Here is a 143,154-nt window from a genome sequence, read left to right as displayed (position 1 = left end):
AATCTCTAGGCCTCAATTCTCTACTTTCAAGATGAGGGAGTCTTTTAGGTCCCATGCAACTCTCCAGTTAATAAAAAGCATAGACAATTAACCTTTTGGCATCTTTACCACAAAGTTTTTAAAAGTCAGTGCCTCTTCCTCCTTTTCTTCATTTGAGGAAGAGCCCCTAAAATAAAAAAGAAAAACCTTGAGCGACACCCCTCCACTGCCCTGGCTTTGATACAAACAGGCAATACAAGCAAAGAAAGTTTTTTTTTTTTTTAACCACATTTTAATGCTTCAGAAGAGCTCCTGCCCTTTGTTATAAACAAGGCACCTTTCTGATTTGTTCAGCCTCACCAACTTAAGCCTGACAATATGTAAACAGATCAAAGGCTCTTGCAATTACGTGGGTTTCCATTTTGGTTGTTAAGAAAACTTGAATAAAAAGATAAAACATTTTAGTCAAAGACCTCCACCACCACCTTTGAGCTTCTTTAAGTAGCCTGTTTGTCTATCAGTTATAAAGTCTGAAGTTCTCCAACAGTTTCATTGCTTTAAAAGTTTGAGCAGAACATTCAGAGGCCCTGGAAGGGGGGGGTGGGTAGACAATGAATGGGCTGCTTTGCCAACAGAGGTGCCTCAGAAAAGGTAAGAAAAAGAGATGAAAGCAAAATACCTTCTATGTTACAACTTCTTAGCCTTCTGCATGGCAGAGATACAAGATTACTACAAGGAGCAAGTTCTGTGACCCCAAAGAGGCCAACAGAACCAAGTTTACTTTGCCTACCATTTCGCTCTTCCTTCCATGTGTCGCCAGGGTACTACTCCCATTCTTGAAATGTAGTCTGTCTGTACAAGGAATTGAGCTTAGCGGTTCTGCTGCATCTGTCAAGACCAGAACTAATCCAGGGCCCAAAGGACATATAAAACATCGAATCTTTTGGGGACCACATACCTTGCTTACCCAGCCAATTCTATCACACTAGAATGAATAATCCACTTGGACTCTGCCATAAAACACAGTCATGTTTTACCTAGCCAGTGCATAAGATAGCAACATGAAAGCACCAACTAGCACTGAGGATAGACTGCCAGGTTCACTTTATACTGCCCAGGAGTTGGCAAGCAGAGCTGAGGTTCACTGCTCCCATCAACAGCAAGTTTACAAATACAGCTAGTTCCAAGGAACTGAGTTGGGTTGGATATTGATTGATATATCCATGGAAGGTCTTATATCAGGTCCCCCAATTCACAAAGCAGTCAGTACAAGACAATTATAATTAATCCAGCACCATACAGAACAGTAACAGGCCCAATAATTGATTGATATTCCTGCTTCTAATCTGATTGTCTACCAAATCACCTCTCCAAACTCACTATAATATATATCAGAGAGATCAAATACAACTGGCACAATCACAATACAAAACCAACCGGGTTTGGGGTGATTATGGAGGCAGTGGTTTTATATAAAGCTCTTGATAAAATCCTAATTTTAAATTTATTTTTCCTGTTTATGAGTAGGAATTACACTGTACCTGGGCAAATGGCTTATAAGATTTCACAAATTCTGCAAGAAAATATATATTTTGAAATGTCACGCTCTGTTAACACTCTTGTGAAAACACTTCTAGCTGACAGTACCATAAATCTTTAAGCCATAGGAAGCTGCCAAAATATAGGAAAAAAGGGTAATTAACTTGCTTCTTTCTTCAGATTAACAGTGCTGTTTTGCACTCTCACTTTTCAGTAGCCTTGAACGGTGGGTTTGCTCACTAGTAAGGTTTCCCTGTAGGGTGTGTTTTTTATTTCTTTGGCATGCAAGGTTGGAATGGCAGTTCCGTCTACATACATTTAACCATCTTCAACATACATATGATGAAAAACACCTCCATGTATTAGGGTTCAGGCTAAAGTTGAGAACCAGAAATCTACAAAAACTCAATTCATGTTTTTTAAATACTTTATATGGTAAAAATACAGCAAAAATAGTTTTTGTTCAAAGATGAAAATATATACTGCTATGGTCATGGTTCTAAGGATGATCTCTGGCTCCTCAGCAGTGCACTGTTGACTTCAACCACGGCTTCTCCAACTTCAGTCATTTATCAAAGCTAAAATCATACTGTGGAAAGAAGAAATGAATGTTACTAATGTTTCCTTGGCAATGTTTCTTCAGAGTATGGTCTATCCAAACTTGTATCCCTAAGGTTCACCAAGGAATACTCATTTGCACAGAAGGCAATTTTTATACCTAAAAAGAAAAAAGTATCTATATTAGGCCCTCTCAATGTCCAATTTTTCCACAAAAAAAAAAAAAAAAAAAGTAACTAGGAGTGAAAGTGAAGGAGAATAACCTAAATCTGATGCTGGACTATAGTTTAAAAATAAGCTATGTCCAGGAAAAAGAAAACCTTTAACTCTCCTGCCAGATCTTAGCACATGCTATTGCTATGCTTAAATTTCCTTCTCCTCATCCAACCTCCATCAACCACCAAGTTCCTACTGGGCTTCAGATTGGGCTCTAGGGTGCCTCCTTTGGAAAGCAAGCCTCTCAGCTCAGGACAGTCGCACAGACTCCTTCCGCAGTTCTGTCATCTTCCTGCATGCTTTGGTTTATATGCTGGTTCCTACCACTGGACTGTGAGCTCCCGTAAGACCAGAGCAGAAACCAGGCATCACTGCTTCCAAGTTCTAGTGTAACACTCTTACAAACCAATGACCAGCTCCACGCTTTTATTGTAAGGAATCTGTGCTGTTCCTCTGTATCACTTCAAGTGTCTTAAATGATATCAGACACATAACAGTCACCCAATAAATACACTATGAAAAACTGCCACAATTACAAAGCTATCTTTTTACATACTGGGATCAGCCTTACTCTGATGAGATCAAATGACTAAAATACAGAGAAATACCATTATATTACTAATGGTATAAAAAATTGTCCAAATTTAAAGATACTATGTTTGTGCATAGCACAGATTAATGGTAGTACCTAATATTTTTAAAATATTTTTGAGGGTTTACATAGACCTAAGTTCTGTACAAGTATTGTCTTAGTCTATATTACAATTGAATAAGGGAAGCACTATTAATATCTCATTTTCAAATTGAAGCATAGAAAGATGAAGAAACTTGTCCCAGGTCATACAGTAAGTGGTAGAACCCAGATTCTACCTAACTAAAACAAACAAACAAACAAACAAGAAACTAAGGCAGATTCCACCATTCTCTAATGAAGATGAGTGTTTTGTATTTTTCAAAACTTTGATTCAATGTCTGCTATGTGCAAGGTACCATGCAGGGTGTTGCAAATGATAGATACAAAGAAAAGCAACATAAAATCCCTGCAATCAAAAGTTAATGATTTGGTAGACAAACCCCTTTTAAACAACAACAACCAAAAGCCAAGAGGAATGTGTCACAAGAACCTCTTCTGAGACTACTCTTTCATCTTGATCCCTTAAACTATGAGTGACATCAAGGGGTACTGTAAAAACAATGTAGTTAAAAATGACAAACTGAGCCGGCACCGCGGCTCAATAGGCTAATCCTCCGCCTAGTGGCGCCATCACACCGGGTTCTAGTCCCGGTCGGGGCGCCGGATTCTGTCCCAGTTGCCCCTCTTCCAGGCCAGCTCTCTGCTGTGGCCAGGGAGTGCAGTGGAGGATGGCCCAAGTGCTTGGGCCCTGCACCCCATGGGAGACCAGGATAAGTATCTGGCTCCTGCCATTGGATCAGCGCGGTATGCTGGCCGCAGTGCTCTGGCCACAGCGGCCATTGGAGGGTGAACCAACGGCAAAGGAAGACCTTTCTCTCTGTCTCTCTCTCTCTGTCACTATCTACTCTGCCTGTCAAAAATAAAAAAAATAATAATAATAAAACAAATGACAAACCGAGAATGGGAAAGGAAGAAAGAGGTAAAGAAAAGATGTAGCCAGTGACGAATGCAGCCGCCCAGGCATACCAGCTTCATAGGTGGCCTATCTTTTATCTAGTTGTAAAGAACCATACTTTGGGGGCTGGTGCTGTGGCACAGCAGGTTAAAGCCCAGGACTACAGCGCCAGCATCCCATATGGACACCAGTTTGAGTCCCGACTGCTCCACTTCCCATCCAGCCCTCTGCTATGGCCTGGGAAAGAAGTAGAAGATGGCCCAAGTGCTTGGGTCCCTACACCCATGTGGGAGACCCTGAAGCTCCTGGCTTCAGATTGGTACAGCTCCAGCCATTGTAGCTATTTGCGGAATGAACTAGCAGATGGAAGACTTCTCTCTGTGTAAACTCTTTCAAATAAATAAATCTTTAAAAAAAAAAAAAAACAAAAACATACTTTGGAGCCGGTGTTGTGGCACAGCGGGTGAAGTCACTGCCTGTGACACTGTGCACATTCCCTGCTAATGTGCCTGGGAAAGCAGCAGAAGATGGCCCAAGTATTTGGGCCCCTGCACCTGTGTGTGGGAGACCTAGAAGCTCTCATTTGGGGAGTGGAGCAAACCAGCGGATGGAAGAGCTCTCTCTCTATAATTTTGTTTTTCTTTCTTTTTTTTTTTTTTTTTGGCAGGCAGAGTGGACAGTGAGAGAGAGAGACAGAGAGAAAGGTCTTCCTTTACTGTTGGTTCACCCTCCAATGGCCGCTGCGGCTGGCGCACCGCGCTGATCCGAAACCAGGAGCCAGGTGCTTCTCCTGGTCTCCCATGGGGTGCAGGGCCCAAGCACTTGGGCCATCCTCCACTGCACTCCCTGGCCACAGCAGAGAGCTGGCCTGGAAGAGGAACAACCGGGACAGAATCCAGCGCCCTGACCAGGACTAGAACCCGGTGTGCCGGCGCCGCTAGGCAGAGGATTAGCCTGTTGAGCCACGGTGCTGGCCTGTAATTGTGCTTTTCAAATAAATTAATCTAAAAAGAAAAAAAAAAAAAAAAAGAACCATACTTTAAACTTGCCTCCAAAGCACGTCCTCATTCCTCCAGTCCATGTTCCTATTGCTTTAAATTCAACAACTGAGAGCTCAGAAACTAATGCATTTTTAAATCCTAAGACTACAGGTCTACTAAGTAAAATACTACTCCTCAATTCTACATTTATTCCCCAAAATGTAGGCTGTCTATTCTAGTTCACTCTCCAACAGCACAAAATCTGTAGGGGTGGGGAGGATGAAGAAATGATAACCTTAGCTAAGCCAATTCCAGCTTACTTTTTATTTCTTCAGAAATAGATAAATATAAGGGCACTTATATGATGGTAAAGATAACTTCAGATAATATGACTTTAAAAAGCAATAAAAATAGATACATCATTGTTTTAATATTAAATTTCTGTTCTTTTTTTTTTTTTTTTTTTTTTTTTTTGACAGGCAGAGTGGACAGTGAGAGAGAGAGACCAAGAGAAAGGTCTTCCTTTGCCATTGGTTCACCCTCCAATGGCCGTCACGGCTGGCGCACTGCGGCCAGCGCACCATGCTGATCTGAAGGCAGGAGCCAGGTGCTTCTCCTGGTTTCCCATTGGGTGCAGGGCCCAAGGACTTGGGCCATCCTCCACTGCACTCCGGGCCACAGCAGAGAGCTGGCATGGAAGGGGGGCAACTGGGACAGAATCCGGCGCCCTGACCGGGACTAGAACCTGGTGTGCCGGCGCCGCGAGGCAGAGGATTAGCCTGTTGAGCCATGGCACCAGCCAAATTTCTGTTCTTTTTAATTCTACCTTGGGGCCAGCGCAATGGCTCAATAGGCTAATCCTTCGCCTGTGGCACCGGCACACAGGGTTCTAGTCACAGTCGGGGCACCGGATTCTGTCCCGGTTGCCCCTCTTCCAGGCCAGCCCTCTGCTGTGACTTGGGAGTGCAGTAGGGGATGGCCCAAGTCCTTGGGCCCTGCACCCACAAGGGAGACCAGGAGAGGCACTAGGCTCCTGGCTTCAGATCAGCGCGGTGCGCCAGCCACAGTGCGCCGGCCACAGCGGCCACTGGGGAGTGAACCAACGGTAAAGGAAGACCTTTCTCTCTCTCTCTCTCTCTCTCCACTCTGCCTGTCAAAAAGAAAAAAAATAAGTACTTTGGGGCCGGCGCTATGGCACAGCAGATTAAAGCCATGGCCTGAAGGGCAGGCATCCCATATGGGCACCAGTTTGAGTCCCAACTGCTCCACTTCCCATCCAGCCTTCTGCTATGGCCTAGGAAAGCAGTAGAAGGTGGCCCAAATCCTTGAGCCCCTGCACTGGCATGGGAGACCCAGAAGAAGCTCCTGGCTCCTGGCTCCTGGCTCCTGGATTTGGATCGGCGCAGCTCCGGCTGTTGCGGCCAATTGGGGAGTGAAGCATCGGATGGAAGACCTCTCTCTCTGCCTCTCCTCTCTCTGTGTAACTCTGACTTTCAAATAAACAAATATATCTTTAACAAAAAAAAAAAAAAAAACTTTGATATAAAAGTTAAGCTTGATTTTTAGCCTCTTAATCAAATCAGACACACATGATTTTTTTTTTTCTCTTTTTTGCTCTATTCTATGGGTCTAGAATGGACAAAGGAAAAGGCAGCATTCTAACTCTTAAGTTTAAAACAGTACTGCAGAAAGCAGTGGCTGACAGTCATTGATCCTTACTTGCAAGAGTTGTAACTGGAAGACTGATGCAAGTTAACAAGAACAGACTAATTAGCATGCCAGAGAAAATTAGCATCACAACTAAATTTCTTACTTCCAGGAAAGATCAGCCCAATTTGGATGTAAGTTACTGAGGGCTGCAACCTGTGGTATGACCTCCCAGGGACCCAGGAGTGGCATGCTCCCCAGGGGTACTAATAATAATGAGGGGGAAGGGCAGCGCTGTGGCTCAGCAGGTTAACACCCTGGCCTGAAGCAGCAGCATACTATATGGGCGCTGGTTGGAGACCCAGCTGCTCCTTTTCCAATCCAGCTCTCTGCTATGGCCTGGGATACCAGTAGAAGATGGCTCAGGTGCTTGGGGCCCTGCACCTTCGTGAGAGACCTGGAAGAAGCTCCTGGCTCCCGGCTTCAGATCGGCACAGCTCTGGCTATTGGGGCAATTAGAGAGTGAACCATTGGATGGAAGACCTCTCTCTCTGTGTAACTCTGACTTTCAAGTAAATAAATAAATCTTTAAAAAAATAATAATAATGCTTATTACAGGCAGTGAAACTTCACAGCTGGAAAATAAGGCAATTAAAAAAACAGCACAGATAATTTTAAGCATGCTGATAGACTTAATAACTAAGGAATAACTAAGTAAACAGAGTAACTACTATAGATTAGAAGGAATTCTGACTCATTAGCATATATGAAAACCTCTACCCAGCCACAAAAAATTCACACAATTGGGGTCAGCATTGTGGCACAATAGGTTAAGCCACCGTCTGTCTGCAACACTGTCACCCCATAATGGTACCAATTCAAGTTCCAGCTGCTCTACTTCTGGGAAAGCATCAGAAGATGACCCACATCCTTGGGCCCCTGCCACCCACTTGGGAGACCTGGATGGAGTTCCAGGCTCCTGGCTTTGGCCAGGCCCAGCCCTAGTCATTGCTACCATTTGGGAAGTGAACCAGTGGATGGAAAATCAATCTCTCTCTCTCTCTCTCTCTCCCTGTTTAGCCCTCTCTCTCTGTAACTCTGCCTTTCAAATAAATGAATCTTTTTTTTTTAAAAGATTTATTCATTTACTTGATAGGCAGAGTTACAAAGAGAGAGAGAGAGGCAGAGAGAGGTCTTCCATCTGCTGGCTCATTCCCCAGATGGCAGCAATGGCCAGAACTGTGCTGATCTGAAGCCAGGAGCTTCTTCTGGGTCTCCCACATGGGTGCAGGGGCCCAAGCACTTGGGCCATCTTCTACTGCTTTCCCAAGCCATAACAGAGATCAATCACAAGTGGAGCAGCCAGGTCTCGAACTGGTGCACATATGGGATGCTGTCACTGCAGGTAGCAGCTTTACCTGCTATGCCATGGTGCTGGCTCCCAATGAATAAATCTTTAAAAAGAGAAAAAAATTCACACAAATCCCAAAAGTCCTAAAATGTCAATGCAAAATCTCCCAAAGCACAGTAATTTCTCACTCATCAATGGTAGACATGTTATCTATAAAAATGCCAGAACTTTAAAATGCCAGAACTCGTCTATTTTCATTCTTTCTACCCTCTCAAATTAAAAAAAAAAAAAAAAAAAACACTACACTCACCTATAAAGATACATAAAAAAACACAGCAAGTGGAAACCAAGCTTGATCATAGCTTCTTTCATGTGTGACTTCAGTTGCCCTCGATTGTGTATTTCTGTTGGATCAAACACTCCCATGTTACCACTTGGCACCATAATGAAACTGAGGAATTAAAGGACACACACATTAGAAGGAAAACAAAATGATTGGCAGAAATATTCAAAAATAAGTAACCAATAATAATCAACCTCTGAATCAATCACAGCTGTCTTAAATTCAGACCAAATATGGACAGAATAATATAATGATGTCATTAACTATCAGTTTCATTATCTAGGGGCGGCATTATGGCATAAAGGCTGAAGCTGGCATCCCATGTAGATGTGAGTTTGAGTCCCAGTTGGTCCACTTCAGATCCAGCTCCCTGCTAATGCACCTGGGAGAACAGCAGAAGATGGCCCACATCTTTGGGCCCCTGACATCTACATGGGAGACACAGATGAAGCTCCTAGCTCCTGGCTTCAGCGTGAACAGACCTGGCTGTTGCAGCTATTTGTGGGGGAAGCCAGAGGATAGAAAATCTCTCTCTCTCCCTGTGTAAGTCTTTCAAAAAAAAGAAATCTTCGAAAAAAAATTTTAAGTGCCCTAACCAAAACAATACAAAAAAAAAAAAACTCACCGATATATATTCCAAGTGGCAACAGGTAGGTTGAGAAGGAAGATGAACCAGTGCAATGAAATAAGCATTAATACAGCAACAATAGTATGGCCAATCAATTCTGGAATTACCCACTACAAGGGAAGGGAAGAACATAGTATTACTTTCACTGCTATGTCCTCCCAGGCTAAATGTGTTATTTTAAGCTACATCAATGAATGTACAGAGAACTTACAAGCTACTGTTTCAAGATTATTTTTAGACTCATATGTCCCAGATTTGCATACTGCTGTCACTGCTTACCCCATGAAATAAATCGAGGCATAGCTTAAAAATGAAGTACTTAAATTTCAATTACATTTGATCATTAGTAAAGGCTTGGATTCATTCCCTGTGCAGGTTTGAATGAGTACAAGGGAAAAAATACAGAATCGTTTAATTTCTATTCCAATAGCTATACTAAATATATATTTTAATATCTATGCTAAAGCCTCTTTCTCTAAACTGGGATGACATGTTGCCTTTCAAGTCAAAATATCAATCTTTTATTTCCAGTCTCCAGAATCCTGAAGAAATCATATCAGATTCAGTGGGGAAAAAATTATAAAGTTGGAGCCAGTGTTATGGCACAGCAGGTTAAGTCATGTCTTGTAACACCAGCATCCCAGGATCATAGTGCCAGTTTGATTTCTGGCTGCTCTGCTTCTGATCCAGCTGTGTGCTAATATGCCTGGGAAAGCAGCAGAAAATGGGCCAGGTACTTGGGCCCCTGCCACCAACATGGGAGTCCCAGATGAAGTTCCAGGCTCCTGGCGTTGGCCTGCCCGAGCTCCAGTCGTTGCAGCCATTTGGGGAGTGAACGAGTGGGTGTAAGTTCCCTCTCTCACACACTCTCTCTCTCTCTCTAATTCTGCCTTTCAAATAAACAAATATATATATAAAAAAAAAGTACTAGAGAGCTTTACAGATATATCTGACAAGACTCAGTAACAGGTAAATGAAAACTAAGAAAGAAAGAAAAAAGAAATGGTGGCAATTATTAACACAGGAAAAGACAAAGCTACCCAAAAAAAAAAAAAAAAAAAAAAATCACTGTCTACTGTGATGTACAGCAGTAAGTGGTACTTATATTACTATCACATAGATCATGATATAAACATTGAGTATCAATTTGGCCCCCCTCCCAAAAAAATAGAAAATGAGAGCACAGATGTTTAAGTAAGGGGCACATAACAACAAAATCTTTCTCTACCATACTGAAAAGTCAAGGGATGACATTTAAAGTTGACAAATCAAGAAATACCAGTGCACACACGTAAAGGTGAAATACAGATTTAGGTATCAGAAAATATTAGAAAAAAGTAAAGTGTTTAAATCAGTTGCCCTAGAAAGCAAGACATAATATGAAGACGTTAAGAAGGGACTGCTATTTTTCACTACAAGCTTTGCAGTCCTGTAAACTTTAGTTGTATACATTCATAATTTTCATAAAACTAAAAATTAACATTAGAGAGAAGGGAGGAATTGGGAAAGGTTGATTGATAGGTACTAGATTATAGCTAGACAGGATTAAGTAGTTCTTAGGTTCTATTGACAGTAGAGTGTAGATAGAGAACATTACTGTACTGTTTATTTCTCTCTAAAAAAAAACTAGAAAACAAGATTTTTAGATTTTTAACTGTAAAGAAACACTACATAACTGAAAGGATAAATATACTTACCAACTGGACATTATACAATGTTATCTACATGTCATGAAACATCACACAGTACTCCATAAGTATGTACAATTTTTACATTTTTAAATGAACATTATAAAAACTACATAAGAGGTGGGTGTTTAGCCTGCATGCACACCACATCGGAGTGTCTGAGTTCAGGTTCTGACTCTGCTCCCAATTCCAGCTTCCTGTTAATGCACACCCTGTGAAGTAGGTGATGGTTTAAGTACTTGGGTCCCTGCCACCAATGTGGAGAGAACTGCATTGAGTTCTAGACTCCCAGCTTTGGGTTGGGCCAGTCCCAGTCACTGCAGGAATTTGGGGAGCAAACTCAAACAAATATATTTTTTAAAAATATTTATTTAGTTAGTTTTTGAAAATCAAAGTTACAGAAAGAGAGGGATAGACAGAAATTTTCCATCTGCAGGTTCACTCCCCAAATGGCCACAATGGCCAGGGCTAGGCCAGGCAGAAGCTAGGAGCCAAGAGCTTCATCCAGGTCTCCCACGGGGGTGCAGGGGCTAACATACTTGGGCCATGTTGTACTGTTTTCCCAGGCGCATTGGCAGGGAGCTGAAACCAAAGTAGAGCAGCTGGGACTCAAATTATCGCTCTTATAAGATGCTGGCATTGCAGACAGCAGCTTAACCCACTGCACCACAATGCTGGCCCCAAACAGATTTTTTTAAGAAAATTATATAATCATTTTAATACAAAAAACTGCAAAATACTTATTCAAAAAATATATTACGGCCAGCACTATGGCACAGTAGGTTAAGCTGCCACTTGCAAGACCAACATCCCATATTAGAGCACCCACTGAGCACCAGCTACTCCATTTCCAATCCAGTTCCCTGGTATAATGTGGTAATATGACTGGGAAGGCAGAAGATGGTCTGGCTACTTGGGCCCCCGCATGGAAGACCAGGATGGAGTTCTAGGATCCTAACTTTGGCCTATCCCAGGCCCAGCCATTGTGGCCATCTGGGAAGCAAACCAATGGATGGAACATCTTCTTTGTCTCCCTCTCTGTCATTCTGCCTTTCAAATAAAATTTTCTTTAAAAAACATTTTAAAAAGCAACAGTAAACAAATAAACAAACTATTTAAGGGGCAGGTATTTAGCCCAGCAGTTAAGATGCTAGTTAAGGCAGCCATGTCCCACACTGGAGCGCCTGGGTGTGATCCAAGCTCCAGGCCTGACTCCAGGAGGCAGTGGTGACAGATTAAGAAACTGGGTTCTTTCCACTCACATGGAAGGCCTGTACTGAGTCCCTGCCTCGCAGCTTCAGCCCCAGCGCAACTTCGGCAGTTAGGAGATTTGGGAATAAACAAGCAGGTGGGACTGCTCTCTATTGGTATCTCTGTCTCTCCGCCTCTCAATAAATAAATAAATAAATAAATAAATGTACATATTTATATATTTATATATATATAAATCTTCTTAACTTTATAGAGTAATTTTTTTTAAATTTTATTGCTAAGTAAAATTTGTTTCTTTTTTTTTTTTTTAAAGACTGATTTTATCTATTTGAAAGACAGAGTTACAGAGAAAGAGTTCTTCCATCCACTGGTTCACTCCCCAAATGACCACAACAGCCAGAACTGAGCTGATCTGAAGCCAGGAGCCAGGAGCTTCTTTCTGGTCTCCCATGCAGGTGCAGGGGCCCAAGCACTTGAGCCATCTCCTACTGCTTTCCCAAGCCATAGCAGAGAGCTGGATCAGAAATGGAACAGCTGGTACTCGAACTGGCATCCATATGGGATGCTGGCACTGCAGGCTGGAGCTCTAACCTGCTGTGCCACAGTGCCAACCCCAGAGTAACTTTCATAGAAGAAAAAAAGTTAATCTTTTCTCCATATGCAGATTTTTATTTGCATAATGGAAAACCCACAAACAAAATATTAAGCAAGAAATAAAAAAGGAAATATAATCAGAGCCAACACTGTGGAGCAGCCAGTTAAGCCAATGTATGCAAAGCCAGTATCCCATATGAGCGCTGATTTGAGTCCCAGCTGTTCCACTTCTGAACCAGCTCACTGCCGATGTATCTAGGAAAGCAGCTGAAGATGGTCCATGGACCACATGGGAGACGCAGCCTGGCCCAGCCATTTGCATTTCACATAAATAAATTTAAAAAAAAAAATCTGTTATTCTCTTAAAAAGGAAGAAGAATATAGTTCACCAGAAAATTTAATTTTCCAGTTACACTCTTCCAAAGAAAGTTTAACTTTATTTTCCTTATAGACCACAGAAACACAAACCAAGCACATCTCTCAGTACTGTATTTTTATATAAACTTTCATCCAGAAAGCTTCACTGCTCATCTTATAAAATAATCAGGGCCAACTGGTTTTCCTGAATCTAGATAAGCTCTACAATTCAGAGTACACATGGCAGTATAAAACTCTGACTACACTAAAGGTAAAACAGCCTTAGAACAAATCAAGTAATTAAATCCATTTCTCAGCAAGCCACACAAGGAAGGTCTCATTTCACTCAAAGGACTGAACTTTAATACCATGAGTGGCAGGAGGGGATTTGGGCACAGAGGACAGAAACGATTAACCTCGTATTTAACTTCTACCTGGTCTGAGAAATCATGTTGTCGATTATAGACAAGGGGAAAGGAATATGCACAGTAAAGAAACCAAATGTTAAGTCAGATCTCTAGCATAATTTCATGATATAAATATTGCAAAACACAAAAGTTCTACCCAACATTCCAATGAGTAAGAGACAATATGCACTCTGAAGTCAAAATACATGTGGATTATCTATAATAATCTTTAACACACAAAATAAAGAACTGATTTCCATGCCAAAAAATGAGCAGAGATGTCTTACCTTGTTTAATTTCGAGCAACATGATCTAGCATTAATGTAATCACATTCTAAATCAGACAATGTAATTATCTGGTGATCAAGATAAGGAATTATTTCTTGTATAACAACTACATATTTAAGTTTCAGAAAGCAGTCTCAGTTGTAAAACAGACTTAAATTTGACTTTAAAAAACTCTGTTGGGGCCGGCCCTGTAGTGTAGCAGATAAAGCCGCCACCTGCAGTGCCGGCATCCCATAAGGGTACCAGTTCAAATCCCAGCTGCTCTGCTTACAATCCAGCTCTCTGCTATGGCCTGGGAAAGCAGTAGAAGACGGTCCAAGTCCTTGGGCCCCTACATCTGAGTGGGAGACCTGGAAGAATGGCCCAACTCCGGCCATTGCAGCCATCTGGGGAATGAACCAGCAGATGGAAGACCTCCTTCTCTCACTGCCTCTGCCTCTCTGTAACTCTGCCTTTCAAATAAACAAATATATCTTTAAAAAAACAAAAACAAAACTAGGCCGGCGCCACGGCTCAATAGGCTAATCCTCCGCCTGCGGCACCAGCACACCGGGTTCTAGGCCTGGTCGGGGCGCCGGATTCTGTCCCGGTTACTCCTCTTCCAGTCCAGCTCTCTGCTGTGACCCGGGAGTGCAGTGGAGGATGGCCCAAGTCCTTGGGCCCTGCACCAGCATGGGAGACCAGGAGGAAGCACCTGGCTCCTGGCTTCGGATCAGAGCAGTGCGCCGGCCACAGCGGCCATTAGGGGGTGAACCAACGGTAAAGGAAGACCTTTCTCTCTGTCTCTCTCTCACTGTCCACTCTGCCTGTCAAAAAACAAACAAACAAACAAACACCAGTTATCAGGGCCAGCATTGTGGCATAGCAGGTAAAGCCACTGCCTTTGACATTGGGATCCCACCAGGCACTCTTGAGTTCCAGCTCCTCCACTTCCAATGCAGCTCTCTGTTCAAGAGCTTTGGCTCTTGCACCTATGTGAAGACCCAGAAGAAGCTGCTGGCCCCTGGCTTCAGCCAAGCCCAGCCCAGCTCCAGACAATCTGGCCATCTGGGGAGTGAACCAGCAAATGGAAGACCTCTGTCTCTTCCTCTCTCTGCAACTCTGCCTTTCAAAACCTTTCTAAAACTACATTTCAAAAACTGAAAATTCGGTTATTTCTTTAAGGTTTACTCACCAGACAACACAATTTTCCCACTTATGTTCCTTTAACAAATTGTTTTCACAGAATAATCTTATGTTCAAATCTAATCTGACCCACACCAGAACATTTGGTGTGAGTTTCTGAAATACAGAACAATGGCTTTTGATAAAATGGAAAATAAGACCTATAAAAACATTTTAAGAGCTAAAACTAAATTCCCAGTAATAGAAAAATACTGCTTATTTATGATACATCCATAAAATATATTTGAGGGGACAGTGCTGTGGCGTAGCGGGTAAAGCTGCTGCCTGCAGTGCCGGCATCCCATATGGGTGCAGGTTCAAGCCCCGGCTGCTCCTCTTCGGATCCAGCTCTCTGCTATGGCCTAGGAAGGCAGCAAAAGATGGCCCAAATTCTTGGGCCCCTGAACCTGTGTGGAAGACCCGGTAGAAGCTCCTGGCTTCAGAAGGGCGCAGCTCCGGCCGTTGCGGCCAACTGGAAGATGAACCAGCAGATGGAAAACCTCTCTCTCTCTGCCTTTCTATATATATATATGTATATTTGAAGACTTAAGATGTTGATAATGAAAACAGGATACAAACTATAAATATGCCATGGCCACATATCGGCAGTGTGTGTCTTCAAAATTGGACTGCACATCATTATTTTTCCTTAATACTTCTCTATTTTCAAAAGTTCTACAATAAATACATACAGAATTATCACAAAGTTCATGGGAAATGAAAATTACTAGGCCAGCGCCATGGCTTAACAGGCTAATCCTCCGCCTTACGGCGCCGGCACACGGGGTTCTAGTCCCGGTTGGGGTGCCGGATTCTGTCCCGGTTGCCCCTCTTCCAGGCAAGCTCTCTGCTATGGCCCGGGAAGGCAGTGGAGGATAGCACAAGTCCTTGGGCCCTGCATCCGCATGGGAAACCAGGAGAAGCACCTGGCTCCTGGCTTCGGATCAGCACGAAGCGCTGGCCGCAGCGGCCATTGGAGGGTGAACCAACGGCAAAGGAAGACCTTTCTCTCTGTCTCTCTCTCACTATCTACTCTGCCTGTCACAAAAAAAAAAAAAGAAAAAAAAGAAAAAAAATTATTAAAAACTATGCATAGATTTAAAAAAATTTTGCAACAATATAAAATTATCTTTTATTTTCCATGAACTTCTCAAAGTGCCTCCTGTATATACTGGAATTAGGCAAAAAAATATGTTTTTAGTACAAAGTATAAACTTACAAAATTTGAAAGACAGATGGATATAAAAGCAAAAGCCTTTAACTGAATGTTGCAATGTTTGAGATTTATTTTTAAAATAACCCATACTGTCCTATTCCCAACAGTTACAGGAGAAATGAAAAAGAATGGCAAATGTTAAATATGGCTAAAAGTAAGGTATAGAAGCATGAGGTTTATTATACTACTCTCTCTATCTCTTGTTTATATTTGAAACTGTCCAGCCAGCGCTGCGGCTCACTAGGCTAATCCTCCACCTGAGGCACCAGCACACCAGGTTCTAGTCCCGGTCAGGGCACCGGATTCTGTCCTAGTTGCCCCTCTTCCAGTCCAGCTCTCTGCTGTGGCCCGGGAGTGCAGTGGAGGATAGCCCAAGTCCTTGGGCCCTGTACCTGCATGGGAGACCAGGAGAAGCACCTGGCTCCTGCCTTCGGATCAGCGCAGTGCGCCGGCCGCAGCGGCCATTGGAGGGTGAACCAACGGTAAAGGAAGACCTTTCTCTCTGTCTGTCTCTCTCTCTCTCACTGTCCACTCTGCCTGTCAAAAAAAAAAAAGAAAAAGAAAAAGAAATTGTCCAACAGGCAAGGATGTGGCATAGTGGTTAAGAGACTGCTTGGGGGACCCGGTGTTGTGGTACAAGGGGTTCAGTTGCCCCCTGCACTGCCAGCATCCCACACATGTCCTGGTTGCAGCTGTTTACAATCCAGTTCCCCACTAATTCATCTGGGAAAGCAGCAGAAGATGGCCCAAGTCCTTGGGCAGCTGCACCCATGTGGGAGACCTGAGTAAATCTTCTGCTTCTGGCTTAGGCCTGGCCCAGCCCTGGCCATTGTGGCCATCTGGCGAATAAACCAGCGGATGAAAGTTCTTTATGTCTTTCCCTCTCTCTCTCTGTAACTCTGCCTTTCAAAGAACTAAGATAAATCTTAAAAAAAAAAAAAAAAAGACTCAGGATTCATATGAGGGTGCTTTTTTGTTTTTTTGCTTGTGATTAGGTTTTTACCAATAATAAAGCATTCTTACATCAACCTCTGTACTCAGAGTAATTTACAGAGCTATGTTCATGTTTTCATGTATCAAGTCATTTTAAACGTGCCTCATTCTCAAAATATAAATCTTTCAGACAATCCAAGAAAGTATGTCCAATACTGGCCAAAGTGACTGGCTTTTTTGGTTCCCAGCTCCACTCCTGATTCCAGCTTCCAACTAATGCAAAAATTGCCAGGCAGTGGTTGGGTACCTGCCACTCACATAGGAAACTTCGATTACATTTCCAGCTCCTGGTTATTGCCAACATTTGAAGAATGAACTAGCAGATAGAGATCTTTGTTTAATACAATGAAAATAAATAAAATATTACTGTAAAAAAATTTTAAAGAAAATGTCTATTAAAATAAAAGTTCTCTTGGGGCCAGCGCTGTGGTGCAGCGGGTTAACACCCTGGCCTGAAGTGCCAGCATCCCATATGGTCACTGGTTCTAGTCCCAGCTGCTCCTCTTCTGATCCAGCTCTCTGCTATAGCCTGGGAAAGCAGTAGAAGATGGCCCAAGGCCTTGGGCCCCTGCATCTGACTGGGAGACCGGGAAGAAGCTCCTGGCTCCTGGCTTCGGATCGGCACAGCTCCAGCCGTTGCGGCCATCTGAGGCATGAACCAGTGAAGGGAAGACCTCTCTCCCTCTCTTCTCTCTGTGTAACTCTGACTTTCAAATAAATAAATAAAATCTTTAAAAAAAAAAAAAAAGTTCTCAACTATACACCAAACATTTCTATTTGAATGTTCCCTCATTACCTCAACACATTTAAGTCAGACTAATCACTTACTCTATAAATTGTTCCTCTTCCAATTTGTTTTTTTATTTATTTGAAAGACAGAGTTACAGAGAGAGGTAGAGACACAGTGAGGTATTCTAGCTGCTGGTTCACTCCCCAAATGGCCTCAATGGCTATAGCTGAGCCAATCAGAAGCCAGAAGCCAGGAGCTTCCTTAAGGTCTCCCACATGGGTGCAAGGGCTTAAGGACTTAGGCCATCCTCTGCTGCCCTCCCAGGTGCATTAGCAGGGAGCTGGATCGGAGGTAGAGCAGCCGGGACTAGAACCAAGGCCCATATGGGATGACAGCATCACAGGCCAGGGTTTTAACATGCTGTGCAACAGCACCAGCCCCAATCTGATTTATTTTTGACAATGACACAAGTATCATTTACCCTGGCTGAAAATATGGAAAGCTATCTCTGCCTTTCATTGCACACCTCATAATAAATCATTATCAGGCTCAAAAATCATTTCTTCCTAATACCACCCACATTATTGTCTCCTTTCACCTACCTACAATTTGCATCCCATAGTTCACATCCAGATTATCTAATGCATATCAGTTTATCTCCCAATCTTTCCTGCAGATTCATCTTTCAAGTAACCAGCATGGGGTTTTATTCTGTAATTTTTTTTAACTGACATATAAAATGTGTATGATTTATCATGTACAACATGTTTTGAAGAATATATATACTGTGGGATGAGAAAATCTAACTAATATTCAGTATTAAGTCACCATTATTTTTTTCCTTTTTTCTTAGTTACCATTTTTGTGGTGAAAACATTCTGTATAGTCTCAGTGTTTTCCAACAGTGCTCTATATGATTAACTGCACTCACTATGTTGTTGTACAATAGATCTTTTTTTTTTTTTTTTTTTTTTTTGACAGGCAGAGTGGACAGTGAGAGAGAGACAGAGAGAAAGGTCTTCCTTTGCCGTTGGTTCACCCTCCAATGGCCGCTGCGGCCGGTGCACCACGCTGATCCGAAGGCAGGAGCCAGGTGCTTATCCTGGTCTCCCATGGGGTGCAGGGCCCAAGCACTTGGGCCATCCTCCACTGCACTCCCTGGCCACAGCAGAGAGCTGGCCTGGAAGAGGGGCAACCGGGACAGGATCGGTGCCCCGACTGGGACTAAAACCCGGTGTGCCGGCACTGCAAGTTGGAGGATTAGCCTATTGAGCCGCAATGCCGGCCACAATAGATCTCTCAAACATTCCTCCCACCTAACTGAAATGTATCCTTTGACCAAAACCCCACCTCGTTTAAGTCAAAATTTTTCAATGGCTCCTTACTGCCTGCAGGACAAAAGTAAAAGCTCTCCTTCCTGAACACCCAAGTCCTCCCAAATCTGACCTAATTCTGCCTTTCCAACTTGACCTACTGCCACCAAAAATCAATCACAGGCTCCAGATGGCTTATTCCTTAACCATCACCCAGACATGCCATGAACATACCTGTCTCTGCATCTTTGTTCTCATCAGTGTCTGATTTTGGGTTTTTTGTTGTTCTTCTTCTTTTTTTTTTAAGATTTATTTATTTGATAGGCAGAGTTAGAGAGAAAGGAGACAGAGGGAGAGATCTTACAGTCGCTGATTCACTCCCCAAATAGCCATAATGACCAGGGTTTGTCCAAGCAGGAGCCAGAGCCTGAAGCTTCTTCTGGTCCTCCCATGTGGTGCACGTGCAGCTTCCCAGGGACCTACGCCGACTTCTGCTGCTTTCCCAGGCACATTAGCAGGGAGCTGGATCAGAAATGGAGCAGCCAGAATGTGAACTAGCACCCATATGCAATGCTGGTGCTGCAGGCCACAGTTTAATCTGCTTTAACACAGCGCCAGCCCCAGTGTCTGATTTTGAACATCCACCACTTTTCCTATTTGTTGGTTGTTTTTTTAAGAAAGGGAGAGAGAGGGAGAGACAAAAACAAGAGAGAGCTCCTATCCACAGGTTCATTCTCCAAAGGCTCACAACAAGTCAGGGCTAGGGCCAGACCAAAGCCAAGAGCTCAGAACTCTATTTGGGTATCCCACACAGGTGGCAGAAACTTAAGCACTTGGGCCATCACCTGCTGCCTCCTAGCATGCATTTTAACCTCTGTGCCAAAAGCCTATCCACTCTGGTAGGTTCTGTTCACTGTTCAAAATCCAGGAAAACTCCTATATCTTATATGAAATCCACGCTGACCATTTTCTGCTTACCATATATATAGTAAGACAATATGTTGACATTTTTCCTGAATGTACCTTTTTTTTTTTTTTTTTTTTTTTTTGACAGGCAGAGTGGACAGTGAGAGAGAGAGAGACAGAAAGAAAGGTCTTCCTTTGCCGTTGGTTCACCCTCCAATGGCCGTCGCGGCTGGCGCGCTGCAGCCGGCGCACCGCGCTGATCCAAAGCCAGGAGCCAGGTTCTTATCCTAGTCTCCCACGGGTTACAGGGCCCAAGTACTTGGGCCATCCTCCACTGTACTCCCTGGCCACAGCAGAGAGCTGGCCTGGAAGAGGAGCAACCGAAACAGAATCCTGCACCCCGACCGGGACTAGAACCCGGTGTGCCAGAGCCGCAAGGCGGAGGATTTGCCTATTGAGCCGTGGCGCTGGTCTCTGAATGTACCTTAAAGTCTATTAACATCAAACATTCCAACTAACATCTTTCTACATTTATAAACCGGCATCAGTCAAAGCTATTATAAATCATCAGGTATAGTTTCCAAACTGGAAAAAAAAATCCTATTTCATTTTTCTGAGTGTAAGCACCAGATCCTTCTATCATCAGGACATAGCTCATTAAAACCTAGGCATGTTAGCTGGCGCCGTGGCTTAACAGACTAATCCTCTGCCTTGCGGCACCGACACACCGGGTTCTATCCCGGTTGTCCCTCTTTCAGGCCAGCTCTCTGCTATGGCCCGGCAAGGCAGTGGAGGATGGCCCAAGTGCTTAGGCCCTGCACCTGCATGGGAGACCAGGAGAAGCACCTGGCTCCTGGCTTCGGATCAGCGCAGTGTGCCGGCCGCAGCGGCCATTGGAGGGTGAACCAACGGCAAAGGAAGAGCTTTCTCTCTCTCTCTCACTATCCACTCTGCCTGTCCAAAAAAAAAAAAAAAAAAAAACCTAGGCATGTGAAGCAGGCATTTAGCTTAGCGGTTACATCCCATACAGGACCTGATTCTAACTTCCTGTTACTATGCACCCTGGGAAGCAGTTCAAGTAGTCAGAGCCCTGCCACCCACATGGAGTCCTAGATTGTGTTCCTCGCTCTTGGCTTTGTCCCTTGCTGGCATTCAAGAAGCCATCAGCAGATAGGAACTCTGTCTCTCAGATTAAAAAAAAGCAAACAAGGCCGGCACCATGGCTCAACAGGCTAATCCTCTGCCTCAAGGCGCTGGCACACCGGGTTCTAGTCCCAGTCGGGGCACCAGATTCTATCCCGGTTGCTCCTCTTCCAGGCCAGCTCTCTGCTATGGCCCGGGAAGGCAGTGGAGGATGGCCCAAGTGCTTGGGCCCTGCACCCCATGGGAGACCAGGATAAGAACCTGGCTCCTGGCTTCGGATCAGCAAGATGTGCTGGCCGCAGCGGCCATTGGAGGGTGAACCAACGGCAAAGGAAGACCTTTCTCTCTGTCTCTCTCTCTCACTGTCCACTCTGCCTGTCAAAAAAAAAAAAAAAGCAAACAACAAAAACCTAGGCACATAATGCAGCTGGCCTTTCAGTCAACTCCCCAAAACTAATGAAATTCAGGGCTCTTTTCACTAGAAATGATCAAAAAAAAAAAAAATTGCTCTCACTTCGAGGAGGTTGGGGGAGGGAGCAGAGCAGCATTTACTGAACATCTGCTTTAGAGCAGGCACTGTGCTAGCAGTTTAACACATATTCTCATGGTATGTACCCAGGAAAAAAAAAACTTCCCTTTTAAATTTTTTTTAATTTATTTTATTTTATTTTTTTTTTTGACAGGCAGTAGAGTGGACAGTGAGAGAGAGAGACAGAGAGAAAAGTCTTCCTTTGCCATTGGTTCACCCTCTAATGGCCGCTGTGGCTGGTGCACTGTGGCCAGCGCACAGCACTGATCCGAAGGCAGGAGCCAGGTGCTTCTCCTGGTCTCCCATGGGGTGCAGGGCCCAAGCACTTGGGCCATCCTCCACTGCACTCCCGGGCCATAGCAGAGAGCTGGCCTGGAAGAGGGGCAACCGGACAGAATCCGGTGCCTGGACCAGGACTAGAACCTGGTGTGCCGGCGCAGCAAGGTGGAGGATTAGCCTATTGAGCCACGGCGCTGACCAAAAACTTCCCATTTTAAAGATGTAAAAAAAATGAGGTTTAGGGAGGTGAAGGAACAGGCACAGCAATAACTGGCTGGGCAGAGTCTGAATTCCAAATTTTGCAACTTTACACAATAGGTTCCCTGTCCATAATAAAGTATGAAGCCACATGAGAAACATACTACTTGACAGTCAGCACGCTCTGCCAAACAAAACATGCAACTGGAGCAGAAAGGGGTACAGGTCCTACCCATGCCCAAAAAGTCCTAAGAAAGCACACTGAGGGCCGGCATTGTGGCACAGAGGGTTAAGCCTCCACCTGCAACATGGCTGTCCCATATGAGCATCGAGTCCTGGCTGGCCCACTTCTGACCCAGCTCCTATGCCTGGAAAAGCAGCAGATAAGGGATGGCCTGTGCTTGGGCCCCTGCTACCACATGGCAGACCCAGATTAAGTTCCAGGCTTCTGGCTTCAGCCTAGCCCTGCCCTGGCTGTTGCCTCCACTTGGGGAGTGAACCAGCAGATGAAAGCGCTCTCACTTGAATGCTGGCTCTCTCCCTGTCACTCCCTCTCTATAACTCTGCCTTTGAAAATAAATAAATAAATCTTTCAAAAAGAAGAAACTATATTGAATGTTTTCACCACAAAGAAATGATGCTAGGCCGGCGCCGCGGCTCACTAGGCTAATCCTCTGCCTTGCGGCGCCGGCACACCAGGTTCTAGTCCAGGTTGGGGCACCGATCCTGTCCCGGTTGCCCCTCTTCCAGGCCAGCTCTCTGCTGTGGCCAGGGAGTGCAGTGGAGGATGGCCCAAGTGCTTGGGCCCTGCACCCCATGGGAGACCAGGAGAAGCACCTGGCTCCTGCCATCGGATCAGCCCGGTGCGCCAGCTGCAACGCGCCTACCACGGCGGCCATTGGTGGGTGAATCAACGGCAAAAGGAAGACCTTTCTCTCTGTCTCTCTCTCACTGTCCACTCTGCCTGTCAAAAAAATAAAAATTAAAAAAAAAAAAAAAAGAAATGATGCTTAAGGAGACAGAGAAGTTTATCCTGATTCAAGCATTATTACATAATATATATGGGTACTGAAACATCCCATACTGTACCCCATAAATGGGTACAACTTTCACCTCAATTTTAAAAAGGAAGGACATGTGGTTTCTGAGGAAGGAAAACAAAATGAGCTCCTCATACGTTTTTCCTACCGTATTTAACTACTTAAAGCTGGATTGTGCACAACATCGGCAACAACGCGCCAAGTCCCCAGCCATGTAGGGGTCTGGAAAAGGCAGTTACACTGTAACCTGAAGAGCTACACACAATGCAGAAGTTTTAACACGGACCGCACTGAAAAATGCGAAAGCTGAGAAACGAACAAGAACTATATCACGTGCAGTTACTCAATTTGCCAATCTGCAACCGCCAGGGGCAACCCAAGCATCACTTTGCGCAGAGTTTTTCCAATAACTCCTTACCCAACCATGAAGGAAGCCCTCCGCCTATTTTTGCCCTGAGTCACCTCCGGGGTGCAAACGGGCCCTCCCAGGACCGCGGCGCGCGAGAACAAAGGGGCAAGGCGGCGGGGTGAAGCCGGCGAGTGACTAGAGGCGGCACATCTCGGCTCGTCCCAGCGCGCGGCTGTCCCCCAGCGACTGCCCCGGGACCCCGGGCTTCCGACGAAGGGCGGCGCAGCGACCATTCTCTCCCGATGGTCACAAAGGCGGCCCGGGGACGGCCGTGGCTCAAGACAGGACTGGTTGGGGCGTCGTGGGGTCGAGCGGTGGGCGGGCTGGCCAGGCTGGGAGAAAGCCCGCTCGGACCCCCGGCGAGCGGTAGCTGGCAGCCAGCCAGGGCAGACGGCTGCCAGGGTCAGGGCCAGCTCATGTGGGGCAACCAGGGCGCTGGTCCCTGCCCCAGAGGCCCGCGCCGCCGCCCCAGCAAGGCCAGCGCCCAAGGAACCCGCAGCGGCCGCCGGCAGCCTCCCTCGCGCCCGCACAACTGCCCTATTCCCACTGGGCCCACAGCCCTGACTCTCGGGCGGCGACCCCTCCACGGCCTTCGCCCGCCTCAGGCAAGGATACGAAGTAGACTGAGAGGAAGATGAGCGCGCAGCAGTCGAGGAGCGAGAAGACGAAAACCACCGCCTCCATCCTCCTCTTTCTCCTCCTCCGCCGCCGCCACCGCCGCTCCTTCCGTCAAACCGGCTCCCGGGCCCGACCGCCTCCTGATAGGCCCTGGGCGCCGCTCGCTGGGCGAGTCGTGCCCGCCGCCCGGGCGCGGCACGCCGGGAGTTGTAGTCCACATTTTTAAAAACTGCAGGGCCGCGGGTCTGGTGCATGCTGGGAAATGAAGTTCAGCGAAACAACTACAGCTCCAAGAGGTGGACATGGACTCTTCCAGAAATACAAGCAACGCTTCTAACCCGCTGGGCACCCGGGATGTATTTGCCATACGTGAAATTTTCGTTAGTGTCTGCTCTCAACTTGGGAGAGGAAAGTGGTTTTCACCGCACAGCGCTGATCGGTAACGCCTGGGCTTGACAGTGGAGACCTGCCCTTCCCTGGCAGATCTCAACCTCCCAGGACCTTGCTTAGCCTCTGTTACAGCAACGTCTCTCTCCCTTCTAGATATTAAGATTTTTAAAAACTGAATACATCGTCTTATTTATCCATTCATTCATTTAACAAATATTTACTGTAAGACTCTACCATGTGCCAACAACTTCAGAAATATAGACTTGAACAAGGCAACAACATGCTGCTCTGGTAGGCAACTAAATAATCGAGGGAAAGGACTTCAAAAGGTGATAAGCTGTATGAGCTAATTACATCAAATTCATTCATTCATTCAATCAGTATCTTCTGGGCAGCTGGTGTATGTGAGGTACTATTGCAAATCCTGGAAATACAAAATGAACAAGAGGGAAAAGTCCCTACAAGCCTGTAGCTGGCATTAAAGTAGCAGATATACACAAAATAAATCCAAGGACCAGGATTATAGCACAGCCGGTTAAGCTGCTGCCATCTGCATCTCAAAGGACAGTAGGTTGGAGTCCTGAGCTGCTCCACTTCTAATCCAGCTCCCTGCTGATATGCCTAGAAAGGCAATGGAGGGTGGGCCCCTGCACCCACCTGGGAGACCCTGATGGAGTTCCTGGCTCCTGGCTTCTGGCTGTTGGAGTCCTGGTTGTTGAGGCCATTTGGGGAATAAAACAGTGAATGGAAGATATCTCTCTCTCTCTCTCTCTCTCTCTCTCTCTCTCTCTCTCTCTCTCTTTCTATCTCTAACTCTGCCTTTCAAGTAAATCTTTAAAAAAAAAAAAAAAGACCAGAGTGGCTAAAGTACAGTGAACAAAGGGTGAGTGAGTTTTGACAGGAAGTCAGAGGCAGGCAAGGGAGGTGACACAGCCTTGGAAATCCCTGGAAAAGAGCTTAACTTTTATTCCAATATGATGAAAAACCAGGAGAAGGTTTAAGCTAAAAATACCATGACTAGATTTACATTTTAAATACTGTTTTGAGACAGAGTTTGGCCTAACAGTTAAGATGCTGCTTTGAACACCCACATCCCTTCTCCCTGGGTTTGAGTCCCAGCAGTGCTCCCAATTCCAGCTTCCTCCTAATGTGCATCCTAGGAGGAATCAAATGATGACTCCTTGGGTCCCTGTCACTTATAGAAGAAAAGGGATTTTGAATTCTTGGCTCCTGGCTTTACTCTGGCTCAGCTGTTGCTGGCAAAGGGAGTGATCCAGAGATTTCACTCTCCCTCCCTCTCTGTCTGCCTCTCAAATAATTGTTTTAAAAGATAATAAGTAAATAAAGATATTCTGGTTGTTTGGTGCAATCAATATATGAAAGGGGGACAAGTTTTTTAGTAAGAAGGTAACTCAGGAGAGAGGAGGATGGACACAGAAATTCATATGATGGCAAAAACATCTGGATTTGCCTGACACAGCATAGTTTCATAGATTCACAAAGGGTTCATAGGTTAAAGCTGAAGGTACAATTAACACATGACTTATAAATCAGATTTTGCTACCCTCCCATCGTACTTTGTACATAGTTCTATCAGAATACTCATTACATTAACTGTCTTCCTTGCATGCTTAGCCAGTCATACCTCAGATTACAATAAAAGTAACCAACTGATTTGTTTTTGTATCCCGAGTACCTTTTATCATAAATAGCTGGTGCTAAGTAAATGGTTGCCAAATAAAGAACTCATACTGGTGCCAGTTCAAGTCCTAGCTGTTCCTCTTCCAATCCAGCTCTCTGCTATGGCCTGGGAAAGCAAAGTGCTTGGGCCCTGTACCCATGTGGGGGACCTGGAAGAAGCTCATGGCACCTGGCTTCAGATAGGCCTAGCTCCAGCAATTGTGGGCATTTGGGGAGTGAACCACCAGATGGAAGACCTTTCTCTTTGTCTCTCCCTCTCTCTGTCTGTAACTCTGCCTCTCAAATAAATAAATCATGGGGCTGACACTGTGGTGTAGCGGCTAAAGCCACCACCTGCAGTGCTAGCATCTGATATCAGTGCCAGTTTGCATCCCAGCTCCTCCACTTCCGGTCCAGATCTCTGCTGTGGCCTGGGAAACCAGTAGAAGGTGGTCCAAATCCTTGGGCCCCTGCACACATACGGAAGACCTGGAAGAAACTCCTGGCTCCTGGCTTCAGATAGACCCAGTTCTGGCCTTTGAGGCCATCTGGGGAGTGAACCAGCAAATAGAAGACCTTTATCCCTTGCTCTGCCTTTGCCTCTCTGTAACTCTGCCTTTCAAATAAATAATAAAACTTACACAAACACACACACACAAACTTCATCTTATATGCATTCATCCTGAAAAGGAACAGAAAACAAAAGCTATCTCATATTCTTTTTAGGCTATTTTATTCTGAGAAAGTTAAAAAGTCAATGCCATAATTGTTGGTAATTATTAATTATCATTTTTAGTTATCATAGCCTTTTCTCTTATTCTAACTGAAAAATCAAAACCCAGTTTCAATGTCAAAACAATGAGGAGGGGCTGGTGCTGTGGCATAGCGGGTAAAGCTGCTCTTTGCAGTGCCAGCATCCCATATGGGCGCTGGTTTGAGTCCCAGATACGCCACTTCCGATCCAGCTCTCTGGGAAAGCAGCAGAAGATAGCCCAAGTTCTTGGGCCCCTGCATCTACATAGGAGACCCGGAAGAAGTTCCTGGCTCCTGGCTTTGGATCAGCACAGCTGCAGCTGTTTGTGGCCAACTGGGGAGTAAACCAGTGGATGGAAGACCTCTCTTTTTCCCTGTCTCTCCTTTTCTCTCTGTGTAACTCTGACTTCCAAATAAATAAATAAATCTTAAAAAAAAAAAAAAAAATGAGGAATACCAAATTTGGGAGAAGGAAATGATAGGTATATAAAAAGGTGGTTATGGGCTGGCGCCGTGGCTCAACAGGCTAATCCTCCGCCTTGCGGCGCCGGCACACCGGGTTCTAGTCCCGGTCGGGGCACCAATCCTGTCCCGGTTGCCCCTCTTCCAGGCCAGCTCTCTGCTGTGGCCAGGGAGTGCAGTGGAGGATGGCCCAAGTGCTTGGGCCCTGCACCCCATGGGAGACCAGGAGAAGCACCTGGCTCCTGCCATCGGAACAGCGCGGTGCGCCGGCCGCAGCGCGCTACCGCGGCGGCCATTAGAGGGTGAACCAACGGCAAAAGGAAAACCTTTCTCTCTGTCTCTCTCTCTCTCTCACTGTCCACTCTGCCTGTCAAAAAAAAAAAAAAAAAAAAAAAAATTAAAAAAAAAAAAAGGTGGTTATGTGTGTATGTTACCATGTCTGAATATATTATGCAAAAAACAATTGAAACTCCATTTCTCCTATCACTCTCATAACACAGATCATTTCTGACACAAGCCCACACACCAGCCAACCTCAATTCTGCAGCAGATACCAGCTAGGTGTCCTACCTGGAGATAGTGTCTGATATCAGAGGTTAAGGGTTCAGTCCTCAGTCACAAACCCTGGTTTTTTTCACCTGTACTGCTTCTGCTGCTTTTTTTATGATTTATTTTATTTATTTGAAAGGCAGAGTTACAGAAAGAGAGATGGAGATTTTTCCCACTTGTTGGTTCACTCCACAAATGGCTGCAATGGCTGGAGCTGTGCCAATTGGAAGTCAGGAGCCAGAAGCTTCTTCTGGGTCTCCCATGTGGGTGCAGGGGCCAAAGCACTTGGGTCATCTTCTACTGCTTTCCCAGACCATAGCAGAGAGCTGGATCGGAAGAGGAGCAGCAGGGACTAGAACTGGTGGCCATACAGGATGCCAGCACCACAGGCAAAAGCTTAACCCCTACGCCACAGCACCAACAAGAGAAAAAATCTTCCATCCAGTAGTTCACTCCCCAGATGGCCACAATAGGCAGGGCTTAGCCTAGCAGAAGCCAGGAAAAAGGAGCTTCATCCAGGTCTCACATGTGGGTGACAGAGGCCTAAACACTTTGGCCTTCCTCTACTGCTTTTCCCAAGCCATTAGCAGAGAGCTGAACCAGAAGTGGAGCAGCCAGGGCTCTAAGGGGTATCCATGTGGGATGCTGGCATCAGAGGCGGAGGTTTTACCTGCTACACATGGGCCCCGTAATAATTTTTTGATGTCCAGCTCCAAGACAGAAAGGGTAAGATTAGAGTTTCCATGATATGCCTTAGGGAAAAGAAATTCTAATTACCATGGCTTGCCTCGGAGAGGGAGTTATGAGCCAGCAATTGGGAGAAAAAACAAAAACATTATATACAATAATACCACACCATGACTTTTGTTCTAAATTAGATGTCATATTTGGGGGTGGGGGTGGAGGCTGGTGATTGGTCCAGGTAAAGACACATGGGATGCCATATCCCATATTAGAGCACTGAGGCTCAAGTCCCAGTTCTACTTCTGATTCCAGCTTCCTTCCGTTGCATATGCTGGGAGGCAGCAGATGATGGCTCAGCTGGTTAGTTTCCTGCCACCATGTAGGAGTCTTGAACTAAGCTCTGGCTTTGATTTGGTCCAACTCTGGCTCTTGTCAGCATTCAGGCAGTAAGCTCATAGATGCAAGATTCTCTCTCTCTCTCTTTCTCTCTCTCTGTCTTTCTCTCTCTCTCTCTCTCTTTCTCTCTCTCTGCCTTGCTATGTTCCAAATAAATATTTTTAAAATCCTTTTGAAGTAATAAAATAAGGGACCTGTATCGTGGTACATCAGTTAAGCTGCCACTTGTAATGCTGGCATTCCATATCAGAGTGCTGGTTTGAGTCCTGGCTACTCCACTTCTGATCCAGCTTCCTGCTAATGAGCCTGGGAAAGCAGTGGAAGATGGCCCAAGCATCTGGGCCCCTACCACATATATGGGAGACTACGATGGAGTTCCTGGCTCCTGGTTTCAGCGTGGTCCAGCCCTTGCTGTTGCAGACATTTGGGGAGTAAATCAATGGATGAAGATTCTTTTTCGCTGTCCCCACTCCCCACCCCCTGTCTCTAATACTCTGCCTTTCAAATAAATAACATAAAGTCTTTTCTAGAAAGTCCAAAGTCTAGAATTATTCAGAGGCAGTTTCTATTAAATTTTCATCCTATATATAGGCCATCATCTCTAACTGCATGTCTCATACTCTGCACCCCATTTTAGAGTACCTGCTTTTGAGTTCTGGCTCTGCTCCTGATTCCAGCTCCTTGGTAATGTACAACCTTGGAGGCAGCAGGTGATGGCTCAAATACTTGGCTCCTTGCTGCATACATAGGAGATCTGGACTGAGTTCCTGGCTCTGGGCTTCAGCAAGCCTCAGCCCTGGCCCCGGTAAGCCATGGCGCCAGCCCAAATGCAGTATTAATACATGCTTTAACCTGCATAAACTTTGGCAACATTAAGGTAAGTAAAAGAAGCCATACACAAAAGTTCATATATTGGGTCAGTGTTGTGATATAGCAGGTTGAGCTGCTGTTCGTGATGCTGACATTGCACACTGGAGTGCCAGTTTGAGTCCTGGCTGCTCCACTTCCAATCCAGCCTTCTGCTAATATGCCTTGGAGCAGCAGATGGTGATTCAAGTTCTTGGGCCCCTGCCACCCATGTAGGACACCCAGATTTCCTGGGCTCCTACCTTCAGCCTGATGTAGCCCTCTTTGTTACATTCATCTGGGGAGTAAACCAGTGGACAGAAGATCTCCCTGTCTCTTTCTGTCTCTCAGAGGCTCTATCTTTCAGATAACTAAATCTTTCTTTTTAAATGTCACATATTTTATGATTCTATGAAATGTCCCTATTAGGAAAATCCATAGAGACAAAAAGTAGATTAATGGGCAGCTCTATGGCATAGCAGGTAAAGCTGCTGCCTACAGTGCAGGCATCCCATATGGACACCAGTTTGAGTCCCAGCTGCTCCACTTCTGATCCAGCTCTCTGCTATGGCCTGGGAAAGCAGTAGAAAATAGCCTAAGTCCTTGGGCCCCTCACCCGCATGGAAGACCTGGAAGATGCTCCTGGCTCCTGGCTCCTGGCTCTGGATTGGTACAACTCCGGCTGTTGCAGCCATTGCAGCCATTTGGGGAGTGAACCAGCAGATGAAAGACTTCTCTCTCTCTCTCTCTCTCTGCCTCTGGCTCTCTGTAACTCTGCCTTTCAAAGAAATAAATACATCTTTAAAAAAATAGATTAGTGGTTTTCAGAAAGAAGAATTAGAATGCTTAGTGGGTATGTGGTTTCTTTTTGTGCTAAAGAAAATATTCTGGAGGGGCCAGTACTGTGGTAGAGTGGGTAAAGATGTCCTATATCGGCACCAGTTCGAGTCCTAGCTGCTCCATTTCCGATCCAGCTCAATGCTAATATGCCTGGGAAAGTAGCAGAGGACAGTCCAAGTGCTTGGGCTCCTGCACCCACGTGGGAGACTAGAAAGAAGCTCCTGCCTCCTGGCTTCGGCCTGGCCCAGCTCCAGTCATTGGGGCCTTATGGGGAATGAACCAGTAGATGGAAGACCTTTCTCTCTCTGTCTCTATCTGCCTCTGTAGCTAAGTTCTACCTTTCAAATAAATAAATCTTTAAAAAAAAATAATGACAAATTTTGCTTAAAAATCAAATTATTAGGCTTTACCAAGTAAAACAAATCTGATTTTCTTAACCTTGAAACTCAGTCTCCAGCTCCCAGCAAACAAGCAGCTTACCTTTTGAATCTCAATAAAGAATTTCTGACACTCATACTCTCCTCTTTTCTCCATTCTCCTATTGTACATATGTGGCCACATAATTTATTTTTCAGATTGGAACATTATGGAGAGAGAGAGGTGGGAGGGTGAATGTACAAAGATCAATGGCCAGAGCATATCTAAGAACCGAGGCCTGATTCAGCTCTTAGCAACCAACCCAGAAGGCAAAGTACTATCTGCAAGCCAGACTCTAGGAAGTAAGACCACTATCACTATCAATCCAGGAAGCCAAGAAAGAATTCTGGTGACAATTGGCCCCAAATGGCCAGGACTCCAATAATAAAGAATAGCCTCTTTAACTCCTTTAAAGTTACCAACAAAGGGACCAAAGAGGAAGCCAAATCTGCATGCCTAAGCAAATACTTTGGACACGCTGCTTCTGCTTAACCTACCTATCCCTGGCCTTGCTAATGCTCTTTAATTGGAGAATACTTAAAGTTGTCCCCTTTGTCACTATAAAGCTTTCACACTTTTCTGCCTGCCTTTGGGTCTCTGCCAAAAGCCAAGTTGTCGTGGCTGACCCCCAGCCCTTATCAAGGTCTGAACAACTAGTTTTGCCTGTTCCCAGTTGGTCTTAATTTATCTCCCCAAAGAGGACACTAATAATAATCATCCCAAATAAACAGGCAAAAATCAGGACTGTCCGGAGCAAATCAAGACATGCATCACTTTTGTCAGAAAGCACAGTTAGGGGCTGGTGCTGTGGCGTAGCAGGTAAAGCTGTGGCCTGCAGTGCCAGCATCCCATATGGGTGCCGATTCAGGTCCTGGCTGCTCCATTTCCCATCGATCTTTCTTGTGGCCTGGGAAAATAGTGGAAGATGGCCTGAGTGCTTGGGCTCCTGCACCCACACGTGGGAGGCCGGGAGGAAGCCCCTGGCTCTTGGCTTCAGATGGGTCCAACTCCGGCCATTGTGGGCATTTGGGGAGAGGACCATCAGATGGAAGATCTCTCTATGTCTCTCCTTCTCTCTCTCTCTCTCTCTGTGACTCTGCCTTTCAAATAAATAAATCTTTAAGAAAGAACAAATGGTTATTCAAATTGCTTTCTGCTAGCAAGATACAAAATCTCTCTCTCTCTCTCTCTGTAACTCTGACTTTTGAAATAAATAAATAAATCCTAAAGAAACAAAACAATCAAACAAAATAACAACTAAGCATTGGTAAAGACAGCCTGTGGGAAGAGACTTTTTCCACTCTTTTTTTCTACTCTTCAAGGAACTCTGCCCCTTGTCTCATTCAGACAGGAACCTGACCTAACTGTTTCTTAGTCCATCTAACTCTTCACAGCAAAGCCCAATTACTTGAATCACACTGCTGCTTCCCAAAGTCTGCATTAGCAGGAAGCTGAAGTCAGGAGCTGAAGGTGGGAATTGAACCCAAGGACTCCAATGTGGCATGTCTTAACTTGCTAGGCCAAATGCCCACCTAGGAAATTGTTTTTTTAATGGCTATTGTTTAAGTTTTACAAGATGAAAAGAACTTCTGGAGATGTGCATTGGTGATAAATGTACACATTTTAATGTATTTAGTAACATGAAACCGTATACTTAAAAATGTTTTGGGGTGGTACTGTGGCCCAGCAGGTTAAGCTGCTCCTTGAGACATCCACACCCCATATCAGAGTGCTGGTTCCAGCTAGCTACTGCAGAAGCTAGCTGCTCTGTGCTTCTAATCCAGTTTCCTGCTAATGTGTCTGAAAGGCAACACATGATGGCTCAGGTGCTTAGGTCCTTGCCACCCATGTAGGAAACGAGGATGGAGTTCCAGGCTCCTGGCTTTGGCCTGGCCCAGCCTCAGCTGTTGGTAGGCAGTTGGGGAGTGAACCAGAGGATGGAAGATCTCTTTGTCCTTCCCTTACATTCTTTCAAATAAATAAATAAATCTCTCTCTCTTTTTTTTTTTTTTTTTTTTTTGACAGGCAGAGTGGACAGTGAGAGAGAGAGAGACAGAGAGAAAAATCTTCTTTTTGCTGTTGGTTCACCCTCCAATGGCCGCCGCGGCCTGTGCACCACGCCGATCCGAAGGCAGGAGCCAGGTGTTTATCCTGGTCTCCCATGGGGTGCAGGGCCCAAGCACTTGGGCCATCCTCCACTGCACTCCCTGGCCACAGCAGAGAGCTGGCCTGGAAGAGGGGCAACCAGGACAGAATCCGGCGCCCCAACCAGGGCTAGAACCCGGTGTGCCGGTGCCACAGGCGGAGAATTAACCTAGTGAGCCACGGCGCCGGCCATAAATAATCTTAAAAAAATTTTTTAATTGTGCATTTGACACAACAGTTAAGATGGGGCTCAGGTCACCCGTATTCCATTTCGGAGTGTCAGAGTTGGGGGCACTCTTATAAGCTGTACATAACATTGTCATAAGCCAAGACTGGTGTTGTGGAATGCTGCATCTCATATAGGTGCCAGTTCAAGTCTTGGTACTCTGCTTCTGATCCAGCTCCCTGCTAATGGCCTGATAAAGCAGTGGAAGATGGCCCAAGTACTTGGGCCCCTGCACCCACACGGGAGACCTGGAAGAAGCTCCTGGCTCCTGGTCTCTGGCTTCAGCCTGGTCCAGCCATGGTCGATGCAGTCATACGGAAAGTAAAACAGTGGGTAGAAGATCTCTCTGTCTCTTTCCCTCTCTGTAACTCTGCCTCTCATTTTTTTTTTTTTTTTTAAAGAGCAAACATCAAATTTAGTAAAAAGAAAATATCACCATAAGCCAATGTGGCATGAAATAATATTGAAAACAAAATTAAAACAAAAAAAAGTAAACAGAAACCCACATTTCCTTTTTTTTTTAGTAGTTGTAGCAGCAGTATTTAAAGATTTATTTGACACGCAGAGTTACAGAGAGAGAGGGAGAGACAGAGAGAGAGGTCTTCCATGCACTGGCTCACTGCCCGAATGGCCATATCTGGGTTGATCTGAAACCAGGAACCAGGAGCTTCCTCCAGGTCTCCCATGTGGGCGCAGCAGCCCAAACCCTTGGGCCATATTCCACTGTTTTCCCAGGCAATAGCAGAGAGCTGGATGGGAAGAACAGCCAGGACTCGAACCAGTGCCCATATGCGATGCCAGCACCACATACGGAGACTTAACCAACTATGCCACAGCACTAGCCAACGTTCCTTTTTTAAATGAATAATTATCCTTTTGTGTCTCTGTAACTGCATGATGAACTCCTCGTGGTAGATACATACATGTATCTAGGTCAAGGAGTCTTGCACTGGATGTGCTCAACAAACTACCTACAGACAGTAGCCTTACAGCAAATGAGGTGGGTTTTTTTTTTTTTAAAGATTTGTTTCATTTGAAAGGCAGAGTTGGGGGAGGGGAGAGAGATCTTCCACCCAATAGTTTATGTCCCAAATGGCCAAAAAGGCCAATGGCCCTTCGGGGTCTCCCACGTGGGTGCAGCAGCATCTTCCTCTGTTTTCCCAAGCACATTAGTAGGGTGCTGGTTGGGAAGTGGAGCAGCCAGGACTCGAACCAGCATCCATATGGGATGCCAGTACTACAGGTGGGGACTTGATCTGCTATGCCACAGCACCGGCCCTACAAATGAGTTTTTTTTTTTTTTTTAACTTTTATTTAATGAATATAAATTTCCAAAGTACAGCTTATGGATTACAATGGCTTCCCCCCCTCCCCATAACTTCCCTCCCAGCCGCAACCCTCCCCTTTCCTGCTCCCTCTCCCCTTCCATTCACATCAAGATTCATTTTCAATTCTCTTTATACAGTTTAGTATATATTAAGTAAAGATTTCAACAGTTTGCCCCCACATAGCAACACAAAGTGAGAAAATACTGTTGGAGTACTAGTTACAGCATTAAATAACAGTGTACAGCACATTAAAGACAGAGATCCTACATATTTTTAAAAAATTGTTTAATTTTCTATGCAATTTCCAATTTAACACCAGGTTTTTTTTTTTTTTTTTTTTTTTTTCCATTTTCAATTATCTTTATATACAGAAGATCGATTCCCTTGGCAACTCATGACTAGAGCCTAGGGAGATTACTGACGCCATAAACAAGAGTGTCAAATTGTTAAATCAACAACAGGAGTCACTGTGTACTTATGTCTCATGTGGGATCTGTCTTTAATGTGTTGTCCAATGTGAAGTGATGCTATAACTAGCACTGAAACAGTATTTTTACACTTTGTGTTTCTGTGTGGGTGCAAACTGATGAAATCTTTACTTAGTATATACTGAATCGAGTTTGTTTGTTTGTTTGTTTTTTAAAGATTTTATTCATTTATTTGAGAGGCAGAGTTACAGAGAGAGGTCTTCCACCCTCTGGTTCACTCCCCAAATGGCCACAGCTGGGCCGATCTATAGCCAGGAGCCAGGCAGGAGCTTCTGAGTCTCCCATGCGAGTGCAGGGCCCAAGGACTTGGGCCATCTTCTACTGCTTTCCCAGACCATAGCAGAGAGCTGGATCAGAGGAGGAGCAGCCGGGACTAGAACAGTGCCCATATGTGATGCTGGCGCCACAGGCTGAGGATTAACCTACAGCGTCACAGCACCGCCCCCACAAATGCGTGCTAAAAGTAAGGAGCGGCAAGTTAGACGGGTAAACCAGTCCTTTTTTTTTTCTTCTTACCCAGCCTCTTCTGCGGTCTCAGTAAAGGAGGTGGTTTGGAGGAAAAGCCAACCGTGAAGGTGGAGGAGTGTCTTTATCATTTAAATCATTCCTAGCGTCTGTCTTTAGTTCAGCTGATATTCTCTTCGCCGACCACCTTTGCATCCGAATAGGTTGGCGCGGCTGGAATGTGACAAAGCCGAGTGTACCTAAAGATACCGGCTAGAGGTTCAGCGTGTCCTCAGCCGCCGCCGTCCTGTGTCCGCCCAAGATGGGAACCAATAAAGTTGGGCTTGTTCAAAAGGGTCCTCGCCATCCAGGGGCTGTTGGACAAGCCTGCAAAACAAGTCATCTAGAAACTCTTCCACGTTTTCAATTTTTCTCTTTCTCCCAGGTAGCTGTTTTTTTTCTTCACACTCAGTATTTGTTTCCGTGAAGAGAATGGCGCGGGCTTTGGGCGGGGCGCAGCCGGGATATGGCTGCCCAGGCGATCGCGGCGGGCAGCCTGAAGAAGGCCCCCTGTGCTCGTGGAGCGGAAGGTCTGGGCTCCGGTCTCAGAGACAGCCACGATGAAACCTAGACCTGCAGGTTTCGTGGATAATAAGCTCAAGCACCGCGTTATCCAGGTGTGTATTCTGCCCGGCTCGGTCTTGCAGTGGTCTCCGGCCGCTGCCCTGGGGCGTCAGCTGGCCGGTTTTCGGACAGCTCCCTGCCTACCCCACGTAGTCTCCTGCCCAACCAGGCTTTCGGCGTGGGTCTGTTGACAACTCCACTGCCTTCTCCGGTGGTACGGGGCCTTCTCGCTCTACCCTGGGGCGGAGTCGCCCGGCTCGGGTCTCCAGGATGATGTCTTAAGGGGAGTGGTGTGACTTCGGCTTTGAGCCACAGCCTTCCTACATTCTTAAAATAGGACGGAAACATTCTTCAGACGCCCGCGTTGTGCGAGCCCCTTTGTGGGGCTCATAAAGAAAAAGTTAATTTCCGCCCTCGAGGAGCCTGAGTCAGACTAGGAAGCACAGAAGGAAGTAACGGGTTGTGATTGTGTTAGATTCTTTTTATACGTTTTACGGTTATTTTTATCTATTTGGCACAGAGAGACAGACAGATGCATCTTCCATTCTGTACTTCACTCCCCAAGTCCTCAACGGCCAGAGTCTGGATAGGCCGAAGCGAGGAGCCAGGAACTCCATCCTAAGTCTCCTTTGTGGGTAGCAGGTGCCAAGCCCAGGAGCCATCTGATGTCTCCCTGGATGCGTTAGCAGGAAGCTGAGGGAAGCAGAACTGGCACCCTGGCGTAGGCCGCTGGTGTTGCAGGTGGGATCCTAGCCCACTGTGCCACAGCGGTGCTCCTGTGTTAGGTTCTTTACCAATGGTTTCTCACTCTCAAAACCATCAACGGAAAGCGGTGTTTAATCTTTAAAAAAAAGCAGCAGTTGTGTGGCATCTGCCTTGGACTGGTATAGTCAGTAAGCCGCCTGAGTTAAAACAAGGGAAGAGATTTTTCTTCACATATTGTCCTTGTTTTTCTTTTAACTCACCTGCTACTTTCCCACTCTTTGGTCGGTCCCTTTCCCCTTACCTGTACTTGTTAGAAGCCCCTGAGTCTCAGTCCTCTGAACTTCCCTTATGTTCTCTTTCCTCCTCCTCCTCCCTTCCATGCTTCTAGATGACCTCATCTGGTATGAACCTTTAAATACTACATATATCTCCACGACTCCTAAATTTATGTCTCCAGACCTGATTTTACTTTGAATTCAGTGTTGATGGATGCAGCTTCCAAGTTCACACTGTCTCTTGGGTGTTTCAGCCATCTCCAGCTTCACCTGGCCAAACCAAACTTTTGATAGGTTTCCCCTCCAAACTCTTAACTTCAAACTTAGTGTCCTGTACGTCATCACTATTCATCCTGTTATTAAGAATCATGCTGTTTGCTTTTTCTCACAACCTGTATTCAGTCCATCAACAATCTGGTTGACTTTACCTTCAAAATACAAATCTTGGGGCCAGCATTGTGGTGTAGCAGGTAAAGCTGCCTGGGACACAGTCACCCCATGTGGGGCCTGAGTTGTGTCCCAGCTGCTTCACTGCTTGTCCAGCTCCCTGCTAATAGCCTGGGAAAAGCAGCAGAGGATGGCCCAAGTGCTTGGGCCCTTACCGCCCACGTGGAAGACCTGGATGAAGCTCCTGGGACCTGGCTTTGACCTGGTCCAGTGCTGGCCGTTGGGGCCATCTGGGGAGTGAACCAACAAATGGAAGATCTCTATCTCTTTCTCTTCCCCTCTCTGTAACTCTGACTCTCAAATAAATAAGTCTGACTGTTTTATTCTGCCTCTCTGGCTTTAAATAAAGTCATTACGTATTCTCTCGTCTTTTTTTTTTTTTTTTTTTTTTTTAAGATTTATTTTATTTGAAAGACAGAGTTACAGAGAGAAGTAGAGCCAGAGGCAGAGAGGTCTTCTATCTGCCAGTTCACTCCCTAAATGACTGCATTGGCCACAGCTGAGCTGATCCGAAGCCAGGACCCAGGAGCTTCCTCCGGGTCTTCCCACAAGGGTGCAGGGGCCCAAGAACTTGGGCCATCTTCTACTGCTTTCCTAAGCCATAGCAGAGAGCTGGATTGGAAGTAGAGCAGCTGGGACTTGAACCAGCGCCCATATGGGATGCTGGCACTGCAGGCTGGAGCTTTAACCCACTGTGCCACAGTGCTGCCCCCCCCCCCCCCCCTTAAAAAAGATTTATTGATTTGTAAAGCAGAGTTATAGAGAGAGGAAGAGAGCGAGAGATCCTTCACCTGCTGGTTCACTCCCCCCCCTGAGGTTGGGCCAGGCTAAAGCCAAAAGCCTGGCATTTCACCTGGGTCTTCCATGCCAGTGGCAGGGGCCCAAGAATTTGGGCCATTCTCCATTGTGTTCCCAAGCACATTAGCAGGGAAATGGATCGGAAGCTGAGCAGCTGGGACTCCAACCAGCCCTCATAAGGGATTCTGACATCCCAGATGGCCGCTTAACCCACACCACAATGCCTATCCCCATAGCTTTCACTTTGGGTCATTACAAAAAGTAATAGGTTTTTGTGGTTTAAGATAAAAGGGACAGAGAAGATCATAATATAAAAAGAATGAATTCCTCTTATCTGTACTTCTCCAATAGTAATCATGGAGAGTTTCTGTTACAGCTTTTAAAAATTTAAAAAAATTTTTAATTTCTTAAACTTTTAAAAAAGTGTGCATAAACTTTTTTAAAAATCACAGACTGCCGACGCCGCAGCTCAATAGGCTAATCCTCCACCTGCGGCGCCGGCACACCGGGTTCTAGAGCCGGTCGGGGCGCAGGATTCTGTCCCAGTTGCCCCTCTTCCAGGCCAGCTCTCTGCTGTGGCCCAGGAAGGCAGTGGAAGATGGCCCAAGTGCTTGGGCCCTGCACCTGCATGGGAGACCAGGAGAAGCACCTGGCTCCTGGCTTCGGATCATCGTGGTGCGCAGGCCACGGCGCGCCGGCTGCAGGTGCCATTGGAGGGTGAACCAACGGTAAAGGAAGACCTCTCTCTCTCTCTCTCTCTCTCTAACTCTGCCTGTCAAAAAAAAAAGAAAAAAATCACAGACTTCATTTGTTCTTCTGCTTGCTTTTTTCACTTAGCAGTTCATTTTACACATCTTCCCACAAGTCATAACCTTCAGCTCCTTTTAAGTAATATATTAGGTATCTTGCTGCATAGCAGTCATGCTAAAATTTAGCAGATTAAAGTGGATTTCTTCCTGTTGTCATCAAGGAGCATTTTGACTTGTAGCAAGTATAAGATACATTTGGTATATAAAATTTGTATATAAAATACAATTGGCATATTTTAAAATTAACTGTAGAGGGCTAGCATTGTGGCACAGTGGATAAAAACTACTGCTTGTAATGCTGGCATCCCATATCAGAGCACTTGTTCAACTTATGGCTGCTCTGCTTACCTTCAGCTCCCTGCTAGTTTGCCTGGGAAAGCAGCGAAAGGTGACTCAAGTGTTTGGGCCCCTGTTACCCACGTGGGAGAGATGAGGATAAAGTTGCTAGTTCCTAGCTCCTGGCTTCAGCCTGGCCCAACCCTGACTGTTGCAGACATTGAGTAGTGAACCAGTGGATGAAACATCTCTGTCTGTCATTCTGTCTTTCAAATAAATAAGTTTTTTTTTTTTTTTTTTTTTTTTTTTTGACGGGCAGAGTGGACAGTGAGAGAGAGAGACAGAGAGAAAGGTCTTCCTTTTGCCGTTGGTTCACCTTCCAATGGCCGCCGCGGTTGGCACGCTGCAGCCGGCGCACTGCGCTGATCCGATGGCAGGAGCCAGGTGTTTATCCTGGTCTCCCATGGGGTGCAGGGCCCAAGCACTTGGGCCATCCTCCACTGCACTCCCTGGCCACAGCAGAGAGCTGGCCTGGAAGAGGGGCAACCGGGACAGAATCCGGTGCCCCAACCGGCACTAGAACCCGGTGTGCTGGCGCCGCAAGGTGGAGGATTAGCCTAGTGAGCCGCGGCGCTGGCCATTATTTTTTTTAAAGATTTATTTGAAAGGCAGATATACTGAGAGAAGGAGAGAAGGAGAGAGAGAGAGAGAGAGATCTTCCATCATTTGCTCACTCCCCAAATGGCTACAATGGCCAGGGTGGGCCATGCTGAACCCAGGAGGGTTTCTCCATCTCCCACAAGCAAGTAAGGCCTCGTTTACACTTCCTTACCTGTAAAATGAGGATAGTGGTATCTCCTTGAGCGTTGAAAGAGATAATGTGTGAAAGGCTCCTAAGCAAGTGCCTAGCACAGAGGTTCCCAAACTTTTTGGTTCACACGACCCTTAGTTTCTCAATTTTTTCATGGTATTCCTAGTCCAAATGCAGTATCTGATAGGTCTGCTTGCTAAGTAGTTAGGTTCAGGCAGCTTCATAAGTAATTGGTCCAGATAACTTAGTAGCTGTTTGAAAAGTAAATACAGAAATCAATGGAAAATTTATATATTTGTATTTCATCCATTAATAATCATACTTATTTACTAATGGGATATGTATGCCTGTGGGACACTTTGTAAATCCTCAGACTGTAGAATCAGATTGTAGCTTGCCACTCTGATTTCTTATTCTACATTGATTTCTGCATGATATTTGCTTTTTATCACAACAGTCTCTGAAAACCTACTTTTGCAAAGATATGACATAATCAAAAAAGATTTAATGGTGAAACTGAATTACATCAAGCTATTAGTTCCTGCAGTGTCTGGCAGATGTCTGATGTCACTCTGTTCTCTCCATTATAGTGTACCATGGTGCGCTGGTTATTTTACTGCTGTGTTCTGGGAATGTTTGGGAAGCTAGGATATAGTAAGCCCTCACTATCCTACAGCTATTCTTGTTAATGTTGTTGCTATTATTATCATTATTATTATTACTGCATTTTCATGGTGATTAATAGTGCTAATGAAATTCTGATTCCAGGCATAACAGTTATTTGGTGATTTTTATTATGTTTCTGGTATGTTTTATTAATGAAGAGTTTACATTAAAGCAGAGTATGATTGAATGTTTCTCTTTTTTGTTGTTGTTGTTTAAAGCCACTAAGCTAGCGATGCTTAGTATTTGATATTTGTCACATATTCTGTTTTAGTACCTCACCAGTAACAGATGTGGCAAATATGTGGACACTGAAGTCTTAGCATCTGATCTGCAAAGAATGTACAGGTAAAGAACTGTGGTTTCCAAATTACTGCTTTTTATCTGCCCTTGATTTTTCTTTTTAAAGATTTTTCTTACTTATTTGGAAGGCAGAGTTATGTGTGGAACTGGGAAATAGCAGGGGGCGGGGGGAGAGAGAGAGAGAGATCTCCCAACCTCAGGTTCACTCCCAAAATAGCCACATCTGCCAGTGCTAGTGCAGGCCAAAGCCAGGAGCCCAGGATTCCATCTGGGTCTCCCACATGGGTGGCGTGAGCCCAAGTGCTTGGGCCATTTTCCACTGCTTTCCCAGGTACTTTAGCAGGAGCTGAATCAGAAGCAGAACAACTGGGACTCAAACTGGTGATCATATGGGATGCCGGCCTTGTAGGTGGGGTGTAACTCACTGTATTACAACACTGGCCCTTCCTGTGCCTTTTTTTCTTTCTTTCTTTTTTCAGGTAGAGTTATAGATCCTGAGAGAGAAAGACGGAGAGAAAGGTCTTCCTTCCGTTGGTTCACCCCCAAAATGGCCGCTACAGCTGGTGCTGTGCGGATCCGAAGCCAGGAGCTGGGTGCTTCCTCCCAGTCTCCCATGCGGGTGCAGGGACCCAAGCACTTGGGCCATCCTCCACTGCACTCCCGGGCCATAGCAGAGAGCTGGACTGGAAGAGGGGCAGCCAGGACTAGAACCTGGCGCCCATATGGGATGCTGGCGCCGCAGGCGGAGGATTAACCAAGTGAGCCACGGCGCCGGCCCCCTTCCTGTACCTTTTTAAAAGTTTCCATCCTGCTTAAAATTCCGGTTGATATCGACAGCTGCTGACTTCAGTTGACTTGGAACTCAGTTTAGGTATACAGTATTCACCAAGCAGCTGTTAATATGTAACGAGCTCTCTGTTTTACTATGAGGAATGACTACTTCTTATCTTAAGTACTTCACAGTCTGGTCAGGAGATAGATGAGCTATTATTTACACTCCTGCTTCCTTAAATTTTGAAATATCAGGCTGACATTATGGCACAGCAGGTTAAGCCACAGCCTAGGACGTAGGTATTCGATATGAGCACCAGTTCAAATTCCAGCTGCTCCACTTCTGATCCAGCTTCTTGCTAATGCGCCTTGGAAGGCAGCAGAAGATGGCCAAGTACTTAGGTCCTTGCACCCACATGGGAGACCCTGATGGAGGCTCCTAGCTTCAGCCTAGCCCCCGCCCCAGTCATTGTGGCCATTTAGGGAGTGAACCAGCGAATGGAAGATATATTCTCTCTCTCTTCCCTTCTCTTCTCTGTAACTATGTCTTTTAAATAAATAAATAAAAATGTTTAAAAAAAGAGAGAAAGATCTATTGATTGATATGAATGGCTTGAATCACAAAACATTTTCACTGGGGTGACTAGGCAACAGCAGGATTGGTTTCTTAGGACGTTTCTTTCCTTGGCCTGAAGGTGGCTGTCTTCTCTTTGTCTTTAAACAGTTTTTCCTCTGTGTACCTGTCAGTGTCCTAATCTCTATAAGCACACCTATCTATGAGTTATATCAGCTTAGAGCCCTCCCTATGACCTCATTTTACCTTAATGACCTCCAAAACTCCTGTTTCCTAATAGAGTTATTTTCTAAGGGTCTGGGGATGAGGACTTAAGCACCTGAGTTTGAAGGAGCTACAGTTCAGTCCATCTCATTCTGTCCTCTGGCTCACCCAAAATTCATGTCCTCCTTACACACAGATACTTTCCTTCCATTCCTGTAACCCCAAAAGTCTGAACTCATCTCAGCAGCAACTCTGAGTTCAAAATTTCATTGAGCTCTCATCCAGGTCAGGTATAGGTGAGACTCAAGGTATGATTCAACCTGTGGCATAACTCCCCTCCAGCTGTGAGCCTATGAAACCAGGTAACAAGTTGTCTGCTTCCGAAGGACAGGCATAGATAGGTGGTGGAACAGGCATAGATAGATGTGCTATTCCAAATGGGGGGATTTGGAAAGAAAAAAGTCCAGGCACAAGCAAGTTCATAGCTAGCAGAGAAAATTCCATTTGATTTTTTTTTTTTTTTTTTTTTTTGACAAGCAGAGTTAGACAGTGAGAGAGACAGAGAGAAAGGTCAACCTTCCGTTGGTTCACTCCCCAAATGGCCACTTCGACCGGCGATACGCTGATCCGAAGCCAGGAGCCAGGTGCTTCCTCCTGGTCTCCCATGCCGGTGCAGGGGCCTAAGCACTTGGGCCATCCTTCACTGCCTTCCCAGACCACAGCAGAAAGCTGGACTGGAAGAAGAGCAACCAGGAATAGAACCTGGCGCCCATATGGGATGCTGGCGCTGCAGGCGGAGGATTAGCCCAGTGAGTGAGCCACGGAGTCGGCCCCCTTTTTTTTGTTGTTGTTGTCCATTTGATTTTACGGATGGAAAATAATCCTCTTTGGCTTGATGCTCTGTGCTCAGGGCTCTGTAGGGTAGAGGCGCTGCCCTCTGCAACCTAGGGGGAGACAATGCAGCCCCTGGACCTGTGCCCTCTGGGCCTGTGGTGACGATTGCAGCCCTGCTGACTTCAGAGCCTCCTTCAGGGTCACGTTTTCCTTTTTCTTAAAGGATAATGCATATTTATACCTTAATAGTTCTATTGACCTTATCCTATAGAGTTCTATAATTCCAACAGCTTCCTTATTTTTGTCCCGTCTCCTTCAGACCAAGTTAGCAGTTTCCTGTTGTTATCACCCCATCTTTTCCCCCTGGTTTCTGCTCAAACAGCTGATTAGATTTGCAAGTCATTCATCTGTGATCATTTGGTAAGTTATTGTCCAGCCACAGCTCTGATGTTCTCTCCAGAACATGCTTCCTCATTTTTGTGTTATGGATAACCTGAGAATTTTCCAAACCCTCTAGTTCTCTTTCCTTTTTGCTTGATAATTCCTCCTTGATTTTTCCTACTACATAACCACAATGGCACCTAAATTACTTTTTAAACATTATTTATTTATTCATTTTATGTTTTTGAAAGGCAGAGTGACAGAGAGAGAGAGATCTCCTATCTGTTCATTTACTCCCAAATAAGCCAGGAGCTGGGAACTCAATCTGGGTCTCCCATTGTGGGTGTTAAGAGCCCAGTTTTTGGAGCCATCACCACGGTCCCCAGATTTGCATTGGCTGGAAGCTAGAGTTGGGAATTGGAACTAGGTCTTAAATCCAGGGACTTCAATGTGGGACGGGGGTCTGCAACTGACAGCTTAACTCCTAGGCCAAACACCTGTCTCTCACTTGAATTTAATAATAAGGGAACAAGTTAAATCTAGGGACCTGCATTGTGGTGCAGTAGATTGAGCTACCTGACACCTATAATGCTGGCATCCTGTATCAGAGTACTAGTGTGAGTCCTGGCTGCTCTGCCTCCAGTCCAGCTCCCTCCTAATGCACCTGGGAAAGCAGTGGAAGATGGCTCAAGGACTTGGACTCCTGCCACCCATGTGGGAGATCTAGAAGGAATTTCAGGTTCCTGGCTTCAGTCTGGCCCAGCCCTGGTCATTGCAACCATTTGGGGAGTTAACCAGCAGATGTAAGCGTGATCATTCTCGCTTATGCATGTGCTGTCTTTCTGTCACTGGGCCTTTCAAATAAATAAAATAAATCTTATAAATAAATTTTATAAATCAGCTGACCCATACCTTTCTGAAATGTCAATGTTACATACGCAAAAGGTAGAAATATGCTATAAATTAAAGAAGTAGGGGCCGGTCCTGTCGTGTAGTGAGTAAGCTGCCGCCTGCAGTGCCGGCATCTCATATGGGCGCTGGTTCTAGTTCTGGCTGCTCCTCTTCCGATCCAGCTCTCTGCTATGGCCTGGGAAAGCAGAGAAAGATGGCCCAAGTCCTCTGGCTCCTGGCTTTGGATCGGCACAGCTCTGGCCATGGCGGCCAACTGGGGAATGAGTCAGACCTCTCTCTCTCTCTCTCTCTCTCTCTCTCTCTCTCTGCTTCTCCTCTCTCTGTGTAACTCTGACTTTCAAATAAATAAATCTTAAAAAAAAAAAAAGGAGTATAAGAGACATGACCACCAAGTAAATACATGAATCTTGACTAGATTCCAGATTAAAAAAAAAAATAGATCTAAGCATTTTGGGGGAATTGAGATAGTTTAATATTGATTATGTATTAAATAATATTTTATCCATATTAAATTTCTTGTGTGTGCTAATTGTGCTGTGGGTGTGGGTACCTTTCTTTTTGGTTGTTAAGAGTTATTTATTTATTCAAAAGGCAGAGTTACAGGAGAGGAAGAGAGAGCTTTATCTGCTGGGTTATTTCCCACATGGCTACAATGACTATCTGCTGGTTTATTTTCTAAATGGCTGAGCCACGCTGAGGCCAGGAGCCTAAAACTCCCATCCAGGTCTTCCGCATGGGTGATAGGGGCCCGAGCACTGGGGCCATCTTCTGCTTTCTCAGGTATATTAGCAGGGAGTTAGATGGAAGCGGAGCTGCTGGGATGTGAAGTGGTGTTCATGTGGGATCCCTGCATTGCATGCAGTGGCTTAACCAACTGTGCCACAACACGGGCTCTTAGATACCTATTTTTGTTTTTTTGATTTGTTTTGTTTTCCCACAGAGAAACACTTGAAAATATTTGAGGTGAAGTGTCTGTAACTTATTTTCAATTGACTCTGTCCCCAAAACTTCAAATAGGCTTGGGAAAATGAGAAAAATCAAGGGAAATCATAATAGTGAAAGTAGAAATTATTTGAAAATAGATATATGGCCTGTGTGACTGTAGTGGCCATAATTAATATTAAATAGTCATGCCAATGTTTATAATATTTAGATTGAGCTTAATGGAAAACTATTGTTCTTATTACTCTTTTCAGTATAGACTACGGGCGAAGAAAAAAAAATGCTTTTAGGATTCAGGTGGAAAAAGGTGAGTCTTTAACTGCTGCAGTTGACTTTCCGGTAAAGTTATAAACAGATTGTTTTAGTTCATGGTATTTTTCTTTTCCATTCAGCCTTTAACATAATTGGCAATGAGAAGGAATTTAAGAATCTGACAGAATTAGAAGATGAACATAGAGCAAAAAGAGCAAGACGGGATGAAGAGGATAAGGAGTAAGTATTGCAACATGGGGATTTCTCCCTACAGCTTGTACCTAGTCACTTTACATTCCTACTCATAACCCTCTCTGGGCTCTTGCTTGTCAGCAGGACCTAGCATAGTACTTCCTGACCGTATTACTTCTCCAGATCTTTCCTTCAGCCATATTCAATGCCTGCTGTTTCCCAGAGGTAAAATTCTTTCTTCCATGAATGATTTTCTGCTGTTAGAGTGTTCATTTTCCTTTGTAAACTCCCACTCGGCTTTCAAGGGCCAGTTGAAATGCTAATTGCCTTTGTTAGGCCTTCTTAGACCCATGTTTTTTTGTTTTCTTAGTTCCAGTTCCAAGTCTTAGATGTTTATTTAATCCTTAAGATATGGCATTGAAATTATTTATTTGTTTGTATTACCAACAGAATTGTCTCATTATCTTTTTCTCTGCCCTAATATAACACCAGATATGTGAAAAGGTACAAATTAGTTTTGTTTTCTGAGGAATAGTACTGGGATGGGCCTAGCAGTGCACTTAGTTAAGCTGCTGCTTGGGATGCCCACATCCCATATGGAAGTGCCTTCTCCAGTCCTGGCCAGGTTGTTTCAATCCAGCTTCCTGGAAATGCTCTGCGGAGGTAGTAGCTCAGGTAGTTGGGCCCCTACCACCCATGTGAAGGACCTGATGGCATTCCTAGCTCCTGGATTAAGCCTAGCGCAGGCCTGGCTATTGTGGTCATTTGGGGGAGTGAACAGTATACAATTTATTCAGTTTTAACATATGTATCTCCTCATTAAACTCACCAAAGGTGAGATGCTCAACATTTCCAATAACCCCAAGTTTTCCTGTACCCTTTGTGATTCATTTCTTTCCCCTACCACATTTCCAAGCAGCCTCTGGTTTGTTTTCTGTTGCTGTTTGAGTTTTATATAAATGGAGTCATGTAGTATGTACTTTTAAAATCTGGATTAATTTTGGTTTTGAGATTTGTATGTACTAGTAGTTCAGTGCATTCAATTGATGAGTCTGATGGCCAAGCCACAATTTTTTAGCCATTTATGGCAGATAGACAAAAAGTTTTGTTCTACTACAAATAAAGCTGCTGTGAACATTTATGTCTGGGTTTTTGTTTTTCTTCTTGTTCTTTTAAAAAGATTTATTTATGGCCGGCGCCGCGGCTCAATAGGCTAATCCTCCGCCTTGCGGCGCCGGCACACTGGGTTCTAGTCCCGGTCGGGGAGCCGGATTCTGTCCCGGTTGCCCCTCTTCCAGGCCAGCTCTCTGCTGTGGCCAGGGAGTGCAGTGGAGGATGGCCCAAGTGCTTGGTAAATACTTAGAAAAGAAATATACTTGGATCAAATGTTAGATGCATATTTAACTTTAGAAGAAATTGCCGAACAAGTTAATTTGCCCACATTGCCTAAGTGTACTGTTTTGCTTTCATGCTAGCAATTTATGAGAATCCCACTTGTTCCACTTTTTGCCATCTTTTCTTTTTTTAATTTTTTTTTTTTTCCTTTGGACAGGCAGAGTGGATAGTGAGAGAGAGAGAGAGAGAGAGAGAGAAAGGTCTTCCTTTTTGCCGTTGGTTCACCCTCCAATGGCTGCTGCGGCCGGCGCATCTCGCTGATTACATAGAGAAGGAGAGGCAGAGAAAAGAGAGAGAGGTCTTCTATCCTCTGGTTTACTCCCCATTGGGCCACAACAGCCGGAGCTGCGGTCATCTGAAGCCAGGAGCCAGGAGCTTCTTCCCGGTCTCCCACATGGGTGTAGGGGCCCAAGAGGCTGTCGTCTACTACTTTCCCAGGCCACAGCAGAGAGCTGGTTTGGAAGTGGAGCAGGGACTCGAACTGGCACCTATATGGGATGCCAGCACTGCAGTTAGCCGCTTTACCCACTATGCCACAGAGCCAGCCCCCCCCCATTTTTTTTTTTTTTTTAAGATTTATTTATTTATTTATTTGAAAGTCACAGTTACACAGAGAGAGGAGAGGCGAGAGAGAGAGAGAGAGATAGAGGTCTTCTATCCTATGGTTCACTCCCCAGATGGCCGCAGGGGCTGGAGCCGTGCCTGTCTGAAGCTGGGAGCCAGGAACCTCCTGCAGGTCTCCCACGCAGTTGCCGGGGCCCAAGGATTTGGGCCATTTCTTCTGCTTTCCCAGGCTATAGCAGACAGCTGGATGGGAAAAGGAGCATCCGGGGCTAGAACCCGCATCTGTATGGGATGCTGGCGCTTCAGGCCAGAGCGTTAACCCGCTGCTCTACAGCACCGGACCTGCCATGTTTTCTTTAATTTTACACTCTCACTGTAACTGGGATGCTTGCTGCAGTCTGGTTTTTTTTTTTTTTTTTTTTTTTTTTTTTTTAATTTATTTATTTAAAAGACATAGTTACAGAGAGGTGGAGGCAGAGAGAGAGAGAGAAAGAGAGGTCTTCTGTCTGCTGGTTTACTCCCCAAATGGCCGCAGTGGCCGGAGCTGGGCCGATCAAAAGCCAGGAGCCAAGAGCTTCTTCCTGGTCTCTCACATGGGTGCCAGGGCCCAAGGACTTGGGCCATCTTCTACTGCTTTCCCAGTGCAGTTTTATAGATGCTCTGTATCAGATTGAGGAATTTTCCTAATATTCCTAGGTACTTGAGAGTTTTTACCATAAACAATTATTACTTAAATGCTTTTCTGCATCTGTTGAAAATCTTTCTCTGGCTCTTCCCCATTAATCTGTTAATTTGGTGAATTATAGTGATTTTCAGTGTTAAGGCAGTGTTGCATTCCTGTGATGTACCCTACTTGATCCTGATGTATTATCCTTTTTACATATTGTTGGATTCAGTTTGCTATCATGGTACGGTGAAATAGGCTACTCCAAATATATTTCTTTGACACATTTACAGTTGGCTTTTCAGAGAAACTGCAGACCTCAGCAGACACAGGATTACTTGTAAATCCCTGTCCTTTTGTAAAGGAAATTTATGTTAATATTAAAGTTATATTATAATTTTATAGATTTACATTTAATTAATTTAAATATTATATAAATTTATATTGGTATTTATATTAACAATATTAGTAAGTAGTGAATACAGTCACAGGCTTTTCTATCTCATACCCCCCTTTCTGCCTAGGAAAAGCCTTTTTCAATGGAAAACGATACGGGGTCTCTGATTCCAGAATGAGAGAGAGATATATGTCCACAGGTGGCTGTTTCCTGGGGGATGGTGGTGGAATGGGGAGATATTCCCAGAGGTGACTGTGTTTCCTGGCGGGCTCCATGTGCATAACAAGACAACCCTTGCTTGCTCACTGTGAACTTCCCTCTGGCCTTCCATAGCCTTTGCCAGTTCACTGCCTCCCACAAGCCCAAGCCCCTATCTTTCTGTTTAGCTCTAAGTCTGTAAGGTGCAGCCATCTTCCACCTTTGAGTCTCATACAGAATGTGTGTGGATTCTATATGGAATTCATGTTAGCTTGGAGCCTTTTTATGAAGAATTTTGGTAAATTTTACTTTTGCTAGGAGTCTTCTTTTTATGAAGAATTTTGATAAATTTTACTTTTGCTAGATCATGAAAAAGTAGAATTGAAATAAATTTATTTTGGCATACAAATGTTTTTTGAAATTTATGCGTAGTTTTTTGTAAATATTTTCCACGAAGTTTTCAAGAGCTCTGCCATATGCCTCCTCTGTATATAATTTTCTTTCTTTCTTTCTTTCTTTTTTTTTTTTTTTTTTTTTGACAGAGTGGATAGTGAGAGAAAGAGACAGACAGAAAGGTCTTCCTTTTTGCCGTTGGTTCACCCTCCAATGGCCGCTGCGGCCGGCACATCTCACTGATCCAAAGCCAGGAGCCAGGTGCTTCTCCTGGTCTCCCATGCAGGTGCAGGGCCCAAGGACCTGGGCCATCCTCCACTGCCTTCCCGGGCCACAGAGAGCTAGACTGGAAGAGGAGCAACCAGGACAGAATCCGGCATCCCAACTGGGACTAGAACTCCGCTGCAGGCGGAGGATTAGTCTAGTGAGCTGTGGCACGGGCCATAAATTTTGTTTCTTAAAGTGCTTAATTATAGCTAGCTGAAATATTTCTTCTACCTGACTCTGGATGTGATGGAAATTTGTATCTTATTATTATTTATTACTAGGACAAAGGTAGCCATAACTTATTAAGCTTTTACTATGTTGTAGGAGTTTTGTAAATATTCATTTAATCCTTAAGTAACTCTTTGAGATAGACATTATTTATTATGTCCATTTTATAGAAAAGAAAGCTGATACCCAGAGACATAAAATATGAGGTCTTCAGAACATGCATGAAAAGTGGTTATCGTGAAAAAGTTGTGCATAGATTTTTAAAAAGCATTTTTGCACCAGAGTAAACTTTATCTTTATTTCCATTTTTCCATGGACTTTTTGAAGTTCCCTCATGGACACCGATAACTGGTTAAGCTGGTTTTGAAGTCTCATCTCTCTGATTCTGAACTTGGAATCTTTACTCCCATAATATTTTACCTTGGTATATTTACTTGTTTGGAGTAATTTTTTCGGATGTGAGAGTAAAACCTTTCAAACATTTTTCCCTCTTTTCGCTGAGGTATACTGAAAGCTATTCTGATGATGATTCAGATATGGAAGATTACACAGATTTACAGGTAAGCGGCGTTTAATGGGCAGCCTCTGTTTATTTTTAATCATTATGATCCCTCCTTAGAAAAAAAGTCGATAAGGAATAGAATAAGAAATACTGGGCATCTTATAAATGAGCACTTGTGTACAATGTTGATGTTGGATTAGTCATCCTCTTAGTATTTGTGTTGGTGTTAGTTATACAAGAAAAATGGGAAGAAGAAAAAACCAGAAATTAGGGCAGACAGGAGTGGTAAGGGGAATTAATAGTAAAAATATAGAAAAGAATATATGAGAGAGGTTTCCCAAAAGCTGATGAAAAATATGTGTCATGAAAGAACTGTGTAGAGATTTAAAATGCTTATTCATTTGAAAGACAGAATGAGCAAGATCTTCCTTCTGTCTGCTGGTTCCCTCCCTAGAGAGCCTCAACAGGAGCCAGAAGCCAGAAACTCCATCCTGATTGTTCGTGTCAGTGGCAGGAACTTGTTCCGGATGCATTACAGGGAGCTCGATCTGAAATGGAGTAGTGGGAACTTGAATTGGCACTCCAATATCCATACCAATAAGGGATGCTGACATCCCAAGAAGTGGCTTAACTCACTGTTTCACAATACCTACCCCCAGTTTTTTTGTGCAAAAATAAACTTTTCTTTTAATTCCGTTATCCACAAACTTTTTGAAGTATTCTGTATTTCCACCAAGATGCTGGCATTCCTGAGGCATAATTACAAGGGAGTACGGGGTAATATGCCGTATTATTTAGTGTGCTCTCTATTTTTTCCCTTGATCAGTTTTGCTTTTATTAATATGTTGACAATGATACTATTATCTTTTTTTTAGACATTTATTTATTTATTTGAAAGTCAGAGTTATACAGAGAGGAGGAGAGGCAGAGAGAGAGAGAAAGTCTTCCATCCAATGGTTCACTCCCCAATTGGCCGCAACTGCCGGAGCTGTACCGATCCAGAGCCAGGAGCCAGGAGCCAGAAGCCAGGAGCCAAGAGCTTCTTCTGAGTCTGCATGTGGAGCAGCTGTGACTCAAACTTGTACCCATATGGGATGCTATCACTGCAGGTGGTGACTTTACCTGTTACGCCACAGTGCTGGCCCAATACTGTTACTTTTTTTTTTTTTTTTTTTTTTTAAGATTTTGTTTATTTGAGAAGTAGAGTTATAGACAGTGAGAGGGAGAGAGAGAAAAAGGTCCTCCCTCCGTTAGTTCACTCCCCAGATGGCCACAAAGGCTGGAGCTACGCGATCCAAAGCCAGGAGCCAGGTGCTTTTTCTGGGTCTCCCACATGGGTACAGGGGCCCAAGGACTTGGGCCATCTTCTACTACTTTCCCAGGCCACAGCAGAGAGCTAGTTTGGAAGTGGAGCAGGGACTTGAACCGGCGCATATAAGGGATGCCAGCACTGCAGGCAGTGGCTTTACCCACTGTGCCACAGTGCCGGCCCTGCCATATTTTCTTTAATTTTACACTCTCACTGTAATTAAGATGCTTGCTGCAGCCTTTTTTTAATTAATTTATTTGAAAGGCATAGTTAGAGAGAGGCAGAGGCAGAGAGAGAGAGAAAGAGAGGTCTTCTGTCTGCTGGTTTACTCTCCAAATGGCCGCAGTGGCCAAAGCTGGGCTGATCCAAACCCAGGAGCCAAGAACTTCTTCCCGGTCTCCCATGTGGGTACAAGGGCTCAAGCACTGGCCATCTTCTACCACTTTCCCAGGCTACAGCAGAGAGCTGGGTTGGAAGAGGAGCGCCCATATGGGATACCGGTGTAGGTGGAGGATTAACCCACTGTGCTACGGCGCCAGCCCCCTTTGAATTATGGAATAATAGTGACTCACTACCAGATTTTTTTTTTTTTTTTAAGATTTACTTATTTATTTGAAAGGCAGACTTAAAAGAGGGGCAGATGCAGAGAGAGAGAGAGAATCTTCCATCTGCTGGTTCACTCATTAGATGGCAACAGCTGCCAGAGCTGGGCTGATCAGAAGCCAGGAGCTTCCTCCAGGTCTCCATGTGGTTGCAGGGGCCCAAGCACTTGGGCCATCTTCTGCTGCATTCTCGGGCCAATAGCAGAGAGCTGGATTGGAAGTGGAGCAGCTGGGACTGGAACCAGTGCACATATGAGATGCCGGCAATGCAGGTAGCGGCTTTACCGCTACACCACGGCGCCAGTCCCTACCAGATCATTTTTAAGCTTTCTTCTGTTATACTTGTATTTTTAAAAAGCGGCTATGCTTATTTGATTGTATTTAATCACCAATGATGAATTGGCCCGCTCTTTAACTTGGAGTCATTGTAACGAGTACCATCTTTTTGAATAGTATATACTTGGATGTGGATCATCTTATTGTGGGCATCTATTCTGATTGGTTCTTTTTGAATAAGAGAAGTTGTTGGAAGCAAAATGTAGGCAATATAATGGTATAGGTGTTACAGCTCTCATGACTGCCTATTGAATCATGTTCCAATCATGTTTCTGCCAGTCAGCAAATCACATGAACAGTTCCCTGCTCTCTTTGTATCGGAAAGGAAATCCCGATTCTGTTTCAAATGTTCTCGAGACGGAGCAAAGAGAAACCACTGCTTCAGCACCAAGGATAACTTCCAAAACAGGCTCTATTCCTTTGAAGACCCCTGCCAGAGAGTCTGAGGGAGGATTGTTTATTGAAAAAACCCACGGTGGAAAGAAAGACCATTTTTTCTTGGACCTTTCAAATAAGAAAAGTAATCATAAGAAGCCATTATCTGAGATACAGGTATTTTTGTAGTGTAATTTTAGTAACCCTGTGTAGTTGGAGTACATTACAACCTTTTCATTAACTATCATGTGAAACAGATACTTTGTAAAAGACAATGGATCTTTGAAATGCAGTCACTCCCACCATCATTTTCATCCTAGTCTAAAAGCCTCTACACTTTCATTTCATTCTGTTGAAATAGCCTTCCTGTTGGAGTCTGTGTCCACTCTTTCCTCTAGTTTTCTCTTCACAGAGATCTCTTTTACAGGTTAAGTCAGGTCACTCTGTCTTTTTAAAACCCTCAGTGGCTTCATTCAGTTTCAGATCTGAAGATCTTGCAGTGGCCATTAAAGCCCTTTGTGATTGGATGTCCTACTGCCTCTTACATCCTACCTCCTACAAACCCCACCCCCATACCTCTTTGCTTCAGCCACAGTGGCCTCTTGATGTTTCTGATGCACACCCAGCACTCTTTCCTTTGGGGCATTAGCACTTGGACTTTCAGTCTGGAATGCTTCTCCAGATTCCTGTGGCTCACTCTTAAAACTTCCTCACATCTCTTTCCCTTTGTAATCTTTGCACAGATTTCCTGACTTGGAAAATAGCACATTATTAGATAGTCTCTGTTTTCTTACCATTATTTTTTCAAGCACTTAGTGTGTAATTATTTACTTGGGCTTTTTAAAAAAAATTTGTCTCTCTCTGCTAGAATGTACGTTGTACGTGAGCAAGGACTGTGCTTTTTATAAAATATATTCTTGGTTAAAATATGTCTGATGCATACTGGTCATCTGTTTGTTACTTGAACGAGCAATGCCTGATGAACTTCCTGAGATACACTTACTAGAGAAGAAACAATTTTGGATACATTATAGAGAGCTGATCATTTTTAGGAAGAAATGAGAATTGCTGTTCAAACAGCTACGTGGGTTATTTTCAATTCAAGATAACACCTTGAAGGGTCCTACATACATGGATATGCTATGAAAATATATACTGGGTTAAATAGTATAAACTATTAAATGAATTTCACATGTTTCTCTTTTTCCTTTTTTTTAAGCTTGACGACTAGAATATATAAAATTATCTAATATGAAATTACTTAGGTTGTATTTCTTCTGGACACTGCTGCCCTAATTAATTTCCAAGAACCAAACCCTCAGGTTTGGCAGAGCCTGTCCCCTTTCGAAATCAATGAGCCTTTCCACAAATGTTTGCTTGAGTCACCCATCTATGGAGAACATTTGTTACGATTGGCTAAAACTTGGCTGTTACGTTGATTTAATCTTATCTTTCAGCTCATGAATTATGACATATCAGATAAATACCACCTCTACGAAATATCAACTGTTTGGATTTAATGAGAAATAAATGATGAGTGTTAGTAACCTAGATTGATGGGCTAACAATTCAGAGAGCGCCAACCAGACAAACAAATCATTCATATACAAGGGAGGTTATGGTGGTCTATCCTACTATTGCAAATTCAGTGTTCTGGAAATGTGAGGAAGAGATTAAATGTAACCTGGAGATTTGGAAAAAGGAAGGTTCAAATGTTGGGAATCAAACTGAACTTTAAGGCTGTGGGGAAGAGGGCATCTCCTGCAAATAGCATTCTTGAGCAAAGAGGTTGGGAATAGATAACAAAAGTGAAAGTGTTAGGGCAGGAATGGATTTAAATTTTATAATGCCTATTTAAAAAATTTGTTGGCATTATAATTTTAAGCTTAGCATATTTAAATTTATTTTCTTTTCAGGATTCAAAAGATTCTTCTCTTCTGGAGAGAGATAAAAAAAGCAAAGGCAGGCTAAAGAGCAAAGGAAGCAAAAAGAAGAAAAAATATCTTCAGGAAGTAGACAGAAAAATAGAAGCTGTCCTCCAAAAGAAAGGTGACATGCAAAGTCTTGTGGTTGGCAGAGGCCTTGTTTGTTTTGAGAGGATCATTCTTTTGCAAGCTGTTTTGCTAGAAGAACTTTATTTGTACAGAAGTATTTATTGGGAATTTTTTCTGTATCTAATGGATTTGTGCTTACTTAAGGATCATTAAATATAATTATGAGCTTCTATTGAATCACCCATTTCTTTTACCTCCTTTTTTGTTCACCAGCCAAATCTAGGAAGCTGGAATTGCAGAACTCTACTGTGAAGTTTGAAGATGTTGGAGGCAATGATGCAACATTAAAAGTTTGTTCAGATTCAGAATTTTACCTCTAATATGTATATTGCTAATCAGCTATGCAAACAAAGTCTGCCTATTTGTTTCTAATGTGAATTCAGTATAGAAAAGGAGACTAGACACTAGTGAGGTGGGCAGACCTAAGCCATGCCCTGAAGGGTGTTTAATCACTTTAATTCATCACTTTATACCTGCTTTATAAGAAATATTGTTTGTTTGTTTTTTTAAGATTTATTTATTTATTTGAAAGTCAGAGTTAGATAGAGAAAGGAAGAGATGACCATGATCTTCCATCTACTGTTCACTCCCCAGGGCTGGGCCAAGCTGAGGCCAGGAGCTAGGAGCTTCTTCTTAGTCTCCCATGTGAGTTCAGGGGCCATCTTCTGCTGCTTTCCCAAGCATATTAGCTGGGAGCTGGAACAGAAGTGAAGCAGCTGGGTCTCGAACCAGTGCCCACATGGGATGCTGGTGTTGTGGGCAGTGGCTTCACCTGCTACACCACAGTGGGGGCCCCAGAAACATTGTTTCTATAAAACTGTTAAAAATAGCTACTGTTTTTGTTTCTGCTCTATTCCAGTTACCATGCTAATTACTTCGCATTGTGTATAAGGTAGATATTATAATAGGTTAGAAAATGGAAGCTCACAAAGGTTATTGGTGAAGTCACCCAGTAGATACCGGAGTATAGGATTCAAATTCAGGTCCATGTCTACAGCCTGTACTCTGCTGTGTTTTGCTGCTCCAAAGAATAGTACATTTCATTCTACTTTGGTTCGGCCTTAAGCTGTGAAGGATGTCTTCCACCTTTCCTTTCTTCCCTGCTAGGAAGTCTGCAAGATGCTCATACACATGCGGCACCCGGAGGTGTACCACCACCTGGGCGTCGTGCCCCCACGTGGAGTGCTCCTTCATGGGCCGCCTGGCTGTGGGAAGACACTGCTGGCACATGCAATTGCAGGGGTGAGTCTTGCTGACAGGCTATGTTTGTTGTTACTGTTTGTTTTTGCTTTTGCTTTTTTGGCACTTTAAACCAGACCCGGCATCTCAGAAGGAGAATATTGTCATTGAGAAGACTTCTTTCTTTGTTTCTTTCGTGCTATTTGTTAATTTTTTTAAAAGACTTTATTTATTTGAGAAGTAGAGTTACAGGCAGAGAGAAGGAGAGACAGAGAGAAAGGTCTTTCATCTGCTGGTTCACTTCCCAAATGGCCGCAAAGCTACCCCGATCCGAATTCAGGAGCCTAGAGCTTCTTTTGAGTCTCCCACATGGGTGCAAGGGCCCAAGGACTTGGGCCATCTTCTGCTTTTCCAGGCCATAGCAGGGAATTGGATCAGACAAGGAGCAGCTGGGACTTGAACTGGCGCCCATTTGGGATGCCGGTGCTGCAAGCAGAGGCTTAGCCTACTACACCACAGCGCTTGCCTCAATTTTTGAATTTTTTAAATGTGTACAATTATTATTTGTGTTATATATGTAAATGGGAAGTAAAATATTTCTGTAAACAGCCCCTTTGTAAAAAGTCTGCGATTTTTTTTTTTTTAAGATTTACTTATTTATTTGAAAGAGTTACACAGAGAGAGGAGAGGCAGAGAGAGAGAGAGATCTTCCATCCGGTGGTTCACTCCCCAATTGGCCACAACAGCCGGAACTGCACCGATCCAAATCCAGAAGCCAGGAGCTTCTTTGGGGTCTTCCACGTGGGTGCAGTGGCCCAAGGACTTGGGCCATCTTCTACTGCTTTCCCAGGCCATGGCAGAGAGCTGGATCAAAAGAGGAGCAGCCGGGACTATAACCAGTGCCCATATGGGATACTGGTGCTTCAGGCCAGGGCGTTAACCCGCTGTGCCTCAGTGCAAGCCCCAGAAGTCTGCATTTTAATTAACTTCCCTTTCCCTTAAAACCAGAGGTTCTTACAACAATAAGTACTAAAACTCAGGATAGTATTTTTAGAGGGCTAAATTTATTCAAGATAGCCAGCGTCATGTTCTTACACTTATTTTGTTAAAATATCCTTTCTAAATAATAATAATTGATACCTACTTGGCGAAATAAGAAATTAACAATCTTATTTTAGCCCTCTCGGTATTTTTCAGAAATTATATTAGTTGGTAAAATGCAAACTAAGTATAATTTCAGTTAGAAGAGTTATGTACTATCCCAATTAGTAACAGATCAGTGTTCTGTGAAAGAATATTATTTGTAAAGGGGAACTTGATTGGTTAGCCTCATTCTTGTTGCATAAATGTGGTTTTATTTATTTATTTTTTGACAGGCAGAGTTAGACAGAGAGAGAGACAGAGAGAAAGGTCATCCTTTTTGCCGTTGGTTCACCCTCCAATGGCCGGTGTGCTGTGGCCGCTCTGGTGCGCTGCGGCCAGTGCATTTCACTGATCCGAAGCCAGGAGCCAGGTGCTTCCCCTGGTCTCCCATGTGGGTGCAGGGCCCAAGCACTTGGGCCATCCTCCACTGCCTTCCCGGGCCACAGCAGAGAGCTGGCCTGGAGGAGGGGCAACCGGGACAGAACCGGTGCCCCGACTGGGACTAGAACCTGGTGTGCTGGCGCTGCAGGCGGAGGATTAGCCTATTGAGCCGCGGCGCTGGCCTAAATGTGTTGTGTGATGGCTTCTTGTTAGTCATAGGAATGTAATGGTGAGTAGCACAATGCTAGTTTTAGTATGAGAGAGTGGCATTAAACAGTTATACAAATAAATACATAGTCACAGTTGTAATAAATAAAAGAAGTGTATAGTGCTGTGTAGTATGTTAGGATACCCAAGTTAGTGTTAGGGTCATCCTGTTAGGGAAGTGAAGTTTCAAGATGGCTCGAAGAGTGGGGATTAGCCAGACTTCTTGCTATTTGTATTGATGCAACAGCAATAGTTTCTCTTCCTTTTCTTGAAGGATTTAAATAATTGGCTACCCTTGATTATAGGTAGAGAAATGCTTGCAAGGTATGTAGGAAAAATGCTGTCTACCAGATGAGTGACAGAATTGCTTGGCTTGGCCCCAAGGAGGGGGTGACATACCTCTTGAGATTCAAGACTCCATTCTACAGAGGTAACAATGAGATGGTGACATCTGTAAAGTGAAAACAGGCACAAAGTATTCCGTTAATGTATTTTTCTAAAGTCATGGATGTTTTTAAGATAGTGTCTTTTTGGGACAAACACAAAAGCATGAAATTTTTCTGGAAGTTACTTATTCTAAAAATTTCATTTTGAGAAGACTGAATAAGGAAAAAGGAAAGTTAAAACTTGATTTGTCCATTCTTTTCTGTATTTGTGCTCAGGAACTTAACTTGCCTATTCTGAAAGTGGCGGCCCCAGAGGTTGTGTCTGGCGTGTCTGGAGAGTCCGAGCAGAAGCTAAGAGAGCTGTTCACACAGGCCGTGGTGAGTCAGCCAGGAACAGGCGGGAGTCACGTGGTAGGAGCTTCTTTTAGGGGTTTTACCCCGTTTACTGGCCACTCTTTATAAACACAGTAATTTGCTCCATATGATGCCTAAAGATGTGGATTTATTTAATGATACAAACTGTTGGGTCAGTTATCTGTTTCATCTGAAATCAAACATAAATGTAATTGATGAGAAGTTCTTGGTTATCATATCCAGTGCATAGTTATTTTTGATAATATATTATCCTTGTGATATTTTCAGTCACTTTTACTTTCCTCAACTTAGGTTTGACCAACTTGCAAGCAATCTGAAAATTGTTCACGTTTAGGATTATATTATAAAAACAGCTGCAAAAATAATAAGATAAACTATTTGCATAATTAAAACTGTGAAAAGAAAATTCTTTTACTAGGAAGTATAGATTTGATTGTATTCTAGTTAAAATTCTTAAAAAATTGTTGTTCATGTATTAGAGAGCTCCTTTCTGCTAGTTCACTCCCCAAGTGCCCACAGTGACTAAGACTGGGCCACACTGAACCAGGGAGTTGGAAACTCAATCTGGATCTCCCATATGGATGGAAAGAACTCAATTACATGAGATATCACCTCTGCCTCCCAGGGTCTACATAAACAGGACACTGGAATTGACTTTCAGAACTGGGACTTGAACCCAAATACTCTAATGTAGGATATAGCATCTTAACTTCTAGCCCAAGTACCTGCCCTTAATTGTAATTTGTGTTGTTTAAATTTGGTTGTTTGAGACAGGAATATGATGTTTCTATCCAATTAAAGTTTTATCTTTAGGTGTAGGAGATGTGGTGCAGTGTGTTAAGCCACTGCTTGGAACACCCAAATCCCATAATCAGAGTTTTAGTTTGAGTCCTGGCTGCTTCACATTCCATCCAGCTACCTGCTGGTACATATTGGGAAACAGCATTAAGTTATAAAAGCAACTGTAAAAATGAAATAATAAGGGACCAGCACTGTGGCGTAGCAGGTTAAGCCACCATCTGCAGAGCTGGCATCCCATAAGCATGCTGGTTTGAGTACCGGCTACTCCACTTCCAATCCAGCTCCCTGCTAATACACCTTGGGAAAGCCCAAGAGCTTGGGCCTCCTTATCCACATGGGAGACCTGGAAGAATCTCCTGGCTCTTAGTTTCAAATGGGCCCAGTTCCAGCCATTGTAGCCATTTGGGGAGTGAACCAATGGATGGAAGATCTCTCTCTGTCTCTCCTTCTCTCTAACTCTTACCTTTCAAATACATAAATAAATCTTTAAAATAAAACAAAATGATAACATCCCCCCCCGTTGCTTTGTGTTTCAAGTAAATGAAAATAAATAGATAAGCATTTTTTTTAAAAAAATAAAGCATTATCTTTAGCATAGTATAGCGATTAAATATCTGTACTTTGCGCCAGCATTGTAGCATAGCGGGTTAAGCTGCTGCCTGCAGCGTCAGTATCCCATGCGGGGCAGGTTTGTGTTCAAAAACATGCTGACTCAGTTAAATTGGTCCTTGTGGTCAGAAGACAAATTGTAAATTTTGTGTCTGGTAACCATAATGGTTGAATAAACTTAAAAGAGACAAATGGCATCTTTATGTTGTTAGTTCTATCTTAAAATCTCTTGCTAAACGAGTACTGAACCAATGTTGTGCTAGACGATAGGTACTAGGTACTCAGTAAGTATGTAGTCTAGACGCATTGATTTCCCTGTTCCCTTCATCCTTAACAAATTAGAGAATAAAAGGTCAAATCAAATCAAGTGACTCTTTGTTGAAAACTGTGCATCTCTAAGGCCATATTCTGATGACCATCACTTTGTCTTCCCTTTTTTCTCATTTAGTTTTCCAGGTAACTGCCAAATATTAATTACTTGCTTCCTGAGACCATTGCTCTCTGTAGCTGTACTATTTTTAGTTTTATTTTTTAATTTTTATAGATTTATTTATTTATTTGAAAGTCAGAGTTACACAAAGAGAGAAGGAGAGGCATAGAGAGAGAGAAAGGTCTTCCATCTTTGGATCACTCCCCAGCTGGCCACAACTAGGTCTGGGCCAGGTTGAAGCCAAGAGCCAGGAACTTCATGCTGGTCTCCCATATGAGTGGCAGGGCCCCAGGCACTTGGGCCATTTTCCACTGCCTTCCCAGGCACATCAGCAAGGAGTTAGGTCAGAAGTGAAGCAGCTAGGACTCAGACTGGCACTTTGATATGGGACGTTGGCATAAGCAACACCTTAACTCATTATTCCAGGAGATGTTTGTCTACAGTTCTATGACATTAAGTACATTAACTTTTTTGTGTAACCATCCCCATCATCTATCTCCAAGGGTTTAACATCTCCCCAAGTGGGAGCTCTGTGTGTGTTAAGCAGTAACTGCATTCTTCTCTTTCCACAAATTCCTGCCAGCCACCATGTACTTGGTACCTCAGTGAATTCGGCTATTCCAGGTAGATGATCCTTATATCTTATTCTGTCTGAACCTTTCTAGTGTCTTTTTTTTTTTTTTTTTTTAAAGATTTATTTATTTATTTGAAAGGCTTAGTTAACGGAGAGAGAGGGAGAGAGATCATCCATCTGCTGATTAACTCCCCAAATGGCCTCAACAGCCAGGGCTGGGCCAGGCTGAAGACGTGAGCCAGAAGCATCATCCATGTCTCATGTAGGTGGAGGGGCCCAGGCACTTGGTCCATCCTTTGCTGCTTTCCCAGGTGTGTTAGCACAGAGCTGGATCAGAAGTGAAGCAGCCAAGACTCAATTGCATGCCCATATGGGATGCCTGTGCTGCTGGTGATATCTGAAACCTGCTGTGCCACAGCAAGGATCCCTATTGTTTATTTCTGGAAAAAAAGAAAAAGTACTAGAGATGATCAAGGCCCAGACTAATGTATTGGGACTTTACTATCCTTTATTCAATGTATTCTTTTTTTTTTTTTTAAGGTTTATTTGAAAGGCAGAGTTGCAGAGAGGGAGAGACAGAGAGAAAGGTCTTCCATCCATTGTTTCACTCCCCAGATGGCAGCAGCTGCCAGAGTTGGGCTTATCTGAAGCCAGGAGCCAGGAGCTTTTTCCAGGTCTCCCATATGGGTACAGGGGCCCAAGCACTTAGGCCATCTTCTGCTGCATTCTCAGGCTAATAGCAGAGAGCTGGATCGGAAGTGGAGCTTCCGGGACTTGAACTAGCACCCATTTGAGATGCTGGTACTACTGACAGAGGCTTAACCTACTATACCACAGTACCAGCCCCTTCAATGTATTCTTAAAATAAGGTCCCCGTAGTTTTCATATCAGATGATGAAAGTGTTCTGGAGATGGGTAGAGGTGATGGCTGCACAACAGTATGAACATATTAAATGCTATTAAAACATACACTTACAATGGTTAAAATCATAATTTATGACATTTAAAATAACCCTCTGGTTCTTCCTTAAAAAAAAATCATGGGGCTGGCTCTGCGGTATAGCTGGTAAGCCGCCACCTGCAGTGCTGGCGTGCCATATGGGCGCTGGTTCATGTCCTGGCTGCTCCACTTCCGATCCAGCTCTTTGCTATGGCTTGGGAAAGCAGTAGAAGATGGCCTGAGTCCCTGGGTCCTTGCACCCATGTGGTAAGACCCAGAGGAAGTTCTTGGCTCCTGGCTTTGGATCAATACAGCTCTGGCTGTTGTGGCCAACTAGGGAGTGAACCAGCTGATGGAAGACCTCTCCCTCTCTTTGCTCTTTCTGTGGAACTCTGCCTTTCAAATAAATAAGTAAATATATTGTTTTTAAGATTTATTTATTTATTTGAAAGGCAGAGTTACAAAGAGGCAGAGACAGAGAGAGAGATATTCCTTCTGCTGGTTGACTCCCTAAATGGCCACAACAGCTGGACTTGGGCTAATCCTATACTGGAAGGCAGGAGCTTCTTCCTGGTCTCCCATGTGAGTGCAGGGGCCCAAGCAATTGGGCCATTCCTGCTGCTCTCCAAGGGTGTATCAGAGAGCTGGATTAGAAGTGGAGCAGCTGGGACTCGAACCAGCGTTCCATATAGGATGCTCATACTGCCGTCTGTGGCTTTACTCACTATTCCACAGTACTGGCCCCATTTTGTTGCTTCTTAAATTCCTCTTACAGCAAATTCTAGAGGAAAGCCTGGATATTTTTATGTGGGTATAAACACTTATAAAATTTGTTGTAAGGATTAGTTTAATAACTTAAAGTTTATAAACTTATATCGCATAGCAAACATGTCTAATTTACTGAAGAATTTCAGTGGATTCTTCATAAAATAGATTGATGAGAAGACTACAAATATGTTACCCTATCTGTTATCTCTGACTTCTCTTAGCATCTCGATTCTGTTAAGTCAGGCAAAAATCAGGTTATACTGTAAACTGTCTTCTATAGGGTTATTCTTTTGAGTGTTCTTTCAACTTGAAGATTTAAAATAATGTGTATATTTAACTACCATTCAGTAAAATGGATGTCTTCATGATCTTTTCGTAATTTTTTTCCTAGTCAAATGCACCTTGTATTGTTTTCATTGATGAAATTGATGCCATTACGCCCAAAAGAGAAGTTGCTTCAAAAGATATGGAACGAAGAATTGTAGCCCAACTTCTAACCTGCATGGATGGTCAGTTTAAAATAATGAGTTCATTTTGAGATGATAGATATACTTTTTGTTTTGTTTTGGTTTGGTTTGGTTTTTTTTGACAGGCAGAGTGGACAGTGAGAGAGAGAGAAAGAGAGAAAGGTCTTACTTTTGCCATTGGTTCACCCTCCAATGGCCACCGCGCTGATCCAAAGGCAGGAGCCAGGTGCTTCTCCTGGTCTCCCATGTGGGTGCAGGGCCCAAGCACTTGGGCCATCCTCCACTGCACTCTCTGGCCACAGCAGAGAGCTGGCCTGGAAGAGGGGCAACCGGGACAGAATCCGGCGCCCAACTGGGACTAGAATCCAGTGTGCCGGCGCTGCAAGGCAGAGGATTAGCCTATTGGCGCCAGCCAAGATGATAGATATACTTTTTTTTTTTTTTTTTTTTTTGGACAGGCAGAGTGGATAGTGAGAAAGAGAGAGACAGAGAGAAAGGTCTTCCTTTTGCCGTTGGTTCACCCTCCAATGGCCGCTGCGGCCGGCGCATCTCGCTGATCCGAAGCCAGGAGCCAGATGCTTCTCCTGGTCTCCCATGTGGTTGCAGGGCCCAAGCACTTGGCCCATCCTCCACTGCCTTCCTGGGCCATAGCAGAGAGCTGGCCTGGAAGAGGAGCAACCGGGATAGAATCTGGCGCCCCGACCAGGACTAGAACCTGGTGTGCTGGCACCGCAAGGCGGAGGATTAGCCTGTTAAGCCACGGCGCCGGCCTGATAGATATACTTTTAAAAATAATTTAAAACATGAAGATATAAAAATTTCAACAGTAAATCTCAAATAGCACAATATTTTTATGTAAAATTACATTATTTAATTTTTAGAGGATTTGTTAAGACATTTTTAATACATTTTATATACATACACATTTAGATTAACATTGTCTGGCTTTTTACACTGCTGGGATTGCACCATATCCATTATTTTATAATTTGTTATTTGTATCTTAATCATATATTGTGGAAATTTACCATTTAATTTACTTATATTTATTTCTTCTAAATTGCTGTATTTTCTGGTTTTTTTTTTCAACATTTCTTATATATATATATATATATATATATATATATATATATATTTTGAAAGGCAGAGTTACAGAGAGCTAGAGAGAGATCTTCCATTAGTTGGTTCACTCCCCAAATGGCCACAATAGTCAGAGTTGGACTTATGTTAAGCCTGGAGCTGGGAGCTTCTTTGGGTCTCCCATGTGGGTGCAGAGGCCCAAGGACTTGGGCTATCTTCTTCTGCTTTCCCAGGCACATTAGCAGGGAGCTGGATGAGAAGTAGAGCAGGTAGGACTCGAACCAGTGCCCATATTAGATGCTGGCACTGCAGGAGCACGTTTACTCCTTACGCCACATCTCTAGCCCCTGTATTCTTTTTTTAAAGGATTTATTTATTTGAAAGGCAGGGTGATAGAGTTAGAGATCTTCATTCACTGATCTACTCTCTGCCTGCCTGCAACAGCCAGAACTTGGCCTGACCAAAGCCAGAAGCCAGGTACTTCATCCAGCTCCCTGGTGGCAAGAACCCAAGCACTCCCAGGCACATTAGCAGGAAGCTAGATTGAAAGTGTGGAATGGGATGCAGGTATCCCAAGCAGCAACTCAAGCTGCTGCACCACAGTACTCTCCACCCCCACCCCCAACCCCCCACCCCCAGTGGTTTTCTTTAGGATGAATTTTCCATATCCTATTTAAGCATTTCTTCACTGATAGACATTTGTTTTCCATTCTTGGCTTTGGAACAAGTTGCAGAGAATGTCCTTTTTTTTTATTTTATTTTTATTCTTATTCTAGAGTAAGACAGCCAAACACTCAAGAGAAGATCTTTCTCTCTGTTTCTCTCTCTCACTGTCCACTCTGCATGTCAAAAAAAAAAAAAATATATATATATATGTATATATATATAGCATCACAATGTGTAATCCTTTCTCTCCAGCCATTGAGTGAATTGTGAAAGCATCACTGCCCTCAGTATCAAGTGACTTGCTCATCGCAGTGTGTGCTTGGTTCTTCTAGATCTGAATAACATGCCTGCAACAGCTCAGGTCCTAGTAATCGGAGCTACTAATCGTCCAGACTCATTAGACCCTGCTTTGAGACGGGCAGGAAGATTCGACCGAGAAATATGCCTGGGTATCCCAGATGAAGCATCCAGAGAAAGGTATGTTCTTTTTTTTTTTTTTTTTTTTTAACTGTTTCAATTTTTCTTTTTTTAATGGAAAACTTTTATTTAATAAATATAAATTTCGAAAGTACCACTTTTGGATTATATCAGTTCTTCCCCCCATAACCTCCCTCCCACCCACAAACTGTCCGATTTCCTACTTCCTCTCCCATCCCATTCTCCATTACGATTCATTTTTAATTATCTTTATATACAGAAGATCAACTCTATACTAAATAAAGATTTTAACACACAAAGTATAAAGTACTGTTTGAAGACTAGTTTTACAGTTAATTCTCATAGTACAACACATTAAGGACAAAGGTCCTACGTGAGGAGCAAGTGCACAGTGACTCCTGTTATGGATTTAACAATTGACACTCTTATTTATTACATCAGTAATCACTCGAGGCTCTTGTCATGAGCTGCCAAGGTTATAGAAGCCTCTTGAGTTCACAAACTCCGACCTTATTTAGACAAGACCATAATCAAAGTGGAAGTTCTCTCCTCCTTTGAGAGAAAGATACCTTCTTTGATGGCCCCTTCTGAAAAAGTATATTCTTATAAAATGAAATTTGCGTGCTGCTATGTCATCTGGACTGAATGCTTCAAAGGAAGGTATAAGAAATGCCATGCAGTCTTCTCTCTTTCTCTCTCTTTTTTTCTTGTTTTAGCAGTGAAATTGATTGAGAATGGAAAAAGCCCACATTAATTAATGCTTAAGAAAACAATTTATGGGGCTGGCATTGTGGCATAGCAGATTAAGCTACTGCATTCATCAATGCCATCCCATATGGGTACCGGTTTGTGTCCTGGTTGCTCCACTTCCAATCAAGCTCCCTGCTAATGTGCCTGGGAAAGCAGTGGAAGATGATCTGTTGTTCCCCTTCCACCCACGTGGGAGACCTGGATGAAGCTTCTGGCCCCTGGCTTTAGTTGGGCCAGCCCTGGCCATTGTGGCCATTTGGGGAGTAAAACAGCAAATGGAAGCTCTGTCTGTCTGTCTGTCTCTCCTCCTTTCTTTTTAATGCCACCTTTCAAATAAATTAATATTTTTAAAAAAGAAAGGAAAAAAGAAACAGTTTACTCATCAGGAGAATAATTGTCTCAGGTTTTTTTTAGTGGTGATAATGGGCTTCTGTGTCCATACTCATTTGTGTGGTCTTATCAACATTGGCTGTGATTTTTAGTTGACTGACCAGCTTAGGGATATTATCTAGAGCTTTGAAAGTGCAAGGCCATGTGTTCCACAGAGAAGTTCAATGTGAGTACTATGCTTGAGCCTGCCTAAGACCACGGGAGCCCTGAAAAATTATTAAATGACAGCCAGAGAATTAAAAGCTAGCTGTCTATGCAGCAAGATCAGCCTTCCCTGGAACTGGGGTTGAATGTCCATAAAGCCAGTAAATGTCCAGTAGTAGCCAAAGCTAGGACTCAGTAACAGAGTATGTCTCAGGAAGTACTGTTTAGGTAGTGAGGTACAAATTTAGTTAAGGATTTTTTTTTTAATTTATTATACTTACTTGAAAGTCAGAGGGGGAGAGATCGATTTTTTTTTTTTTAAATATTTATTTATGAGGCCGGTGCTGTGGTGCAGTGGGTTAACTCCCTGGCCTGAAGCGCCAGCATTCCATATGGGCGCCCATTCTAGTCCTGGCTGCTCCTCTTTGATCCATCTCTCTTCTTTGGCCTGGGAAAGCAGTAGAAGATGGCCCAAGTGCTTGGGCCCCTGCACCCACATGTGAGCCCTGGAAGAAGCTCCTGGCTCCTGGCTTCAGATCAGCGCAGCTCCATCCGTTGCAGCTAACTGGGGAGTGAACCATCAGATGGAAGACCTTTCTCTCTCTCTCTCTGCCTCTCCTCTTTCTGTGTAACTCTGCCTTTCAAATAAATAAATTAATTAATCTTTAAAAAAAAGATTTATTTATTTATTTGAAAGGTAGAGTTAGAGAGAGAAAGAGACAGAGAGATCTTCCATCTGCTGGTTCACTCCTCAAATGGCTGCAGTGGCCTGAGCTGGGCCAGGCCAAAGCTGTAGTCACACCTTCTTCCAAGTCTCCCACATGGGTGCGGTGGCCCAAACACTTGTGCCATCTTCCACTGCCTTCCCAGGTGTATTAAAATGGAGGTGGATTGGAAGTGGAATAGCTTGAACTTGAACCAGCACCCATATAGATGCTTGCATTGCTGGCAGCTTAACCCACTGCACCATAACCCTGGGCCCATATTTAAGAAATATTCTGAAATACCACCTTTATAAAGGCTTTTGGCATAAATTAATGCGCTAAAGTTGTGGTACAACAGCTTTTAGAACAGGTGCTAAAACAGGTACTGGGGGCATGAAGAAAGGGAGAGATGGAAAACAGAGTTCATGCTGCAGGAAGCCAAAATACTCAGAAAACATTGTAGGCGAAGGATCGACTTGGGTGGGACCCCGTGCAATTTTCCCCTGCCTCCTGGTTCTCAGTACAGCTTCTTCTGATTATTTAGGAATTTCTTTTTTAAAGTATCAGGTTCGTGGTTACATATATGTGCATTCATTGCACTCCCATGTATATATATCATCTTTAAATAGTTGCTCAACCAGTCAGGCTTGTTTGCTAACATGTTTATACCCATAGCAAAATATTAAGTTGTTCAGAAATAAGAATTTTTTTAAACAATTTTTTATGTTATCCAGCTCTGACTTATGTTATCTTTGTTGCTTCCGTTTTTGGTATCATATACAAGAGGTCATTGGCACCCACGTGGGAGACCCAAACTGAGTTCCAGGTTCCTGATTTTGGCCTGGACTAGCCCTGGCCATTGTAGCCAGCTGGAGTGTGATCCTCTGATATCTTCCCCCGGCTCCCACTTTTTCTCTCTTGTCTTTGTAATTCTGCCTGTCAAATAAATAAATAAATCTTAAAAAATAATTTTTAGGCATGCAATACAAGGGAGGAACAACACATTAAAATGAAGTTGGAGAAGTAATTGTTCTAATACAAACTTGAATGGGAAAGCGTGTATAAAGCTAGCTTTTTGTGATAATGAAATTAATTTTTTTATTAATTTCATTTTATTATTCAAATGGTTTATTTGTATGTCAAGGCTTTTATTTCTGGTAGATGTTGATTTAATCTACTCTAAAGATAGTCCCATAAATTTATTCATATTACTTCCTCTCTGTCATATTGTGAAGTTCTTAAAGGCAGAATGTTTTTTGAAATAATTGATCTGTATTCCTCACAATAATTACTGTAGTCCCTAACAAAAGAAATTCTTTGCCATAATCCTTGAATAACATGGAATATGTAATAGTGGTTTAGCATTTGGGGAGTGAATGAATGAGATTTGATCTTACATACTACCCATTGGGATGCCCCTGACGAAGATGAAAGGTTTCAAAGTAATATATCTGGTGGCTTGTTTTTACTTTTAATTTGGAATCTGAAAATTTTTCCCTGTCTTTTCCACAGGATACTTCAGACTTTGTGTAGAAAACTGAGACTTCCTGAAACCTTTAACTTCTGTCACTTAGCACACCTAACGCCTGGCTTTGTGGGTGCTGATCTGATGGCGCTCTGCCGGGAAGCTGCCATGTGCGCCGTCAATAGGGGCCTAATGAAGCTTCAGCAACAGCAGCAGAAACATCTGAAAACTGAAGTTGGCCAGGAGGAGCCACTGGGAACTGAGCCCACTTCTGCCACACAGGTGCTTACTGTGAAGGCCCTCGAACCTGCCCTTTAAATGTTCTCTGTGTTATCTCACATTCCAGCAAGAGTCAATACAGATGAGATTAATCCTTTACAGAGGTTTACCAGCTCCTCTTAGAGCACTGCTGTTTAAGTTTATTTCCTGGTTAACTTTTGATTCGGCATGCAGGAAAGTTTGCTGATGAAAGCAGCTCCTTAGCTACAAACAGCACTAGAGAGCAGTTTTCTGAATGTGAGAGGGAAGTTTTTCAGTCCAAGATCACTATTAAATTTTTTAAGTTTTCTAAGTTATGGAATATTAATACAACATTTATATAGCATTTTATTGTTAGTACCATGGCTTCTATATGTTTTGTAATTTGAACCATATAACCTTGTGAAGTAAATACATTATTTTACCCCTTTATACTCAGACACTAAGCCTGAGATTATGACTTGCCCAAGGTCACACAGCCTCTACTTTATAGAACAGGGACTTGAATCTTGCTATTGCTTTCAAATAGTTTTTTTTAAAATAAAATGATAACCTAGGAATTTACAAATTGAATTACTTCAGTTTCTAAATTTTTTTATATGTTTCCTTGCATGTTTTTCACAAAGCAAGAAACCTGCTTTTGACATCAAGATTCAATAGTGCTAGGAAATTTGCATTTTTTCTGCTAAGTTTATAAGCCATCAAGAAAGCATATAATGAAAGAATAGTACCAGAGTAACTTTGTTGTGATTTCATCAAAATACATCTGCTTCATGAATATAAATGAAATGGGAAATATCATGATTGATTAAGTGTTTGCTAATTGCTTTTGCTTGCTGTATCTCACCTGAGTGTAATATACAGATATCTTCCTACCTACTGGATTACAGTTGGTGTAGGTATACTTGTCCAAGGTATTTGATCCATTCAGAATAAAAAGAACTGGGCTGGGTTGTGACACAATGGGTTAAGTTGCCACCTATAACATCTGCATCCCATATATGTTCCACTTCTGATCCAGCTCCCTGCAGAAGGTGACCAAAGTAATTGGGCCTCTGTTACCCACATGAGAGACCTAGAAGCGTTCCAGTCTCCTGGCTTTGGGCTGTCCCTGCTCCAGCCATTGCAGCCATTTGGGGAGTGAACTAGCAGATGAAAGATCCATTTTTCTCTCTCCCTCTCTCTATCTTAACTTTGCCTTTCAAGTATGTGTACATATATATTTAAGATTTATTTATTCCTTTCTGCGCTACCCTGCAATGGGCCCATATGGCGTTGTTCATGATTCCTTGTGTAACTTAAGGGGAAGCTGTCATGTCCGGAGCCATGATGTCCTGCAAACGAAGGAGGAGGACATCTTCAAATTCCTTCCAGCAGGAACCCACCTAGGTGACACCAACCTTGACTTCCAGATGGAACAGTACATCTACAGAAGGAAAAGTGATGGTATCTACATCAAATCTGAAGAGGACCTGGGAGAAACTTCTGTTGGCAGCTTGTGCTGTTGTGGCCAATGAAAACCCTGCTGATGTCAGTGTGATGTCCTCCAGGAACACTGGCCAGAGGGCTGTGCTGAAGTTTGCTGCTGCCACTGGAGCTACTCCTATTGCTGGCTGCTTCACACCTGGAACCTCACTAACCACATCCAAATGCCTTCCAGGAACCTCGGCTTCTGATGGTTACTGATCCCAGGGCTGACCACCAGCCTCTCACAGAGGCATCTTATGTGAACCTGCCTATCATTGCTCTGTGTAACACAGACTCTCCTCTGTGTGATGTGGACATTGCCATCCCATGCAACAAGGGAGCCCACTCCGTGGGTCTGATGTGGTGGATGCTGGCCCAGGAGTTTCTGCACATGCATGATATGATCTCCCGTGAACACCCCTGGGAGGTCATGCCTGATCTCTACTTCTACAGAGATCCTGAAGAGATTGAAAAAGAAGAGCAGGCCACTGCTGAAAAACCTGTGACCAAGGAGGAGTTTCAGGGTGAATGGATGGCCCCAGCGCCCGAGTGCACTGCTGCTCAGCCTGAGGTTGCAGACTGGTTTGAAGGTGTACAGATGCCCTCTGCCTATTCAGCCGTTCCCCACTGAAGACTGGAGTGCTTAGCCCACCACTGAAGATTGGTCTGCAGCACCCACTGCCTAGGCCACTGAGTGTGTAGGAACAACCACTGAGTGGTTGTAAGCTGCTTTTCACAGTCTCTGAAGCAAACATGGAAATGAGGTTGACAGAAAATAAACACCAGTTTCTACCCAAAAAAAAGGACTTATTTATGTGAAAGGCAGAGTTACAGTCAGAGAGAAAGGTCTTCCATTTGTTGCTTTACTCCCCAGTTGGCTTCAATGGGTGGAGCTGGGCCAATCTGAAGCCAGGAGCCAGGAGCTTCTTCCAGGTCTTCCACACAGGTACAAGGACCTTGGGCCATCTGCTCCTTTCCCAGGCCACAGCAGAGATCTGGATCTGAAAAGGAGAAGCTGGCATACAAACCGGCGCACATATGGGATGCCAGCGCTGTAGACGGAGGCTTAGCTTACTACACCAGAGCACCGGCCACTATTTAAGGTTTATTTATGTGAAAGGCAGAGTTAGAGAGAGAGAGAAGGAGAGACAGTGATCTGCTGGTTCACTCCCCATTTGACTGCAATGGCTGGTGCTGCACCAATCTGAAGCCAGGAGCCAGGAGCTTCCTCCGGGTCTCCCACGTGGGTGCAGGGGCCCAAGCACTTGGGCCATCTTCTACTGTTTTCTCATGCTATGACAGAGAGATGCATTGTAAGTGTAACAGCTGGGACTAGAACCGACGCTGGCTTTACCCACTATGCCACAGCGCCGGCCCCAGTAACGATTTTTTTAAAATTACGTGTTTATTTAAAAGACAGTGCTCCATCTGCTAGTGTATTCCTAAATGCCCGCAATGTCCAGAACAGGGACAGGCTGAAGGTGATTGTTAGGGACTCAGTTCATATCACCTACATGGGTGGCAGGGACCCAGACACTTCAGCGTCTTCTTCTGCCTCCAAGAGGGTACATGAGCAGAAAGCTGGAATTGGGGGAAGCAGAACAGACACTTCAAACCCGGGCTTTCCAGTATGGAATACGGGTACCCTACCTGGTGTCTCAAATACCCACCCCATAATAATTCTTAAAGATATAAAAATGTAACAATTTAAAAAACTATATAGTTTTTAATCATTTCCCCTCTATTGCTCTCTTTAAGGATGAATTACAGAGGCTGTTGGAATTGCTAAGAGACCACACTCCCCTCTCAGATGAGCAGATGCAAGGACTGTGCATTGAATTGAATGATTTCACTGCTGCTCTGTCATCAGTCCAGCCATCTGCCAAAAGAGAAGGCTTTGTCACTGTCCCTAGTGTGACATGGGCAGATGTTGGTGCCCTGGAAGACATAAGAGAAGAGCTCACCATGGCAATATTGGTAGGTTTATTGGCTGCTAAATGTCTTTGGCATAAGTTGGGTTAAGGACTGGAAGGATTTTGAGCCACGTGCTTGTGTGCCAGGTTGTGTGTCTAAATTTTCTTGATGGTATGTTCTCTTTTGAATGAAAAGCTCCCAAGAGTAGTTTTTTTTTTTTTTATTATTATTATTTTATACTGATTCTTTTGCTTTTTTTTTTTTTTTTAAGATTTGTATTTTTATTTGAAAGGCAAGGCTGACACAGTGAGGAGGAGTCATAGAGAGAGATCTTCCATCCACTGGTTCGCTCCAGAAATGCCCAGAACGGCCAAAGGATGTTTGGCTAGGCCAAAGCCAGGATTCCATCAGGGCCTCTTATGTGGGTGGCTTAGGCCCAGCCACTTGGGTCATCTTGTGCTTTCCCAGGCGCATTAGCTGGAAGCTGGATTGGAACAGAGTGGCAGGGACATGAACCACTGCTCCAGTATGGGATGCGTGTGTAGCAGCCCACCACAGTGCCGGCCCATGTGCTTTACTTCTGTATCGTTGAATTAAAACGCAGAAGTTTAGGTTTCCATTAAGGCTCAGTTGGGAACTACTTTCTTTTTCTTTTTTCTTTTTTTTAAAGATCTGTGTATTTATTTGAAAGAATTAGAGAGAGGGAGAGGCTGAGAGAAAGACATCTTCCATCTGCTGGTTCTCTTCCCACACAGCTGCAATGACCAAGGTTGGAGCCAAGAGCTTCATCTAGGTCTTCCTTATGGGTGGCAGGGGCCCAAGTACTTGGGCCATCTTCCACTGCTTTTTCCAGGCTGTTAGCGGGGAGCTAGATGAGAAGTGGAGCAGCCAGGACACGGACTGGCGCCCATATGGGATGCTAGCATTATAGGCAGCAGCTTTACCTGCCAAGCTGCAACTCCGGACCCAGGATCTGCTTTTGAATTCAGTCATACCCTTAAAGATCAAAACAGTTATTCTGTTGTTGTTCTTGTTTGTTAAAAGATTTATTTATTTGAAAGAATTTCAGAGATATGTGGAGAGACAGATCTTATATCTACTTGTTGACTCCCCAAATGGCTACAATAGCCCATGCTGCGCCAGGCCAAAGCCAGGAAACAGGAACTCCATCTGGGTCTCCCACAAGGGTGCAGGTGCTCAAATACTTCATATGTCTTCTGCTGCTTTTCCAGGCAGGTTAGCAGAGAAGTAGATTGGAAGTGGTGTAGCTGGAATTCAAACTGGCACCCCTATGGGATTCCTGTGTCGCAGGTTGTAGCTTAATCCACTGCACCACAACCAAGGCTTCCAAAGACAGTATTAATTCCCATGAAACTGTAGATTCGTTCTGAGAGGTGGTGGGTGGAGGCAAGAGGTGAGGAGTCACCACGCAGACCCCGGGAGTCAGGTGTGCAGACTCGTTTATTTCAGTTGGTACAGCAGCTTAGATAGCCGAGGCAGCCAATCCAGTTAAGGGACGGTTTATCCCCTGACCAGTCACAGCCTGTTGCCAGGCAGGCTCCATTGCCAGGTGATTTCCGAAGCCATTCCTGAGTAACTGACGCTCACTTGCCAGCGGCCATCTTGGCATGACCTTCTCATTCCACCACAAATTTTTATTCATTTTCACTTTCTACTTTATTGATGATTACATGGTTCACTAATTATGTTCCTTTTAGAGGCATATACTCCAAAAACAGTATACACCAGGATAGCAGTGAACAAGTATCTCCTGCTTTTGGCTATGTAAAGGGTATGGCTGCTTCTGATTTTATTTTTTTTTTAAGAAGTTTATTTGATTTATTTGAAATCACAGTTAAAGAGAAGGAGAGACAGAGTGAAAGATATTCATCCTCTGGTTCACTACCCAGATGCCACAACAGCCAGTGCTGGGCCCTGCCAGAGCCAGGAGCCAGGAGCTTCATCCAGGTCTCCTGAAAGATTTGGACTATCCCCTACTGCTCTTCTCAGGCCATTAGCAGGGAGCTGGATCTTAAATGGAGTGGCTGGGACCCTTACAGAATGCTAGCATAACAGGTGACAGCTTTATCTGCTATGCCACAATGCCTGTCCCTGCTTTTGATTTCTTAGAGGAGGTCATTACCTCAACTTTTTGTAACCTGAAAGTATGGATGGTTTTCTAAAACATCTTGAGTTTCAAATTTTGAAATAACTCTATTTTTATTTCCTTTTTTAATAATTTGTAGGATTCTTTTTTTTTAAGATTTATTTATTTGAAAAGCAGAATTACAGAGAGGCAGAGAGAGAGAGGTCTTCCATCTGATGGTTGACTCCCTAAATGGCTGCAACAGCTGGAGCTGAGCCCATCCAAAACTAGGAGCCAGGAGCTTCTTCCGGGTCTCCCTCACAGATGCACGGGGCCAAACACTTGGGCCATCTACTGCTTTCCCAGTCCATAGCAGAGAGGTAGATCAGAAGCGGAGGAGCCGGGACTCAAACCGACGCACATATGGGATGCCGGCGCTGCAGGCAGCGGTTTTACCCACTACCCCACAGTGCTGGCCCCCCCATCTTCATTTCTAAGGTGTTCTGAGAACTTATATTTAAGTGTCAATTCCTCAAGCAGATTCTTTTTTTTTTAATCACTGTATATCCCATGTCTATTGCAGAGGTGAGAAGAAGTCGGGCATTATTTGTATCTGCTGGCTTAGCATCAGGGTTGAAAACAAGTGTCTGGAGATCACTTGAATGTTCAGTGTAAAACTGACACCTGTGACTGATCGGCATTGGCATTTTGCTTTCCAGGCACCAGTTCGGAACCCAGACCAGTTCAAAGCTCTTGGGTTGATGACTCCAGCTGGAGTCCTCCTTGCTGGTCCTCCTGGCTGTGGGAAAACTCTGCTGGCAAAGGTATGTTTAAGTACACTACATTTATTTTATACTTTACTATCAAGTAGTTAAAAAAAAAGTTAAATAAAAATATAACTTTATGTATTATAGTAAGGTAAATGTTTTACATAACTTCTATTGGAAAATCAATTATAAAAACTAACTGACAACTTTCTTCAGGAAAGGTTTCCCACTTTTTTTTAATTTAAATAGCATCATTGAAAAATGTTTAAATCAATCATCTCCATTTTTCTTGCTTATTGCCCCACTTAATTCTGCTTCTTAATTTTTCTTGCTTATTGCCTTCAGTACTTTTATAAGGCATAGCTGTCAGGGAGCTGGGGACAGAGGAGCGAGAAGAGAACAAGATATTGTTTGACCTCCATTTTTTCACAGTAGTTAGAACAGCCAGAAAGGAGGTCCTACATTACAATGTATGAATCAACCAGGGGGAAATGCAGTTCTCCTCCTGTGTGCCTTGGTGATATTTGTTGTTGAATTACTTATATCTGCTTTTAGTTAGTTGTCTTTGTAGCAGAAAAGAAGTAAATTGTGGGCAAGTGCCGTGGCACAGTAGGTCAAGCTTCTTTTTATTTGCTTTCTATTCAGTTCTTTTTTTTTCTGTTTGTCTCTTCCTTTCTATAAATAAGGGATGGGGGCAGGCATTGTGTTACAGCAGGCCCCTTGGGACACCCACATCGCGTATCAATGCTGATTCATGTTCACATTACTCCACATTACACCTGCCAGGCAGCAGGTGATGGGTCAAGTGTGTGGGCTCCTGCCACCCACATGGGAGACCCAGATAGGGTTCCAGGTTCCTGACTTTCCCTTGGACTAACTCTGCCTGTGGAGCCATTTGTGGAGTGAACCAGCAGATGCAAGATCTCATTCTCTCCTTCTCTCTCTTGGTCTCTCTCTCTGTCTCTGTCTCTACATTTCAAATAGATGAAAAGAAATAACCATTTAAAAGGGAGTGGGGACTATCACAAGGAAGAAGTAGGGTAAAAGCAGGGTCCTTCAATTTTTACAGATTTCTGTTGTTATTTTATTGTGTGTTTGTCTTAATTATGGGTTTTTGTTCCCTCTTGCTAGGCTGTGGCAAATGAGTCTGGACTAAACTTTATATCTGTTAAGGGCCCTGAATTACTAAATATGGTAAGTGATGCTGTTAGCCATTATTCTAGATCGGAAAAATGATGGTTATTCAAATTATACATGAAACCATCTTCGATCTTTGAACACTTGTGTTACTTTTGCCAAGTCAGCACTTTACTGGGGAATCTGACCGTTGCTCTGCTTTGTTTCTTAGTGTATATAAATGCTCTCTTGATTAACTGTATTAAACTCTTAGTCTGAATTTTTTTAAAAAGATTGATTTTATTTATTTGAAAGACAGAGTTACAGAGAGAGGTAGAGACAGAGAGGTCTTCCATCTGATGGTTCACTCCCTAGATGGCCACAGCAGGCTGGAGCTGCGCTGATCTGAAGCCAGGAACCAGGTACTTCTTCCTGGTCTCCCATGTGGGTGCAGGGGCCCAAGCACTTGGGTCATCTTCTACTGCTATCCCAGGCCATAGCATAGAGCTGCATCTGAAGAGGAGCAGCCACGACTAGAACCAGCACCCATATGGGATGTCAGCACTTCAGGCCAGGGCTTTAACCCGCTGCGCCATAGCACCGGCCCTCTGAATTTTTTTTTTTTTAACAACTCCAAGATGGAAAAAAATTACTACAGTTATTAACATTTAAAAATTTGTTTTTCATTTATTTGAAAGGCAAAAATGGAGATATCTCATCCACTAGTTCACTCCCTCAGTGCCTGGCTTTTGGTCATAACTCAATCTAAGCCTTCCACGTAGTGTCAGGGAACCAGGTACTTAACATCTCCTGCTCCTTCCCAGGGTCTGCATTAACAGGAAGCAGAATACCCAGGAGTCATTCCCAAGTGCTCCAGTGTGAAATGCAGGGATCCCAGATGGCATCATGAGCGTTATGCCAAAAACCCACCCACTTACTGACATTTTAATATGTTGTTTGTACCATGTCTCTGTTAAGCACTTTACATATATTGTCCTCCTACAGTCCTGTGAGGGATGAATTATTGATTGCCCTGACTGACAGATAAGGACTCTTGGAGAGTCTGTGTAACTTGCCAGCATTTGGCAACTATCAAGTACTACAGTGGAGCTGAGCTTTGAATCTGAGTTGTCACACTCCTGATCTACTTCCTGTCCTATTGTGTGGCTCAAATAGGCTGAGTATGAATAAAAATACATTTGACAAAAGAAGTCATTAAATTGCTTTTAAAAAGTTTGCACTGCAAACTTAAGAGACTTTCAGTTTGTTTTCCTGAAAAGTAAAAATGCTATTACCAGTATATTCAGAGAAGAAATGAGAGTGATAACAGCTGTTTAAAAGCCTTTTAAAATTTATCCCTCCTCCATTTTTTCCTACTGTGTATTACTTTCCCTCTAAAATAAAGAATTTTTATTCCAAAGTAGATGATTAATAATTAAGTACTTTTTAAGAGGTTTTTTTGTTTGTTTTGTCACCTCTTTTTCATGGATTTTCATTTGACTTTCTCTTGGAGGTATTAGAGATGAGTCCTGAAAGGGTGGGGGCGGGGGTGTGTTAGTAGAGGTGAAGTTGGAAAAGAACGTTTTTGCCATACCGGAAAGGTTATTTACACCAAGCTAGATGTTCAGATGTTATCTTCAGAGTATCAGAGAGTAAAAGAGGCTTGAAACAGGACTTTCACATTTTGCTAAATATTATAATTTTTAAGGAAAATTCATGTAGTATTTTAAGCCTGGAAGAGGCTATAAGGAATACTATAATGAATTTCTGTATTTAGCACCCAGCTTAAAAAGAAAGTAGTGTACTTGGAGCTCCCTGAAAGCCCTCTCTAACCATGTCCTCCATTTTTTCTCCCACATAACATACCACAATCTTGAATTGAATGTTTGTTAGGTCATTTCAATTTGTTCTGTGTGTACTATATACATGTTTATCTCTAAACAATATAAAGCACAATAGGAGCTGGCGTTATGACACAGTGGGTTAAGCTGCCACCTGGGACACCAGCATCCCCAATGGATGCTAGTTCATGTCAGCCACTCTACTTGTGATTCAGTTCCTTGTTAATGTTGCTGAAAAAGCAACTGAGGGTCCTTGGGCCCTGCACCAACATGGGAAACCTGGATGAAGCTCCTGGCCTGGTCCAGCCGATGCTGTCATTTGGGCAGTGAATCAGCAGATAGAAGACCTCTTTGTCTCTCCCTCTCCCTCTCTCTCTGTAATTCTGCCTTTCAAATGAATCAATCTTTAGATAAAATAACATAATGTAAAGCACTATATGTTTCAGAATTACAGAGATTATGAGACAATTATAAATTTGAATATTTTCTGGATATTTGATACTAAACAAACAATCTTGGGGCTAGTGCTGTGGCGCAGCTGGTTAAAGCCACAGCCTGCAGTGCTGGCATCCCATATGGGCACCTGTTCGAGTCCTGGCTGCCCCACTTCCAGTCCAGCTCCCTACTAGTGCACTTGGGAAAGCAGCAGAGGATGGCCCACGTCCTTGTGGCCCTGCACCTATAGGGGAGATCTGGAAGAAGTTCTGGGCTCCTGGCTTCGGTCTTATTCAGCCCTGGCTGTTGCCATTTGGGGAGTGAACCAGCAGATGGAAGATTGTCTCCCCTTCTTTCTCTCTAACTCTGCCTTTCAAATAAATAAATAAATGTTTTTAAGAAAAAACATCTTTTAAGTGTGATAAAGATATGGTCTAATGTTAAAATCACCTAACAGATATTGTAATATTTACAAATAAATTATATATAGGATTTCCTCAAAAATAAAAAGGAAAGAAAAGTAAACTAAAACAAGGTTGATCATGTTGAAGCTGAGTGTTGGGTACCTATTGAGTTCATTATACTACTACGTCTACTTTAGTTGTATGATTGGAACTCTTAAAAATAGTAAAAGCAAAATGGAAAAAAATCCTGCACTATGTAAATTGCAGGTTTTCTTTTGGAATGTAATTTGGTTGTTTTTGTTCAATGTTAAATTTATGATATTTGTCTTTGACACATTTATCTCTAGCTTATTAATTTTCTGCATGATATTCTATTGAATAGATTAAGCACATTTCTCAAAATTTATTTATTTCAGAGGCAGAAAGACAGAAACAGAAAGCTTCTATCTAACATTTCAAATGCCCTGAGTCTGGGCCAGGCTGAAGCCCAGACTGGGAGTGACTGGGAGCCAGTCACTCAGGCTAGGTCTCCCACTTGGGTGCCAGGGACCCAGACTGGGAGTGACTGGCAGCCAGTCACTCAGGCTAGGTCTCCACTTGGGTGCCAGGGGCCCAGCCTCTTGAGCCATTATATGCTGCCTTCTAGAGTATATGTTCACAGATAGCTGGATCGAAAATAGAGCTGAACTCAAACCCAGGCACTCATATGAGATGCAGTTGTTTTAAGTGGCATCTTAGCCACTAGATCAACACTTTTCCAATAACAACATTTATTTTAAAAAGCAGAATTTTGTTCTGGTAATATTTAGATTGAATATCATATACATACAAGGGTATTTCACTAAATTTGTGGAAAAGTGAAATTAAAAGGTAAACTTTTTTGTTGCAAAATTTTTGAAATCCATGTATAGTTTTTTCTTTTTTCTTTTTTTTAAATATTTATTTATTTATTTGAAAGTTAGAGTTACAGAGAGAGAGAAGGAGAGGCAGAGAGAGAGAGAGAGAGAGAGAGAGAGAGAGGTCTTCCACCTGCACATTCACTCCCCAATTGGCTGCAATGGCTGGAGCTGCACATATCCGAAGGGGGGAGCCAGGAGCTTCCTCCGTGTCTTCCCATGTGGGTGCAGGGGCCCAAGGACCTTCTACTGCTTTCTCTCTGTGGCTCTTTCTTTTTTTTTCCTGTTCTTCAACATTTATTTTTATTTGGGGTAGTTGTGAGGTAAAAAAGGTTCTGTTTAAATGAAATAAAAGATGTTTAATTACTGTCATCTGATGTATTCTTGGCCTTGATGATTTCTGATGACCACATATTGATTTATAGGTTATTATGTTATAGCTATTATATATTATTATGTTATAGCTATTAATTTCCAACTGTTATACTAGTTGTAGCTATTAACAAATAGCTGACTCTCTAAAGATATTTTCATATTCTGTTGTATGTAGCAGTTGTATTTTGAAAAAACTGATTTTCTTAGTCATCTAGTTTGAAATTTTAAGAATTTCTTATTCCTAGATAAAAAGTGAAACTACATCCTTACATACAACTTTTCTTATTACATAGTCCGAATATTATAGCTTCTTGTGAACTGCTGTATTTCCTTTTTAAGATTTATTTATTTATTTGAAAGTCAGAGTTATATATAAAAAGAGATCTTCCCTCTACTGGTTTACTCCCTTGGTAGCCACAATGGCAGGGGCTGAGCCAAGCTGAAACCAAGAGCCAGGAACTTCATCCTGATCTCTCACATGGGTGGCAGGGGCCGAAGCACTTGGGCTGTTTCTGCTGCTTTCCCAGTCCATTAGCAGGGAGCTTGATCAGAAGTCAAGCAGCTTGAACACGAAACAGTGCCCATATGGGATGCCAGCATCATCATGGGTGGTGGGTTTTCCTGCTACACCACAACGCAGGCCCCTAAACTGCGGTATTTCTTGACTGATCCTAATAATTTACCTTTTGATGTAGCTTTAACATACAGTAAGCCATTGTGAGATATGTCAGATGCCTACCTGGCTCACTCTGCCTTCTCTGATGCTATATGACAAAATAACTCTTCCCTTTTTTTAGGCAGTTGACTTAAGTAAAAATAAGAACAGAATAGTAATTTGACTTGAATGCATTAAAAATACTATTAAATTACTGAAAATTACTGTTGAGTATTTTATATATGTAAGGCTTAGAAGATAAATCTGTAATACAAGAAAATTGTGGGATTTTTACTTTTTTAGCCAGAGAAAGCCTAATATTCCACTTAGTCTGTATTTTCTAAGTGTGACAATTTATAGTGAGTTTAAATAATAGCTGAATTTTCAACAGTTGAGCCACATGTAACCTGCTGTTTTATTGGACAAAAATGGTTTAATATCAGCAATTGAATATAGTTTGATGTTTTCTGACCCCTAACATTTAAGTGCCATTTAAAGCTGGTTTTGTTATCATTTGGTCCAAATCCAAAAGTTGCCTGTCTCTGCATTTTATTTTCTTTGTGTGTTTTGTTTAGTATGTTGGCGAGAGTGAACGTGCTGTGCGACAGGTTTTTCAGCGAGCCAAGAACTCATCTCCCTGTGTGATATTCTTTGATGAAGTGGATGCTTTGTGTCCTCGGAGATCCGACCGAGAGGTATATATCAGATAGTGTTTCCCCAGTTTTTTTAAGCACTGTACATCTTTTCTAAGTTCCATGTCAGGTGCTTCTTTTATAGATAGTAATTGCTTGGGAATGTTGAGACTGAATGAAGAAACCTGGGCGTTTGAAATCAGAGCTTGGAGACAACAGTTGTATTCTGTACCAGCTTCTGTATCCGTCTTTTTGGTTTCACAGTGTGTAGTTAATCCTTATTTATGCAGATGAGTAATTGGGAATGGAAGTGATAGTAATTTTGAAGAACTTGCCTTGTAATCTTGTAGTTTTTTTGATAGTTTCAGTTAAATGATCTTGTCAAGATAAAATATAATTGAAGATTTCATGCACTCAAAATAGGGCTCAGGTTGTTAGCTTTAAGATCCAGTACCATTACTGTCTGAGGAAGATACAAAATTGATCTTCACTGAATACCACATGCATCAACCATACTGTGTCACATTTCTCAGAGATTGCAGGAGCAGAGAGTGCCAGAAATATTTATCACCAGGAGTACCATTATGTAAGAAGGTAACGCCTAGTGAAACATAATGTACAGACATATTATTACCTCATGAAGCAGATGGCAATGACCAATAAATACATTTTATGAGTATATTTCATGAGCATATTTCTGAAACCTGGTAAGTTTTTTTTGTGTTTTTTTTTCCCCCCCAAATAGTTCTCTCTGTGTATCTATGTTCTTAGGGTGTGAACCATTCATTAAATGCATCATTTCACTAAAACTTTCCAAAACTTTGAAAAGCTAAAAAAAAAAACTAAAGTTGACTAATATAAATTTGACTCATAGTATAGCAATTATGTTTTCTCATCCAGTAGTCATGGATGCTATCAGATAATCTTTATTAGAAACTTGTCTCCATGGTATCAGCGCCTACTGGATGAGAAAGCATTGCTAATGGAAATATAGGAGTCAGTGTCTTAGGTGGAGATCTTTGACTATGCTTTGAGTCCTCCTTCCAGGGACTTTTTATTTGTTTTTATTTTTTATTTATTTATTTTTTTTTACAGGCAGAGTGGATAGTGAGAGACAGAGAGAGACAGAGAGAAAGGTCTTCCCTCCGTTGGTTCACCCTCCAATGGCCGCCACGGCCGGCACATCGCGCTGATCTGAAGCCAGGAGCCAGGTGCTTCTCCTGGTCTTCCATGTGGGTGCAGGGCCCAAGGACTTGGGCGATCTTCCACTGCCTTCCCGGGCCATAGCAGAGAGCTGGCCTGGAAGAGGGGCAACCAGGACAGAATCCAGCGCCCCAACCGGGACTAGACTCCGGTGTGCCAGCGCCGTAAGGCGGAGGATTAGCCTGTTGAGCCAGGGTGCCGTCCCCAGGGACTTTTTAATGTAGTGAAGGTAGCATGCATAAAAACAAAGAGTCATACTCTCTCTCTGCTCGATCCTCTCTCCTCTTGCTCTCTCTTCTTTGCACTCTCTGCTCTCCTCTCCCACTGCTTACTCTATCTTCTCTCATCTCTTTCTTCTCTCCTCACTAGCTTCTCTCCTTTCTGTCTCTCTCTCTTACACTCTCCTCTCTCTTTTTCCTTCTTCGCCCCTTCCCTTCAGCCTGCTGGGTTTCCCCAATAAACCGTTTCCCTTAAAAAAAATAACAAAGAGTCGTAGTCCGCAACCCACTGTCAGATCCAGAGCAAAGCATCACGCTTTGAAACACCCAGCGTGCTCTGGGTATTCCTCCTTTTTATTCCCTTCTCTTGTGCCAGCAATAAAGCCTTCGTTTGTCCACAGCCTCTTTGCTTGGTTTACAGCTCCCTATTATCAGCTGATAGATCGTAATTCTGGGGACTCCCTTATCAACTACTGCCCACACACCTGCCTGCAGCCATATGAAGTACAGACCGATACCTTCCATCTGCTGGTTTATTCCCCAAATACCTGCAACATTCAGGTCTGGGTGAAGCTAAAGCCGGGAGCCTGGAACTTAGTCTGGGTTCCCCATGTGAGTGGCAGGGCCTGAAGTGGTTGAGCCATCATCTGCTGCCTCAGCATTCGCATTAGCAAGAAGCTGAAATTGTCAGTAGTGTCCAGACTTAATCCCAGGCACTCCAATATGGGATGCAGGCTTCCCGAGCAGCATGTTAATTTCTCTGCCGAATACTTGCCCCTAAAAAAATTAAATTTGATGTATTCCTTTTTAGTTTCACTAGTTATACATGAATACATGTTTGGAAGAATTCAAATAAAGCCCAAGTATAAAGAGAATGAAATCTTCCTTCTTATTCTCTTTATTCTTGGAGATCACTTCTGATAGTTGAGCATAACAGTGTCTCATTCTAGCGCTTTTTTCTTCTTCTTCTTCTTCTTTTTTTTTTTTTGACAGAGTGGATAGTGAGAGAGAGAGACAGAGAGAAAGGTCTTCCTTTTTGCCGTTGGTTCACCCTCCAATGGCCGCTGCGGCTGGCGCATCTCGCTGATCCGAAGCCAGGAGCCAAGTGTTTCTCCTGGTCTCCCATGCAGGTGCAGGGCCCAAGGACTTGGGGCATCCTCCACTGCCTTCCCGGGCCATAGCAAAGAGCTGGCCTGGAAGAGGGGCAACCGGGATAGAATCCGGCACCCCAACCAGAACTAGAACCCGGTGTGTCAGCGCCGCAAGGTGGAGGATTAGCCTGTTAAGCCACGGCGCCGGCCTTTTTTTTTTTTTTTACAGGCAGAGTTAGTGAGAGAGAGAGACAGAGGAAAAAGGTCTTCCTTCCGTTGGTTCACCCCCCAAATGGCCACTACGGCCGACACACTGCGCCAATCTGAAGCCGGGAGCCAGGTGCTTCCTCCTAGTCTCCCATGCGGGTGCAGGGCCCAAGCTCTAGGGCCATCCTCCACTGCTTTCCCAGGCCACAGCAGAGAGCTGGACTGGAAGAGGAGCAACCAGGACTAGAACCCGGGTACTGGCACCACAGGTGGAGGATTAGCCAAGTGAGCCGCGGCGCCAGCCTCTGGAGCATTTTTCATAAACTTAAAAACAGATATCATTGGCCGGCGTTGCAGCTCACTAGGCTAATCCTCCGCCTTGCGGTGCCGGCACACGGGGTTCTAGTCCCAGTCAGGGCGCCAGATTCTGTCCCAGTTGCCCCTCTTCCAGGCCAGCTCTCTGCTATGGCCTGGGAAGGCAGTGGAGGATGGCCAAGTCCTTAGGCCCTGCACCCCATGGGAGACCAGGAGAAGCACCTGGCTCCTGGCTTCAGATCAGCACGGTGCGCCGGCCACAGCGGCCATTGGAGGGTGAACCAACGGCAAAAGGAAGACCTTTCTCTCTGTCTCTCTTTTTCCCTGTCCACTCTGCCTGTCAAAAACAAAAACAAACCAAAAAAACTACACATATCATTTAGACTTCTACTTTTTATATATATGTATTTCTTGTCAATTTCCCATGTGCTTAATAATTTTTTTAAAGATTTATTTTATTTGTTTCAAAGAAAGTTACAGAGAGAGAGGGAAACAGCTCTTCAATCTGGTGGTTCACTCTCCAAATGACCACAACAGCCAGGGATGGGCCAGGTCAAAACTAGGAGCCAGGAGCTTCATCTGGGTCTGCCACAGGAGTTCAGGGGCGATGTCACTTGAGCCATCTTTTGCTGCTTTGCCAGGTGCATTAGCAGGGAGCTAGAACTGGAGCTCATATGGGATGCTGGCATTGCAGGTGGCAGTGTAACCTATTATGCCACAACACTAGGCCCAGTAACTTGTTTTTTTAGCTACTGCATAATGTTCTAGACTGGATATGGTAGAATTTGCTCAATATTTCCTCTACAACATTTACTTTGTTTCCTGTTGGTTTTGCTACACTCAGAACTGTATTGTGTATACACACACACACACATATGCACATGTATATAAAGATTTGTTTATTTGAAAAGCAGAGTTAGAGAAAGAGGGAAGACCCAGAGATCTTCCATCCTCTAGCTTACTCTCCAAGTATGTAGCAGGGGCCCAAGTACTGGAGCTGTCTTCTGCTTTCCAGGCATGGAAGCAAAGTGCTGGATCATTAACAGAACAGCCTGGACTCCAACTAGTGCGCACTTGGATCTCAGAGTTGCAGACAGTGGTTTAATGAGCTGTGCTACTAAATATTTGTGTCACATATTTATGTGCCCATGTGGGAATATGTGAGGTAGAATTTTGCAAGTAAAAATCAATGTTGAAGATATGTACATACTGGCTTTGAAATATACTACTATACCATCCTTCACAGAAACAACCGGTTCTCTGTGCTCCCTGGCAGTGTAGGAAAATTACCATTTCCCACACCTTTGTCAGCAGTGGACAGTACCCGTTATTTTTTCCTAGTCTTTTTTTTTTTTTTTTTTTAACAGGCAGAGTGGATAGTGAGAGAGAGAAACAGAGAGAAAGGTCTTCCTTTGCCGTTGGTTCACCCTCCAATGGCCGCTGTGGCCAGCGCGCTGTGGCCAGCGCACCGCGCTGATCCAAAGGCAGGAGCCAGGTGCTTCTCCTGGTCTCCCATGGGGTGCAGGGCCCAAGCACTTGGGCCATCCTCCACTGCCTTCCCGGACCATAGCAGAGAGCTGGCCTGGAAGAGGGGCAACTGGGACAGAATCTGGCGCCCCGACCGGGACTAGAACCCGGTGTGCTGACTCCGCAAGGCGGAGGATTAGCCTGTTGAGCCATGGCGCCGGCCTTTTTCCTAGTGTTATCACTTCTCTTCAATTTTGTTATATAGAATTATAATTAGAATATAGTAAAATTTGTCAACTTTCCTCTATTGATTCTTTTGCCTTTTGTCTTGTTTAATTGATGTTGTGTTTTTTACTCCTAGAACATCTTCATGTTTTTGAGTCCAGATTATGATTCTGTTAACCTCCTGACCAATAGTGTTATGTTGTCAAAAAGTAATAAATGAGATGCATCAAATATTTTTTCCTGGATCAATGAATGGGTTAAACTCATTACTACCTCTGTACATAAATTTATGTTGAAGAAAGATAATTAACAACAACAACAAAAAAGAAACAGCACTCCTGCTGTCTACATTTTTGGTTGGTTTTGTTTCTGTGTCTAAGAGATTTTTCCTGTGGTTCCCAGCACCCGGAACCTTTCTTTGGGCTGTTGCTATGAGGTAGCATTAGGCTCAAAGATCTAGAGTACCTGATGTATTGGGGAATCTAGGGTTCAAAAGCTGATGTGTGTGGCTCTTTGAGCTGTGAGTAACTCAGAAGCATAAGCCTTTGGGATGTGGTTGGCCTGGAACTGAGTCTCATCTCCTTCTACCACCTTACAGTGAAACTACGCACAAGGAACCCTGACACCTCGTTCCTCTTCCAGACTTCACAGTACATTTTGCGCAGTGCTGTGAAGAGTGAATCTCTTGACAGAATCTGTGTTGTTCATGTTAATGTTGTATCTTGTATAAAATGGAATGTTTGTTTTTTATCCCTTGTGTTGAAAGCTTGGTTTCTCTTCAGACAGGAGCTAGTGTGCGGGTGGTGAATCAGCTGCTTACAGAGATGGATGGTCTGGAGACACGCCAGCAGGTTTTTATCATGGCAGCCACTAACCGGCCAGGTAAGGAAGGACAGTGTCACACAGACAGGCCTCAAAGCCTGCAGCTTAGGCCACAATATAATTTGTATATTTCCTGCGAAGGAAGCTTACTTTTGAGTTCATAGGTTGAAATAAAACCTTATTGGGTTCGGTACTGTGGCATAGCAGGTAAAGCTGCCGCCTTCAGTGCCGGCATCCCATATGGGCACCGGTTTGAGTCCTGGCTGCTCCACTTCCGATCCAGCTCTCTGCTATGGCCTGGGAAAGCAGTAGAAGAGGCCCAAGTCCTTGGACCCCTGCACCCATGTGGGAGACCCAGAGGAAGCTCTTAACTCCTGGCTTCGGATTGGTGTAGCTCAGACCATTGCGGCCAATTGGGGAGTGAACCAGCCTCTCCTCTCTGTGTAACTGTGACTTTCACATAAATCTTTCAAAAAAAAACAAACCTTAGCAATTTCTAGTGCAAGCTTTAGTAAGAAGCATAGTAGTATTTGCTGGATTCCATGAAATTTTTTCTCTGAATCGATGCACAGAGCCTAGTCTTGTGGGCAGAGAACAATTCCAATCTGCTTTTTATTGCAAATGTATTCTTGTATCCTATGGTTTTTCTACAGCTTGCAAGAAACAACAACCAGAGACAACTCAGTTAAAAGATATTCAAACTTTTATACTAACGCCATGCCCCTATCCTTCCCATTTGAACTCTTATTAAACATGGCTTTCAAGCCGAAGCATTCTATGAGAGAGTTAGAAAAAGTCTCATGTTGCAGCAGTGCTGAGGTGGCTTTTGGTTGGGATCCTGCTTTCTCTTTGTATAGTTTTGGACTTTGCTCTGCGTGAGCCCCTCTGTGGTTGCTGCTGCTGCAGTGGTGTTTTACAAGTGGATCTTCAGGCAGTGCGTGGTACTTTAGTTGCTTAAATGGGTTTAATCGGTTGTCAAACTGATATAATTTTCCATTTCTTGTACATTATCATGGAGATTGAACCCTTGATAAATTATATACCATTTCATTTTATGGTGAAAAGTTGTAAGTTGTTATTATGATTTATAGTTTAGTGCTGACAATAAGAAAATACTGTTTAGAATATGACAGAACTGTGTTTGAGTCTTGCCTGTAGCACCTTGCATTCTAGTAACCGTTCTAGTATCCTGACCTGTTCCAAAACCAACCAGATATACTGTGACTCAGTTCTAACACTAGTGGAGTTATGTTAGATCTCACTGGTCAGTGGGCCCCTCGACAGGACCCCGCCCCCTTCAGATGCCAGCCCCTGTGGTAGTCCAGGACAAGTGCAGTTCTGACAAGCCGGCTACTAATGTAGGGATTCCTTTGATCCCTCAAGTTACATAATTTGCTAGGATAACTCACAGACCTCAGGAAAAGTGCTTAGCTGAAAATTACAGTTTTATTAACAAACAATACACCTGATGTCGGGTCAGAGTGGGAGCACTGAGCTCCCCTGCCATCCCCTTGAAATCAGAGCGTGGTGTCTGGAGTTTTTACTGGGGTCTCAACATGTGGATGAAACCAGTTAAGTCATTGATCCAGTGATTGAGCTTAGTCTCCTCCCCAGAGGCCAAAGCCAGTGAGAGGGCAAAGCTCAAAGTCCCAACCCTTGAATAATGTGCTTATCCCTTCTGGTGACCAGTCCAGATGTTGAAGCTATCTGGAGCCCTGTGGTAAGTCACCTCAGTAGCACAACAAAGACATTCCTCTCATTCAGGAAATTCCAAGGGTTTTTGAAGTTCTGTGCTAGCAATCAGAGACACCATTATATCACATATATATGGCATATATCACTCCATCTTGCTGACTGTCTGAGGATAACAATATTAATTGGCACGATTGTCACAAAGGTTAAGTGAAGTTGTTAATGCATCTTTCACCGTGATGGCAAACAGCAGGTAGCTGTTTAATTGTCATGAGAAGTGTTGGTGATAGTATTGAGAGCTGTCTTTAGGTCAGAAAATCACAGTCATCCTGGAAGAAACCTTGAAATTCCTTCAGATGTGGACAGAATCCCATCTTACCTTTTCTAAGCAAATATAGACCTTTTCTCAGATTTCAAGATATTCTTTAGTTTTCTAAAATAAAGTGTATCTTCAGTAGCATTCAACCATTTTTCATATCTTTTTTGTCTGTTTGTTTAAAGAGTTATTTTTTATTTGAAAGGCAGAGCAACTGAGAGAGGGAGAGGAGAGGTATCCACCTGCTGTTGATTTATTTATTCCCCAAATGGCCACAATAGCCAGATCTGCGCCAGGCTGAAGCCAGGAACCAAGAAATCCATCCTGGTCTCCCACAGGGGTGGCAAGGGCCCACACACTTGGCCTGTCTTCTGCTGGCTTCCTGAACACAGGAGCAGGAAACTGGATCTGAAACTGAGCAGCTGGGACACAAACCAGCGCTGCGATACAGGTGGCCACTGTTGCGGGTGGTGGCGGAACATGCAGTGCCACAACCCCAGCTCTCACATCTGTGTAATATAAACAGCCTGGTCTTTTAGTTAAATCTCAGTGGATTAGAAAATATGTCGTTCAGTGTCACCAGATTTTCCTTCCATCGTCCCTTCAGAACATCCCTGTACATTAACTTTTCCCATGGGGTTCTTTACCCTGACCTCTTTCTTCAACTGAATTATTTCCAGAGTCCCCAGATTTTGTTGTGTTACTGAAAGCTCACTCCCATTCCCAGTGCTGAATGAAGATAACAAGGGCATATGAGGACAAAGGGAAGAGAAAGTTTAAACTGCTGGCAGATAAGAGGTTAGCACTCTGAGTCTCAAGAATTTCCACCTTCCTGAATGAGGGTGATTCTGGCTTTTAAGGAGGCTACAAGGAATGGAGAGCCAGACTTAAGGGGAACAAAGGATAGGGACTGCTCCATGTTGGCCTCTGGCACTGGTTGGAGTCACAGTGGTTATCTGCTCTGGTTACATGTTCAGAGCGGGTTGGGGTTCCTGGTCGGCAGTGCTGTACTTCAGGGAATGCTTATGATGGCCAGGTAGTCTTAGAGCTTTCTGCCCTGCCCAGAGCTAGGATTCCCCCAAAACCAAAACCCTCAAGGCAATCCCACCCCCAACTTGTTATCTATTAGAATAACAGATAAACCCATGAATCCAGTGATTAGAATCTCCTGGGGCAGGCTGTGCCACTCCCACAATTCATTGAGTTAAGCTCAGAGTGGGTGGCCAGGAAACTACAGCCTGATGGTGTTTTGCACTTGTATTCCAGGCATTAGGGGTTTCAGTTGTGAAACACAGTCCTGAATATAAAAGCTGTTTTGTTTGGCTCCTGTTGTGCATGGCAGATGAATCATAAATTGGTACCTGCGTACCTCAGCCATCCTTGTTTTTCCCCAATTATAAAACATGTTGCATTGATAGCCTATGTGAATTTAACAGATTTTCTAGATCTTTTTCAGTTATGCTTATGTGACAGTTCTGTTCCATTATATACTATAATGTGGCATTGTTTGGATTGCTCTTAACTTAGCTTTAAGAAATCCCTTTACGAGGCCAATGCTGTGGCATAGTGGGTAAAGCCACCGCCTGCAATGCCAACATACCATATGAGCTCCGGTTCAAATTGCTGCTGCTCCACTTCTGATCCAGCTCCCTGCTAATGTGCCTGGGAAAACAGTAGAAGATGGCCTGTATACTTAGGCCCCTGTAAACACGTGGGAAACCTGGGAGAAGCTCCTGGCTCCTGGCTTTGGACTGGCCCAGCTTAGGCCATTGCCACCATTTGGGGCAGTGAACCAATGGATGAAAGATCTCCCTCTCCTCTCCCTCTGCTGTCCTTCTCCCTCTTCCTATCTTTCCTCCCTCTCCCCCTCTCCCTCTCTCTTCCCCCTCTCCATTTTCCCTCTCTCCCCCATCTCCCTTCCCCTCTCCCCCTCTCCCTTCTCTTTATAACTCTGCCTTAAAATAAATAAGTAAATTAAAAAAAAAAATCCCTTTACAGCTTAGTGTTGTAGATCAGTTATGTCAATATAATTTAATGGGGCCACTGCTGTGGTTCTGAGGGTTAAAGCCACCATCTATAGTGCCGGCATCCCATATGGGTGCCTGTTCGAGACCTGGCTGCTGCACTTCTGATCCAGCTCTCTGCTATGGCCTGGGAAAGCAGTAGAAGATGGCCCAAGAGCTTGGGCCCCTGTACCCACATGGGAGACCTAGAAGAAGTTCCTGGCTCCTAGCTTTGGATCAGCTCAGCTCTGGCTGTTGCAGTCATCTGGGGAGTGGACCAGCAGATGCAAGACTTTCTCTCTCTCTCTCCCTCTCTCTTTCTCTCTGGCTCTAACACTGTCTTTCATATACATAAAATAAATCTTTAAATATATATATTTATATTTTTAAATTTTATCACAAGGTCTACTCCTTTGTTCATCATATTAAGTTTTAGCTATATTTCTGTTCCACTGAGCTTTGGTATTCAATGGAGAATAATTTAGAAAACTTTTTCCTACATGTATTCTGCTTTGGAGCCGAGAAGTGGTGGAGGGAAGATAGTAGACAAGCACATAAGGTGAAATAAGCCAGAATAAGAGGATAAAGAATGACTGGTGGTTAGGAAGGGGATGTTTGTTTAGATAGCTTGGTTTGGGATCACTTCTTCAGAAAAGTGATACATGAACATGAACCAAAGAATATGAAGCTTGAAGTCATACAGAAATCTGAGAGAGAACGTTCTGGGTGGAGAGCAGGCAGGTGTGAAGATCCTGAGATGGGGGTGAGTTTGTTATGTTGGAAAACCAGCAAGAGGGCCAGTGTGCCTATAGTGACATGAGGGATGGAGAGGTACGCAGGGCCTGATGGCTGCAGTAAGTGACATGGATTTTATTCTGATACAGTGAGACACAATCGGAGGGTTTTGAGCAGAGGAGTGATATTATCTGGCATTCTTTTTTCTTTTTATTTAAAAAAATAACTGTTTTTTATATCTTATATTTTGAAATAATTGTATATTCACAGGATATTTTAAAAATAATGCAAGAGTCCCATGTACCAGTTTGCTCTAGTTATTATATTTTAGGTGGCTGTGGTCCCAAAGCAAAGGCAGGAAACAGACATTTTTATAATTTTCTATTTTTGTGCCATTTTAGCATATGTGTAGATGCCTGTAATCCTACTACAATCAAGATTCAGAACTGTCCCATCACCACAAAGGTCTCTTTGTTCTGTTCCTTATGGTAACTCCCACCTCTCCCTTCTGCATGACTAACTCAATACATCCCCTCCTCTGTTCTTTGTATTTCTTTGTCATCTTAAGAATTATATGTGAAAATAAACATAGAGAGTGTGGGCATTTAGCCTAGCAATTAAGATGTGCACATCTCGCCTCAGAGTGTCTAGGTATGATTCCCACCTCCAGCTCCAGCCCCTTGCCAGTGCAGACTGTGAAGGCAGCTGTGATGTCTCAAGGAGTTAGATTCCTGCCATTGAAGTAGCTAACCAGCATATGTTCCTCACTCCTGGCCCTGGCCTAGCCCTGACTATTTCAGGCATACTAGCAAATGGAAGATTGTTCTCTGTCTCTCAAATAAGTAAAAATGTTTTTAAAATATGGCAAATAAACATATAAGGCATTCAACTTCATATGTCATTGGGGAATTGCAAATTAAAACAACAAAGGGGCTGGCGCTGTGCCACAGCGGGTTAGAGCCCCAGTCTGCAGTGCTGGCATCCCATATGGGTGCTGGTTCGAGACCCAGCTGCTCCACTTCCTGTTCAGCTCTCTGCTGTGGCCTGGGAAAGTAGTAGAAGATGACCCAAGTCTTTGGGCCCCTGCACCTGCGTGGGAGATCCAGAAGAAGCTCCTGGCTCTTGGCTTTGGATTGGCGCAGCTTGAGGAGTTGTGACCATTTGGGAAGTGAACCAGTGGATGGAAGACCCCCCCCCCCCCCCCGCCTCTCCTTCTCTCTGTGTTTAACTCTGCCTTTCAAAAAAATTAATATTTAAGCAAAAAAAAAAAAAAAAGAAAAAAAAAGAAATGGCATTTACATGCCAATTAGAATGATTTAAAGTTCAAAATTAGACAAAGACCAAATGCAAGGGTGTGGAACAACAGAAAACCCATTCATTGCTGTTGGATATGTAAAATTTCATGGCTGGGAAGATGGTTTGGCAATTTCTTATAAGACTATGTCCTTGTCATGCAGTCTCCAACTGTTGTTGTAGATTTGTCTATTTCTTCTTTCATTTCTGTCAGTTTTGCTTCTGTTAGGAAATCCATTTTGAATTGTCTTGGCGAGTTGGTGCTTTTTCTTGGTGTGAGGCGGGTGGTTTAAAGATTTATTTATTTATTTTGAAAGAATTACAGAGAGAGAAGGAGAGATACGCAAAGAGAGAGAGCTATCTTCTATCCAGTGGTTCAATTTCCAGATTGCCTCAATGACCAGGGCTGGGCCAGGATTAAATCAGGAACCAGGAGCTTCATCTGGGTCTCCTACATGTATGCAGGGACCCAAACACATGTGCTATGTTCTGCTTTCCCAGGCCATTAGCAGGGAGCTGGATTGGAAGTAGAGCAGTTGGGACCTGAGCTGGAGCCTATATAGGATGCTGGCATAGCAGGTGGTGGCTTTACCCATACCGCAATGTCAGCCCCTAAATTTTCTTTTAGATGGTGTATTTCTGGGGCCGTCACTGTGGTGCAGTGGGTTAAAGCCCTGGCCTGAAGCACCAGCATCCCATATGGGCACCGGTTCTTGTCCTGGCTGCTCCTCTTCCAATCCAGCTCTCTGCTATGGCCTGGGAAAGCAGGGAAAGATGGCCCAAAGTGCTTGGGTCCCTGCACCCATGTGGGAGACCCAGAAGAAGCTCCTGGCTCCTGGCTTCGGATCAGCTCAGCTCTGGCCGATGCAGCCATCTGGGGAGTGAACCAGCGAATGGAAGACCTCTCTCTCTGTCTCTGCATCTCTCTGTAACTCTGTCTTTCAAATAAATAAAATAAATATTTACAATAAAAAATAAAAAGGTGCTGTATTTCTGAGACCATTTAATGTATGTATTGATATGTTAGGGCATCAGGTTGTCATTTTGTTTTATATTTATTTCTCTTTTTACTTCAAACTGTTTTTCTATGGATCACTGGAACATTTTTTAAGAACCGTATCTTAATGTATTTTCAACATAAATTTCAGTATATATCGTCTACATTCTTATTTTAAAAATTTATTTATTTATTCAAAGGCAGAATTACAGAGAGAGAGAGAGAGAGAGAGAAGCCTTTCATCCTCTGGTTCATTCCCCAGACGGCTCCAATGGCCAGAGCTGCACCAATCCGAAGCCAGGCTCCAGGAGCCAGGAGCTGCTTCTTGGTCTCCCACGAGGGTGCAGGGACCCAAGGACTTGGGCCATCTTCTACTGCTTTTCCAGGCTATAGCAGACAGCTGGATCGGAAGTGGAGCAGCTGAGATTCAAACGGGTGCCCATATGGGATGCTGGCACTGTAGGTGGCAACTTTACCTGCTGTACCACAGTGCTGGTCCCAGTGTATGTTTTTGAATGTACCTCTTCATGTAGCTTGTTTTGGTGGATGGTGCAAGTATTACACTATATAAACTTAACTCCACATACTACTGATGCTGGCATTTACCAGTTCAGGTGACATGTGGAACCCTTACCTCCCTTTAAGTTCCTTTACCCTTCCCCATTTATGATAATTATCTTAAAATTCCCTTCTCTATCCTATTTTTCCTTAGGCATAGTTTTTCCTTTTTTTTGACAGAGTGGATAGTGAGAGAGAGAGACAGAGAGGAAGGTCTTCCTTTTTGCCGTTGGTTCACCCTCCAATGGCCGCTGCGGCCGGCACATCGTGCTGATCCGAAGCCAGGAGCCAGGTGCTTCTCCTGGTCTCCCATGCAGGTGCAGGGCCCAAGGACTTGGGCCATCCTCCACTGCCTTTGAAAGACAGAGTTACACAGAGAGGAGAGGCGGGGGTGGGGGGGTGTCTTCCATCCTCTGGTTTACTACCCAATTAACCGCAACGGCCGAAACTGTGCCAGTTCGAAGCCAGGAGCCAGAAGCTTCCTCCAAGTCTCCCATGTGGGTACAGGGGCCCAAAGACCTGGGCTATCTTCTGCTACTTTCCCAGGCCATAGCAGAGAGCTGGGTAGGGAGTTCAGCTGCCAGGACTCGAACTGGCACCCATTTGGGATACCAGCACTTCAGGCGGCAGCTTTGCCTGCTACGCCACATCGCCGACCCCTCTTTAGATTTCAGGAGTTTAATAATGTTATCAATTTCTTATTACCATGTTTGAGGTTTGCTTAGTTTCTTGAATCTGTGAATTTATCTGTCTTGCTCAATTTGGCTAATTTTCAGATATTCTTTCTTTGAAAACTCTTAGCTCTACATTTTTTCTTTCCCTTCTGGGAAAGATACGTGTTCAATCCTTTGTTATAATCTCTTAGAGCACAGAGGCTTTGTTCATTTTTTTCCATTTTTTTTTTCTCTCATTCAGATTGAATAATTTCTGTTACTCTATCTTCAGGATCACTGATTGTTTCCTCTGTCTTTGCTGTTATGCTGTTTAGTCCATACAGTGAGTTTTTCATTTTGGCTGTTATTTTTTATTTATTCATTTGAGAGGCAGAGCTCCAGACAGAGAGGGAGAGACAGAGAGAAAGGTCCTCCATCCAGTCGTCCACCCTGCAAAGAGCTACAATGGCTGAAGTTGAGCCGATCCGAAGTCAGGAGCCAGGAGTTTCCTCTGGGTCTCCCTCTCGGGCGCAGGGGCCCAAGCACTTGGGCCATCTGCAGTGCCTTCTCAAACCATAAGCAGAGAACTGGATTGGAAGAGGCACAGCCAAGACAGTAACCAGCAGCACCCATATGGGATGCTGGCGCTGCAGGCGGTGGCACCCAGTGCATTACACCACAGCGTCAGCCCCCTCCTGGTTCTTAAGCTTAGTGATTTTTAGTTGTATCCTGAACATTTGACTGTGATGTTACAATACTCTGGGTCTTATTTAAGCCTTACCTGACACTGTGTCAGTAGGTGAAAGAGTACCCTCCTTGTTCATGCCAGATGGAAGCAAAAGTCTGGTTGTAGCCTGATTCCTGACTTTGCTTCTGTTGACTCCCTGAGGTGGAGAGGTGCTCATTATTACTGGATGCGATGGAAGTTCAGGCTCCCCACTCAGCCTCCCTGGTACTTTGTTGTTCTTTGTCACATGTCCTCTGAGGATGACACCATGTTGAGAGCAGGGCTTTCTACCTCTGCATAGAAATGCAAGTCTCAGTTCTCACTAAGCCTTCTATGATACTGTAGCAGGGTGAATGGAGTGTATCAGTGGAGTCAGGCACTGGTAGAAGTCTAGACTCCCACTTGGGTGGGGGTGGGACCACTGTTTATTTCCTGAGTGTTTGACTAGAGTATTGCAGTTATAATCTAATAGTTACTTGTTTTGGGACCAGTGTTGTGGTGCAGTAGGTTAAGCCAGCACCTGTAACACCGGCATCCCATAGGAGTGAGGTTCACTTCCTGGCTGCTCCACTTCTAATCCAGCTCCCTGCTATTGCATTTGTAAAGTTACCTATCTTTTAGACTGTCCCATTTTTTGGTTTTTGAGCCAACAAAGTATATTATGGTTCAAAATATATTATACAAAAGGAAAACCTAGAGAACTAACCATCCTATGAGTCCTGAGATTCCCTAGCCAACTTGCCATCTTCTCTCCCCCTTCCAGGATTTTGGTATATTTTATATATAATATTCAGAGGTGTTCAGTATTCTTAAGGGAAAACAGGGTGAAGTCAGATTTAGACAGAGGAGAGGCAGACAAAGAGGTCTTCCATCCAGTGTTAATCCCCAGTTGGCTGCAACAGCCAGAGCTGCGCCGATCCGAAGCCAGGAGCTTCTTCTGGGTCTCCCACATGGGTGCAGGGGCCCAAGCACTTGGGCCATCTTCTACTGTTTTCCCAGGCCATAGCAGAGAGCTGGATCAGAAGAGGAGCAGCTGAGACTATAACCGGCGCCCCTATGGGATGCCAGTGCTTCAGGCCAGGGCTTTAACCTGCTGTGCTACAGCACCGGCCCCAGAAATACACCACCTAAAAGAGAATTTGGGGGCTGACATTATGGTATGGGTAAAGCTTCTACTGCTTTCCCAGGCCACAGCAGAGAGCTAAATCGGAAATGAAATAGCTGGTCTCGAACAGGCGCCCGTATGAGATGCTGGCACTTCAGGCCAGGGCATTAGCAAACTGCGCCACAGCGCCAGCCCCCAGACTTGATTTTTAGAATTATTCTGGTTGCTGTTGAATTGAACAGGTGTAGAACTAGTTATTTTAACTTTAGGGATCTATAGATAGAATTTAGGGGAATCTGTAAATCTACATATGAAACATGTTTGATCTTAATGTTGGCCCACCAGAGTGAACATTTTGCCTATTGGTTAAGGCACCCATATCCCGCATTGGAGTTCCTGGATTCGGTTTCCAGCTCCAGCTCCTGACTCCAGCTTCCCATCAGTGTAGACTCTGGAAAGTATCAGTGGTGGCTCAAATAATTGGGTACCTGCCATCTGTGTGAGAAATCTGGATTGTGTTCCTAGCTTGCGGCTCTGCCTAGCCCTGACCCTTGGGGGCATTGTGGAGTGAATCTCTCTGCCTCTTAATTTAAAAATATAGTAATTTTTTTTTTATCTTCTTGCTAGCCCGTACCTGAAATCAGCGTATTCTTAATTTATGAATGTAGGCAGAACAGCAGAGTAGTGTCAGCAATACTCTTATCAACCCCAGACTCTCTGGTTTATGAAGAGGCCGACTTGCAATCCAGAGAGGGTTTATTGGGAACTTATGCATGAACACAAGACAGACAGCACAAGGGAAGAAGTTTCGCCTCCTGGCTCACTGAGGGGACTTTAGCAGGCGCTTTTATTGGTTTGGGGAGGCATGGCAGTTTCCCAGCACACAGTACTTTGATCTGTACCTAGCCCAGGGTTCAGCTTATCCCCCTCAGTATGTGACATTTCTGTGCTTGTTTTGCGTAAGTGCTGTTGGGGTTTTTTTTGCCATATGGTCTACTCAAAATGGCAGTGTTACTTCCTACTGCCACCCTGGGAGAGTCACGTATTAGTGACACTGAGCTGTTCTGTGCATGTGTGCAGGTTGGGGATGTCCCTACAGGCAGTCATAGGTTTTTTTGCAGTTACCATCTGGATGCTCCTTGTTTCCGATTGGTTTGGAACTGGAGATGGATGAGTGGCTTGATGTGAGTCCTGCTTCTGTCCTGTCTCCATACCTGGAGCTGTCAGCAAGAGAAATTATAGTGTTGCACATGTCACAGAATGACCTTTATATTCATTTTACTTCAAATTCAGGATTTTAATAGATACAGTACTTTTCAGTATATTAATAGAGTATATACATTGTTAATACACATTAATAAACTGATTTTCTAATAGTTTGATAACATTTAATACCATTAATTTCTTTCTATCTTGTGTATTTTACTTTATGCACTTCATAACTTTTGAGAAGCAGCCCATAAATTTTACTGTATCCCAATGGGGTCCTTGACAGGAAAGTCCCCCTGAGTTAGAATTCGTATCATCCAACTGCTGTGGCATCCGTGAGAGAGGTACACAGTGGCACGATTTGAGATGCGTTTTGAAAACCAAACCATAGGATTTGTTGGAATTAAGCAAGGAATGTGAGAGAGAGAAGAATAAACAAAGGCTGCTTACTGGTACATTTTTCACGTAAAACTCTGGGTAAATGACTTTGCCACTTATTGAGTTAGGTCGCTCTTAGAGAGAATTAGGTTAACTTTTATGAAATATCTGTTGAAGGAGAAGAAAATAAAGCTGCTTTCTTTATAAGTCCATACTTTTTTAAACTTTTCAGTGATAACAACCTTCTTTTGAACCGCTACTAAGTGCGAGATGGTCTCTTCAAGTCAGCCCTGTGAGCCAAGTCTGTGAAAACACAAATTAGTGTTGCAAAAACTAAGTCAGTGAGGTTAAATTATTTGCCCCCAGGATACACCAGTAAGTGGTGACATAAAGAGATTTGAATCACAGTTTGTCAGACTGCAAATAATCGTAATTATCATAGGAGTGCTTGTATTCCAACCCCTTCAGTAAGTACTTCCCATGTTATGTCATTTAAGCTCACGGTAAAACTCTGATGTAGGTTCTAATTACTTTGCCCCAGATAAGGTAAGTGAAGTTGACATTAGCAAATAGCAAAACCTACGTTTTGTGCCAGGTACATATTGAGTTATGCTTTCTAAGGCACATGCTTGGTTGTCGGCATTGCGGCATAGCAGGTTGAGCCGCTCCTTGAGATGCACACATCACATCTCCGAGTGCCTGGGACGGAGTTCCACCTCTGTTTCCAATCCACCTCCCTACTATAATGGCTCAAATACTTGGGTCCCTGCAACTCATATGGGAGACCTAGATTGGGATCCAGGTTCCTGTCCACAGCCTGTCCCAACCTTAGACTGTTGTGGCCTTTCAGGAGTGAACTTGCAGGTGGAAGATCTCCTTCTTTCTCTGTCTCTCTGCCATTCAAAAAAATATTGTCCTTTAAAAACTTCATTAGAAAAATAAAATAACATGAAAGCTTATAATAAAAGTGATAGTTCTCTGCCCCTTCCTCCTCCTCCTCTGCCCATAACAACTGTGAACCTTTTAAGCCTTTTTTCCTTGTATTTTCCTCTGTATTCTCAAATAATGGGTTTATAATTCCATTTCTTACTGATTTTAGACATTGCCTACTGACTTTTTTGATAGTAAATGCAGGCTTGGTAATCTCACATTCAGCCTGCCTTCCCTCACCTCACTGCCACACCACTGGTCCTCTTCTCTGTCTTCCCCATCCTGTAAGTGTGATTGTGCAGCACTTGTAGGTCACTCATTGGTCAGTGTTTACACCTCTATGGCTGTAGATATTTCCGTCTGGAGAACCAATCATGGCACTGACTGGGTTTCCTTTCTTGTGTAACCTTTTTTTCCTTAGATTCGGTAACCGTCGTTTTCCTCCCTTTCTTGGTTTTTGGTAGTCCTGTTCTTCCTCATGTATGTCTTACAGCTGTCAATATTATGTCTCCCCATGACATGTCAGTGTGCTTTGGTTGTCTGTTTCTGGAGCTTTACATGCAGCTCCAGTCAGGACTGGGGCTTTAGGACTTCCCTTTCCTGCTGTCCTTTATTTGCCCCCTGTTTCTGACCTTAGATCTTTTTCCCCATTGACTTGTTCTCTCATTTTGCTAGAGCTCGTCTTTCAGTGCCTGTTCTAAGAAAGGTCATGTAGATTATTTTGAGTTCATATGTTTCATTTGTGTGACTAGCATGTGAGTAGTTCTTAAATCTGGATTGATCTTCTACATTTTCTCTTTTCTCCTGTTTTCCATCTTATGATCTTTATTTTTTCCCCTATTTTTTGAGCTGTTGATTTTTAGAAAGTAAACAAAATTCTGTGCTCTCATCATCACACTCCACTCTGAAGAACTGGGCAAGCGCTCTTCTCACATGTGGTGTGCCCCAGTCCACAGCCTATTCTGCAAATAACCGCTTCCCTTGGCTCAGCCAGAGGAGATGCAGGTCCTTGTGCAGATTGCATCTAGACCACAGAACTTCTGACTTCAGTCTGTGCTGCACACATCTTCCCATTCCCTTCCTTTAATATCAACTCCTGTAAAGGATGTTCTTGGGTGGGGAACTACCTAGTCCGACTCCATCCACTGTCTCACTTGTTATAAAACATACGTGACAGAGGCCGGCTCTGTGGCACAGCAGGTTAACACTCTGGCCTGCAACGCCAACATCCCATATAGGCACCAGTTTGAGACCCAGCTGCTCCACTTCTGATCCAGCTCTCTGCTGTGGCCTAGGAAAGTAGTAGAAGATGGCCCAAGTCCTTGGGCCCCTGCACCCATGTGGGAGACCCGGAAGAAGCTCTTGGCTCCTGGCTTCAGATCAGCACAGCTCCGGCTGTTGTGGCCAATTTGGGAGTGAACCAGTAGATGGAAGACCTTTCTCTCTCTCTGTCTCTCTGTCTCTCTCTCTCTCTCTGCCTCTCCTTCTCTCTCTGTGTAACTGTGTAACTCTGACTTTCAAATAAATAAATCTTAAAAAAAAAAAACACATGACACACATAGGCTACAAAACCCAAATAGCCACTGTAGTGTGGTACTGCCTCTCCTGCTCAATGGTATCTCTTCCTACTAGTAGCAGTACAGTATCCAGAAAAGGCTTATGCAATCTGTGTAAGTAAATTGGGATATACAAGGTTCTGGATAAAGATTAGGTCTGCATTTTTACATTTGATAGATCACTTCTAATTCAGAATCTCTGTCCTTTCTTAAACCCTTTATAATTATTTTTCAAATGAAAGAATGGATGACTTACAGAGGATATTTATTTCAATATATAGTAAAATACTAAGCGTAAGTTTCAAGTTAAATAAAGTGTTCTCTCAGCAGTATAGTCATAATGCTCATGGATCAGGATTGAAGGCTTCTTGGGGGTAGTTGAACAATGACTTGGTGCAGTGTTCAAGCCTGTATATCTTGCCCTTTGGCACAGTACCACCCTTTTAAAGATAACTTAGGCCCTGGCATAACTTCTGATCTACACAAACCATAGTACAGAGTAGAACTCAATAATTATTTGTTTAATGAATCATAAAAAGAGATCTGCTTCTGTTTGATGAACATTTTTTGGTCTTAAAATAATTTTTACTTGATATATTTGTAGCCTTATTAGTCTGAGGATCTGTTTTTTTTAATCTTTATTGGATGTTATCATAACAGTTTTTTTTTTAAGATTTATTTATTTGAAAGGCAGAGTGACAGAGAAAGAGAGTCAGAGAAAGAGATGTTCCATCCACTGGTTCACTTTCCAAATGGTCACAATGGCCAGAACTGGGCCAGGCTGAAGCCAGAATCCTGGAACTCCATTCAGATAGCCCACATGAGTGGCAAGAGCCACATAATTGAGCTATCTGCTGCTTTGTCAGGCATATTAGCAGGGAATTGGATCAGAATTGAAGTGCTTGGACTTGAACTGGAACACTGGTATGGGATGCTCGTGTATCAGGCAGCAACTTAGCCTGCCGTGCCACAACACTGGCCCACATAAAATTTATTTTGCAGCTATAAAGAACAGTATAAAATTTCTACTTAATTCTCCATATTCTCTGGTGGCATGGGTTTGAAAACATTATCTGAATACATTTTCCATCTTTGGAAAGGTTTAAAAAAGCCCATTTTATGCACAGAATCTAGTGAATCTGCATATTATGTGCAGAGTTGTGCAGCTATCCCAAGTGCAAGTTTAGAATATTTCCATCCCCCTAAAAAAAAGCTTCTGTTACATTCACTCTCCTTCCCTCCCTCATCTCCAGCCCCAGGCAACTGCTAGTCTAATTTCTGTCTTTACAGATTTGTCATTTCTGGATATTTGATATAAATGAAATGATACAACATGTCAGCTTTTACTTAGCATCAGATTTTAAAGATTTGTCTACATAGTAGGATATATTAGTACTTCATTTGTTTTTATTACCAAGTGCTATTCCATTCTGTGAGTGCACCACATTTTGTTTTTTTCACCAGTTGATGAACAATTTTTGCTTTTTGGCTAGTAAGAATAATGTTAGAGTGAACATTCTTATCCAGTTTTTGTGTAGACTTAACATTGTCTCTGGGTATATACCTAGGAGGCGAGTTACAAGGTCACATGGTGGCTCATATTTTGAGAAAGGGCCATACTTCTTTCCAGAGGGCCTGCATGGTTGCATAATCCCACTAGTAACTGTGACATAACAGTGTACAAGGGATCAAGTTTCTCCACATGTTCACTAGTACTTGGCTGTCATTTTTGATTATATATTTCGATGATATTTCACTATTATTTGGTTTTCATTTTTTTATAATTAATGATGTTGGACATCTTTTCTTGTGCTTATTGGCCATTTATATATATTCTTTGGAGATTATTTCTATTTGAATCCTTTGCACATATTTTTATTTGGTTATTTGCCCAGTTGTTGTGGTAAGAGTTCTTTATTCTTGATACAAGTCTGTGATCAAGTACTCAATTTGCATAGATAGTCTCCCAGCTCCAGTTGTCTTTTCACTTTGCTCATGTCACTTGAAGCACAAAAGGTTTTAATTTAATTAAATCAAGTTTAACAATTTTTTGCTTTTATCACAAGCACTTTAATGTAGTTATCTAAGAAATCATTGCCTAACACAAGATCACAAAGATTAGTTATTGTCAGTTCCTCCTGTATTCAAAGTCACAACTCTGAGCTCTTGAATTTGGGCCCTTGTTTCACAGAACAGTAGTAAATGCTTGCTGATCAGATAGGTGCAAGCGAGAGTGCCTTTCCAGGCAGCCATCTCAGTCTGTAAAGCTTTGTGGTTGTTGGTGACTGGAAATACAGGAATTGTTACGTTGAGTCTTCCACTTAAGGATTCCGTATCTGATACAAATGGGGTTAGGAAGCTGCAGAAATACTGCAGCTGTAATATGTTGGTGATAGCTGTGGATGTAGAAGGAATCTGGATATGTTGTATCATAGAATTGGCAGGATTTGCTAATGGATTGGTGGAGAATGTTGGAGAATGGAATCCAGCAAGTTTCGGGCATGAAAAACTGGAAGGATCAGTTAGCATTAGCCAAGATGTGGAAGAAATAGTAGGGGTCTATTTGGGGAACAGATGGGAAGAGATCTGGATCTCGCTCCTAATGATGTGCAGTGCATAGAATCTTGCAGGAGCCTTTGGTGGAGTATAATTTAAATCATCTAATACTATAACTTATGTAAAGATGTAAAGTTTTCAGAATGCTTTTTACTGTAAATAAACAAGTTTCTTAAAATAATTCAGTAATACTAAATGTGACATTAATTTTTTAGACAGGCAGAGTGGACAGTGAGAGAGAGAGACAGAGAGAAGGGTCTTCCTTTTGCCGTTGGTTCACCCTCCAATGGCCGCCAAGGCTGGCGTGCTGCGGTCAGCGCACCGCGCTGATCCGATGGCAGGAGCCAGGTGCTTCTCCTGGTCTCCCATGGGGTGCAGGGCCCAAGTACTTGGGCCATCCTGCACTGCACTCCCTGGCCACAGCAGAGAGCTGGCCTGGAAGAGGGGCAACCGGGACAGAATCTGGAGCCCTGACCAGGACTAGAATCCGGTGTGCCGGCGCCTCAAGGCGGAGGATTAGCCTGTTGAGCCACGGCGCCGGCCTAGAACATTTTTAATTATAATCAGGATTATGTACATCAAGTGCCCTCTTTGGGCATGTGGATCTGGCTTTAAGATCCATGTTTTTATATAGAAGTGAAACTGTTTCCGTAGCACAGAATTGACAAAGAGACAAAAAGATCAAAGGCACACAATGGAAACAAAATATATTCCTAACATATTTGGATATATTTTTAATAAAGCACAAAGGCCATGCAGTATAGAAACCAGTCTTAGCCGGCGCCGTGGCTCACTTGGCTAATTTCCGCCTGCAGCGCTGGCACCCCAGGTTCTAGTCACGGTTGAGGCGCTGGTTCTGTCTGGTTGCTCCTCTTCCAGTCCAGCTCTCTGCTGTGGCCCAGGAAGGCAGTGGAGGATGGCCCAAGTGTTTGGCCCTGCACCCGCATGGGAGACCAGGAAGAAGCACCTGGCTCCTGGCTTCGGTTCGGTGCAGCATGCCGGCCATAGCGGCCATTTGGGGGGGTGAACCAATGGAAGGAAGACCTTTCTCTCTGTCTCTCTCTCTGTCAAATAAAAAAAAGACCAGTCTTTATTACAGTTTTTTTTTTTTTTTGACAGGCAGAGTGGACAGTGAGAGAGAGAGAGAGACAGAGAGAAAGGTCTTCCTTTGCTGTTGGTTCACCCTCCAATGGCCCCCGCGGTTGGCGCGCTGCAACCGGCGCACGGCGCTGATCCAATGGCAGGAGCCAGGTGCTTCTCCTGGTCTCCCATCGGGTGCAGGGCCCAAGCACTTGGGTCATCCTCCACTGCACTCCCTGGCCACAGCAGAGAGCTGGCCTGGAAGAGGGGTAACCGGGATAGAATCCGGTGCCCCGACTGGGACTAGAACCCGGTGCGCCGGCGCCGCAAGGCGGAGGATTAGCCTAGTGAGCCGTGGCGCCGGCTGTCTTTATTACAGTTTTAACTAGAACAATGGATATCCATAAACCCCCCAAAAAAGATCCACAAAAAGTGAACTTCAATCTTTACCACTTACTGCATATAAAAATTAACTCAAAATAGATCAAACATCAATGAAAACTTAACACTAGAACTCCTAGGAAAAAATGTTGAAGAAATTTTTTTTCTACAATGGATTAAAAGATTTCTTAGATATGACATCAAAAGAACAGTCCATAAGAAAAATAAATGGATAAATTCAAATTACTGAGGCCAGCATTGTGGCTCATGGATTAACTTTTTCAGTGCCAGCATTCCCATATTGGAGCGCCAGTTTGAGTCCTAACTCCTCCACTTCTGATCCAGCATTTTACTAATGTGCCTGTGAAAGCAACTATTGGTGGCCCACGGGCTTGAGTTCTTACCACCCATCTGGGAGATCCTGAGGGCATTCCGGGGTCTGACTTCAGCCTGGCCCTGCCTTGGCTGTTGAAGCATTAGGGGAGTAAACCAGCAGATGAAAAGTCTGTCTCTTTCTGTCTCCCCTTTCTCTCTCTGCCACTCAAACTTTCAAATAAATAAATAAATAAATAGGCTCTTCCAAGTATTGGCAAGGATATGGAAAAACTAGACCTCTCATATATTGCCAGTGGGAATGAATATGGTACAAATAGTTTAGAAAACAGTCTGGAGGGGTCAGAGCTATGGCATAACAAGTAAAGCTGTCGCCTGCAGTGCCGGCATCCCATATGGGCGCCAGTTTAGTCCCAGCTGCTCCACTTCTGATCCAGCCCTCTGCTGTGGCCTGGGGAAGAATAGAAGGTAGCCCAAGTTCTTGGGCTGCTGCACCTGCATGGGAGACCCAGAAGAAGCTCCTGGCTCCTGGCTTTGGATTGCCCAGCTGCAGCCATTGTAGCTATCTGGGGAGTGAACCAGCTGATGGAAGACTCTGTTACTCTCTCTTTCTCTCTCTCTGTAACTCTGCCTTTCAAATTAATAAATAAATCTTATTTAAAAAAAAAAAACAAACACAGTCTGGGGCCCAGCGTGGTGGTGTAGTGGGCAAAGCCAACACTTGGGGCACTACATCCCACATGGGTGCCGGTTCGAGTCCTGAATGCTTTTCATTATTATCTTAAGGATGTACTTGATGAACAGAAGCTTTTAATTTTAGTAATGTCCAAATTATCGGTTTTTTATTTTAAAAGGGAGGCCTTAGCCATGTACCATGTGAATTTTGTTTTTAACAATATTGTATTTCCTTTATTTAAGATGTTTTCCTCCCTTCTCTAGATATCATTGACCCTGCCATTCTGCGTCCAGGCCGGCTGGACAAAACACTCTTTGTGGGTTTACCACCCCCAGCAGATCGCCTTGCCATCTTAAAAACTATCACAAAAGTGAGTAAAGGATGTGGTTAGTTTTTGCAAATGCTGCTATCCTTTTGAATAGACGGTTAAACTGATAGCAAGTTAAGACCAATCGCTTTCTTTTCTGTAGCTTTAAGTATTCATCCAGCCAAAAAGGAAGATGAATTGTTTGGTTTTTTAAAAAGTTTTATTTATTTATTTTTTACCTGCTGTTTCATTCTCCAAATATCCACAACAGCCAGGACTAAGCCAAGCCAAAGCCAGGAGTCCAGGATTCCATCTAGGTTTCCCACGGGAGTGGCAGGAAAGTACTTGGGCCATCATCCCCTGCCTTCCACGCACTCCAGTATGGGATGCTGGTGCCTCAGGCAGCAAACAGCTTAAGCAGCAACACCATAATGCTGGCCGCTAATCTTGAAAGAAAATGTTGTTTTTTCTTATTACCAAAATAAATAACAGAAAGTAACAAACTTCCCAAAAGTCTGTTTAGTTGTAGATTTCAACTTTAAAACTTAGATCTCTAATTGTTGGTCCACCATTATTTCCACTCTTTAGATCCTTTTGATTGAAATACAATACACATACAGAAAGTAGATTTACTGTGAAATGCCTGGCTTACGTGCCTGGACTTACCATGAAACAAAGGGCTGCGAGCAAAGCCACCAGCTCAGGAGAGATGGCAACCCTAGTCACTTCATGGAGCAAGAGTGGTAGTATCTAGGGGCCTCCGGGAGCAAGGAAATGCAAGTCTGGGTTTCATGTGTGCAGATTGTGAATGGGGAAAGTAGACATGACAGTAGTCATGGTTGTGCTGCAGTGTTGACGGCGATGCCTCTGAACTGTGTGCACTTTAAATGATGAATTTTGGGGCCGGCACTGTGGCTCACTCGGCTCATCCTCTGCCTGTGGCACCAGCAACCCACATGGGCGCTGGGTTCTAGTCCCAGTTGTTCCTCTTCCAGTCCAGCTCTCTGCTGTGGCCCAGAAGGGCAGTGGAGGGTGGCCCAAGTGCTTGGGCGCCTGCACCTGTGTGGGAGACCAGGAGAAAGCACCTGGCTCCTGGCTTTGGATTGGTGCAGTGCCGGCTGTAGCGGCCATTTGTGGGGGTGAACCAACAGAAGGAAGACCTTTCTCTCTGTCTCTCTCTCTCACTGTCTAACTCTGTCAAAAATAAAATACATGATGAATTTTAAAATGCACGGAAGCTGCCCCCCTGCTTCCTTCCAGTTACTGCCTACGCTTGCTTGCCTCAGAGTCAACTGCTCTCCTGACGAAGTTGAAAATCATTTACAGTGAAAGATGCTAAGTAATCATACCTGTCTGACCGTCTAGTTTCACAGCTGGCAGAAAAAAGTACAAAGATTATTTCCCTAATGTCACAGACTTTATTTCCCAGGTCAAAGTGGATTAAATGGGAAATGTGATTTTCTTGAATCTGTGTTACATGAACATTTACATTTTAATCCAATAATACAGGCTGGCAAATGTGAAAATTTCTTCAGTACTTGAAAGTGTCTTTGCTGAGAGATGCTGGGAGTATAGACAGAGCAGCAGGTAGCTGCACAAAGTTATCAGCTCCAAACCACAGAACCCTGTTCTTGGGTCTCCATGCAGTGATAGTTATAAGATAATCTCTGTTTTAAATTTTTTATTAATGTTATTTGAGAGACAGAGAGTTCCCATCTGCTGGCTCACTCCCCAAATGCCCATTGGCTGGACCATAGCCAGAAACCATGGGGGTGAAAGGAACCCAATTATTTGAGCCATCGTCTTCTGCCCCTGGGATCTGCATCACCAGGAAGCAAGAGTTACGAGCTGGAGCCCGGAATCACACTAAGATGATCTTAATGGCACATGTTTATTCACATGTGTATGTGTTTCTTAAAATAATTCTTTCAAAGCCAACATTGTGGCTCAGCAGGTTAAGCCTCCACCTGCGACACCAACATCCCGTATGGGTGCTGGTTCAAGACCCAGGTGCTCCACTTCCAATCTAGCTCCCTACTAGTGCACCTGGGAAAGCAGTCGAAGATTGTCCAAGCCTTTGTGCCCCTACATCCAAGTGGGAGAACCAGAAGCAGCTCTGGGCTCCTGGCTTTGGTCTTACCCAGCCCTTCTATTGCAGCTGTTTGGGGGATGAACCAGTGGATGGAAGATATCTCTCTCTGTGTCTGTCTCTCCTCCTCTTTCTAAAACTCTGCCTTTCAAGTAAATAAAAAATAAATCTTTTATATATAATGTAATATATATAATATATATTCACAAAGAAAAGAATATATACAATGTATATGTAAATTATGAATCAGAATAATATAGCAGATACTCTCCCCTACCATCTAAGTGTCGTACTTTTAAAATCATTATGAACTGTTTTTTTCACTCCTGTGGTTTATCCCTAGAAATATGTACTGAATGCTTACAGTGCACTGTGCTAAGTGTAACTTCTGGTGTCTCTTGCTGTGAGCTGAAGGGGGTTTGTTACCAATGTCAGGGCTGAATTTTAGATAAAGGATTAAGAAAGAACATATGGAGTGTAGAGGACTTCAGATTTTGGACAGGTTACTGCTCGTTCTCAACTGGCGTCCAACTTTACATTAAAACCAAGCCCTGCAAGGGCCAGTACAATGAGTTAAGCCTCCACCTGCAGTGCCAGCATCCCATGTGATCACTGGTTCAAGTCTCTGCTGCTCCATTTCTGATCCAGCTCCCTGCTAATGCACCTGGGAAAAAGTGAAAGATGGTCCAAGACCCTGAGCCCCTTCCACCCACGTGGGAGACCCAGAAGAAGCTACTGGCTGCTAATCATCAGCCATTTCCGGAGTGAACCAGCACATGGAAGTTATCTAGATGAGTATGGGTCCTAAAACCTCAGTGGGAAATCATTTTTCTTTCTTACTTAGAACGGGACCAAACCTCCACTGGATGCAGATGTGAGTTTGGAAACAGTTGCTAGTGACCTGCGTTGTGATGGCTATACGTAAGTGTTTCCCTCTCAAGCCAGCTAACTCGCTGGGGTTCAGTGTCTGTGTGTAAAATGAAAGACTAAAGCCCCCAACCAGTTAGCTGGGAAGGTGAAATGAGGCATCCTGTTAAGCGCCTAGTGTCATGCCTGGCTTTTCCTTGCTCCTTTCTTAGAGAAGCGACTGTCCACTTGGAGGCCCTGCCTCTCAGAAGACCACCTCATCATCATTGCTGTCCTTCACTTAATATACATGATATTTCATGACTGGCTCCCAAATCATGCAGGTGCTTCAGCATTGAAAAGAGACTAGTCCACAAGTGCTACATTTTCCAAGCCTCAGAATTCATTTTCACGACACAAAATCTAGTAATTCTGCCTTCAGCTTGCAAATGTTTGTGGTGGTCCTAGTTTTGCGGTGTTTTCTTCATATGTCTTTAAGTACATTTGTTAACTCTCCCAGTTTGGACACAGGAAAGAAAATCAGAATCAAGTTTAACAGAGACATCACTGTGTCAGGTTTATTGAAAAGCCCTTTTGACTGTCCACAAGATGCTTGGTCCTCTGGGTACACCTTCAGGGCCAGACCAAATAATGTGCATTCTGAGGCATACAAGGCATGAAGTACAGTGTTTTCATCTTTGAGGTCTTCAGGTGTCTGTTATTCAGCAATGTAAATCTGTATTGAAAGAACACATACACTGTAGGAATACAGGGACTCAGTTATTTCCAGTTCTGAATTTTACATAACCATCTCTTACTAAGATGATTCTACTTGAAACTACACCGGTCATTTTTCAGGTGTGTGGTCAAAATACCAACCTTGATCTCCCAGGCTGTTTCCTGGGGGCAGTTCTGGTACCCAGCGTGCTTGAGAGCCAGGCCACCCTCTGGCAAGCAGTGGTGCTCAGGAAGGCACGGTGCTTCTCAGTAGAGGGAACAGAGTTGAAAAGGTGGTAAGGGGCCGTTGTTGAAGCCTCTTCCTCTCTTTAAGGAGTATGCTTCTTAATATGTTAATTAGAAATCAACCCAGTCTTTATTTAAGTGCTTTTGCTACTTGGGGAGTGAGGAGAAACTTAAGGAAGTATATTAACAACTTGAAGTGCTCCGGTTTGAAAAGATTTTAAGTAACAGGTGGTTTTTATGGCAGAACTTACCAAGGACCAAATCTTGAATTATACCAAGTAGAGTGTAGTTTATAAAAGGCGTAGGGTTAATGGATTAAAGTTCAAAGGTAAACATTTTGGATTTTTTTTTTTTTTTTTTTTTTTTTTTACAGGCAGAGTGGATAGTGAGAGAGAGAAACAGGGAGAAAGGTCTTCCTTTTTGCCGTTGGTTCACCCTCCAATGGCCGCTGCGGCTGGCGCATCTCGCCGATCCGAAGCCAGGAGCCAGGTACTTCTCCTGGTCTCCCATGTGGGTGCAGGGCCCAAGGACTTGGGCCATCCTCCAGTGCTTTCCCGGGTCACAGCAGAGAGCTGGCCTGGAAGAGGGGCAACCGGGACAGAATCCAGCGCCCCAACCGGGACTAGAACCCGGTGTGCTGGCGCCGCAAGGCGGAGGATTAGCCTGTTAAGCCACGGCGAACATTTTGGATTTTAATTTCACTGCTCTTACAGTATGGGAGACTTCAGTCTTTAGTTACCTGTTTCATTAGATCGTGGTTTCTATACCAATATTAGATTAACATTAAGGACTGGAATGAGTACCCAACATGTACTTGCTTATTAAATGGTGTTGTTACCATAACACTGAGCCAACAAACACATTGGGTTCAGCCAGTAATTTAAGCTCTGAGTCTTTAATTTTGTATAGTATGTGAATCATCAGCATTATGTAAGTTTGATTTCTACAAGTGAAGTATTAGTCCCCTAATCTAAACTATTCTCAAGAGAATCTCTATGAATCATGTTAAAGCTATAATGTGATGAAACCTTAGTTAACCCCAGTGTCTTTCATTTAACTCAGAACTGTGCTGACTTGGCACATCACTGCCTAGACTAATAAGTGATGGCTTGTTATGTGTCCACTCAGCTTGAGCATGAACCAAGTGCATCAAAGACTTTCTAGGCTTTGAATTTTCCCCTTTTGAACCTGGAGCCATAAATGGCTTTTTATGTAAGCTTATTTTAGATACTTGTAATATATGAATATGCTAGTCAGCACTTAAGCATAGCCCTTGTGAATGAAAATATTACAATAATGTGTAAGTTCCTTTCTACCGACTGGACAAACACTGACTTTAGTATCTGTAGCTTCAGGATGAGAATATTTTGTTTCCATTGCATTGTTTCCTCTGTAATTCCCTTTCTTCTGAAGATTAGAACCATTTCAAATGAAAGCTAAAACCTTTTTCCTACTGATCATAAACAGTTTATCCCACCTTGATTGATGAGTCTCTTTCCTGATTGCTTAATATGTGATTTACAAGAAATTGCTCTCAGACTTCTTCCTGGGCTTTTGCTGTATCTACAGATAAATAAATAAATAAAAGTACTTATTTTATTATAGGGGTGCAGACCTGTCTGCATTGGTACGGGAAGCTTCTCTCTGTGCCCTGAGACAGGAAATGGCAAGACAGAAGAGTGGAGATGGGAAAGGTATGATCCTCTTCAGAATGTCTCAATTTTGATTAAGTATCCACTCTGCATACTTGTTTTTTAGCAACTATTTCCTGTAATAATTAAGCTGACCTTTTTGGGTTTTTTTTTGTTTTGTTTTTTGATGAACCTTTAGAAACTGTTCTGAAATATCATGTAACCTCTGGTGCTGACAATTAAAATAACAAAATTGTAACTGGATGGAATCTTATCATCATATACAAAGATTAGATAAAAAACAGAGAGCTGGATTGGAAGTTGAGCAGCTGGGTCTTGAACCAGCGCCCATATGGGATGCCGGCGCTTTGTTATGAGATCTCTGTGCTTCAGTTAATTGAACTATATTTATTTGTTTGTTTATTAGGCAGAGCTACAGAGAGAGAGAAAGAGAGAGAGAGAGACATACAGAGAAAGAGAGATCTTTATCTACTATTTCACTCTCCAGATGGCCACAAGAGCCCAGGCTGGGCTAGGCTGAAGCCAGGAGCCAGGAGCTTCACCCAGGTCTCCCATATTGGTACAGGTTCCCAAACACTTGGGCCATCCTCTGCTGCTTTTCCCATGCCATTAGCAGGGAACTGGATGGAAACTGGAATAGTCAGGGCATGAACCATTGCCCGCATGGGATGCTGGTTTTACCAGCTGCACTGCAATGAAGGCCCCGAACCTCTTCATCTTTTTTTTTTTTTTTAAGCTAAATTTAATTGCTTCTGGAAGTGGATGACAAATAATCAAAATTAGAGTGTCTTAAATAAAACAACAGTAAGATCTTGTTTTTTAAAAAAATTGCATAGTCTCCCTGTGAACTAAGTTCTGGTCATTCTCTTGGAGTATGTTTTGTCAACACATATTAACAGGACCTGTGCATGCATTTGACGTCACTACTAATAGTTATTCTGGGGCCGGCGCCGCAGCTCACTAGGCTAATCCTCCGCCTTGCGGCGCCGGCACACCGGGTTCTAGTCCCGGTCGGGGCACCGATCCTGTCCCGGTTGCCCCTCTTCCAGGCCAGCTCTCTGCTGTGGCCAGGGAGTGCAGAGGAGGATGGCCCAAGTCCTTGGGCCCTGCACCCCATGGGAGACCAGGATAAGTAACTGGCTCCTGCCATCGTATCAGCGCGGTGCGCCGGCCGCAGCGCGCTACCGCGGCGGCCATTGGAGGGTGAACCAACGGCAAAAAGGAAGACCTTTCTCTCTGTCTCTCTCTCACTGTCCACTCTGCCTGTCAAAAAATAAAAAATAGTTATTCTGGGATGTTGTCTTACAAACATACATGACAAGTAGTGACATCCTTCCTTTGCCATAGCTTTCATTTCTAGCTCTCTGTCCTCCAGGGACTTTGCATTAATCTCTTACTGAAACCAAAGTCATTAATGCCATACAACTTCTATTTGATATGTTCAGCAACACATTTTGTTCCATTTTTTGTGAAATGTAGTATTCTAAGCATCTGTATAGAAAGTTTACTATTTTAAGTATAAATTATCGGGGCCAGCGCCATAGCACAGTAGGTTAATCCTCCGCCTGCTGCACCGGCATCCCATATGGGCGCCAGGTTCTAGCCCCGGTTGCTCCTCTTCCAGTCCAGCTCTCTGCTGTGGCCCAGGAAGGCAGTGGAGGATGGCCGAGGTGCTTGGGTCCCTGCACCCACGTGGGAAACCAGGAAGAAACACCTGGCTCCTGGCTTCGGATCAGCACAGCTCTGGCCATTGCAGCCATTTGGGAAGTGAACCAACGGATGGAAGGCCCTTCTCTCTGTCTCTCCCTCTCACTGTTTGTAACTCTACCTCTCAAATAAATAAAATCTTTAAAAAAAAAAAAAGTACAAATTGTCATCATGTAAGTTGTCAAATTAACATTATGAAACAAGTTATGTTTAATAATTAGCTATCCTGTTTCATTTTTCTTATGTAATGGCACAACCTTATAAAGAATAACCCCCTTCTGACCCCAGTTTTGTGAATACACACACACACTACTATATAGTGTATGTAATGTGTAATATAACTACGTGACATCTAAGGTGCCTTTTCCCTCCCTGAGGTAACAGTGATCTGCACTCCTTAGTAAAAAGTGAAGGATTTACTTGATCTGAAGAGAAACTAGAGTATTGTGATTTGCACTCTTAACTATTATGGGATTTGCACTCTTAACTACTACGGGATTCTGCTCTACTTTCCATTTCCAGTTACATTTATTTGAATGTTCTAAAAAGAGAACAGTTGTGGTTCTTCATAAACATTACCCTTGAGTTAAGTTGAGCAGTGCCAAGGAGCCTCTGCAGGGCCACCTGTTTGTGAGTCGGACTGGACTGAAGTCTGGTCGGCAGGACACATCTGATGTCAGCACTGCTTTGCAAACAGTAGAGCACATCTCATTGCTGATTTCCTCGTGTCCTTCCGAAGGCTTAGCCCTCTGCCAAGAGAAGCTGAGTGAGAAGTGACAGAATACTATGCTGACATTGTGTGGACTAACACATTTCCTCCACAGGTGAACTCAAGATTGGTCAGAAGCACTTTGAAGAAGCTTTCAAGAAAGTGAAATCATCTATATCAATAAAGGTAAGAAGTGCTCTTAGAAGTCTAGCAAAAAGAGAGTAGAATTGGGATCAGTAGATATGAATGTGCGAATTCACAGTGTTTGTGTTTGGTTTTTGTTTTATTTGGAAGGCAGAGAGACAGAAAGAGATCTTCCATCTGCCCAAAGCAACCAGGGCTGGGTCACGCTGAATCCAGGAGCCTGGAACTCAACCTGGGTTTCCTGAATGGGAAGCAACTGACAGGGATTCAACTACTTGAACAATCATTTCCACCTCCCAGGTTACTCATTAGCCAAAAGCTACATTGAAAGCAGAGGAGACAGGATTCAAACCCCTGTGCTCTGTGTGGGATGCAGGATTTCCAAGCAGTGATTTAACCAGGGTGCCAAATGCCTGCCCCTAGACTGTGTTTGCTATACCATGTCTACTTCCTGAAAGAAATTTCAGGTTACATTTTGACCTGAAAATATGTAAAATGATTGCCTTTATGGGGGTGTTCTAAGGAGAGGTTATTTTTGTATGTTTCTTATAGACTAGAGAGCAGTTGACCTAATAAGCTGCTTATTCAGAGAAAGAATGACCCCCTCGTGTCTATTTCCACACTCTTAGAATTAAGAATCATGTACCACGTATTTATGAAACAGCATATCAAGTAGATTTCATGCCCAGCAATCCGCCGACAGCACCATGATCTTGTTTGGAGGGCAAGTGAAGAAATCCGTTCCCTGGCGCAGTCAATCCTCAATGCCCGGTTCAGGTGGGGTGCAGGCAGGAAGCAGACGTTGCCGCTCTTGAGTTTCTGCCTGTGTCCTCGCTCCTCCCAGTCTGCTGCTGGCATGTTGGGCGCTATCTGAAGTTCCTGCCTGGATCTAACTTCGAGAGAGAGAGGTTGTGTCCCATAGTGGTCCACGTAAGTCTTAACAGGCTCGTGATGTGTCATAATCAGTTCCCCAACAAGGAAGGTGGATTGTTTGCCAGGTGCCTCTCGGAATTCAGAGGTGTTCATCTCAGCTGTGTTGTCCTTTATTTTTTTCCCTCAACAAAGCCAAATTCTCCATCTAATATATGTCACTTCATAGACGAGTAAATCATAGGTGATTCTGCTAGTCTGGTTTTTGGCTTTTTTTTCTTCTTCCTCTTCCTCGTCTTCTTCAGTGTTTGCTGCTCCCTAGAGGCTTGTGGCAAGACTATTGATAAGTGTTGAGATTTTGATATTACTGAATTCTTGTGTCTTGTTAGGGTTGCTACAAGAAAACTACTATAAGCAAACACTGATTTGCTGTCAGGTGAGGTCCAGCTTCCAGGATGGTAGAAGGCACTGATCCCGTCCTTGAAGGGTCCACCCTCACGACCTGATCATTCCTGAGGCCCCACCTCCTAATAGCATCACATCTAGGGTTAGGGATTCTGCATATGAATTTGGGGGACACAGCACTGTTCTGATTTGTTAGGTGGAAATAACAAAAGTGCTGCCTTCAGCACAGGATTGTGATCAGAATAAAAATATTAAGGACATAGCTTTTTAAAGTCAAAAACTTATCCACTTGACAGAACACACTGTTGCTAACCTCCCTGAATGCAGCTTACAGTTTCCTGGCAGTGTCTGCACACTGCCTGGTTCTCCACATTTTCTAGCCAGTCCTACGTGGTGCTGCAAACCGAGCTTCTTGGTCAGACCTATTGGCTGTTCCCTGCTTCAGTGCTGGACAATCTTGTGCATTTGATTTTTCCCAGGCTAGCAGTCAAAGAAGTTGAAGTGCTGCAAGGCCCTTTGGAATTATTCAAACTTATTTTCTGGCTCTACTCTAGTTTTTGTTTTGTTTCGTTTTTTGAGGTTTTTTTGTTTGTTTGTTTTTTGTTTTTTTTGTTTTTTTTTGACAGGCAGAGTTAGAGAGAAAGGTCTTCCTTCTGTTGGTTCATCTCCCAAATGGCCGCTACATCTGGCGTGCTGCGCTGATCCGAAGCCAGGAGCCAGGTGCTTCCTCCTGGTCTCCCATGCGGGTGCAGGGCCCAAGCACTTGGGCCATCCTCCACTGCACTCCCGGGCCACAGCAGAGAGCTGGACTGGAAGAGGGGCAACCGGGACAGAATCCGGCGCCCCAACCAGGACTAGAACCACCCGGGGAACCAGTGCCGCAGGCAGAGGATTAGCCAAGTGAGCCGTGGCACCGGTCTTACTCTGGTTTTTTACTTTACTTTTTGCTTGTTTTGGTTTTGGTAGCAGACAGGTTTTTCCTGAAGATGATATGGAAAAGTAAACAAACAAGAGTAGCTCAAAAAGCTCCGGAGAGGAAACGACCCGAGGTGGGGCCTGGAAAACTAATGCATTCTTCCAGCCTTAACATTTGAAACATTGACAGGCACAGAAATTGACTGAATCCAAAACAGACTAGGAAACTCAGGAATATATTCCCAATACATAATTTATATAAAATTATCTCCTTTTGCCCCCCAATTCCATTTGGATTGACCACAGTTTAAAAAGTTGCTTTTGGGGCCAGTGCTGTGGTATAGCAGGTTAAGCCACCATCTGTAATGTTGGAATCCCATGTCGGCCCTGGTTCAAGACCCAGCTGGTTCATTCTAATCCAGCTCCCTGCTAACAACCTGAGAAAAGCAGCAGAAGATGGCCCAAGTGCTTGGATCTCTGCAGCCATGTTGGAGACCCAAAAGAATCTCCTGGCTCCTGGCTTCAGCCTTGCCCAGCCCTAGCCATTGTGGCTGTGTCAGGAGTGAACCAGCAGATGGAAGATCTCTCTCTCTCTAACTCTCCTCTCTCTCACTCTTTCTGTGTAACTGACTTTCACATAAACAAATACATATTTAAGTAAAAAATAAATAAAACATTGCTTTTTCACAGATTTGTTAATGGCCTAGGAACCTTTGACCTGGTTATTACCACAAACGTGAATCCATAGTTGTGAAGGCACAGGATTTCCTTGGAGCAGGGTCAAGTCATTGTCTCACACTGTGGCTCAGTCAGCTAGGTTGCCATAGCAGAGTACTAGGCGGATTAACCAACAGAAATTGCTCTCAGTTCTGGAGACCGTGTCACGTCGTGACCTGGGTATTGTCGGGATTGGGTTTCCTGGGGCCTCTTGCCTGGCAGATGGCCGTGTTTTCCCTGGGTCTCCACAGTCTCTTCCCTTTGTGCCTGTCTGGCGAAGTTCTCCATCTTAAAAGGGCACCACTGACACTGGGTTTGGGGCCCCCGCCTTAACTCACCTCAGTCGGGTCCTGCCAGTGGAGCTGGCCACATTCTGAGGTCCTGGGCTTCGGGACTCGGGCGCTCGTGTTTCCAGGGTTGCGCCGTCCAGCCCGTGAGCGGCAGTGATCAGCTCTGTGTTCTCTCCTGTCCCCTCACCAGGATCAGATGATGTATGATGCTCTGCAGCGCTCCCTCACCCGGTGACGCTTCCGGCCCTCACGTGCTCAGCAGCTCACAGGCGTGGCCTCGCTCAGAAGTGCATTTTCAAGTTAGTGAGGCCACCAGGGACTGAAGACTCTATCCGTGTGAAAACAACCTAACTTCCTCTTTAAGAAAAAAGTTTTTTTAAACTGCTGAAATAAAATTTTTCAAGTAGAATTTTTATCGTGAGTGATCTTAACCATCCAGAAAAGTTACAAAGAGTTTTTCTCCGGAACCATCTGAGAATAAGCAGCTAGCTAACCTGATGCTCCCCCACCCCCACCCCATATATGTTATTGTGTACTTCCTGCACACTAGAAGTCTCCCACCCACCCAGTCATCAAAAATCAGGAAGTTCATACCGTTACGTTGCTGTCCTCATAGTGTCCACTTTACAGTTAGTCATTGCAATTAGCTGCTGTGTCTCTTTGGTCTTGTTAAAGTCTGGAATGGGTCCTCCAGCTTCCCTTGGACGTTCCAGGCCAGCTGCTTAGTTGAATGCCTTGCATGTGGATTGCAATGTTCCTCAAGATTAGGCACAAGTACAGCATCCTTATCAGGATTACCAGGAAGTAACGCCGTGTTCTCTGCATTTTATCAGCTGGTGTGAAATTTCAGTTTGTCCCAGTATTGTGATATTCACCTGAGCACTTGACTAAGATGCTTCTGCCCGCCCTTTTTTTTTTTTTTTTTTTTTTGACAGGCAGAGTGGATAGTGAGAGAGAGAGACAGAGAGAAAGGTCTTCCTTTTTGCCGTTGGTTCACCCTCCAATGGCTGCTGTGGCCAGCGCATTGCGCTGATCCGAAGCCAGGAGCCAGGTGCTTCTCCTGGTCTCCCATGCGGGTGCAGGGCCCAAGCACTTGGGCCATCCTCCACTGCCTTCCCAGGCCATAGCAGAGAGCTGGCCTAGAAGAGGAGCAACCGGGATAGAATCCGGTGCCCCAACCGGGACTAGAACCCGGTGTGCCTGCACCGCAAGGCAGAGGATTAGCCTGTTAAGCCACGGCGCCGGCCTTCTGCCCGCCCTCTCACTCTGCAAAATTACTCCTTTTTCCTTTGTTTTTTAATTTAAGAACTGTTATTTTCATTTGTTTGAAAGGAAGAGAGACACGGACAGATCTTCCCTAAATCCACTCAAGAGGGAGGACTGGGCCAGGCAGAAACCAGGAGCCCAGAACTCAATTCAGGTCTCCCTTGTGGGTGACAGGGACGCAAGTTCTTGAGCTATCCCCTGCTCCCTTCCCTGGGTGTACATTAGCAGGAAGCTGGAATCAGAAGCAGAGCCAGGTGTCAAACCCAGCACTCCAATGTGGGATGCAAGTATCCCAAGCCATGTTTTAAACTGCACCAAATAGCTGCCCCTTCTTCTTCCCTTTGTACTTCATACAGTTTTTGTGGGATCATACTTTGAAATTAGGTGATGTTCTGTGCTTGATCAAATTCAAGTGTGAGGATTAGTATTCTTTCAAAGTGTTATTATTCTCGTCTGATGTTTACATTGTCACAAATGTAGCCCTTTGTGCTGGCCTCTGTCTCTTTGACAGGTCCCTAGCTGGTACTTTCTGAGAGGGTTAATTTGTGTCATATTCAATGTCACATCGTTGACAGGGTTGCTCACAATATATGCTAAGACTGTGTATAGATGGGTCTGATTACTGACTTATCTTCCTAAATTTTTACGCCATCCCGTTCAATAAAAATGTTTAGGCCACTTCTAATGTAATTTATGAAGTGGAGAAAATACTAATAAATAAAGAAAAAGTTACAAAAGGTGGTAATATTTGGTCCTTTTTTTGAGGAGTTTGGAGAATACAGACATCTGATCCAGCTATCACAGTACCCAGTGAATGGGGCATGAAAAGGTGTGTTAACATCCCAGGAGAGGAGCACCAGTGAAAAACCATGACCATATAATACGAAAGTTAGCTAATTTGAGTAGTAGGGTTCACTTTGGGATTGATGTTAGCCAAGTCAAAAGTAAAATACAGGGGCCAGCACTGTGGCATAGCAGGCCAAGCCTCTTCCTATAGCACCAGCCGGAGCTGTGCCAATCCGAAGCCAGGAGACAGTAGCTTCTTCCAGGTCTCCCACATGGGTGCAGGGGATCAAGCACTTGGGCCATCTTCCACTGCTTTCCCAGGCCACAGCAGAGAGCTGGATTGGAAGAGGAGCAGCCAGGACACAAACCGGCATCCACATGGGATGCTGGCGCCACAGACGGAGGCCTAGACTATTATGCCATAGCCCTGCCCCTGCCTGCTTTTCTCATAAATGGAAGCAGCAGGCAGTTACTGGGCAGAAAACTGAACAACTAAACTCACCGTGCAGATTGCATGTGATCCATGTACCAGACACTGCCACGTGTTCTCTTTAGTGTTCTCAGTTGATGTGGGGACCATTTGTATCCCATAAGTGGCCAATTCAAGTCCCAGCTGCTCCACTTCTGATCCAGCTCCCTATTGATGTGCTTGGGAAAGTGGCAGAAAGTGGCCCGAGTGCTTGGGCTCCTGCCACCCCTGTGGGAGACCTGGATGGAATTCCTGACTTCTGGCTCACCCTGGCCCAGCCACAGTTGTTGCAGCCATTTGGGAAGTGAACCAGCAGATGAAAGATGTCTTTCTCTAACTCTTCCTTTCAAAACTTTAATGATAGGGACCAGCGCTGTGGCTCAGTGGGTTAAAGCCAAGGCCTGAAGCACCGGCATCCCATATGGCACCAGTACAAGTCCTGGCTGCTCCACTTTGAATCCAGCTCCCTATTGTTCCTGGGAAAGCAACGAAGGGTAGCCCAGGTCCTTGGGCCCTGCACCCACATGGGAGACCAGGGGAAGCACCTGGCTCCTGGCTTCGGATCGGTGCAGCGCGCCCACCGAAGCAGCCATTTTGGGGGTGAACCAATGGAAAAAGGAAGATCTTTCTCTCTGTCTCTCTCTCTCTCTCACTGTCCAACTCTGCCTGTCCAAAAAAAAAAAAAAAAAAAAAACTTGCACAAAACAATTCAAAAAAATCATAAACTAGAAAATACTAAGTTCCTGTGGCAGGCTTTCGGCTAGCAGTTAGGCTGCCATTTAAGTCACTTGCATCTCCCACCAGAGTACCTGGATTCAATACCTGATCCTGGCTCTTGACCTCAGCTTCCTGCCAGTGCAGACTTGGAGGCAGCTGTGTTGGCCAAGCAGTTAGGCTCCTACCATTCCTATGGGAGCCCTGGACTGAATTCCTGGCTCATGCATCCCATGTTCGGTTCAGCCCAGTTTTGGTCATTGTGGGCATTTGGGGGAGTGAACCAGCAGCTGGGAGAGAGCTCTCTTACTCTGCCTTTCAAATAAATAAATAAAAAATTTGAGAAGCACACAGTTTGTCGTGAGGATAAGTTAGCCACCCTTCCTCTTTTCCCCTAAGACACCGGGCATCCCACACAGGCTGCCCTACATGGCTGCTGGTGAGGGAGGGAGTTTGCGATTATGTCACCCTGTCAGGAGTGCCGCTCTATCTTCCTGGGAGAGGTCCCTTTGTGAATGTCAACTTCAGAGATGTGTTCTAAGATAGGAAGGTTATCTGGGTAGATGTTGCTTTCTGGAATGTTCCACAGATAACATATTGACTGTGCAACTTGGTCCCACTGCCAAGTAAGCCTTTCTCCTGAGGGGAGGAGAGAGACTCAGGGAAGGTTGTCCCAAAGACCCATTCTTTAGATAAGGGCAGGAAAAGATCCACTGCCTTTCTGGCTTCCAAGACCAAGGTAAATCTCAAGATGGAGGAACTCAAACAATATTTGTGAGCTTCCTTCCAACTCTGCTCCCCGCCCTTCTTCCCAAAGTCCTTATCACCTCACCTAGAAGTCTCGTTGTCATTGTCAGCTCTTCTAATTGGTCATAAGTCATCTATGATTTAGAAATATTTCTGAAATCTGTTCCCTTTGTTCCCATACGCTGACCTAGTTAAGACTTTGAGTGCCTTTCACAACTGTGACTGTCGCCTCTTGTCAATCAGCTGTTCAGTCTCTTACACTGAAACCAGTTTTCCTACTGAAATCACACCGCTTCTCTACCTGTCCTCCAGTGGCCTGATCAGACGTGGCCTTTGTCTGACAACAGCCCACCTGTGGCACCTGTCCCTCCTCTTCTGCAACACCACTTCCTTTCACTGCTTTGAGCCTTTACTCAAGATGTACCCGCTTCCCAGAATGCCTCCGTCCTACCCTCCGCATGGCCGGCTTGACCTTCAGGGTTTCCTGAGCAGCTTTGTCCAGTCCCTCTGCTTTTTGTGCCAACCTAGACTGGCAGTAGTGCTCATTGTCATCAGCTGCTTACGAACTAAATTAAGAGTCTCGGTGGCAGCAACTCTGCTCAGCATTTGTCATTTATCAAGAACTTAGAAACTTTTTATTAAAGATTTATTTGTTTGAAAGGCAGAGTTATAGAGAGGCAGAGAGAGAGAGAGAGAGCGCTTCCATCTGCTGGTTCACTCCCCAAATGACCGTAACAGCCAGAGCTGGGCCTATCCAAAGCCAAGAGCCAGGAGCTTGTTTTGGGTCTCCCACGTGGATGCAGGGGCCCAAGGACTTGAGCCACCCTCTGCTGCTTTCCCAGGCACATTAGCAAGGAGCTGGATCAGAAGTGGAGCAGCTGGGACTCGAACTAGTGCCCATGCAGGATGCTGGCACTTCAGGCAGTATCTTTTTTTTTTTTTTTTTTGACAGAGTGGACAGTGAGAGAGGGAGACAGAGAGAAAGGTCTTCCTTTTCTGTTGGTTCACCCCTCAATGGCCACTGCGGCCAGCACACTGCGGCTGGGGCACCGCACTGATCCAAAGCCAGGAGTCAGGTGCTTCTCCTGGTCTCCCATGCGGGTGCAGGGCCCAAGTACTTGGGCCATCCTCCACTGCACTCCTGGGCCACAGCAGAGAGCTGTACTGGAAGAGGAGCAACCAGGACAGAATCTGGCTCCCCAACCGGGACTAGAACCCGGGGTGCCAGCACCGTAGGCGCCAGCCAACAAAGCAGCTTTTCAATTGAACAGTGAATCCTAGGGCACAAAGCACAGACAGGAGAGCTTCCGTGGACACCCCACAGCACTCTACAAACTGGGACTTTGAGACTCGGGAGATGCCAGGCAGGCTAAGGAGGTGGGGCTTCCCTTGTGTTTAGTTGCTGCTGGTCAGAGGCCTTTCAGCAGTCCTGCCCCCAGGCTGAGGGGCCCTTGGGGAGCCCTCTATGGTCCACACATGCAGAAGAAAATAAAAAACTTTCTGGAGCAGGCATTTGGTACTGCAGGTATGACGGCCACTTGAGACTCCAGCATCCCATATCAGGTGGTGCCTGGTTCAAGTCCTGACTCCTCCTTTTCCCATCCCAGCTTCCTGCTAATGAGCACCCTAGGAGGCAGTGGTGGTGGTGGCTCAGGTTGTATCCACGTGGGAGACCAGAATTCAGTCCCCAGCTACTAGCTTTAGCCTGCCCAGCCTTGGTTGTTGTGGGCATCTGGAGAGTGAACCAGCAATGGAAGAACTCTTTCTCTGCCTTTCAAATAAAATGAAAAATAAGTAAATTTTTAAAATTAGTAACAGATGCATCTTACTGTTTGATTAGCCTATTTGAAATAAACAAACAAAAAAAATCTGCTAAGAGCCTGGCCCACAGGAGCATTGTCTAAGACAGAAAGCTGTGAAGAGGGGGTGGAGGTATTCACTACAACCACCCTGCCTCTGTGAGCCTGCTAGGCTGACAGTGGGTCTTCCTTATAGACGCCGGGAGTTCGTTGCTAGCTTGAACTTTCTCAAATCAACATTGCAGAAGGGTAAATGAGTTGCACAACCACTGAGATGTGGCATCACCCTCTTTTGTATCCTCAGCGCCCAGAAACAACACTGCCCCATAAAGCTCTAGCAGTGCTGCTGCCAGAGAGGCCCGAGGCCCTGGCCTGGAAACCTGGCGTCAGACAGGCTCCCCTTTGTGCCTGGCTGCAGGGCCTACAAGTTGTCTGCATGTATCTTCCGAGGGCATTCCGGGAACAGCCCAGTGCTGTGCTGACTTGAGTTCCTCCCGACTCAGGTCTTAACCTTCCTGTTTGAGAAGTTTCCATCCTCTTTGGTTTCTGTGGATCCAGACAAGAACATCATCCTGCCTGCTAATTGTAGCTTTGGTTTGTTATTCCTTTTCTAGGTAATTGAGATCCATCATCAGGTTATTTGCAATTTTTTTATTGTACGCACTTATTACTATAACCCTTCCTGTTAGTTCAGTTTTTGCTGTATCACATAAGTTTTGGCACGTTGTATCACCATTTTCATTTGTTCTAAGATTTTGTTTTGTTTTCTATTTTCATCTTATTTGAAAGACCAGGGGACTGGCCAGCACCGCGGCTCACTAGGCTAATCGTCTGCCTGCGGCGCCGGCATACCAGGTTCTAGTCCCAGTCGGGGCGCCGGATTCTGTCCCGGTTGCTCCTCTTCCAGTCCAGCTCTCTGCTGTGGCCCGGGAAGGCAGTGGAGGATGGCCCAAGTGTGTGGGCCCTGCACCCGCATGGGAGACCAGGAGGAAGCACTTGGCTCCTGGCTTCGGATCAGCGCAGAGCGCTGGCCGCAGCACACCGGCCATAGTGTTGTACCCGAGCGAGTGTAAACAAAGGAGCACCACACATTGATCAGATTTGATGGTCCTTTGTTGCCAGCGGTGGAGAGTGGGCTCATGCCCTAAAGAACTCTCGACCCTGAAGCCCAAAGCAACAGGGTTTATAAAGGCAAAAACCACAAAATCAGGAGGGGAATACATGGTTACTAGGATCGGGGGCAATACATGGTTACTGGGGTCAAGCTGACCTAAAACCTATGCAAAACTAGTATCAATTATAATCTTGACAATACCAGTTACAGTCTTAACAATTCCAATTATAATCTTGACATTAATCCAGGTATTGGTTTTAATCATATGTAGGACATAGGCAAATTACATTTTTATCATTAACCCAGGTGCAGCCTATCCGCTTCCAAACTTGAGCGATCATGCTAGGGGGTTTCTATGCTCTGCCAAGTGTGATGTAGTGGACTGCTATTGTTCGACTGTTTTAGATCATAGTTTCAGACCAGAGTCTCACGGTGTGTGTGTTGGGGGGGGGGGGGGGCGCACCTTCCCAAAATGGAGTCTCAGGTTCTCCAAAATGAAGTCCCTGCAGTCAAGGTGTTACTTCAATAGCGGCCATTTGCGGGGTGAACCAACAGAAAAGGAAGACCAACCTTTCTCTTTCTGTAACTCTGCCTGTCAGAAAGAAAGAAAGAGAGAGAGAGAGAGGAAGGAAGGAAGGAAGGAAGGAAGGAAGGAAGGAAGGAAGGAAGGGGACTGAGAGAGAGACAGACAGAATCTTTCATCTGCTGGGTCATTCCCCGAATTCACCGCAGCCAGTGGTGGGTCAGACCAAACCTGGAGCCCAGGACTCAATCTGTGTGTCTATTGCACAGATGACTGGAACCCAAGTACTTCAGCCATCACGTGCTGCCTCTCAGGGTATATTAGCAGGAAGCTGGATCACAAGGGGAATAGCCAGGACTTGAACCAGGTGCTCCAGTATGGAATTAGACATCCCAAACGATGTCTTAATCACTAAACCAAATGTCTGCTCCTCTTCCAAAAATTTTTTCTAAAAATATTTATTTACTTATATTGAAAGTCAGAGTTACAGAGAGAGAGGGAGAGACAGAGATCCTCCATCTGCTGGTTCACTCACCACATGGCTGCAACAGTTAGGCCTGGACCAATCAGGAGCCAGGAACTTCATCCAGGTCTCCCATGTGGGTGGCAGGGGCCCAAGCACTTGGGACATCCTCTGCTGCTTTCCCAAGCTAGTTAGCAGGGAACTGGATCCAGAGTAGAGCAGCCAGGACTCAAACCGGTGACCATATGGGTTGCTAGTGATGCAGGTGGTAGCTTTGCCCACAATGCCAACCCCCCAAGAAATTTTTTTATTTTCCTTTTGATACTTTGAATGATCCGATTTCTTCATTCAGTACCATGGTGTTTACTTCCTATGTTCCTGTACATTTTTTTAACTTTTTAATTTTATTTTCATTTTACTTAAAAGGCAGCGAAACAGAAAAAGGCAGAGAGATCTTCCATCTGCTGGTTTGCTTCCCAAAACCCACAATAGCCTGGGCTTGGGAACTCAGAAGCCATTCCTTGTCTCTCACATGGGTGGCAGGAACCCAAATACTGAGCCATCACCTGCTGCCTTCCAGGTTGCACACTAGTGGGAAGCTGGAATCAGAAGCAGAGCTGGATTGGTCCCTCCCATGTGGGATGCGGGCATCTCAAGGGGCATCTTAACCTCTGAGTCAAACACTCCCCCTGTATACCATTCTGGTTTCTTTTGTTGTTGATCTCTAGTTTTTCTCCCCTGGGGACAGAGAAGAGACGTGATACTGTTTCCATATTTAAAATGTGTTGAAACTTGTCTTGAGGACTGATACAGGAGGACGTCCTAATAGGTGAAGTAAGCCAGACACAGCAAGACAAATACCACGGGTTCTCCCTCCCTCGTGAAGACTCAAAGCGTCCATAGTGATTCCTAGCAGCTAGGAAGGTGGGGGGCGGGGGGGAGGGGGAAGGAGGAGGATATATAATGGACAGCAGAACCCTGAGGAGGAGGGAACACAGGAGCCCTGTGTTCCCGGGCACAGCGGGGTGACTGTGGCTCACAGCAACCCAGGCCGTGTTTTATGCAGAACTGGAGGGGAGGAGCTGGTGGGCTGAGGGGACGGAAATGTTAAGTGCAGTACTTCCTATACACATGCATTGAAAAACCGCCCTGTGCCCATACATGGCACAGACATTGCATGTTAATTAAGCAGGAGAAAAAGAGGACTATCCCACCCAGTATCATCTTCTCCAGAGATCCCGTGAGAGTCTGCAGCCTCTCTTCCTGTCGCAGGAAACCGTCAAGGATGTGCTCCCCAAAATGAGGAAGTCACATCAAAGAAAAGGAAGGCGGCAGGGAGAGAGGAGGAGGGGCTGGTGGGAGGATGGCCGGCAGAGGCCCAGGAGACAGAGGCATGGAGGCAATGACCCCAGGCCAGCTTGCTGCCCTCACACACGAACACGGAATGCCCAGGTGTGCCCGGCCCACTCGCCACCTAGGAACCCTGATGTCCCTTCCAGGCACATCTGCTTCAACCTACTGCAGCTGTGCCAAGTTCAGAGAGAAACATCCAGAGCAGGGGGCAGATGTTGGGCCCAGCACCTAAGACACCTGTATCTCATGTCAGAGCACCTGAGTTCAGCTCCGGGCTCTGCTCCACATCCAGCCTCCTGCTAACAGACACCCAGGGAGGCAGCAGGCTATGGCTCAAATATCTGGGTCCCTACCACACACACGGGACCTGCACTGGGTTCCTGGCTGGTCAGTTTGGGGGTAGGGGAAAGCTGGAGGCAGGCTCTGTCGCAACCCTCTGCTCAGGTGTTACTGCCTTTTCCTGAGGCAGCTAGCTAGGTCTGCGTTTGCTGCAAACTGAGAAATATCTTTTTTTAGGGATTCACATATAGGTAAGACCATGAAAAAGAGTGCAAAGGAGCAATTATCACAGTGGTCAGGTGGGGAGGGAGATGTGATGGGGGTCTCCTCGGGGGCGTTCTGAGGTGCTGGTCCTGTTTCGTATCCCATGGTAGGTACGTGGGGTTCACATATTCATACTGACTTTGAGAGACAGAAAAGAGACAGGGAGAGCTCTCAGCCACTGGTTCATTTCCCAAATGGGCTTAGTCCAGGTCTCCCTCCACCCTGGTTGTATATTTTAAAATGTATCTACACATTTTATGCTCTTCTGTATTAACAATTTTTTTTAAAGATTTATTTATTTATTTGAAAGAGTTTCAGAGAGAGAGAGACAGAGATCTTTCATCCGCTGGTTCACTCCCCTAATGGCCACAGCAACCAGGGCTGGGCCAGGCTGAAGCCAGGAGTCAGGAGCTTCTTGATCTCCCAGGTGGGTGCAGGGGCCCAAGCACTTGGGCCATCTTCTGCTGCTTCTCCCAGGCCATTAGCAGGGAGCTGGATTGGAAGTGGAGCAGCTGAGACTCAAACTGGCACCAATAGGGGATGCCGGCACTGCAGGTGGTGGCTTTACCTTCTGTGCACAAAGCCGGGCTCTAATAATATGTTTCATAATAAAAATATTTTCAAAGAATTGAGGACAACTGCTTGGTGGGGGGGGGGGGGGACTTTCTGTGGAAATAATTGGCTGAAGTAAAAGTGATTGTGTTCTAAATTATCCAGGGAATTTTCCGTGGCGGGCTAAAGCCGCACTTAAAGAAAAGCAAGCACAAGGTGTACACATTCTTGCCTCCTGCCAACCTTAACTCCCTGGACAAGTGCATTTTGCCCTGAAGATTTACACGCAACCCAGATGTACATTTGTTCCTGCTTTGTTCTCAGTGCAAAATATATTTTTTGAGAATTGTACGAAACAATCAAAAAAACGGAGCCTGTTGTTCCTACACGTTCTGCCTTTCCCTCTGCAGCCACGTCCAGTTGGCCGGCTATGTGGCGAGCTGGCACCTGACAAAGTAAAGTGTGCTCCGAGGGCTCATAGACTTTGTAGTCTGCACGGAGCCAGAAAGGCATTGTGAAGTAGAAGCGAGGCCGAGGCCGACTGGCCTGGGCTGGGAACACCGTGTGATCACGCAGCGGCAGGGGTGAGGGACAGATTCCAGGATCCCTCCTTCCTCACCTCTGCCTAGTGTGTCACCAAGCTGGGGGATGGGGGAATTCCCTCAGGGCTCAAAACTTGAAGGAGTCTGTTTTTGTTTCCAGCTGGGACCTAGGACCCGCTCTGGTAGCAGACTAAAGGCCAATCAAGTTCATTTCAGGTGACTGCGGTGACTTTGATTAGCATCAGGACACCGTATGGTAATTTGCAGTGCATAGTCTTCCTGTTAACACAGTGGAAACTGGAATGGCGGTGCTGTGAGTGAGACTTCACTAATTCATTCACAAGTATCTATTGACAAATGACCATGAGCCAAGCCAGAGTCCCTCCTCTGTGCCAAGAAGCAGGGCTAATGAACCAATGTGCATACATACGCGTGTGTCTCTCTATGAATGCCCGCGCACACACTTACCTAACACATGGGACACACTGTGAAGAGGAGGTGGGGTCAGGCGGTGGGAGGGCTGAGTGTGTGTGAGAAGGGGCGCTTATGTATAGAGGTGGGTCCTGGCCGGCCTGTGGTCACAGGATGTCTGAAGGCAGTGGGATGGAGCAGCACAGCTTTGCAGGGGAGAGCATGCTAGGCAGAGGAACACCAAGGCCACCTCCTGACATTGCACAAGGTGTAGTTACAAGAACATCCAGCTGGGGCCATATGGGCACCGGATTCTGTCCCGGTTGCCCCTCTTCCAGGCCAGCTCTCTGCTGTGGCCCAGGAAGGCAGTGGAGGATGGCCCAAGTGCTTGGGCCCTGCACCCGCATAGGAGACTGGGAGGAAGTTCCTGGCTCCTGGCTTTGGATCGGTGTAACTCTGGCCGTAGTGGCCATTCGGGGCGTGAACCAACGGAAGGAAGACCTTTCTCTCTCTGTCTCTCTCTCACTGTCTAACTCTGTCAAATAAATTTTTTAAAAAATTAAAAAAAGAACATCCAGCTGCCTGTGACAGGGCTTGAAAGTCCTTCAGGGAGGGGCCGGTGCTGTGACGCAGCGGGAAAGTCCCAGCCTGCAGCGCTGGCATCCCATGTGGGCATAGGTTCAAGTCCCAGCTGCTCCACTTCTGATCCAGCTCCCTGCTAATGCACCTGGGAAAGCAGCAGAGAATGGCCCAACTCCTTGGGCCCCTGTATCCATGTGGGAGACCCGGAAGAAGCTCCTGGTTCCTGGCTTCTAGCTTTGTATCAGCTCAGCTCCGGCCATTGCAACCATTTGGGGAGTGTACCTGCAGATAGAAGACCTCTCTCTCTCTCTCTCTCTCTCTCTCTCTCTCTCTCTCTCTCTCTCTCCTCTGTAACTGTCTTTCAAATAAATAAAATATTAAAAAAAATAAATAAAGGTCAGGGAGCTGTCCCTCACCCTCCGGACAGGTGGCCAGCCCCCCCACCCCGCTGCCCTGTTTCCTCACAGCTCAATGCAGCAGCAGGCACACTGGGACAGGACAGTGGCAGAGCCACGGCCAGCGCTCAGCTTCTGCGTAGGGCTTTCCCACCCTGGGGCCCTTTCCCCTCTTGGGGTCCTGGGGAGGACAGGGTGGAGAGCACAGGAGGACCTGCTTCACAGTAAATTTTATTTTCATTTTACCACAACTAGAACTGGGCCAGGCCACAGTGCTCCATGTGGGTGGCAGGGACTCGACTGCTACCTGCTGCCTGCCAGCTTGGAATTAGAATCAAAGCTGCAACTTGAACCTGACACCCACACCCACACCCACTTCAGCCTGTCATTTTATTACGTATTTGTTTGAGAGAAGAAAAACAGAGAGTTCCCACTGCTTATTCACTCTCCATATATCCGCAGTGGCTGCAGCTGGGCCCAGCCAAAACCAGGGGTAGGGAGTACAACCTACGTCTCCCATATGGGTGGCAGGAACCCAATTACCTGAGCCAGAACTTTTGCCTCCCAGGCTGTACCTCGATGAGAAGCTGTAGTCCAGGAACCAGGCACACCAGGGAACTGGGCGTCTTAGGCACCAGGCTGAACACCTGCTCCACAGAGGCTGTCTTTGAGAGGTGCGATGATGGCTGACTTGGATACTGTTTTGCCACCTTTCTGTGAATTGCTGCAATTTAGCAACAGAAAAAAAAAAAAAAGTGAACAATTATCCCCAAGTGCATAAGCGAACTGCCTTGTGGCACCTCAGCCGATCATTCTATCCCCTGCCCTTTGAACCGCCTCTTTTCTTGGGCTAACCCAAGCCGGTACTTAAGAGCACTTCAGTCTTCTCTCCTTTCCTGAGTCACTTGTTTTTTTCCTGTGACTATGCGTGAAGCATTATCTAGACCTTAAACCTTTAAGCTTTTCATAATTGTGCTTCGTTTCCCCAAAGAAAGGGACTTTTAGGAGATTAAGACTTGCCCTGCTGATAGGTAAAGTGACTGAGAGAAAGAGAGGGAGAGACAGAGAGAAAGGTCTTCTAGCTGCTGGTTCACTCCCCAAATGGCTACAAGGGTCGGGGCTGGGCCAAACCAAAGCCAGGAGCCAGGAGCTTCTCTTCCAGACCTCCCCCATGGGTGCAGGGCCCCAAACACTTGGGCCATCTTCCACCACCTTCCTAGGTGCATTGGCAGGGAGCTGGATGGGAGTCAGCACAGGCATCGCAAGCGAGTGCCACAAACGCGAGCTGCTTGGGCAAATCCTTTCCCTGTGCATGTGTCGCTTTCTTCATGAGCAAGCAGAGGGTGGTGGGATCAGAGCCAGCCCAGTGAGGGGCCCCTGGGATCCAGAGAAAGGTGGCACAGCAGAGCCCTCTGCCCGACAGTGCCCCTTGTGCACTGGCCTTCCTGGGCCCCCCTCCTCCCAGCAGCCTAGGAATGTCCCCAGGGGCAGCTTCCAGCAAAGAGGGATAGGAATTGGCCACCACACACCTCAGCTTCCCAGCCTCTCAGAGAACCTTTGACAAAGATCCTGGCCGCCAACTCAGGCCCAGAAAACACACAGCAAATGTGCGGCTTAATGAATTACCCTAAGGCAAACCCCTGTGTGGCCAAGTCCCAGGCAGGGGCCTGGAGTCGCAGGGACCCAGGCCCACTTGCCTGCAGGGCGGACGCACACTGCCATCTGCCTTTTCTTTCCTGCCCACCTCTCGCTCCCAGGCCTGCCCTCCCAACGAGCCACTTGTGACCGAGATTCCTGTCTCGGGGTCAGTTCTTGGTGGAACCCGGCGTTGGGGATCAGACGAGGAAAGGTGGAGAGAAGACGTCTGGGGAGAGAGCTGAGGAGGAAGAATGGGCTGGCTGTGCTGGAGCCAGGCTGGCCCCGCGGAGGGAGCACAGAGGCCCGGGCACGCAGCAGCCTGGGCCTGCAGGGCAGGAAGCACCTGGCAAGGCTGTGCCCCAGGAAGTGGGTGCAGAGGAGGCTGGGGGGAGGGCTGGCCTGGGGGAGGCGAGCAGGGGCCAGACCCCAGGCACTGACAGGCAAGGTGTGGGCGCACGGAGGTGCTGACACCGTCCCGAGGGCTGGCAGGTTTCCTTCTCCCTCGCTCACACGCTCATGGCAAGGTCAGCTGGAAAAACTCAGTTTAGTGTTGGCCGTTCCAGGCCTAGGACAAATATTTATTCAGGAGAGGTAATTAAAGAACCAAGTCACCTCCACCTGAGCAACACCAAATGCATAGATGTGTGGCTTCCAGACCCTGCTTTGTTCTTAGCCTTGGCTCCCCCGGGAGGCACAGGCAGCACAGCCCCAGCCCTGGCCCAGCGTCTGCAGCCAGGGAGCTGTGTGCGGCAGGCGCAGGCGCAGCCCCCAAGAGGCAGCCCTGGGACAGCCTCTCCAGCAGCAGCAGCCGCCGCCCTACCGGTCTCTCCAGCTGGCTGGGGAGAGTGAATCAGGCTGTTGAAAATTACCCAAACCTAAGGAAGTCTGGGAGGACATGACTCCACCTGCGTGGCTGGTGCTTGCCCGTGCTGCAGTGTGCCACAGGCCTCTCTGGAAATGTTTGTCGTGTAGATTGATGTGCACAGTGAAGATTCTGCTGATCGAAAGCCTCAACACGCCAGGCAAGCTCACGGAGGCAGAAAGTGCACGGGGGCGGCCAGAGGCTGCAGGGAGCAGAGATCCAGTTTCAGTTCCTTCTGGAGATGAGTTGCACAACAGGGAGTCAGCGCTTAGTCCTATGGAACTTCACACCTAACAATGGGAACAATGTTGTGTTGGATGTGACATGTCCTCTGACACAATTTTTAAAAAGATTTGCTTATGTATCTGAAAGGTGGAGTGACTGAGAAGGAGAGGAAGGGAGAGGGAGAGAGAGAGAGAGAGAGCGAGCTGCCATTCACTGGTCCACTCCCCAAATGACCGCAAAAGCCAAGGCTGAACCAGGCCAAAGCCAGGAGCCAGGAACTCCATCCAGGTCTCCCACATGGATGGCAAGGGGCCCAAACACTTGGGCCATCCTCTGCTGCCTTCCCAGGTGCATCAGCAAGGAATTAGGTCTGACACGGAGCAGCCGGAACTCGAATTAGTGCTCCAATATGGGATGCAGAGGATGGTTTAACCTCAGAGAGCCAGCACCCTGCCTGAGTGGGTTAAGCAGCTGCCTGCAAGGGCCAGCATGCCAGATGAGCACTTGTGTAAGTCCCAGTGGCCCCATGTCCTATCCAGCTCCCTGCTAATGTGCCAAGGAAACCAGTGGACGATGGCCGAATTGCTTGGGTCCCTGCCACCCATGTGAGACCAGGATGGAGTTCCTGGCTCCCAGCTTCAGCTTCTCCCAACCTCAGACATTGAGGCCATTTGGGGAGTGGAACAGAGGATGGAAGATCTCTCTCTCTCTCTCCCTGTCTTCTCTGTCTCCAAGCAGTCCCCTTCCCCGCCCCTCGTAACTCTGCCTTTCAAATAAAAAAAATAAATAATGGTTTAAAAAAATAAATAAATCAGGAAGAAATCAGCCAAGGAGTGTGGGCAGCAAAGGATTCACGGCTGTGCCTGGAACAGCTGTGAGCTGTCCTCTTTTGCTAGTGCACCCTGATGAGCAGCTGCAACACCTGATGTTCCCAGGACACAGGAACCAGCAGTCAGAACCCACAGAGACAAGCAGCAGTGCGTTCCGGTCACTGCCCAGCCACTCTGGCTGCCTGGGAGGCAGGTTCGCAGATAAGGCTGGCTCCGCAGGCAGTGCTAGCCACATCCTGTTCTTCTTCTCCTCAGAGCTCTGAGATGCCATTCACAGGCAGGGGCTCTGGCTGGGTCCCTGGGAGCCTCGTTTTGACAGCGAGGCCAGTCATCCCTTTCTTGTTGGCCGGCTGTGTCCTGCACCTGCATTTTCCTAGGATGTCTAAACTGGGCCTGGCAGAGTGATGGTGGTGGGAAAACCGGCTGTTCCCTAGCCAGCTTTGAAGAGTATTGGGATAAATCGGAGCTCAGGGCCACAGGCTCCGGCTCTGACTTCTGACTCAGCACTTTCCTGCCCAGTCAGGTGTGGAAGTGCTTGGCAAGTTGACAGGCCACACAACCACCAACCCACACTCCCTCCCCGGCTGGGGGCCTCCCTGCTCCCATCTCCTTGGAGGGGCAGAATTGAAATCTGCTTTAGAAACCTCGTGTGTCAGACTAATTAGGAAGAGGGCTCTGAATGTGAGGAAAATGTTCATAGTAAAATCCTTTCTTAAAGAAATACACATGGTGGGTCCCTGTCGAGTCCCTGGGCGTTAAGCTGCTACTTGGGAAGCTCCATATGGGTGTAGGGCTTCCAGTCCCAGCCCCTCCACTTCTGAGCCAGCTTCCCTGCTGATGCTTCCTGGGAGGTAGCAGGTGATGGCTCCAGGACTTGGGCCCCTGCCACTCATATGGGAAACTCGGATGGAGTTCTGGGCTCCTGGCTTTGGCTTAACCCAGCCCTGGCTCTTTCGGGCACTGGGGAAATGAAGTTCTCTCCATCTCTACCCTCCTCCCCATCCCCACCTCTCTCTCTTTCTTTCTCTCTCTCTCTCTGTTGTGCCTTTCAAGTAGATGAAAACAAAAATAAATATTTTAAAATGTCTAGAACTCAAACAATAGAATTGGTTGTTGTGGCCATTTGAGAAGTGAACCAGTGGATGGAAGGTCAATCTTTCTCTCTCTTTCTCATTGCCACTCTGCCTTTCAAAACAAAACAAGACAAAGACAAATTGTAGAGGGTAACCCCTGGGCATTTGGAGGAGTGCCCTAAGATAAAGACCAGAGAATTACCTACCTGGGAAAACTTCCCAGACCACAGAAAGCTCACCCTGAGAACATATTGCAGTTACAAGGATACTTCTTGAATTGTAATACATGTTGCAACACAAGGCTGTGGCTGCCATGGCTGCTGCTGTGGCAATAATCACCCTAAGACGGGACTGAGGCTCCGCGTATACCCCTGGACAACGTGCTACAGCGGGAGTCAGCTCCTACCTGACCTGCTTGCCTGTTGCTTCCTTGTAGTGTGCTCAGTAAGTCTATTTCTACCATGATGCTAACCTCAGTCACTCGCTTCCTGCCATACAAACGGTGTAGAATTTTTTTTTTTCAAGATTTTTTTTATTTGAAAGAGTTACACAGAGAGGGAAAGAGAGGTCTTCCATCCACTGGTTCACTCCCCAGGTGGCCACAACAGCCAGAGCTGTGCTGATCTGAAGCCAGGAGCTTCCTCTGGGTCTTCCCATGGGGTGCAGGGACCCAAGGACTTGGGCCATCCTCGGTGTAGACTTTGAATATAGACACTGGCTATGCGTTTTGTTTGTATGACTTCAATATTCTTTCCTTGGCTGCATAGTAGAAGTCAGTACAGTGTCTGTGTGCATCTGGCTGTCAGCACCCACTGATGCGTCTGGAAGTAAGGAGGCTTGTGGGTGTCCAACTGCTCCCTGCGACAGGCAGAATTGACGCTTTAGTTCCCAAAAATAGTTAGACCTCTTAACATGTAATTCTGTGGGATAGGTTAAAGTTCTTCCCAAACCCTTGCGTATGTTGTTAATTTACTCAGCAAACTTCCAGAGCCTAGCGACCTTCAGGGCTGCCCGGTCCAGACGGGACCGGTACAGTGTCACTGTGCATGGAGTGCAGCCATGCACCTGTGCTGCTTTCCAAGAACAGCGCCGCACAGGGAGTGGATGGGGCTTAGTGCCCCCCACGGAGCAGCCTCCCCATCTGCAGAGCCCTCAGACACCCAAATTCCCAACCATCCAGATGGCACCATCGCCCAGCCCCTTCTTTCATATATGTGCAAACAGAGGTTTCTGTAGAGGTGTGGGCCCATGATTGAAGGGTGGCGCCATGGTGCAGTGGCCAGGGTTCCAGTTTGCAGCAATACAAATTCAAAGTTTCTTGTTCTGCCCATTTCTTGGAAATCAACTTGATGCAAGTTACCTAATGTCTGTGATTCTCAGCATCCACCTCCTTCAGATAGTGATAAGGTTACCTATTCCATATTGTGTGTATTAGAAGGACATAATGGAGGAGATAATGCTAAGCTGTGGTATAGCAGGTCAAGCTGCCGCCTGCACACTGGCATCCCATATGTGCACCGGTTCAAGTTCCAGCTGCTTCACTTCTGATCCAGCTCCCTGCCAATGCACCTAGGAAAGCAGTGGAGGATGGCCCAAGTGCTTGGGCCCCTGAACCCATGTGGGAGACCCCAGAAGCAGCTCCTGGCTCCTGGCTATCGTCTGCCAATCTTAGCTCAACCCTGGCTTTTGTGGCCACTTTGGGAGTAAACCAGCAGATGAAAGATACCTCTCTCTCTCCCTCTCTATCTCTCCTTCTTTCTGTGTAACTCTGCCTTTCACATAAATAGGGGCCAGCATTGTGGCATAATGGGTTAAGCCACCACCTGCAACGCTGGCATCCCTTATAGGCACCAATTCTAGTCCCAGATGCTTCACTTCCAATCCAGCTTCCTGCTAATGCACCTGGGAAAGTGGCAGAAGATGGCCCAAGTGCTTGGGCCCCTACACCCACATGGGAGATCCAGAAGAATCTCCAAGCTCCTGGCTTCAGCATGGCCCAGCCCTAGCTATTGTGGCCATTTGGGGAGTGAACCAGTGGATGGAAGACCGGTCTCTCTCTGTCTCTCCTTCTCTTTCTCTGTAACTATGCCTTTCAAATAAATAAATCTTTTTTTAAATAAAAAATAAATGAAAAAAATGTTAAATGTTTACAAAAATTTAAAAAGAAAGATAATCTTGCTAAATTCAATCGAAATAGGATGGCTGTTTTCCTGGTTTATGATCACACTTGGCTCTGCTCCTCAAAGAGACAACAAGGGGCCAGCACTGTGGTGCAGATTAATCCTCCACCTGCAGTGCCGGCATCCCATATGGGCACCGGTTCTGGTTCCTATGTGGATGCAGGGGCCCAAGAACTTGGACCATCTTCCACTGCTTTCCCAGGCCACAGCAGAGAGCTGGATCGGAAGGGAGCGGCAGGAACTAGAACCGGCACCAGTTCTTGTCCCGGCTGTTTCACTTCCAATCCAGCTCTCTGCTGTGGCCTGGGAAAGCAGTGGAAGATGGACCAAGTCCTTGGGCCTCTGCATCCATGCGGGAGACCCGGAGGAAGCTCCTGGCTTCGGATCAGCTCAGCTCCAGCCGTTGCGGCCATCTGGGGAATGAACCAGTGGATCGAAGACCTCTTGCTGTCTCTCCCTCTCACTGTCTGTCTGTAACTCTGTCTCGAGTAAGTAAATCTTAAACAAACAAACAACAAAAAAAACCAGACGCATGGATAGAAAAACAGACCCATGGATACAGGGCTCATGTGCTCAGGGGATGGCAGCCTGCAAGTGGCATCTCACCCCTAGTCAGAAGAGCAAGGACTCCAGGCCAAGGAGCCCAAAGCCAGCTCACTCCTGAAGGCCTAAGGAGGTTTTGGAATTTTCCTTTTGCTCTCTCCTTGGCCAGCCCCTCCCTTTGGTGGAAACAAGTGCTCCAAATTGCTTCAGACCGGTTGGAAAGCTTGTCAGAGCGCCCTGGGGCTGGGGCTGGGGCTGGGCACAGCCCAGGGAACCTGGCGAGAAATCTGGTGCTCTGAAGGCAAAATGCCCTCTTCCCATAGAAAATGGCAGAGGCTGGTGTGGTGGGGAGAGGAAAACAGGAAAAATCCTCCAGGATTTGTTGAATTTGTCATTTAGCTTTGATGTTTGGTGAATTCTTTTGCTTTTATTTATTTATTTAATTTTAAAGATTTATTTATTTAATTTTAAAGATTTATTTATTTATTTGAAAGAGTTACATAGAGAGAGGAGAGGCAGAGAGAGAGAAAGGTCTTCCATTGGATGGTTCACTCCAGTGCTGCGCCGATCTGAAGCCAGGAGCCAGGAGCTTCTTCCGGGTCTTGCATGTAGGTGCAGGGGCCCAAGGACTTGGGCCATCTTCTACTGCTATCCCAGTCCATAGTAGAGAGTTGGATTGGAAGTGGAGCAGCTGGGTCTTGATCCAGCGCCCATATGGGATACCGGTGCTTCAGGCCAGGGCGTTAACCTTCTGCACCACAGCACCTGCCCCTTTTATTTATTTTTAAAAGATTATTTCTCTATTTCAAAATCAGAGAGAGAGAGAGAGAGAGAGAAGGAGAGTGCACTTCCACCCACTGTTTTACTGCCCCAAATACCTACAACAGCCCAGCCAAGACTGGGCCAGGCCGAAGCCAGAAGCCAGGAATTCCATCCATGTTTCCTACATGGGTGGCAGAGACTCCAAATCCTTGAGCCATCCTCTGCTTCTTTCCAGGTGCACTAGCAAGGGCCAGCTGGATCGGAAGCAGAGCAGCCAGGACTGGAACTGGCTCTCCAAAATATGGGATGTGAGTGTCGCGAGCTGCCACTTAACCTGCTGCTACAGAACACCTGTTAGTAAAATGGCACCATCTTTCTAAGCCCAGCCTGGCTTGCTAGCAGTCAGGTGACCCAATAGCCCAATCACAAGCATCAGCTCCACCCCCACCCCAAGGGGATTTGCCGCTCCCACTCCCTTACCTCTGCAAAGCTATGTAAGAGCTGTTCTCCCAGCACAGGCTGTTCCCTCTGAGCACAGGGAGGCAGCCCTTCGGGTTTCCCCTGCCCGACAATGAACCGTTTCCCTCACTCCGGTGTTCGGTGTGTTTTGTGGTGTCCTTTCCTTTCAATACCCATCCCTATGTGTCTGTTTTTGCGAAGTTAACGAGATGAAACACAGCTTTTAGGAAATCGAAGGATGACAAGAATGTGCAGTTGTTCTGAAAGTGTCCTCAAAGCAGGACGCAGTGAGCTGAGTCTCCATGGAGAAGACTCATTGCCATCCGGGGTGCTCTGCTGGGCTCCTTCCCCCAGGCGGGCCTGTGCGAGGTGGCCTCCACGGGCCATCCCCTGCGGTGACCAGCCCTCAGCCTTGGGTGCGGCCAGAGTGAGGCAGACCAGCTCTGACCAGGTTTCCGTGGGCTGGCACTGGGAATTGCTGGAGCTGAAGCACACGTCCACCCAAAATATGGCAGCCGACCTGAAAGTGCTCTTTCGAAAGACAGCAACAGCCAGGAAGCTGCTTTCTGCCTAATGCCCAGCCTGGAGGGAAAGAGCCGATTTCTCCATGGGTGGTTATGGCTAAGAGCTTAGGGTGGGAGGAGAATGAGACACCTTGTACAAAACAAAAACAACCACACACACACACACACAAGTCTCAGCTATTAAGAAAGCATCAAGTAAGGCTCAAACCAGACACTGGACAAATGAAGGGTGACTGGGCAGCATCTGGGACCCTTCCTGGTGACCTAGTGGAGTAGACTTTCATAATAACCTAACAGGGGAACCTAACCTCCTTGCTTTAGCAACTTCTGATGTGTAACGATTTAGAACCCAACACTAAGCGTAGTTCAATTCCTTTAGGCCTTTGTCACAGTGCATCTATTTTTCCTTTCCCGAGGTTTACAGAGATCTGTAACTAATGACTGATAATCTACTTTAAAAAAATTTCTTATTTATTTGAAAAATAGAGTTACAGAGAGGGAGAGAGAGCTCTTCCATAGGTTGGTTCACTCTCCAAATGGCCTCAACAGCTGGGGCTGTGCCAGGCCAAAGCCAGAAGCCCAGAGCTGCTTCTGGGTCTCCCACCTGGGTTTAGGAGCCCAAGCACTTGGGCCATCTTTCTCTGCTTTCCTAGGCCATAGCAGAGAGCTAGATCAGAAGAGGAGCAGCCGGGTCTTGAACCAGCACCTGTATGGGATACAGGCAGTGAGTTTATCCACTACACCACACACCAGCTCTGATAATCCACTCTTTTTTTTTTTTAAAGATTTATTTATTTGAAAGTCAAAGTTACAGAGAGGCAGGAGAGAGAGAGAGAGAGAGAGAGAGAGAGAGCTAGAGAGAGAGAAAGGCCTTCCATCCGCTGGTTCACTCCCCAGATGGCCGCAATGGCAGAGCTGTGCTGATCCGAAGGCAGGAGCCAGGAGCTTCTTCCGGGTCTCCCACATGGGTGCAGGGGCCCAAGGACTTGGGCCATTTTCTACTGTTATCCCAGGCCATAGCAGAGAGCTGGATCGGACGAGGAGCAGCCGGGACTAGAACTGGCGCCCATATGGAATGCTGATGCTTCAGGCCAGCGCTTTAACCCGCTGCACCACAGCGCCGGCCCCAATCCACTCTTTGCTCTGTAAAAAGGCTACTTGTTTCTTTGGGTTCCACCTTTCTTCCTATCGGGGTCCTGTCTGTCCCAGCGCCTCATGCAGCCACAGTTACAGCCTCTGCCTTTGACCTCTAGCTTTTGATCTTGTGTGCTAATTTATACGTGCCTGTTTTAGCAACTACCTTCCTACCCACAGGGATGCACCTGAAACTCTTTCCCCTCAGCTGAGTTCAGCTCCAAGCCTCAGAGGCTGTTTGCCAATTCAGATAAAACTTGGCAAAAACCTACCTGGCCTTTCCCAGGTGATGCTCCCCGTCCTCTTATTTCCTCGACCGTGGCATTGGCTCTGTACTTGCATGCTCTGTCCTGGAATCCACATATTGTCAAACCCAGCGCCTTCTCCCGCATCTGGGCACTCCCTGGGGCTGTCCTGCCTGCTAACACCCCTTGCACATGTGCCCCGCCCCCTGGCCCTGGATAGCACCCAGCTCTCAGCAATCAGCCTCAGGCACCCCCTCCTCCCTCCGCCAGACCAGAGCCTCAGCCACCCGCTCCTCTCCTCGCAGCCCTGAGGGTCCGAGGGGCCTGCTGGCTGCTCTTGCATTTCTGAAGGCGCGGTTGCTGTTCTCTCCCTGCCTTGCCAGCCCTAGGTCATCAGCTTGCTTTTGCTTTATTCCAAATGAATAAGGCTCCTAGAATATTGTCCTAACAGGAAACAACACATTTCCTTGTCCAAACAAAGAGCTTCTAAGTCAGCCAGAGAAGAGGCAAAATAGAACCCAGGCTTTGACCCTCCTGGCTTCTGCCCTGGCTCAGGGTGTGATGCCCCAGGCTAGTTACCTTCTGGCTGGCTTCCTGCCAAGCACAGGAGATAAGGCTTGCCTCCTCCGGCTGACATGGATTAAACTGAAAATCTGCACGTGAGGCCTGCCTGAGCAGATAACAGACAGAGTTAGCACCATGTCCTGGCCACCTGGTCCCTGCCACAGCCCGACTCCTGTTGGGCGTGTTAAGTCCTTGGTCACTGAATGCTGATTTCATGTGCACCTCCCAACACTAGAGTGCCAGCTCCTTGACTTGGGCCCATGTTTTCTCTTCATATCCTCACTGCCTACTGGAATCCTTGGTAAAGAACCTGTAGAATGAATAAATGCATTTTTGCTAAGGACTTAAATGTTTATTACTTCATATTACAATTTTGTCCCACATGATTTTTTTTTTTTTAATTTGACAGGTAGAGTTATAAACAATGAGAGAGAGACAGAGAGAAAGGTCTTCTTTCCGTTGGTTCACTCCCCAAATGGATGCTATGGCCGGCATGCTGTGCCGATCCAAAGCCAGGAGCCAGGTGCTTCTTCCTGGTCTCCCAGGCGGGTGCAGGGGTCCAAGCACTTGGGCCATCCTCCACTGCCCTCCCAGGCCACAGCAGAGAGCTGGACTGGAAGAGGAGCAACTGGGACTAGAACTCGGTGCCCATATGGGATGCCGGCGCTGCAGGTGGAGAACCTATTGTGCCATGGTGCCATCCCCACCATCTGATTTTTTAAATTTTATTTATTTGAAAAGTAGAGTGACAGGGAGAGAGGGAGGGGGAGGGGAGAGAGAGAGAGAGAGAGAGAGAGAGAAGGGAGGGAGAGAGAGAATCTTCCATCTAATAAATCATTTACTCCCCAAATGGCCAAGACAGCCAGGGCTGGGCCAAGCCAAAGCCAGGAGCCTGGAACAACAAACTGGTCACCCACGTGGATGGCAGGGGCTCAAGTCATCTGCTGCTGCTTTCCCAGGCACATCAACAGGGAGCTGGATGGGAACCAGAGCTCCATTATAGAATGCCAGTATTGCAAGTGGTAGCTTAACTCACTGTGCCACAACATTAGCCCCATATTAAAATTTTAGATTGCGAAGAGTTGGGATACAGAGATGCAGCTCAGCCTCTGGCACAGAAGCCATCAATAAGCCAGTAGGGTGAGCATCTATGG

General features: G+C 45.0%; 2 protein-coding genes and 1 pseudogene across 5 annotated transcripts; 2 read left to right on the top strand and 1 right to left on the bottom strand.

Annotated features, from left to right (window-relative positions):
- Positions 1 to 1,931: 1,931 nt before the first annotated feature.
- Positions 1,932 to 24,069, bottom strand: CNIH4 (cornichon family AMPA receptor auxiliary protein 4). 2 transcript variants are annotated; one of them, XM_062210450.1, is made up of 5 exons: positions 23,912 to 24,058; positions 13,376 to 13,444; positions 8,828 to 8,940; positions 8,170 to 8,310; positions 1,932 to 2,107 (listed from the first exon to the last, which is right to left on the bottom strand). In XM_062210450.1, exons 1-5 carry the CDS (start codon positions 23,978 to 23,980, stop codon positions 2,080 to 2,082), a joined length of 420 nt encoding a protein of 139 aa, XP_062066434.1. In that variant the 5' UTR covers positions 23,981 to 24,058; the 3' UTR covers positions 1,932 to 2,079. The 2 variants fall into 2 exon arrangements, with proteins under 2 accessions (XP_062066434.1, XP_062066435.1); XM_062210451.1 differs by lacking the exon at positions 1,932 to 2,107 and having other exon boundaries at positions 8,170 to 8,263; positions 23,912 to 24,069.
- Positions 24,070 to 36,131: 12,062 nt separating this feature from the next.
- Positions 36,132 to 139,654, top strand: NVL (nuclear VCP like). Of its 3 annotated transcripts, none has more exons than XM_062210448.1 (23): positions 36,132 to 36,239; positions 41,245 to 41,318; positions 46,146 to 46,198; positions 46,284 to 46,383; positions 50,944 to 51,001; positions 53,470 to 53,742; positions 55,482 to 55,614; positions 55,833 to 55,909; positions 56,727 to 56,861; positions 59,192 to 59,293; positions 63,804 to 63,921; positions 65,958 to 66,102; positions 69,564 to 69,798; positions 73,000 to 73,218; positions 75,961 to 76,065; positions 77,140 to 77,202; positions 82,306 to 82,425; positions 87,871 to 87,970; positions 107,352 to 107,458; positions 110,329 to 110,405; positions 112,899 to 112,987; positions 115,477 to 115,547; positions 139,310 to 139,654. In XM_062210448.1, exons 1-23 carry the CDS (start codon positions 36,183 to 36,185, stop codon positions 139,316 to 139,318), a joined length of 2,520 nt encoding a protein of 839 aa, XP_062066432.1. In that variant the 5' UTR covers positions 36,132 to 36,182; the 3' UTR covers positions 139,319 to 139,654. The 3 variants fall into 3 exon arrangements, with proteins under 3 accessions (XP_062066432.1, XP_062066431.1, XP_062066433.1); XM_062210447.1 differs by lacking the exon at positions 139,310 to 139,654 and adding an exon at positions 118,893 to 120,703; XM_062210449.1 differs by lacking the exons at positions 53,470 to 53,742; positions 139,310 to 139,654 and adding an exon at positions 118,893 to 120,703.
- Positions 71,034 to 71,966, top strand: LOC133773817 (small ribosomal subunit protein uS2-like; annotated as a pseudogene).
- Positions 139,655 to 143,154: the final 3,500 nt, after the last annotated feature.

Source organism: Lepus europaeus, chromosome 14, assembly GCF_033115175.1.
Source record: "Lepus europaeus isolate LE1 chromosome 14, mLepTim1.pri, whole genome shotgun sequence".
Classification (NCBI taxonomy): Eukaryota; Metazoa; Chordata; class Mammalia; order Lagomorpha; family Leporidae; genus Lepus; species Lepus europaeus.
The sequence above is the reverse complement of the archived record's forward strand: the minus strand, read 5'-3'. Positions and strand labels throughout refer to the sequence as shown.

Bases quoted from the DNA above. Each gene is read 5' to 3' on its own strand.
- CNIH4 (XM_062210450.1), bottom strand. From the start codon at position 23,980: ATGGAGGCGGTGGTTTTCGTCTTCTCGCTCCTCGACTGCTGCGCGCTC. The intron at 8,941-13,375 runs GTAAGACATCTC...CTTCCCTTGTAG, and splicing joins GTTGCTCGAAATTAAACAAG to TGGGTAATTCCAGAATTGAT. The intron at 8,311-8,827 runs GTGAGTTTTTTT...TTAATTCCTCAG, and splicing joins GCCACTTGGAATATATATCG to TTTCATTATGGTGCCAAGTG.
- NVL (XM_062210447.1), top strand. From the start codon at position 36,183: ATGAAACCTAGACCTGCAGGTTTCGTGGATAATAAGCTCAAGCACCGC. The intron at 41,319-46,145 runs GTAAAGAACTGT...TACTCTTTTCAG, and splicing joins GATCTGCAAAGAATGTACAG to TATAGACTACGGGCGAAGAA. The intron at 56,862-59,191 runs GTGAGTCTTGCT...ATTTGTGCTCAG, and splicing joins TGGCACATGCAATTGCAGGG to GAACTTAACTTGCCTATTCT.